At 45.1% G+C, this 126830-nt stretch overlaps 4 protein-coding genes and 3 pseudogenes across 8 annotated transcripts; 1 reads left to right on the top strand and 6 right to left on the bottom strand.

Moving 5' to 3' along the window:
- Window positions 1-11954: 11954 nt before the first annotated feature.
- Window positions 11955-15053, bottom strand: LOC311610771 (phosphofurin acidic cluster sorting protein 2-like; the record flags this gene model as incomplete). The annotated part of the gene is made up of 1 exon (XM_084862295.1): window positions 11955-15053. Exon 1 carries the CDS (start codon window positions 15039-15041, stop codon window positions 11955-11957), a length of 3087 nt encoding a protein of 1028 aa, XP_084718421.1. The 5' UTR covers window positions 15042-15053.
- Window positions 15054-26571: 11518 nt separating this feature from the next.
- LOC311611254 (polyunsaturated fatty acid lipoxygenase ALOX15-like) lies at window positions 26572-36355 on the bottom strand. Of its 2 annotated transcripts, XM_084863275.1 has the most exons (14): window positions 36199-36355; window positions 34268-34472; window positions 33897-33978; window positions 33672-33794; window positions 33416-33519; window positions 33074-33234; window positions 32245-32388; window positions 30718-30927; window positions 28798-28884; window positions 28531-28700; window positions 28230-28351; window positions 27518-27618; window positions 27220-27387; window positions 26572-27112 (listed from the first exon to the last, which is right to left on the bottom strand). In XM_084863275.1, the coding sequence occupies exons 1-14, from the start codon at window positions 36331-36333 to the stop codon at window positions 26933-26935; spliced, it is 1992 nt and encodes a 663-aa protein (XP_084719401.1). In that variant the 5' UTR covers window positions 36334-36355; the 3' UTR covers window positions 26572-26932. The 2 variants fall into 2 exon arrangements, with proteins under 2 accessions (XP_084719401.1, XP_084719402.1); XM_084863276.1 differs by lacking the exon at window positions 28798-28884.
- Window positions 36356-49138: 12783 nt separating this feature from the next.
- On the bottom strand, window positions 49139-49625 carry LOC311611301 (large ribosomal subunit protein P1-like; annotated as a pseudogene). Its single transcript has one exon. The product of its transcript is annotated as a large ribosomal subunit protein P1-like (transcript).
- A 19114-nt stretch (window positions 49626-68739) lies between these two features.
- Window positions 68740-70526, bottom strand: LOC311610770 (proline-, glutamic acid- and leucine-rich protein 1-like; the record flags this gene model as incomplete). Its single annotated transcript, XM_084862294.1, has 3 exons — window positions 68740-68885; window positions 69047-69409; window positions 70473-70526. 3 exons carry the CDS (start codon window positions 70524-70526, stop codon window positions 68793-68795), a joined length of 510 nt encoding a protein of 169 aa, XP_084718420.1. The 3' UTR covers window positions 68740-68792.
- Window positions 70527-77259: 6733 nt separating this feature from the next.
- Window positions 77260-79920, top strand: LOC311610769 (solute carrier family 4 member 11-like; annotated as a pseudogene). Its single transcript has 2 exons — window positions 77260-78911; window positions 79146-79920. The product of its transcript is annotated as a solute carrier family 4 member 11-like (transcript).
- A 5745-nt stretch (window positions 79921-85665) lies between these two features.
- Window positions 85666-95614, bottom strand: LOC311611255 (polyunsaturated fatty acid lipoxygenase ALOX15). The gene is made up of 14 exons (XM_084863277.1): window positions 95455-95614; window positions 93546-93750; window positions 93169-93250; window positions 92945-93067; window positions 92688-92791; window positions 92345-92505; window positions 91490-91633; window positions 89899-90108; window positions 88210-88296; window positions 87944-88113; window positions 87643-87764; window positions 86970-87070; window positions 86664-86831; window positions 85666-86556 (listed from the first exon to the last, which is right to left on the bottom strand). Exons 1-14 carry the CDS (start codon window positions 95587-95589, stop codon window positions 86377-86379), a joined length of 1992 nt encoding a protein of 663 aa, XP_084719403.1. The 5' UTR covers window positions 95590-95614; the 3' UTR covers window positions 85666-86376.
- Window positions 95615-102840: 7226 nt separating this feature from the next.
- Window positions 102841-104628, bottom strand: LOC311610768 (SNRPN upstream reading frame protein-like; annotated as a pseudogene). Its single transcript has 2 exons — window positions 104601-104628; window positions 102841-103101 (listed from the first exon to the last, which is right to left on the bottom strand). The product of its transcript is annotated as an SNRPN upstream reading frame protein-like (transcript).
- Window positions 104629-126830: the final 22202 nt, after the last annotated feature.

The following is a 126830-nucleotide window of genomic DNA, read 5'->3' as shown; positions in this document are numbered from 1 at the left end:
CCACTCTTTCAAATGCCACCATCCCCACGAAGGGAATGAAGCGGAAGGACTCTTCTTCATCGGAGCGCTTCTGCTGGTAGGAGAGCATGGCTTTCTTGATGGGCAACTGGTGGGCACAGCTGACCTCCTGCATGTACTTGGTGATTGGGAGCACATGCCCAGCGGGTCCTGCATGCCCTCGCTGCCTCTAGCTTGGGGAACAGGTCCCCCCAGACTAGGTCTTAGAAGAAGTTGTAGCGGTAACCCACAGAGCACAGGTACCTAATCATAGGGTGGGAACCCAGTTACCCAGTCAGGCTTCTCATGTCACAGCAGCTCCATGAAGACCCACACACAGCACAGATGTAGTGTTGTGCCCCTGTCACCATGATCTTCACTGGCATCAGGGGCTGGGAATTGTAGTGAGAGTAACTGTATCCCTGAGAGGATGTTGCTCAGGATAATCTCAGGGGCCACTGTTACTGAGAATCATACAGCTCATCGATGTCCTCCTCCACATCAGGGACATCCTCCAAAGATGCCTCCTCTGGGTCCAGGTCTTTCTTCCACATTTGAACCTGGTGCAGCCACACCCCAACTTTCCTGTTGGCATCTTGTTGCCTGGTCATTAATGTCCATCTTACTCTTTCTTTATGCTGCTTCTTCAGCTATTCCATGTTGAAGACCCCCTCATCCTGGTCCTGCCTGTGCCCGGGGTCATGGCTGGCCTGCTGCTTGGAGATGTTTTCATATTCTATTTTGGGGCAATGAACCCTGGACTTGGCCTTCTGGGTGCTGTGAATGAAGTCAATAGGCTTGCTGGACAGTGAGGAGATGTTGACTTCAGCTACGTGGGTAGATGCCTTCCTGATGGTGGAGTGGAGGCTCAAAACCTGGCCATCCTCAGGGGCTCCCTGCATCACCTCAGCCATGTCGATGGTGCCCATGGCCAGCGTCTGGTAACCCAAGATGGTCTGGTTTTCACCACGCAGCTTATTCTGCAGCAGGATCTGCAGTTTGTTCCCTTCCCTCTTGATGGAGTGGGGGTACTTCAGGGAGAAGGTCAGTGCCAGGTCGGTCTTCACTGGTCTCCTGGGAGGCAGCACGATGTCATCAGACCTCAGGACAAACTGTGAGCCCGCAATCTTCACCGTGATCACTAAGGAGGTCAGCTCCTGGGACAGCTCCTTGAGAATCAGCAGCTTGGTCAAGGTGAGGCGGCATAGCCTGGGCACACAGGTGGGGCTGGAGCAGTCCACCTCCCAGACTCCACAGAGGTCCATAGGCACCAGTTTTGTGCAGGCAGCTCGCACGCTGTCTCTGCCAGTGGGTGGTAGTGAAGCTGTAGCTGCAGGACTCACAGAGGTGGTCTTTCTACCCTGTGTGGGGAATGGGACACATGCCATCAGAGGCAACTCAGAAACTGCCAGATGGGTTGGGGGCTGCAACTCAGATGAACCCCTGAGCACTCAGTGATTGGTGGCAATAGGTGGGGCAGGATTGACCACAAGGACCACATGCTAACCTGGCAGCCTTGCAAACTCAGAGACCTAAAGTGACCACAAAGGATGGTCTGAAATTAAAACTTTTAAACTAAAGTAAAGCAGTTTATGGTGGGCAGTCACATCCTAGGCCTGCATCTTCCCTGACAAGGCTCAGTCTTTACCTTAACTGATTCTATTGTCTTTTTGCATCTAGAATAACATATCCTTGGAATGTCAAGGTAATTTTCCTTTATTCAGACCCCTCCAAGTACAGGCACCGCTCTGCTCTCTGCAGAGACCACACATCCCCTCATTGTTGTTGGGTTCATTGTTGATTATTAACTACCCTGCACACACCCAGTGAAAGAAGTACGTGTCTACCATTTTACTGTCCCTCCAACCTCAGGGTTTTCCCCACTTCGCTTTCTCCTGGCTCCCTAATCTATCACCAATGGAGTTCATGCGACCCACGTAGGTCTCCTGTTTCAATTTTAATGTATAAAATGAGGTGCAAAGCTGCCATTCTCTCTATTCATTGAGATTTTGTTTCCTAGCAATTGGTGACACTTTGGCTCAAATAAGCTCACAAAAATTCTTCACAGGTTTGAAAATTTCTTACATTGACATGAGAAAAGATATTTGGCAGGAATTATAGGTGAGGAATGATGCAACACATTAGTACCTCAGGTTATTTCTTAGCGGAGGATGGACAGCACCTTCCTGTATTATTAACAGCATCAGTCTTGGGGTTTCTGACAAAACATCTCATTCTAAGATGGGAACACAGAGGCTTTTCTGAGGTGGGAGGGTCTGGATATTAGGACAAATGGGTTGTTAAGGGCAGCACTGCTGACATGGCAACAGGGCGGGATCAAATCCTGGTCACACAGCAGTGAAGAGATGGATTGCCAGCCCTGATAACAGGTCCCCCTCCTGGTATGTTGTCAGCCCAGGGAGGCCCCAGCTCCTGACCAGGAGGGTCTAAGGGGATGTGATCCCCAAGGCAGCAAAGGGCAAAGCGACTGACTTGGTACCTTGAGTTCCACTTCCTTTTGGGGAAACCATCCCCACTAATCACCATGATGTGTAAGAGTGGGACAAGGTGTGTAAGGATTGTCAGGACAACATACATGGTCATGTGGAAATGGGCATTAGAAAGGGAAAGTCTGGCTCTAGCTGGTTTGGCTCAGTGGATAGCACATTAGCCTGCGGACTGAAGGGTCTTGTGTTCAATTCTGGTCAAGGGGACATGCTTGTGTCGCAGGCCTGATCCCCAGGATGGGGAGTGCAGGAGACAGCCAAGGAAAGTTTTTCTCTTGTCATTGATGTTTCTATCATTCTACCTCTCCCTTCCTCTCTCTGAATTAAATAAAAATATTAAAAACAAAAAGAAAGTCTGTAGAAAAATCCAAAAATACTCATGACTGAGCCTAAAGTGAAATGGTGCAAAATCTCCCTTCTGATATTCCCAAAACTTTGTGGGCAGTGACTTTCTTCTTATCGAAAAGGGGATAGACAGTGAGAGTGGGTTGGAAGGAGATGTGGACCCAGATTCCTTTGGAAATTGGAATCTGGGAGGGATCTCTGCAGAGTAGCTGGGAGCCTTCTCAAACCTGAGGGCCTCTTTCACTGCAAGGGGTCCTGGAGTCTGGGTCAGCCCAGCTCCTACACTCACCTTGTGGCCGTGCTGCGTGCGTGGGGAGGGATGGGGCACCTGTGCCTCCTGCCGGGGCATGGAGTTGAGGACGCCATCTGTTGGCTTCTCTTTCTTCTCCTGTGCAGAGCTCTGTAAAGACAGTTCCCAGTCACCTGGGGAAAGCCTCAGAGCCCTGGGTTGCTGCTTCTCTGCCCCTGTGACCTTCCACTCCAGTCACACACACACAACACACACACACACACACACACACACACACACACACACACACCACAGTGTGATCTGCTGATACCTCTACTGGTGAGGACATGACAGCCTGAGGGCCTAGGATGCCCATTGGCACAGATAAGGGACCCCTCTGGAAACCCATCTGCCTCCACCTCCTGCCCTGTCCTGGGGTGTGACCATGACAGGACTGCTAGGTTATCCAACACCCAGCAACCTCTTTCTGTCCCGGGGATATGGGGGCTGCACAGGGATAGCACAGAGGTGGCCGGCCTGGCCAGGACTGGTCTGACTCCGGCAACAATATGTTACCTGAGGCCATGTTTTTGAAACTAGTCGGCAACATCGGGGACGATGGTTGAACCAACGCCTGCACCGGCTGAAAAAGCTCTCACTCTCGGGTCTCCGGAAGCAAGGACACCAATCGCTGGGAACACAAAGAGAAAACATCTTGCACTGGCAAATGCCTCGTGGCCAGTGAGCTGCCTGTGGGGCTGATATGGTTGCCTGGTTGCAGGGTGTCAAAGTTCTGTTGGATAGTGACCTCAGTACCTGGGATTGTCTTGTCTCAGTTCCCTTATCTCATGACAGCTATGCACATAGTCCTGTGGGTCGCTGTCAGTGGACCCCTCTTCTCCATGAAACTCCTGATCTGTACACAGTGGCACCAACACACCCCTCTCCCAGCCCCTTAGAACTTCTGGTGGCAGCCAAGATCCAGGGTTTGAGGAGACAGACCTGGGCTCAGACTTGACCCATCATTCTTACCTCTTCCTAGATAAGTCCCTGTGCCAGTCAGGGCCCTTCTCTCTCCTGCCTGTGCAATGAGTTATGCAGCAGGTGCTTCTTAGGGCTGTTCAGGCTCATGTGGGGAATAGCTGTGAAGTAGGAGGAGGACTGTCATGTGTAGGCAGTGCCTCCAACCTCGTTTCCTTTCCAGTTGTCTCCTCCTCTGTGTATGCTTTTCTTTTAACCTCACCCAAGGCCATCACATCTACTGTGTGTGTGTGTGTGTGTGTGTGTGTGTGTGTGTGTGTGTAAGCATGCCAGTGCTCCCTTCCTAGATCCCAGTACATAAAAGGCCCCACATAGGGAGGAATAGGCAGGAGCTTTCTAACCTGTCAGGATTTCTAATTTTCAAACCAACTCTGTGGAGGGGAATAAGGGGAGACCTTGACCTAGAAGGTCTGAGCATTTCTGAACTCTGGATTCTGAATGTCATGTCCATTGAGCAGCCTCTGCCTGTCTATGGGCCCCAGCTTCCCAATTAGCCAATGAGGGTGTAACTCAGAACTGCTTACATGTGAGCTCAGTATAAAGGCCAGTTCTCTCCACCCTGGGTGGGCTGTGAACAGAGGTTCCAAACCTGGGCTCCTTTTCAGACAAATACTGTCTAGGCTGCCAAATGCCCTCCGTCTCCCCCATGCCATCTCCATGTCTGTACACGATCCCACCAGCACAGCCTTTTCCAGATCCCCTGAGCAAACCTGGGTGCAGCCAGGACCCCAACTTTGAGCACACACAGCTGGGTTTATCTCAGGCTCTGCATTCTGGCCATCTGTGATCCTGGGCAAGGCATGGACCTCTCAGGTCACCGGTTCTCCCCTCAGTGACCCCCCATGGTCTTCACCTTCCATGGTGTGAATGTGTGCCATCCCCTTAAGTGTGGGTGTCAGTAGTGACTCCATAGAAGATGGCAAAGGGATCCAACACAACCTCCATGGATTGGTTATAAAAAGTTAGTGTCTGGCACAGCCTGAGTGGTTGAGCATCATTCTGGGCACTGAAAGTTTGCTGTTAGGTTCCTGGTCAGGGCACATACCTAGGTTGTGGGTTTGATCCCTAGTCAGGGTGCATACAGGAGGCAATTGATGCTTCTCTCTCACATTGATGTTTCTTTCTCTCTCTCTCTCTCTCTCTCTCTCTCTCTCTCTCTCTCTCTCTCTCTCTCTCTGTTAATTTTTTGAGGAAAATGAACTTAACATTTTAAAGTAAATCCATTTCATTTATTTTCTTATCTTTATTGTTGAAAGTGTTATATGTGTCCTCTTTTTACCTCATTGACCACTTCCTGCCGATCCCTGCTCCCTTCGTCAGGCCTTCACCACCCTTTTGACTTTGTCCCTGGTTATGCATACATGCACACAAGTTCTTTGGTTGATCTCTTCCCACCCTGAAAAGTTATTTTTAAATGTTGGTGCCTACCTACTTGCTCACTCTGATCTGTTCTCTCGCTCTCTCTTTCTCTCTCTCTCTCTCCCTCTCTCTCTCTCTCTCTCTCTCTCTCTCTCTCTCGCCACAGTGAGGAATAAGCCTCTGTGCTGTGAGTTGCTATCTGGAGAAACCCACATGACCTAGCACTGAAAGAGACCAACAGACAAAGAGAAAGTCGGGCCTTCCATCCAAACTGAATCCCAAAGTCCCCCTGAGTGATCTCAGACTCTCAGTGACACAGATCCTGCCTCAGGTGAAAGAGACCACAGTAGTCCCAGATGAGACATGAAGGATTCCTTGTCATAGACGTGTAAGCTAATAAGTGTGTGTTGGTTAAGTCTCTAGTGTGGGGGAACTCTCAGCAATAGATCACTAGCACGGTCCTCCCACACCAGGTGCCTCCCTGCCCTCCTATCTTCCTCATATTTCTCCTCCTAGCTCCCTCCAGTCCCCACCCCCTCATTTCTAACACCCTCTGCCTCTAGTTTTGAGGATGGCTGTGAAACACGAAAGGACCCTGGAAAGTAGAGCCAAACTGGAAAGTATAATTGGAAATAGGAAACAGCATATGTGAGACCACAGTTCTGAGCTTCCAAGGTAAGGAGACGCTCCACGCAAGGCGGGTGGCTGCCCCTTCAGACCCGTTGCCCGTGCACACAGATGCACTTACCATCACCACGGAGCTCTAAGGTGGACCTGCCCCTGGACTTCCAGACCTCCATTTATTTCACACAGCTTTCATTGGCTGCCATTGTGAGATCAGGATGAAGAGGGTAGACAAGTATTTATTTCTCTTTCTGGTTTAGGAATTGCATCCTAAAGAGCCTGTGTAATGTCCCCGGGATGGGCTCACGTTCTGAGTGCTTATGGTCCTCAGGGTCAGTGGTCGGACTCATCACACTCCATTAGAATTTCCTTTCTATCTGCGTCAACCAACAGGGCTGATCTCCTTGAGAGCAGGGACCCTGGATGTGGTCCAGAGTTAATACCCACTTGACCCGAGACAGTGTAGCTTGTGCCATGGTGGGGAGCCCTACGAGGCTGTTAGTCCATCCTCACCCGGTGGTTCAGAGCACAGAAGAGGATTGATATAAAGGGAGAAGCCAGGCTGTCTCCACAACCTCGTTCAGCCTTGGGCGTGAGAAAGAATGGCCGCAGGGCTCTGGGGAGGTGGGAGAGCCTCAGGGAAAAGCCCAGCTGAACCAGAGTTCAGGGGCTGAGGGCAGAAAGAGGCTCTGACCCCAGAGGAAATTTGAAAGCAGTGCCTGGAAAGGAGGTGAGTGTGGACCCCGGGCCCTGAGACATTCCCTGTCCCCTCTTCAATGCTAAGGGCCAACACAGGAGATGCTCAGAATGCTGTTCAGTGCCAGTGGGACAGGGTGGAGTTTCTGTCCAGGTGCAGGTGGCAGTCAGTGTTCAGGAACTGCTTGCTGCTGGTTAAACCCTACAGCATTCTGCAACATGGACGCCAGGGGGCGCTTAATGTCATGCTTTGCCCATGTGCTGGTGGTAGATGTCAACAAAATGTGGGTTCCCAGGGGTAGCCCTGGCATAAAGGGTCCCTGACCCAATGCTCCTTGGTCAATTTCCCTGAATTCCCATTGTGCTGGGCCTCACATTTGTACAGCAGATGGCTCCTGAGAGACTAATTATTCCCAACCTATGACCCATAGTAACACCATGGAGGCCCAGAAGAAACAGACTTGCTCAAGGCTCTAAAGGATTGTAGAGTTAAATTTTATAGAATTTAAATTAAATTTATGTTTAAGAGTATTTCATTACATTTTCTTTAAAATAGATTTTATGTTACTGGATAGTTTAAGAAAAATACAGTAAAGTTATAAACATATATGTGATAAATACAAATATTTTAAAACTTCATATAAAGGAGGGGAGGGAGCCCTGTCGGCCGTGGCAGCTGACACACACTGTGGCCCAGGATCTAGGACCACAGGCCTCCCAGGAGCTGAGGTGAGTTGCACAAATGCTGCAGGTGGTTCCACATCTGGAAGTTCAGTGACAGCTGTGCCTGAAGTTTGGTGTTTCCTCTTGAGGTGTTTCTTCATCTTGCTCTGGAGCTGCTTTTGGAGAACGAGGAAGAGAACATGTTACACCATGACTGCCCTTTGTGTGCTTCCAAGGCAGGGAACCTCCCGTCTCCATCACTGAAGTCCCAGTTCAAGCCCCAACCCCATGAAGTCCCCCAGCCTACAGGCCATGGCACTGACCTGAGCGGCTCTGTGCTCCTGCCTAACCCCAGCCTCTGGGAGCTCTTCTCTGAGTGGTCCAGCCCCATCCCCTCCCCACTCACCCACACCACCCAAATCCACATGCACAGCTCTCTTTGACTCCCTGCCTTCTTTCTAGGAGAAGCTCTCAGACCTCTGACCTCTGGCAAAAATCCCACAAGGCATGGAACCTAGGATGTTGCCACCTTCTCCAAGTCACAGTCCTCATACTCCCCTTATGGCTCTGATCCAAACTCACTTTTTCTGCTGGTCCAGAAATCCACTTTCTGCTGCAAAATATGAGAAAATGCAGCAATACTTCACATTGACTGTCCTGTGGACACTACCTGCCGGTGCAGCCTAGTGTGACTGGATCATTCCTGACTAGAAGGAAGCTCTGGAGTACAGTGCTGGGGGCAGGGCATTTGCTGACTGAATGAGCCCAAACCAGCCACATCTCAGATAGCTAGGTGACCCTGGGGTCTCCCTGCTCACCCCTGGGATTTCTATTCTGGCTTCACCCAGGACAGGGACCCTAATAGAATCTCCAATGTCTTTATCACAAGAGAAAATAGCTTAGCCTGAGGCCTGAGAAGAATCACAAATAAGGCAGAAGCTTCTTTAAGAAGTGAAAATGACCACAGCCTCTCCAGCCACCTCTCCAGTGTCCAAGCACCCAGAGAGCCGTTTTTACAAGGGACCCCCCCCCCCAAGTCTCTACAATAACCCTATGAGCTGGAACTCAGTATTCCCCATGGTCAGAGAAACAAACACTCAGAGAGATTCAGTGACTTAAAGACTCACAGCAAGGAGGTGGCTGAGTGGCCACTGTGCTGTGGAGGGGAAGGGCACATCTGGGACATGGTTGGTCCCACCCATATTGGTTAGTAGCACCTGTTCTGTATGAACACAGAGGGTGGGTGGGGACCATTGTGGGGATGCTGCCCAGGAAGCTAGACACTAAGTATGTGATCATTTTGTCCAGTCACTGTTCCTGGGCAGCCTGCACTGTACGTCCTTTTATTTTATTTTTGCTCTCTGAGGGTCAAGTTTATTTGGAAGCCCGAGTGAGTGGTGTTGGGGTCAACACAGAGGCCCAGGGCTGAGCCTACTGGCCTCCATGTTGGGCTCAGGATGCCCCATGGGAGGCCAGCCCTTGGCCTCTGGCCACCCAGCTCTGAGTCTGGGAACAGGAGGACCGAGGGAGCCAAATCCCCTGGGAAGCAGAGTCCTGGGTCCAGGAAGGGCAGGTGGAGAAGGTGAGGACAGTTCTCCCTGCGTGGGTCAGGGTCCAGAAAAACAGACTTGCTCAAAGTTCTGAGGGTTAATAGGGTTAAATCTTATAGAAACTAAATTAATGTTATGTTTAGTAGTATTTCATTAAAGGTTCTCTACAATACAATCTATGTTACTAAATATAAAAATTACAGTAAATTATACACATATATAACATGAACATAAATTTTTAACATTGTATCTAAATGGGGATGAGGGTGCACTCTCTGCCATGGCACGAGTTGGGTGAGTTGCTGGAATGCTGCAGGTGGTTCTTCTGTCCCTTGAAGTTCAGTGAAAGCTGGGCTTGGATCCGGCCCTGGCTCTGGAGAAGTCATTAGGGTGGTGTTGCCTCTGGAGGGTTTTCCTGATGTTGCTCTGGAGCTGGTTCTGTAGATCCAAGAGGAGCACATGTTACCACCCTCACTGCCTTTTGTGTACCTTCCAAAGGCACACTCACCACACCACCCCCTGAGGCCTCCTCCTCCTCCTGTCTCGGCTTCAGTGCGCTCAGGTGCTCCAGCCATGACTGGAGGCACTGGGCCTGAGTTTGGCAGATGGCTTAATGGAGGCCAACAGCATCATCAGGCTGGGAAATTGTGGAGGTACTGGCCCAACCAGATGCCCAGGATGCAGTAGATGGACCTGAGGAGAGAGAGAGGTGGGCAGCAGAGTCTTAGGTGTGCTCTTTCCTTCCACATGGCCCTCCCAAAGGTCCTTTGCTTCCTGCTCCTGCCCATCCAGAGGCCAGACCTACTCCTTGTCCACCTTCAGTCTGGCAGTTCTGGCAGAGACATGCCTGGTCACCCAGGAGGGGCTGGCAGAAAGCCCTCCTAACTGACAGCTCTGGAACAATGAGGGAACCACCTGTCCCCTTCTTCAAGGGAACCTGACATGCTCTCTCAGTGTCCCTGTCTCCTCCCACTACCTTCCCACCAAAATGTCAACTCCATGAGGACAGGGAAGGCTGGTGTCCTCCCTGTTCATGTCACTCATTGGCACACAGTAGGTGCTCCAGGAATAGATGGTCAATGAGCAAACAAACTCTGTCTCCTACCCTGGCTTCCAAGGGCTTTCCTATCACCTCAAACTTTGGCTCCTGCACCTACATGCTGCCTAATTCACTAACTGCCTGTGGGGTTCTTCACCTCCCACTGAAACTCAACTCCCACAGGGCGGGGTACACTTGCCAAGCTGCCATTGAGAAGGTTCTACCAGATTAGTGAACACGGTCCCAGGATAGGGGTGCAGGCAGGGCTGGGATTAAGAGCTGAAGGGTATGAATTTTTGAGGGTCTGACTTTCTCTCTGACTCCCACTGCTCTCCCACACCACCCATATCCACATGCACAACTCTCTTTGATGCCTTCCCTTTTTTTTTTTAGAAGCCCTCAGACCTCTGCCCTCTTGCAGAAATCATACCATCTGTGGGATCCGGGGTTTGCCAGCACCTTGAATTCACACTCCCCATACTCCCCCTCCTGGCTCTGACCCAAAACTTACTCACGTTTTCTGTTGGAACAGAGGTTCACCTTCCTCTTCACGGTCTGGGAAGATGCAGCCACAGGGAGAGGAGGCCAGGAGGACGTCACATCGGCTGTCCCATGGACACCACAAGCCTGCGCAGCCTAGGATGACTGAATCACTCCCGACTAGAAGGAAGCTCTGGAGTGCAGTCGTGGGGTCTGCCCTGTGCACTGGATTATGGTCAGTGCCTAGACACATGTCGGTAACTGGCAGACTTCTGATATATTTGCTGAATGAGTGAGCCCAAACCAGCCCCATCACAGATAGCTGGGAGAGCCTGGGCCCCACTGCTCAACCCTGGGGTTTCTGTTCTGGCTTCACCAGGACAGAGACCAATAACAGAATCTCCAGTCCCTTTATGACAAGAGAAAAGAGCTTAGCCAAAGGCCCCAAGAAGAATCACATATGAGGAAGAAAAATGACCAACTAGCACAGCCACAGCCCCTGCTGCAGACCTATCCACTGTCCAGGCACCCAGAGAAAGCTTTAGGGAACACCCTACAGGGTCCCTACAAAAACCCTATGAGGTTGCTCCTTGACTCACCTCATGTTCTTAGAAACAAACACTCAGAGGGATGCAGCGATCTGAGAGGTCACAGCCAGCAAGTGGCCAAATGACCACCGTGCTGTGGAGAGGCAGGTTGCTCACCTTGTCAATAGCTGGTCCAACACCTGTTGCATGGCAGCGAACGTTCTGTGATCATATGAAGAGATAGGGACGAAGGTGGGTCGCTGCCCAGGAAGGAGGGCACTGGTTTGTCCAGCCCGTGTGCCTGTGGGTCTGCACCATGCAGCTCTTTTTTTTATTTTTTATTTTTATTTTGCTCGGTAAGGCAGGAGTTCATTGGGAACCAAAAGAGGATGGTGCTGGGGCCACTTGGCTGGTTGGCAGCAGGGGTCCAAGGCTGGGCTGGCCGGCCTCCATGTTGTGCTCCGGATGCCCCAATGGGAGGCCAGCCCTTCGCCTCTGACATCCCAGCTCTGAGTCTGGGTACAGGCTGGAGCCAGCTCCCAGGGTTAAGCAGAGCCCTGGTTTCCAGGAAGGACAGGTCTCCAAGACCAGAACCCTTCTCACCGAAAGTGTTGGGGATCCTGAGGCTAAAACACGCCTTCCATCATGCTCCAGTTCAACAGTGACCTCCCACCACCTGACTTCCCACTTGCTGGAATGTTGTTCTTAATCAGAGCATTTGGGGTCCCAGGGGGGGCAACCCTTTTAGGTTCCAAGCTGTGATAACATTCTAACTTAAAACAGTTTCTCTGTGTTTTCAGGGTCTGTATCTGTAGTAAACTGAACTGTTAACAGAAAAGCAGCTGGACCCTTCAGGGCTTGGCCCAGGCAGAGTGAAGGGCAGGGGGAGGGGGAGGGCTAGAAGGTGGAATTGGAGTGTCCGAAGATGCCGATGGGGAAGAGCTTGACGTGGGAGGACCACTGGGCTGCCAGCTGGAAGAACTTCACGTCGTCCCACTCCACACCATCAATGAGGACCCACTGCCTGCTCTCCTGGTTCTTAGCTGAGCAGAGCAAGCGGCCAATGCCCTGGATGCACTGGCTTTTGGACTCCAAGGCCTTGCCCTTGTCTTTCTTGGGCAATAACATCACCTTCTTTTTCTTCTCCTTGGTGACCACAGTCAGGGACATTGAGGGCGTGCCTGCATCCTCGCCACTGCTGGGCAGCCTGCTGACCTGCAGAGACCGGAAGGTGCACTGGAGTGTGTTTTTGGTGGTAGGCAGGTCTTCCTTCTTCCCATTTCTCTTCCTGTTTGTGGGCTGGGCTGCCATCCAATAATCCACCTGAAGCTCCATCAGCTCAGCACTGACACCCTGGATGGAGGAAGGTAGGCCTCCACTCACTGATGAGGAGAAGGTTGGGTTGTGTGAGGCCTCCCTGGCGGGGGACAAAGGCATGTAGGAGCATGAGGGGACCGCACCATCTGTGTCTCCTGACGTGGCTGAAATTGGTTCCACTATTTCAATTTTCACTGCCCCCACAAAGGGAATGAATTTCTGTGAGGACAACTTGCCCCCGCTCTTCGGCTGAGAGATGAGCATGGCCTCTGCGATGGGCAGCTGATGGACACAGTTGGCCCCTCTGATGTACTCTGTGATTCTCAACACAATGTTCTGCACAGATCTCTGGGCCTCCAGATGGTTGCACATGTCCTGCCAGGCCAGGTCCTGAAAGAGGTTGTTGTAGCGGTGATCCACAGAGCGCAGGTAGCTGGCCACAGGGTGGGAACCCAGCGGGATGACCAGGAAGCGCATGTAGCCCAGCCAGTCAGGGTTCTTTTGGGACAGCTGCTCCACAAAGACCCCCAGCACGGTGCTGAAGTAGTGCTGAGCCCCCGCCACTGCGATCTTCACTGGCATCGGGGCCTGGGTATTGCAGTCGCAGTATCTTTGCATCCAGGAGATGATGAAGCTGAAGGCCTCCTGGACATCCACCATGGAGCAGGTGCACACGATGGGCAGCGTGTGCTGCTGCAGGGCGTCCGACAGGTACTGCCCCTGCCTGTCAGAGATGCTGATGAGGATGATGTTCCTGGGCAGACAGTCATTGGAGATGAGGATGTTGTTCAGTTGATCGCACACGGTCTTCCTGACGACCTGCAGGTGGCTCTGTGGCACTGGGCAGCTCTCCTGGATCAGGCTGTTGGACGACTCATTCAGGGACCTGCACCGGCCCCAGCAGGCGGTCTGCTTCCCCTTGGAGCTGCTGGAGGGGAGGACCAGAGACTCAGTCTTGGTGGTGTGCCTGCTGGGTGGCAGCTTCTTAGTGAGCTTGTCCTGGGCAGAGGTCTCTGCCTCCGGGCTGTCCTCAGGCTGTGCCTGCGGCTCCCTAGGGTTGGGCATGCTGTGGGCCACCCAGCCAGAGCTGCTGTCACTTGACACGCTGTCACAGTATGACCTGAGTTTGGGCCTGGGCTTGGGGGTACCTAGGACTCCGTCGTCCTCCTGCATATCTGGGCCACTTGACAGGCTTTCAGAGTATGTCATGAGTTCAGGCATGGGAGGGGTTAGGAGACGGTCATCATCCTCCTTATCTGAGCTACTCTCACTGGGGTTCACCAGCCTGTAAAACAGATCAGCCACATCCTTGTCCACATCGGGGAATTGCACTTCAGGGTCCTTCTTTGTGTCCAGGACCTCCTCCGTCATTTGGTACCTGTGCAGCCAGGCTTCGACTTTCTGCTGATAGTTCCGTTGCCTGGTCATGGGCCTTCTTCTTCTTATCGGCTTCTTGTCTAGGTCATGCCTGTGAGCAGCATTGTAGCTGACCTCCAGCTCAGAGAAGACAATCTCAGAGTCTCCTTCAGAGAAGTTATCTGCCTTGGTGCTGGCCGGCATGGCTCTGTCCAGGTGGCTGATGGGCTGGCTCGATAGGGAAAAGACACAGGTCTTGTCCACCTTGGTGGCAGGGGTGCGGTAGGCCATCAAATCAGAGACACTGCCACTGAACAGCTTTCTGCTCGGGCCCTGGGCCTTCATGGGCATGTTGGCCAGCCGAGGAGGTTCCTTCTGCCTCCGGGCACTGTGTATGCTCCTCGTCTCCATCTGCCAGCTGCAGTGTGCCAGGCTTTCAAAGTGTTGTCTTGTCTTGGTCTTGGTGTTGCTAAGGATGATGCCATCATCCTCCATGTCTGGGTCACTGTTGCTGGGATTATCAAGATTGTGATACAGAAGGTCCAGATTCTCTTCCACTTCGGGGACATGCTCTGTAGGGTCCTGCTCTGAGTCTAGGACCTCTTCTGTCATGTTGGACCTGGGAAGCAGCACCATGACTTTCTGCTTCAAGTTGCGTTGCATGCATCGCTGCTGCTTTTCGGACTGACTCAGGTCAAAGTCATCTTCTTCCAGGTCCTGCCTGGGTGTCACATTGTAGCTGGCCTCCAGCTCAGAGAAGCTTTCAGATTTCCCCTCGGTGTAGTTATTTGTGGGCTTGGCCTTGGGGCTGGTCTGCATGGTGAGGTCCTTGTAGTTGATGGGCTGACTGGACAGGAAGGAAATCCAGATCTCAGCCACCCTGATGGAGGACTCCTGGATGCTGCCACTGAGGCTCAGCACCTGGACACCCTCAGGGGGTCGCTGCATCACCTCAGCCATGTGGATGGCACCTGTGGCCAGTGTCTTGTAGCTCAGGATGATCTGGTTGTTATTGCACTTCCTCTGCTGCAGCATGATCTGGAGCTTATTCCCTTCTCCCTTGAGGAAGTGTGGGTACTGCAGGGAGAAGGTCAGTGCCAGGTCTGTCTCCACTTGTCCACTAGTGGGCAGCAAAATTTCATGGGATCTCAAGATGCCCTTGGAGCCCTGCATCTGCACTGCTATCACCATGGCGATGGGCTCCTTCTCCAGCTCCTTCAAGATCACCAGCTTCTTTAAAGTCAGGCTGCACAGCCTGAGCACGCAGCTGGGGCTGGAGCAGTCCACCTCCCAGGTAGAGAAGAGGTTCATGGGCACTGGGGTGTTGAGCACGGTGGGCCAGCGGGCCAGGCCAGCAGGTAATGAGGAAGCTGCAGCTTCTTGCAGCATACAGGTACCTGATGGTTTCTCCCCCTGTGGTGGGACAGAGGAGGGACATGATTGGTGGCAAGAGGAGGAACACAGTGATCCAAGGTGAGAATGGATGAAAAACGTTCACATGCTTGACTGTGACTAGCACAGGTAAGGCCTGCATGGTGACCTTTCAAACTCAGAGACCTAAATTAACCACAAAGTTGACCTGAAATTAAAACTTGTTATCTAAAAGCAGTTTATGGTGTGTGGTCATGTGCTAGGCCAGTGTCTTCCCTGACAAAGGTCAATCTTTACCTTCACTGAGCATGTCTATTGTCTTTTGGCATCTATAATAACACACCTTTGTAATGTCAAAGGAATTTTCTTTTTTCTGGACACCTCCAAGTGCAGGCACTGCTCTGGGCTCTGCAGAGACCACAGATCTGCTCATTGCTATTGAGTTCATTGCTGACTGCTAACTAGTTCGTAGGTACCTGTATAAGAGAGGCATGCGTCTATCGTTTTGCTTTTTATCTAATCCCAGAGATTTCCTTGCTTTGCTCTCTCCTGCCTCCCTAAGCAATGGATTCCATGTAACCCACATACATCTCCACTTTTTATTATAATGTATAAAATAAGATGCAATACTGCCATTCTCTGGAGCACTACCGCAATACATTGAGATTTTGTTTTTGTGTAGTTCTTGACAGTTGGGCTCCAGTAAACTCACAAAAACTCTGCACAGGGATGAATGCTGCTTACATTGATACTTACTTGTCTTCCTGTGGCAGGACTCCAAAGAAGCTCATCAGGACCAGCCTGCAGGCCCAGACCTGGTGCTCAGACCTAACAAAGGGCCCATTGGGCCCGCCAGCTCCCTGCCTGTCAGGTGAATTTGGCTAAGTTGTCTCTTGGGTCAGAATATTCCTTTGCTTATGGTAGATATTCTGACTATATTTGAGCTGTATTTTTAAATCCTCAAGGTGGAACTAAGGTTAAGGGTTGACAGAACCACCACTAAGGAGAGATAAGATGAAACATTGGTGGCTGGTTTTTAATTCTGGGTTTTCATTTGGATTTGCTTTCTGAGAGTTTGAGCAAAATAACCTTCACTGTATAAGGGCTACATCCTCCTCTGATGTGGATCTCAGCTTTACTTAAGTAACTAAGAATCTTTGTCGAGCTGTCAGAGATGATTCCTCACGCCAAGCAGGAGCCCTATGGGGAAATTCCAACTCAACTGTAATTCAGCTGCCTGGGTCTTCCAGGGGAGAGCCCATACGGTGTGGTCCACCAGCATTCCTAGCCCTTCCTCTGGCTCTTATTTTTATTTATTTATTTATCCTCACTAGAGTATATTTTTCCCATGGGCTTAGAGAGAGGAAGTGAGGAGGAAATACAGAGAGAGAGAATGAGAGAGACATATAGATTGGTTGCCTATCTGGGGTTCCAGTAAGGGCTGGGGATCTGCAAGCCAGGTAAGGGCATGTTTTTCACCTGTAATCAAACCCAGGACCTGTAAGGGCCTGCATTCTATCCACTGAGCCAAACTGGCTAGAGGCCTTCAGGTAGCCTTGGATAGCTGGAAGAGAAGCTGAGGCACATGAGAGGGCTGAATGAGACTCCAGGGGTGTGAGCATCATGGAGCCAGAAGCTGTACAGTTTGACCCACTCCATAACATCGCTAGAAAATTTGCTTAGACTCTGAAGATATAAAACAACAACAACAAACACGCCTATAATTAACATGGGAAACTGTGCCTCCAAGGCTGGGAACTCCCAGTCTCCGGCCCTCATTAATATTCCTGATAGGAAGCCTTTTCTTGCAAATGCTTTACAGATGGGAAGATTTACCTTCAAAATATCAACTTAAAAAATGGCCAAAATAAATTAATTTTTTGCAGGAAAAAATAACACTAGAAAAATTCTTGCCCCAAAATGAAAATGATTGATTAGGATGCATACCTTGATTTGGAAATCATAAGCTTCTAAGGAGAAGCACAGATAAATTCTCAATAAAAAATAAATAGGAAATTTCAGAGATTATCTCTGAACTCTCCTGAAACTAATAAATGCTAACACCCCATCCCCCTTCTATAGCAAGTCCACTACATCTTTTGCTCTCTGAGCTTCCTTGTCCAGACATGTTCCTTCCCTTCCCTTCTTCCTTCCCCTTCTGTCCCTCCACTGCCCCTCCCTACTGACTTAAGGGAAAATGAGAACAGGAATTCCACCTGCTCCCTTTGGAGAGAAGCTGCTCTCAACCAGAGCAGGACCAGCAATTGTTCTGGATTTTCTCTATGGCCCTGACTGATTCACAAAGAAATTTAACTGTTAGAACATGCAATCCTGGCTATTCTAACCTATCCCAATTAATATACTCCTAGTTTCTGAGAACAAAAGCAACAGAATTACTAAATGAGGTTGTAAGAAAACTCCTGTAGAGAAGTCTGCCCACTGTAAGGATGATAGGAAACTGGAATAGGATTTAGAAAAAGTAAACAAACAAACAAGCATAGGGTTGCTCCAAGAGTGTTTCCCCTTCTCTCTGATAGTTTGGGAGAATTTGAAATTATCATAAAAAGGGGAGTCACCAAGGCCCCTGTAGATACTGGGCCTACTTTACTTGATCTTAACTGCACCCAACTAATTGCTTTCTGCATTGGACTAAACCTTCTGTACAAATGCCTGCTTTTTAATCAAAATCTGTTTCCTTTCAACTAGGGAATGTTATGGAACAACATATATATATATATATATATATATATATATATATATATATATATATATATATATATATAGTTTGCTAATCAAATCTGCCCCAATTCACCTGATTGGTGAGGTGTGCATTTTTTTCTTTCTTTTATATGAAATCAGCAAAAATAACATGTATGTAATTTAGTTTTTGCATTGGCATTGTTTGCAAGTGTTTTTTATTTTTGAGCCCTATTATTAATGTTTAAATTTTATTTTAATTAGTAAAAAAGGGTGAGATGTAGAGAGCCACCTGAGAAGACACATGGACATTTTTTAATTCTTATCAGAGCCAAGGGCACTGGCAGAATTCTCTTATCAGTACTGACTTCTTATTCCACGTGCTTGGAATGAGGAACAAATAGGACCTTGACTCACCAAGTCTCTACACCCTAAATCTTAGTACCAAAAAATAAGGAGCTTACCCAGATTTTGATGAATAGGATCTGGGCACACCCAAAACTCCTTTTGACCTTAAAATCCCCTTTGGAAGCCAATAAAAAATAAATAAATAAATAAAAACCAAATAAAAAAATAAAATATGTTCATCAACGTCAATCTAAGGAATGCTGGTTGTTCACTTTTGTGCTTATCATTGGAAATTAAGGCTCCTAAGTGTTAAAAGTTCCAGTTAAGTTTGAAGCAATTATATAGTTGTGATAAAAGAAGGCTTGAAGTATGGAGAGTCCTATTTGAAGGATAAGGACAAATGAAAGTTTCTCTAAGAATAGTTATTTCTGAATGGGTAAGAAGATTTGTTAAAATTGAGGAAGAGTTTGTAAAAGGGAGTATAGGCTATAAAATTTTGTGAAAGTTTTATATTAAAAAATTCTTGCATTTTTTCTGTAAAAATTAGTAATTCAAATTATGTGTATAGTCTTTATGTGATATGTGTTCATCTATTTGTTATGTGTGGTGAATTTTTATTTTCCACATGGCATTACTAGCATATTATCTTTTATTTACCTAAAAAGATTAAATACTTATGTAATTTAAGGCAAATTCTGTAGTATGGACAAAATAATATTAAAACTGTTTTTAAGTGTGAGTAATGTCTTCTAGAATCATTACCATAGTCTGTGTTTGCTTTATTTAGATTTACAAAAAGTCCAGGCCATAAGCTTTTGTGTATGTATGTTTGCAACCTTCCAAAAGTTCCCATTTAAAGAGGCATTTTGAACAAAAGACGGCTTTGAGTTAATTCCAATGGGCAGTAGAATACTTTTAGGATTTATTCTCTATCCTTATTAAAGGAATGTTTTTAAACTAAATTAGGCCTATTTTATATGCTTGAAATTACATGGGAAACTTTGCTCAATTAAAAAATAAAAATGACTTCTATTTGTGTACATATGCTTCTATTAAAATGGATGTTCTAAAGATTTCAACCTGCCGTATGAGGGAGTTACCAAGATTCAAAGAAAAGTTCAAATAGGAAACTCTCAGGTGTAACAGATGACTAGTCAGTGACCCCAGTCCAGTCAAGAGGGATGGTTCCCTGTGAGGACGTCTGGCAGTGGGACTAGAGATATTTGTGGTGCAAACATTGAAAGTTTATGAATTATTTCCGATGCTCAGTACAAGAAGCCATGAACAATGTTTTAAAATCTTACATATTATTTGTTCTTTCTATATTGAAATTGATAGATCCTCCTTTCCTCCAGTTGATGAAAAGACATAAACCCCACCTGCGACCAGACATTCCTGAGCTCTGAACCACCAATCAGCACCTGGCAAATACCCTAAGCCCCCTATTCCTAAGTCCTTAGGTCCCTAGTCATAGCCCTTACATGAAACCACCAATCAGCATGTGCTGAGTGCCCTAAGCCCTATCCTTAAAGATGCTTGTACCCCGGGTGCTCACTGTCTTCCGCCCCTCTCTCTGGAAGCAGACAGCAGGGGTACCCTTCCCTCTAATGAAGCCTGAGTCCTGCCATCCCGGTCTCTGCACTTCTCTATTTAATCTATCAGAAACTATGTATTGAATCTGCTTATATGTACTTACACATACATATATATTATATTATTCTCTCTCATTTTACAGTATTTATTATTTTCCAAAAATTATTGTCTTAAAATGATATAGCTTACTAAACAAGCAAAGTTTTTATCAATTGCATTATAATCAAACCTATAACCATGACACTTTGTTTTGTCATTCATAGATAATTAATGTTTCACTCTAATGCATTTTCAAATATATTACATCTTTAGAAAAATCCATGAAAAGATTCTGACTTACTCTATATTACAGGTTTCTAAGCAGGTCATATCTTTGAACTGAATGAAAATATAAAGAACTTTAAGTCATAACTGCATTCATGAAAATACTGGCAAATAATCAGGATAAACAAAAAAATTGGTATTGGACTAAATGAAGTGAATATGATTATTGTTTGTATGACTCTATTTAAAATACTGCTGATTTTTAAATCATTTTGTTTTCCAGATATAAGGAAAACTAAAAGCATACATTCTACATTATTATCAATAACTTATTGAGAAGGCTATTGGGACTGATAAATTAGTAACATTCATTTCACAGTACTCCCAAGAGACAAAGACTTCAAAGACCAAAACTTACAACCAAGAAATTATTATTTAGATAGACATTAATTAAAGACTCTCTCCAACGTGTTAAAAAGGACGTTACCTTATCAGAAGCCTAACCACAAATGGACATCTGTCTCTGACACTGGCCTCCATCCACCATGGAGATTGAAGACTTTTCAAGGATGAGAAACCACTGGCCATCGGGGCTGACAGCTAGCCCAAGAAGTCAACAAGGCCTGGACGCTCACAAATTACTACTGCTCAGACCTTGTCCTTATATCACTTCATTGTTATTGATTGAATGTACATCAGCTGGTTTTTATATTGTTATAGTTACCTAATGGAAACAATATCTGTCTCCCTAAGCCCCTCCCTTATTACACATGAAAAGTTGAATTTGGATACCTGAAAATTTTTCCCACCTACTAGACAATGACATTCTGATGATCAGTTATGATAATGAAAGAGTAGAGAGTCTTAATTTATCTGGCCAAACATAGCATAAGCACAAGAGACAGTGCATGAAGGAGGAAAACATATCATTAGTTTAATAAACAATTATGATAATGCATGCAAAGTGTTTTTTGGTTGGCTGGGATGCTTATTCCCCTCAATCTAGCACTAGACATTTTCTAATCCTAAACAGTGTTACTGCTTTAATGCTGTTGCTTTTGTTCCTGGATCTAAATGTTATACTAGATGCAAAATAACAAAATTTAAGATAAGCAGCAAAAGGACTCTGCTCATGGTAGCTCAAAATTTAAAATTGATACAGAATATTTTTTAACAAAGATATATAGGATCTCATGGCCTCCCATTCCTGCCTTTTTATTTTGAATAATAATCCCCAATGTTCCATTGTTCAGCAAGACAAAACACTAACACTGATCATCAATGCATAATGTGCTTTGATTTATGAACAAAAGGAGAATGTATGGACCAAAAAAAGGGGCCACATGCTAACCTGACTAGCTCAGGGAAGTCCTGCGTGGAGGTCTTGCAAACTCAGAGACCTTAAGTAACTACAAAGGATGGTCTAAAATTAAAACCCTAACTAAAAGGCGCTCACGGTGGGCAGTCATGTCTTAGTCTGGCATCTTCCTTGACAAAGGGCAATCTTTACCTTAACTGAGCCTGTGTACTGCCTTTTTGCATCTATGATAACATAGCTTTGGATTATCAAAGGAATTTTCCTTTTTTGGACAACTCAAGCACAGGCACCACTCTGCCCAGCAGAGACCACAAATCCCTTCATTGTCACTGAGTTCATCGTTGACTTGAAACTAGCCTATATCCACCAATGGAAAAGAAGTATGTGCCTGTCATTTTACTGTTTATGTAATCACAGAAGTTTCCACACTTGGCTTTCTCCTCTCTCCCTAATCTATCACCCATGGATTTCATGTGACCCATATAAGTCTGCACTTTACTTGTAACTTACAAAATAAGGTGCAAAATTGTCAGTCTCTGAAGCATTCTCTCAACCCATTGAGATTTTGCTCACCCGCAATTGTCCACATTTTGGTTCAAATAAACACACAAAACTTTTCCACTGCTTTGAATGTTTTTTACATTGATGAGAAAAGGTTCTTGGCAGGAAAAGTAGAATTGGAGGTGAGGAATATGAAACACATCAGAATCTTAGGTCATTTTCTTAGTAGGGGACAGACAGCACATGCTTTATTAACAGTGTCACCCGTGTGATTTCTGACAAAACATCCCAATGTAAGATGAGACATAGAGGCTTTTCCTGGGGTGGAGGGTCTGGATATTAGGACATGTGGTGTGTACAGGGTGGCACTGTTGTCATGGCAACAGAAGGGGATAAGGTCCAGGTCCCAAAGCAATGAAGACATGGATCGCTGTGATAACCATTCCCAGTCCTGGTACTATGTGCAGCCCAGGGAGGCCCCACCTCCTGACCTGAAGGAGATGGGGACCCAGATTCCTTTGGAAACTGGATGCTTGGAAGGATCTCAGGGGAGTAGCAGGGTACCTTCTGGAACCCGAGTCCTAGTGCATCCCTGGGGTTCTGGCATTTGGGTCAACTGGGCAATTATACTCACCCTGTGGCAGTGCTGCACAATAGAGGATGGATGGGGCACCTGTCCCTCCTGCAGGGACATGGAGTTGAGGACCCCATCTGTTAGCCCTTCTCTGTTCTCCTGTGTGGAACTCTATAAAGACAGTTCCCAGTCACCAGGGGAAAGCCTCAGAGCCTGTTTTTGTAAGTTCTCTAAACCCTATGACCCTTCACTCCATACACACACACAGTGTGATCTGCTAAGACCTCCACTGGCGAAGAAAATGTGTGGCAGCCTGAGGACTAGGACTCCCATTGGCACAGATAAGGGACCCCTCTGGAAGCCCATCTCCAACTACTTACCCTGCCCTGGGGTGTTATCACAGCAGGACCTCCAGGTTATCTGCTGCCCCAAAAGCTGTTCCTGCCCCAGGGTTCTCCCTTCAGGTCCTCTTCCCACCACATGAAGGGAAGGCATGTGGGCTGCACAGGGATGGCCCACAGAGGAGGCTGGCCTGGCATGAATGGCCCAGGCCACCTTCTCTTACCTGATGGGATCTTCTTGAAAACAGCCAAAGGTGTCGGGCATGAGTGTTGAACCGTCTACTGAGTCTGGAACAACTCTCACTGCAGGGTCTCTGGGAACCAGAGCCCCGATAACTGGGAACGCAACAAGAGAACATGTTGAACTGTCAACCGTCTCTTGCCAAGTGAGTGGCAGTTGGGCTGTTGCTGGAAAGTGGGTGCCTGGTTATGGGGGTTCCGAGTTCTATTAGGAAGTGACCTCACCTCCTGGGATTGCCCCCTCCAACTCCCCTCACCTAATAACAGCTATAGATAGTCCTGTGGGCTGCTGATTACTCACCCACCTTCTCCATGGAATGCCAACACTATACACAATGACACCAACACACCCCTCTCCATAGCCCCTAGAACACATGTGTCAAACACAAGGCCCGCAGGCCAAATCCAGCCCGACAGGCCTGCAATGTGGCCCGCACCGCGCTGTCATCACTGCACTCCGCTGTCAGTTTATGACATTGTCAGTTTATGACTGTTCAGTAAACCATTCGGCCCACGATTTAGGCTGGATTTTAGATTTTGGCCCCTTCTCTGATTGAGTTAGACACCCCTACCCTAGAAGGTCTGGCTACAGCCAGGGTCCTAGATTTGAGGAGACAGACCTAGGCTCAGACTCAACCCCTCATTTCTACCTCTTCTTGATCCTGGATGAGTCATTGTACCTGTTAGAGCCTGTCTCTCCCCTGCCTCCACAACGGGTTATGCAGCAAGTGCTTCTTAGGGATGTTCAGGCTTATGAGGGGGAGTAGTTACAAAGGAGGAGAGGACTGTCACAAGTCATAAGTGCTTCCAACCTCCTTTTTCTTTCTATCATCACCTCCTCTGTGTCTTCTTTTCTTCTAATTTCACCCAGAGTCATTTGATCCAGAGTGTGTGTGTGTGTGTGTGTGTGTGTGTGTGTGTATTGGGACAATGAGAGGAAAGAGTGAGTCTTACCCAGGAGAATCCTAGATCTCAGTCCTCTGAGAAACAAAATTAAAATCACCTTGAATCTCATCACCGTGGGGGGGGAGAGAATTCCAAGTTTATTTTTTCAAAATTTAATAAGATACAGAAGTTGGAATTTGTTTATTCCTTTGTTGTTACTCATTAAAATCACCATGAAATTTTTACTATCTTTCCAGTTCATTATTTTTATTTGGAGCCTTCCAGCTAGTGAACTGCAAATGGGTTATAAGTATGGACTCCTCAGCCTGAAGCCCCAAGGCCAAATTCCTCCAGCTGGGAGCAGCTTCTTCATTTAACCACTTTACTTCCCCGTATCATTTTTTAAGTGAGCCACAAAGTGACAATTGCCCTATCAGTGATCTGCCCTGTGTTGTCTCTGGCTTCAGGGCATGTTAAATCTCACCGAGTTAAAATAATATGCTATATACTCTTTGGCCAGTGCTTGGTTTAGGATAGTTTTATCTAACTTCTTTTCTTTCAGTATCTTTTTTATTGTTAAACTCAAAATTATAAACATGTAGAGTGAAACCAAGATGGCGGCCTAGGTAAGTACTTAAGCTGCCATATTGCACAACAATTTCAAAACAACAACTTAAAGACAAAACGGACATTATCCAAAACCACAGGAAAGCTGGCTGAGTGGAAAAATCTACAACTAGAAAGAAGGAGAGAGGCTCACGGATCAGGGGAGCTGCAAAGTGCTGAAGTAGGGAGACGCTCACAAGCAGAGAGGAAGGGCGGCCGAGTGCCTGCCTGGCAGGAGGGGAAAGGAAGCCCCAGGCTGCACTGAAATCCAGTCCCAAACCAGGCTGAAACCCCATAAACCCAGGCTCACATGGGTGGAATTTGAACTGTAGAGAAAGGCGCCCAGAGACTCAGAGACTGGGAGACTTGGGGGAGCCAGGAGCTGCAGCCAGCAGGGCCTACAGTCATGCGCAAGTGAGTGCTCGCAAAGAGGTCTGACCGCAGAGGTTGCCATGGCCTCTCCATAGCGGAAGGAGTCAAAAGCTCCAGACTACAGAGACCCAACCCAATTCCAGCTGAGCCCTGGGGGCACCCAGGCTCTTACAGGGGGAGTCTGGACTGTCAGGCGGAAACTCAGGGGAGCCAGGAAAGGCAGAGGTCTGAGGCGTGTGCACAAGGTCAGGACTGACTGGAAGCCAAGACTATTGGCTCAGCCCTGAGACTCGGCTCCATCCAAGCTAAGCACAGAGGCTTTTGCAATTTTGCAAGTCTTATCCTATAAGACTGTCTCCAATACAGAAGTTATCCTGGTGTAGACAAAGCTAATACTAACATCCAACTGGCCTGGAAGTCAATTCCTCCCAGTGATACCAACAATAATCAAGAATTAACTACAACAAAGCTGTACACGCAGTCCACAAAGGGGAGCACCAAGAGTGTCTACCTCAGGTAACTGGGGAGGCTGACCCACTGAGCCATATAGGACACCAAACACACAAAACCATCCTACTAACTATGGGAAACAGCGAAAATGCAGAGACAAGGAAATAGATCTCAAACAAAAGAAATGTAGGAGAACAAAAGACTGGATATAGAGTTTAAAACCACAGTTATACGGTTTTTCAAGAATTTCCTAGAAAAGGATATGAAAAAAGACCAACCAGAAATTAGAGATCCACTGACTGAAATAAAAAATATTATACAGAAACTCAATAGCAGACTAGAGGAACACAAGAATCAAGTCAAAGATTTGAAATATAAAGAGGCAAAGGACACTCCTTCACAGAAGCAAGAAGAGAAGAGAATCCAGAAAGTTGAAGATAATGTAAGGAGCCTCTGGGACAACTTCAAGCATATCAACATGAGAATTATGGGGGTGTGAGAAGAAGAGAGAGTGCAAGATACTGAAAACCTATTTGAAGAAATAATATCAGAAAACTTCCCCCACCTGGTGAAAGAAATAGACTTACAAGTCCAGGAAGCACACAGAACCCCAAACAAAAGGAATCCAAAGAGGACCACACCAAGACACATCATAATTAAAATGCCAAAGGCAAAAGACAAAGAGAGAATCTTGAAAGCAGCAAGAGAAAAACAGTTAGTTACCTATAAGGGAGCACCCATGTGACTATCAGCTGACTTCTCAACAGAAACTATGCAGGCCAGACGGGAGTGGCAAGAAATATTCAAAGTGATGCATGACAAGAACCTACAACCAAGATTACTCTACCCAGCAAAGTTATCATTCAGAATTTAATGACAGATAAAGAGCTTCACAGATAAGAAAAAGCTAAAGGAGTTCATCAACACCAAAAAAGTATTATATGAAACAATGAAAGGTATTCTTTAAGAAAAGAAAGAAGAAGAAAAAAAAGATAAAAAATTATGATCAACAAATACATATATATCAACAAGTGAATCTAAAAATCAAGTGAATTAAACATCTGAGGAACAGAATAAACTGGTGAATATAATAGAATCAGGGATAAAGAAAGGGAGTGGATTGATAATTATCAGGGGATAGGGATGTGGGGGTGCAGGAAGAGACTGGATTAAAATCATACACCTATGGATGAGGACAATGGTGGGGAGGTAAGGGCACAGGGTGGGGTGGGAACAGGGTGGAATGGAGCTACGGGGGAACAAAAGGAGAAACAATAGTAGTAATCTGAGCAATAGAGATTTATTAAATTTGGAAAAAAAATTATAAACATGTGGAGTAATATATATTATTGCCCTAGTCCAAAGAAACAAGTTATATAAGTGTGATTATTACCTTTGGGAGAACCCAGTGATGAGGGAAGAGGGGAGGGCAATAGGAAAAGTGGGAGGGATAAGGGAGAAATGAGCCCCCTAGGTGGTGAGTCTAGAGTAAAATATGTTCACTGTGGACAGACACAAAGAAAAGGTGACTCTCTAAGGAGGGTGGAGATAGAAGGAGGCATGCTTGGGGAGAGGAAGACTGAAAGCTCTAAGGGATGTGGCTGGGAGTTGGGTGTAAAAGATGCTGAAACAACCACAGTGCTCATATGGCCACACTGTTTTCCACTCTGCTGGGTCGCAGGTACTCGTAGGGCATATCCAGCTTTGCATTCCGGATCTCAATTTCCTTATCCAGGGCAGCCAGCTCCTCCCTGAACTTCTTCAGTGCATCTTTGGGCTCAGGGCCTGAAAAGTACTCCTCCTCATGCTGGCCCAGAAGCACCTGAGATGGAGAGAGAAGCAGCTGAGAGCCTTATGAACCCCAGTTTGGAGCCCCACACCTCCCCACAGCTGCTCCCTTCCTCAGGGACCAGGCCACCTGGCTCTCACACTAATGGGTTGACGTCTGCCCAGTTGCCAAGTCATGGACATCTGGAGAGAAGCCTGATGAAAGTTGGGCAGTGTTGCCATCACCGTCTCCAGTGTCACATCCTTGGTGGTTGGTGGGGGCAGTCGCATTGTGCAGGGTGCATTAGGGACCCAAGCATACCAATCCAGCTAAGAAGAGGCAGATATCTAGAATCAGTCTGCTAAGCATAAAAACCCCTTAACCACCTGCATACAGCCAATGCCCCCTCCCTGCCACCACTCTAGGAGCAAATGCCCATTGCCTCCCTATAACAAGTACCTGGCCCAGGTGGACAGAGGCATGCTGGCCAGTGCAGGTGAAGATGCACATGGTGACAAAGTGGCAAAGTTGGTCCCGGGACTCTAAGGACATGGGAAATCCTGCAAGAGATAAGGACAGTTAGAAGCTGGGAGGCCAGGAACAGAAACAGAGCTCAGAGAGGCTGAGCAGGGAGAATACGAGAGGGAAGAAAGGCTGTCAAGGACTCAGAGGAACTATTGTGGACACTGACATGAGCATGAGTTGTGGTGGGAGAAACCGGGAGATCTCGGGCAGGGGGTGGGGCGGGGGGGGGGGCTCTACTCAATAGGGTACTGGTATGGCTCACACTGGCTCACACTGGCTCACAAGAGTCCGTTATGTTAAATGTTCAGGTATTTAGCAAGCTGGTGACATCACAACGGGAGCTATGGTGAAAATATTTACACCATGAAATGGGCAAATGCTACAAATCAGGGCTTTGTTTTGTTTTGTTTTGTTTTGTTTTGTTTTGTTTTGTTCCTGAGAGCCAGTTATTAAGTATTTATGAGCAACTACTGGTCCCACTGCATCTTGGACCTAGAGGGATTCTTATTGCATAAGAACCTGAAAAGGCCATTAGGCATTTTAATAGGGGTTGGACATGCTTCTGGGAAACTTCATAGAAGCAGGGAGGATTCTAGGGATGTTCCCAAGAGGAATTTTCCACACTCAGGAAAGGGACTCAACTCACCTTGGTCCTGAGCCCCTCGCAGGCCAATTTCAGTGATCTCACGACACCACGTTTGCAGTTCCAGGTCCTTTTTCACCACGTTGTCCATCTTAAAGTAAAGACTCACAATTCCCTCCACATATCTGTCAGCCAAGGGGTTGGGCCAAGAGAGCTGAAGCTCACAGGGAGCCTCCAGGCCATGTGCTCCTTGCCCACATGGCCAGGTCAGGGCACCCAGCCCTCCAACACAGGTCACCTGGTCTCTCAAGCCACTCCCTAACCGCCCACCCTCCCCACAAGCCCTGCTTTCCCCTTGCCTCACCGATACATGATTTCCCAGAGCCGCAGAGCATCCTGAGCATAGTAAGAAGACTTGACTCCCAGAAGCCCCCGGTCAGCCAGGTCATCAGGGGGGCAGAATGATCTATAGGTTAAAAAGGCTCTAGCACGCCTAAGCAGCTCCAAGTGGCCTCCCCCACCGGTGCTCACCACCTGAGAAGCAAGGATGGGCAGGGTCAGGCAACTCCACCTGCTGGGCACCAGAACCAGAGGGAGCATGAGCTCTAGAAGCCCCATTCTCTCTTCATACCATGTCAAAAATGCCATTTTCGGAAACCAGCCCAGTCCTGGCCCGCACATTAATTTCCATGGTGTATTGCAGGTGGGGCATTATCAGCTGGAGGAAGAGAGCAGGGAAGAGCAAGTCAGGAGAGACCTGTGGCAAGTCCCCGCAGGAAATTGGAAGTGAAGAACAGGAAAGGTGCCAGGTCTTCAGGAAAAGCATAGCCATGAAATTCAGTGGTCCCTCAACACCAAGAGTGTTCAGTCAAATTGTAATTCATTCCTCAAACCATTGAATAATGGCTGCATAATGGGAAGAAATAATTCTCCTTCCCTTTTCATATTAGACTGTTCAAGTTCTAGTTCAATGTTTCTCAATCTTTTTCATTATCACTCCTCTACAGAGCCTTTTCAGATAGTGTTTTCTCTCCCCTCAACCATTGAAATTGTAATGCTGCACATAATATATCTGTTATGTTGTGTGTGTGTGTGTGTGTGTGTGTGTGTGTGTGTCCTTTATTTATTTTTTCATTGACTTCAGAGAGAAAGGGGATGGAGAGAGATAGAAGCATCAATGATGAGAAAGAATCATTGATTGGCTTCCTCCTGCCCACCCACTACTGGGGATTGAGCCCACTACCCAGTATGTGCCCTTGACCTGAAACCCTTTAGTCTATAGGCCAACATTCTATCCACTGAGCCAAACAAGATAGAGCTGTATATATGTGCTTTATACATAAAATATTCTAAGTTTTTGCACCCTAGAACTTTTCCATAGTTCTGGACTCACTTTCACCCCCTGTGAGGAGTCTAATTGCCTCCATTGGAATGCATGCTCTACCCCGCCTACCTGCAGACCTTCCTCTCCTCCGTTCTCCCTTTTATCCATTACACTCACCTCCTTTCCATTCCTCAAACATGCCAGGCTTGCTCCTGCCTTGGAACCTCTGCACTGTTCTCACCTGTTCCCTCTGCCCAGAACAATGTGCACTTTGATCATCTCAAGTCTGGCTCCTCAGAGCCTCATACTCTATGTCAGCTCAACAAGGAAGCCTTTCCTGGCCACTCATTCTGAACTCGACATCACATCGCTCTGCTTTGATTTTCTGCATTGTACTTATCACAGCTGATCTGTCATAATACAGTATTTATTGGCTGGTAGCCCAAAATGGAAATTAAAATCTACAAATATCAGGACCTCACTGAAACCGGTTTGGCTCAGTGGATAGAGCCTCGGCCTGCGGACTGAAAGGTCCCAGGTTCGATTCTGGTCAAGGGCATGTACCTTGGTTGCGGGCTCATCCCCAGTGGGGGGTGTGCAAGAGGCAATTGATGGATGTTTCTCTCTCATCAATGTTTCTAACTCTCTATTCCTCTCTCTTACTCTCTGTAAAAAATCAATAAAATATATTTTTTTTTAAAGAAAAAGATAAGGACCTCTGTCTTGCTTAGCACAATCATCTAGAATGGTTCTTGCCCCATTGGAGGCATCCAATAAGAAAATGTAATGGCTGCATACTTAGTTCAAATTGTCTGTTTAAAAAAAATAGACCACTGTTGTGGACCTGAGTCTGTCTAACTGGACAATGTATTACTATTTTAGGACAGGTCAAAACTGGCTGGAAAAGACTTCTATGTTATTTGCTTGGTCTTCCCTTTTGAGATGGAATCCTCAATCATTTATGGGCACTGTCTATATACAGTGCTTCATGCATTGTCACCTCCCACCCTTGCATCCCCCACCTTGCCAATTAATCATTTCCACCTCCTTCGGAGGTGATGTCACCCTGTTGAAAATGCAAAACAAGCCACCTCACTCTCTTGCTCCCTTCTCTCTCATTGGTTGGCTTTTCCCCACTCCCTGAGATTCCACAGAGAGGGTGCCTCCAGATGTTGGACTGTGCCATGGACAGAGAGACAGGCCGGAGAGAAGGGGATAAGGTATTACCTTGAAGATAGGGTGTATCGATGGAAGGCATCTCATGGTGGCCATAGCGATAACCTCAGCCATCAAATGTGCCCTCAGAAGATGAGAGAGAAGCTCATGAAGCTGGAAGTCAGAACTGCGGACCCAGCATTTGGCCAGGAGCCAGGTCATCGGGGGATCCGTGGGCAGGAAAAGTGTTGGTGGTTGGGATCCCGTGCGTGGCAATTCAAGCTAAAGCAAGAATACAGTGTGGGGAAAAGAGGATGAGTGCCCAGGTGCCCAGCAGATCCCCCCTCCTTTGCATTTTAACAACTCCCTTCTTCCCGAAATATTCTCCATCTCACTGCTGCTACTCCCAGCAGCCACTATTCCTTCTCCTGACTTTCCTACCCACTCAGTGCATTAGCATTGTCCAAGCTGCTCTGCCCGGCCTTCTGCAGAAGCTCCTCTTCTACCAACTTCCAGGGCCCCACTTCCCCTTTCACTCCCCTCCATGTAGAGAAGATTCAAACCCTCTGCTTCCTTTATCCCACACTTTTTCAGAAATTTCAGCTTCTCCCTAACCTTTCAACACCATCCCTATTAAACAGGTTAAGTCTCCAATTATCAGCTAGTCACTAGCTAGATGTAAAATTTGAATGTTTCCCCATCTATAATAATAAAAGCTTAATATGCTAATTAGACCAGACATCCTCTGGATGATATTCCAGATGAAACTGTGGCTACAAGAGAAACCCAGGTTCCAGGTTCCAGAGGGAAGCCAACTCTTGAACAAAGTTCATGCATCGGGCCTCTAACTCCCTTATAATTGCCCAGACAAAAGCCCACTTGAGCATCTTTTCCTCTTTATTTGTCCTATTTCTGCAGGTGTCTTGCCTAACTCTTCCTTTTCTTTTTCCTTGAATCAAGGACAGTTTAATGTTCCTATGTATGCCTAATAGCTTTCCTCTATACCCCCGCAGCTATTCCCAAAAACTGAGTCCATTACCCCCACCTTGGGCAATTGATGTAGCCTGATACCCTTATCTCCGGAATAGCATCTCACTTCTCCAATCCATCCTACACAAAATGACCCATAGAATGTGTCTATAACATGGTTCACAACAGCATACACCAGTTTCCTGTGTTCACACTCCTTGATTTTGCATCCACCACCCGCTACAGTCTGGGCCCTCACATTACCCCCCAGCACACCAGCCAAATTGTCCACTGACAATCTAACTTCTCATACTCTGCACGCCTGAGACTCGCTACTGAACCCATCTTCCCCTGGGAAGAGGTCCTGCTCCTTTGCCATAGCTATACGCACCCCACTTCCCATGACCCCTCCCACACTATCTCCACCCTCAGATACTTGCTCAGTACTGGAGCATATTTAGATTTTCCCAGTCTCTCTCTCCAGCTAGACCACACCTTTCTGCCTTTGCCCATTGCATCCTTTATGGACAACTCCAGTGCTTTAGCACAAGTGAATCCTTAATGAATTTGGGTAAAGTACTGAGCTGAGAGGGCCAACCACCAGGGAGCAGAAATCCTAGGTCATCTCACCTGGATGACCATTGGCAAGAGTTTCCCATCAGGCTGCAGTTTCAGCATGACCAGAGGGGCAGCCAGGTATTGCTGGCTACATAGAATGACATTAGCCTTGATTCCATCCAGCAGGGAGAAGTCGGCTTCAAACAGCGTGCCTCCCTGGATGAGGGCAGAGGGTGAGGACTATCAGTATAAGGCATCTACTTCCCACCCTGATTCCCCAAAGGAAGAAGAACAAGAAGGAAACTAACTTATCTCCATCACCTACTTTGTAACAGGTAATGAATCACATGCTATTGCTTCACATAAGTCTTACAAGCACTTGAATTAAATCCATGGTTTTTTGTGTTTGTTTGTTTGTTTGTTTGTTTTTAAAAAAAAAAAGGAAACATGATAAAATAAGATAGATAACTTGCCTAAAGTCACACAGTTTGTAAACAGCACACCAGGATTCAAACCCAAATCTTTCTCACCTTATAATCCAGGAATTTTGACTGCCCAACCCATCAATTGATCCATGTTGACTCCTGACTAATAAGCGCCCCCCCACCCCAATCTGATTCTCTTACTACACACTCCCCCAAATCCTTAGCACCAAGGCCCAGCTATTTCCTCATTTTGATTGCATCTATCACCCATCCCACATTCTTCCTTCCAATATGCTTTTCTCAGTTGAGGGGAAGGCCATGTGGTTGCACACCTCCAGGATCACTCAGGATTTCCCTGTAGAATCCCCTCTTGCATTTGGGGGCAAATTGGGCTCATAGTGGGACCTAAAGCAGCATGAACACAGACCATACTCCCAGTTCACTGTGTGGCCTCCTTTGGGCCATCATATCCATACCTTCAGCTCCTGCTCCAGCTGGGCCTGCAGCTCCTCCATCCCTGAAGGGAACACTAGGCGGGCAGGAAGGCGACTGGAGCGCCTTAGCAGCATGGGGTTGGCACCATTGAGAAACTGGTACCCAAATAAGGCATCCTCCTTCCAGGAATCCCGCACCTTCTCTGAGGGTGGCAGTTGTGGAGCAAGTTGTGAGATCTGGTGCCCTGGTTCTTCTAAACCCCACCAAACTATTCCCTCTTGCCCCCAGTCCACCAGAGGGACCTAGAACACAGGCCTTTCAGCTCTGGTTCACTAGATTGGGTGATGAGGGTTCTGGGAGAAGTACTGGGTAGGGATACTGACCAGCCAGCTTGCTGTGGTCATACCAGAAGATCTTGTTGAAGTCATCCAGATCATTCCAGGGAACAAGAACATTTAAAGAGTCTTTGACAGCTATTTTGGCCAGCCTTTAGGTAAGAATAGGCAAAACATTTGAAAGTTAGTCTCAAAATCACACGTTATAACTATAAGCACCCCCCTTGGGCTAATCCAGCCCTGTTCAGTGCATAGAACCCTGGGCCAGAATGCTTCCCTCTCCTTCAGCTCGCACTGTTCTCACCCCTTGGCCAGTGAAGACTCAAAGTCAATTCTCTTGTCCTCCAGAAACCTCTCATCTTGCGGGAGGTCAGATAAATTGTCCGCAGCCACATTCAGGATTAACCCATCCTTCCAGTTACCCCATCTGTGGGATAGAAATGAAATCAGGCATTGATGCCAGGAAGGGCCAGGACTCACTGCCAGGTCATTGGGGGGGGGGGGTGGTCAGGGGCAGGCTTAAGCTAACTTGTACAGCTTCCTTCTCTCTTCCAGCTCCTCCTCTCTGTGTTTCTTGAACAGGCCTTGAGGGTCATCTACCAACGTGCGGCCTAGAGGAGGAAGGAGGGAAAGGACAAGGGCATGGACAATGAGGCTTCTCCTGAGAGCCTCCCCCTGTCCCTGCCAGAGGTGCCTTCTCAGCCCACCCTTGTGGGGGAGGGGTGACCATTCAGCATCACACCCTCCCCAGCCTGCTGCCAACTCCAGCAATCCACCTCTTCCCAAAGAAGACCCAGCCCTCATGTTCCTGCCCTCACACCCTGTTCCCTCTCCTCCTCTCCCCCAACCCCAGCTTCTCTTGGGCCCCAGAGGCCTCCTCACACCCCACCCTGAGCTCACCTGTGCCCTCTGGGAGGCTCAGGATGCCACTGCCCTCCACCCAGCGGTAGCATGGGAACCAGTACTCCTCCCCACTGGCCCCAGGGCCCTGCACGGAGATCCAGTTGCAGAACCAGGCATCATCCTGTAGAAATTGCTTTTTGCGCATTTTCACAAACAGCAGTGGCCCTAGGGATTCCTTCACATCCTCCTGGAACTCCGTCTCCTGCAGGCAACACAAGAGGCTCAGCATCCATGGCCATCACCTGTAGTGGGGACTGGGGCTGAGCCCAGCTCCCCTCCCTGGCCCTTAGGTTGAGCCTCTGGGAAAGCACAGCAAAAGGAGTCAAACAGAGAAAGAGGGCTCCCAGTCCAAGGTGTTCCCATGTTCCCATTATGTGTCTTGGAGATTTTCAGCCCGGGGTGAGGCTGAAAAGGGAAGAAGCACTCCTTCCTGCCCTATCTCCTCCTCTTTTCTCCTCTTTCCTCCTCTTTCCTCCTCGCAGTCATTGATCCAACCCAGCACTGAGCGGGGCACCGCCACGGGCGAGCCCACAGTTGCGCGGGGAGATACACTGGTGACCAGGCACTTACAGCCCAGAGACCCAGCGCCCCCTCCGCTGGGTGTGAGCAGAGACCTCTGGGTGTGAAGGGATTAGCCAGGGAAAGTGAGAGAGAGGAAAGGTTGGAGAAATGCGTGCCAAGGAGAGGAAGCAAGAGCGTGGAGGCTGAGCGCAGCACAGAGCGCAAGGGAGATGAGCATGACTAGATCCTGAACAGTCTCCAAGGGTAAGCCAAGAAGGTGGCCCTGAGAATCGGCAGAAGCCATTCAGATGTTTGCGGAGAGATCTTATGAGGCTGGGGGTGTATTTGGATGAAATTGATCTGGCTGCAGAGGGGCTGGAAGGGCAAGAAAGGAAGGGGGAGGCTGGGGAAGAGGCTGAAGGTGGCAAAGGTTCACGGGGGCACTGGCTGGGGGGGGGGGGGTCTGGCATCTGGACCCGGAAGCCAGAGATGTCCAGGAGGCAGAATTGATAGCACTTGATTCTTGGTTCCAGGTGAACAGAGCAGGATGCTCTCCTGACACCTCCGGGAAGGCAAGGGGAGAGGTGTGGGGGTGGGAAAGGGAGGACCTCGCTTGGGCAAGCTCCTTTGAGGCATCTGCAGGACAGACATCCGGATCTGGAGGTCCTGGAAAGAGCAGGGTGGGCAACAGAAAAGTGGGGATGGGAAATGGGGAAGAAAAAGTAACAGAAGCCCGGGCCGAACCGGTATATGTGATGAGAGAGGGGAAGGGATCAGGAAATTCCTCCTCCCCGCCTTGGTGGAAGAGGTTTGAAATAGTTTCCGAGTGAAGGCAGCGTCCCTGGCCAGGTAGCTCAGTAGGTTAGAGCGTGACCTGACACCCCAAAGTTCCAGGTTCACATACAAGACTCAACCATGCATGAGTAAATGGAACAAAATCTGGTCCTCTCTTCTCCTCTTCTCTCCTCTCCTCTTTCTATTTCTCCCTCTCTCTCTCCTCTCCTCTCCTCTCCTCTCCTCTCCTCTCCTCTCCTCTCTTCTCTTTCTTTTTCTCCTCTCCTCTCCTCTTTTCTCCTCTTTCTTTTTCTCCTCTCCTCTCCCTCTTTCTCTTCTCTCTTCTCCTTCTCTCTCTCTCTCTCTCCCTCTCTCTCTCTCTCTCTCTCTCTCTCTCTCTCTCTCTCTCTCTCTCTCTTCTCTCTCTCCTTCCCTCTCTCCTTCCCCCCTCCCCCACTCTCTCCCTCCCTCTTCTGCAAATAAAATAGAGGAAAGCAGAGACATGCAGTGCCTCCAGGATCTCCGCAAAAAGAGAGAGCTCTGTGAAGGAGGGGCTGCAGGAGATCCTCTCCATCCCAAGGAAGCCAGAGGGCGCTCTCTGTGTGCCCCGCTCCTCCCAGTGCAGGTCTCTTCTAAGATGGGGGCCAGCTCACCTTGCCCAGCATAGGACGAAAACGTTCCCGGAGCGCGGCTTCCCGGTGCTGGCCCACCAGCCACAGCTGCACCTGATTGGTGGAGCCCGCGAAGAGCGAAGACCCAGTGGACACGCGGATGCGGTAGACACCCATCTTCCAGAGAGAAGTTTCTGCCTTCTGAGGGGAAAGAAGAATGGAGGTGCCTAATAAAAGGGCTCAAGACCCCGCCCCCGCCCCACCAAGCCTTGTTTTGCAATTGCAGAATTGCAGGGTGTGGATAGATGGCAGGTCTTCAATCAACCAGGCCTGGCCACATGCTCTGGGCAGCACAGAACTTGGCCCCAGCTCAGGAAGGCGCAGACCTTTATCTTTGTGGGAGGAGGATGGAATGAAGAAGCAGAGACGATTTGGACAGAAAATATGCACAAAGAAGAAATTGACACCTAGCCCAGCAAGAAGGTGGAGTGTGACTGGAAAGTCCCCTCCATCTGAACACATAGACACACGAAGTCACAGTCACACACACACACACACACACACACACACACTTGCTGGCCTCCCAGGTTGGTTCACCCCAGCCAATGGTCATGCTTAGGGTTGTAGGGGTGGATGAAGAAGCAAGGAGGCCTGGTCTGCACCTGAGGAAGGTACATTCAGCCACCCAACTAATTTAACCAAGTGGGAACGCTTGTGTCTGTGTCCTGTGCAAGGCTCTGCGGCTCATTCCTTTCTAGCTTACAAGTCCCAGCCTCTCTGTTGCCTACAGGATGAAAATTCAAACGGGTTTTTTTTTTTTTTCATTTACCTTTATTATTGAAAGTATTACAGATGCTCCTTTTTCCCCATTGATCCCCTTCACTCTATTCAAATGGTTCAAACAATAAGAAAAAGTTATTATTGCAGAAAAGAAGCAGCCCATAAGACAGACTGGCTCTAGGGTTGTTTGCTCTGGGGCTCAACAGCATCATCAAGAAGCCAAGGTTTGCCTGGTTGGTATAACTCAGTGGTTGAGCATCAACCCATGAACCAAGAGGTCCCATGTTTGATTCCCAGTCTGGCACATACCCAGGTTGCCAGATCAATTTCCAGTAGGGATCATGCAGGATGCAGCTAATCTCTCTATCCCTCTCCCTTCCCCTCTTCCTAGAAACAAATTAATAAATAAATATAAAAATTAAGTTTAAAAAAAAAACACAAAGGAAGCCAGGATTTGTTTGTTTTTCTGTCTTTCCATCCTTCATGAGTCAGCTCCTCAATAAAGTACCTCCTTAGCAAAATGCCTGCTACCACCTCAATAATCCCCTAAATACATAGCAGCATCCATTTGGAAAAGAAGAGCCATTCCTCCTGTGCCTCTTTCTAAGAGCAGGGGAACCTTTCCCAGAAACCATCCAGCAGCTGCCCCTCACCCATCTTTGGCCAAAACTGAACACCAAACCCAGATCCTTCAAAGAGGCAAAGGAAATGAAAGCACCATGAGCAGCCTAACTTTGCCAGGATTTATCCCTGAATTACATGAGGAAAGATGAAGACACAAACATATTTGGGACCCCACCAAAAAGCAAGAAAGGACAAGAGACTGGGAGTTAGGCACCGAGAGTGTCTGTTACAATTAGTTTGTAAAAGGCATAACTTCACTATGATATTACCAAGTAAAGTTACTGTAAACTGTTACCAAAAAAGTATAAGTGTGATTATATTAGGATTTTTTTAAGTTTTTTTTTAATTTAATGTGAGGCTTTCATTTCATCTTTTTTTTTTTAAATATATTTTATTGATTTTTTACAGAGATAAAGGGAGAGGGATAGAGAACCAGAAACATCAATGAGAGAGAAACATCTATCAGCTGCCTCTTGCACACCCACTACCGGGGATGTGCCCGCAACCAAGGTGCATGCCCTTGACCAGAATCAAACCTGGGACTCTCAAGTCCACAGGCCAATGCTCTATCCACTGAGCAAAACGGGCCAGGGCAACACTGTAAAGTTTTATCATGCATGTTATACTTCACCAAAAAAGGTTTACAAGTTGTGTTACCTTCATGAAATTAATTGGGGCCCTAGCCAGTTTGACTCAGTGGATAGAGTGTCGGCCTGCAAACCAAAGGGTCCCAGGTTTGATTCCAGCCAAGGGCACGTACCTGGCCCAGGCCCTGGTCTGGGATCATATAGGAGCCAGCCAATTGATGTGTTTCTCTCAAACTGATGTTTCTCTCTGTCTTTCCCTTTCTCTTCTACTCTCTCCAAAAATCAATGGAAAAATATCCTCGAGTGAGGAATAAGTAAATAAATAAAATGAATTGGGGAGTCTTCATCTTTTTATTTGAGACCAAAGCCTTTTAAATAATATTAGAAATGTTTTAAAGCTAGATCTTTAAAGTCTAGCCAGAACTTAGTTATAAAATTATCTAGTCCTGACATTTTTCTTCTTATTTTATTATGAAACTGTTCAAACTACATTCAACACTTAAGATTTTACCACACTCATTTCATCTATTCCTATTGTTTGCTGTGGATGCTGAACTACCCTGTTTCCCCGAAAATAAGACAATGTCTTACATTAAATTTTGCTCCCAAAGATGCGCTAGGTCTTATTTTCAGGGGATGTCTTATTTTTCCATGAAGAAGAATACGGTACACATTTATTGTTAAATGAAAATAAAGGAAATTTATTACCTGTATATGGTACTGTAGTACAGTAGTTGTCAACACAAACCAGACAAACTGTGAATCCTATAGTATCAAGAATTTACTCATTTATTCAATGACAATCATGTCATCATCTTCTGGAACATCATCATAACAATCCAATTCCTGAATTTCCTAGTGAATTTCTTGTGACTCCATTTCTTTCAGAATCAGTGGACCAAATCGTTCATGTTTAGCCGAGGGGAGCCTTATTTTCGGGGGATGCCTTATATTTCACTCAGAGGAAAACCTGTAAGTAGGTCTTATTTTCGGAGGATGTCTTATTTTCGGGGAAACGCGATACTTTATTTTTTTTTTTAATATATATATTATTGATTTTTTTTTTTTTTTTTACAGAGAGGAAGGAAAGGATAGAGAGTTAGAAACATTGATGAGAGAGAAACTTGGATCAGCTGCCTCCTGCAGGCCCTCTACTTGGGGGTGTGCCTGCAACCAAGATACATGCCCTTGATCAGAATCGAACCTGAGCGCAGCGTTGGTGGTATAGTGGTGAGCATAGCTGCCTTCCAGAATCAAACCTGGGACCCTTGAGTGCACAGGCCAGGCCAGCACTCTATCCACTGAGCTAAATCGGTTAGGGTGATGCTGAACTATTTTAAAGCAGGCCTTAGGTTTCTGATCTAAGATACTATCCTTGCATACTTTTTTCTTTTTTTATATAATAAATCTTTATTGCTCAGATTATTATAGGTGTTCCTCTTTCCCCCCCCCCCCCACATAGCGTCCCTCCACCTGAATCCTCACCCCACCCCATGCCCTTATGCCCTGCCAGTCTTCATCCATAGGTGTAAGATTTTTGTCCAATCTCTTCCCACACCCCTCAGACCCTCTTCCCCCTGAGAATTGTCAGACCACGCCCTTTCTATGTCCCAGTCTATTCTGTTCTTCAGATTTTTTTATTCACTTGATTTTTAGATTCACTTGTTGGTAGGTATGTATTTGATGTCTTTTTTTTAATATATTTTATTGATTTTTTACAGAGAGGAGGAGAGAAGGATAGAGAGCTAGAAACGTCGATGAGAGAGAAACATCGACCAGCTGCCTCTTGCACACCCCCTACCGGGGATGTGCCCACAACCAATGTACATGCCCTTGACCGGAATCAAACCTGGGACCTTTCAGTCCGCAGACCGACGCTCTACCACTGAGCTAAACCGGTTTCGGCTTGATGTCTTTTTGTTGTTCATAGTTTTTACCTTTACCTTTTTCTTCTTCTTCCTCTTCTTTAAGAATACACTTCAGCATTTCATGTAATCCTGGTTTGGTGGTGATGAACTCCTTTAGCTTTTTCTTGTCTGTGAAACTCTTTATCTGACCTTAAATTCTGAATGATAGCTTTTCTGGGTAGAGTAATCTTGGTCGTAGGTTCTTGCTATACATCACTTTGAATATTTCTTGCCACTTCCTTCTGGCCTGCATAGTTTCTGTTAAGAAATCAGCTGACAGTCATATGGGTATGCCCTTGTAGGTAACTAACTGTTTTTCTCTTGCTGCTTTCAAGATTCTCTCTTTGTCTTTTGCCTTTGGCATTTTAATTATGATGTGTCTTGGTGTGGTCCTCTTTGGATTCCTTTTGTTTGGGGTTCTGTGTGCTTCCTGGACTTGTAAGTCTATTTCTTTCACCAGATAGGGAAAGTTTTCTGTCCTTATTTCTTTCAATAGGCCTTTGATATCCTTCTCTCTCTTCTCTTCTGGCACCCCAAAAAATCTGGATGTTGGTACACTTAAAGCCATCCCAGAGGCTCCTTACACTATCCTGACACTTTTGGGTTCTTCTTTCTTTTTGCCTCTTTGATTGGGAGTTTTTTATTTCCTCATATTCCAGATCTTTGGTTTGACTCTTGGGGTATGTTGATCTACAGTTGAGTTTCTGTATATTCTTTATTTCAAACAGTGTATGCTTAATTTCTGACTGGTCCTTTTCCTTTTTTTTTTTTTTTTTTTTTTTTTGGTATTTTAATTAAGGTCCTTGAAGGTATCTTCAAGTTTCTCAGCGGTTTTTAGAAGATTTTTGAGTAGCCTTATAAATGTGATTCTGAACTCTGTGTCGTCCAGAAGTTTACTTTCCTCTATCTCTCCCGTTTGTGACATGCTTCTGTGTCTCCTCATTTTGGTTGCCTCCCTGTATGTGTGTGTGTTGTTTTTTTAAAAATATATTTTATTGATTTTCCACAGAAAAGAAGGGAGAGGAATAGAGAGCTAGAAACATCAATGAGAGAGAAACATCGACCAGCTGCCTCCTACACACCCCCTACTAGGGATGCGCCCACAATCAAAGTACATGCCCTTGACTGAAATCAAACCTGGAACCTTTCAGTCTGCAGACCAACACTCTATCCACTGAGCCAAACTGGTTTTGGCTGCCTCCCTGTGTTGATGGAGTGGCTTTGTGTGATAGGTGACCTATAGGGGCTGGTAGCTCAGCTTCCCCAATCACCTGAGGTAGTTGCTCTTGGTACACCCCTTTGTGGGCTGAGTGCAAAGTCTTGGTGTAGTTAAGCTTTGATCACTATTGGTACACTGGGAGGAATTGACCTCCAAGCCAATTGGCTGTGAGGAAGAACTATGTCTATAAAGGAAGAACTGTTTTTGCTGGAGACACGCTTATGGTGCAGGCCTTGTTTCAGTGGGGCTTTGGTCCTCACTGAGTCTGCCTCCCGAATGTGTCACTTATGGATGTGAGAAGTTGAAATCTGGTGTCTCACACTGACCATTAGATACACTGGCTTCTGGATCTCCAATGGGGTGCAGTTCAGCTACTGTCTGAGCCACCCTGCAGGAGCTACAGCAAGAACCACAGTCCTCTCCTTCCTGCTTGGAGCTTGGAGGCTTTGGAGCTGTCTGCACCAGGTTGCAAGTTTGCTAGGTCAAACTGCAATAGAGAAGACCATTCATATGCAGAAGCCGCTGCTTGGAGCTTGGGTGTGTTTGTAAATTGTGCAGGGCAGAGTCTCAGGGCGGAGACTTGGGGCGTCACTAGGCTAGGGTGTGGCCAACAGCAATGGCTGCCTGTCAGCCGTCTCTGCATCTCTGACCGCGTCCCAGCACAGCAAACAATTACTCTTGGACACAGCTCTGCAAGCAAGCCACCCTCACTTTCCGACCTGATGGCAGACAGTCCAGCTTTTTTCCGGAAACTGGATTTCAGAGAGATTGGCATCTTGTCTCTCTTCTGGTTGAAGAAAGCAATGCCCTCCACCAGCCAGGATCCGCCGTCAGCCCGTATCGCATGCTCGCCCCCATACCTCAGTTTTTCTGTGCTTGTGCCCTGAATTCTCAAGCATTCAGTCTAGTTGTAGAGCTTCCACTCAGCCAGCTTTCCCTTGGTTCTGGGTAATAGACATTTTGTATTTTAGTTGTAGTTTTGAAATTGTTGTGCATGGCAACAGTTTAGGTATGTTTACATAAGCAGCCACCTTGGATCTCCCTATCCTTCACTTTGCATCTTTAAATATGGCAAATAGGTGTGACAAATCATTCAGCATCTTGGTGTTTCTATATTTAGACAACTTAGATCTTATTCATTTATCAGCTTATTGAACTGTTCCTTTTTCAGAAACATAGATACCATCTAAAAGCTTTCTGATATCCTTCTATTAACTGTTGTGCCTTGCTCAATCAAAGCAGCTGAACTTGATACAACTTAAATGTGGTTTTCTTCAAGAATCAGCTCATATTTTTGGGCTTGAGATACTGAACAATCAATTCCTGACTTTATCCGAACTCTGCGGGTGTATTTTTTGCCCAAGAAATTTCTAATTTCAACAAGAGAACCATTCTCCTGAATAACCACAAGTGTTGATAGGGAAGTGAGTGTACACAGACCTCATCTTGTAAGAGAAGCCCGGTGTAACACCTTTGATCATGTTCTGTACAGATCGTGTGGCCAGTTTCTATTTCTTCACAAAGTACATCCTTTCACAGTGATGTCCACATTTTCTGGAATGTCCACAGAATGATTGCTAAGAATGGTCTTCATCCTCATAGTAGATATGGCAAAGAGAGGATTTTTTTAAGTTTTTCAAGTTTTATAGGAAAGTGAATATTACTAATCATGAGTATGTGTGCTTCTTCTGAGTACATATATGTTTATAATGAACAGATATGTGCTCATTTTCACTGCTCAATAGAAAAGAATGAAAACAGAAAACTGTGTGTGAGCTAAATAGTTCCAGAAAAAAATAGGAAGTGTTCCAAGATCAGTACATGTGGCTACATATACATGATAACCAGGTAGAAAGGAAGTTCAACTAGTTAATCAGCATTGCTCCTACCCCAGGATCAAGGAGAAAGAGGGTCCTGAGATGCTGGGTGAGCCAAATGTCCTAAAGATGGGCACAAATGTGCAAACACAATCCTCTCTCCCAGGAGACAAATCTACTAGATGGCCCTTAACCATATGACATTACTAGCACAGGCATAATTTTAAAGTAATGCTAACTATATCATAATGACAGAACAAGGGGTTCCATAACTCTGCCCAAGTGAAACCAAAGGCATACATCATTATAGATGCAGAAACTACAAATTTAGTGGAAGACACAAACATTAAAATACTTATTAGGGTAACAAGATAAGTTTTACTGGAACAAAGATAACTCCATGGCAGATACAACAAGCTTGAGAGTCCAAAGCATGGATCAACCTGCTGAGAAGCCCAATTCTGTAGCCAGATGTATATGAGGTTCTGAGGCAATATTTTTTGGGGGTGCAGGGAGTCTAACAACTTTTCAGTAACATTAAGAAAATATCAAAAGACATATTTGAGCAATCTTTTAAAAGTACCTTCTTCCCAGAGAAACACAATAGCAAGTAGAAACCAATGAAGTAATGAATTAAGTCTATGTGTGGATGTCTGCTGGGATGTTTCTCAGCATCTAGAAGTGTTCTGGAATCTGGAGAAGGGGCTGCAGTAAATTAATAAAGAGACTATACATCAAATATAAATTTGGAAGGCATTCTGGGGGGGAGGGAGCCAGAGACTTAACTATTGTAATCAAGTTATATGAATCCCTGGACCCCTAGCTTTTTAGATATACATGTCAAAGGTAAGGTTTGGTATACAGTAGGCAATTCCATGTTGGGGGAACTGCCTTCAGCTGTTAGGCAGTAGGCAATAATATATGCAGTTGTTCAGCCCTGCTGAAGCCTCAAGATTCATCAACATTTTTATGAACTTTTGGCATTTTATTATGCCCTGCTGGAATTAGCTCCCAGCAGCTGTAATAAGATAAATTTAAGTGTAATGACAGTACATATATGTTTATAATGTTTATAACTGTTGTATTTGCTTTTGTTTTGTGTAGTGTTTAAAGTGTATTCAAATGATTATCATATTAAATTTGTAATTGTAGTTGATATTGGTTAAAAAAAATTGATAACGTTTGCAATCAGTTTAAATATTAAAATTTATTTATTAAAGTTCTATTCATAGATATATGTTTAATAAATTGAACATTTAAAAAATACAAATAGACCTCCCTTGCTCTCCAGCAAAACCTAGCTGAGTCCTCTTACTCGGTGAAGATCAGGGTGAAGACCAAACCATTGTGGATGGCACTAGCCTGGACCCTCCATGCCCACACATCCTGAGCCTACTCAGCAGGCCCAGTCTACTTTCTGCCTGTGACCACATGGAGGTGGCCAAGGACTTGACGACCCCTGCCACTCCAAGGCCTGTGCTTGTCTCTCCAGAGGTACAGGCAGCCCAGATCCTGTCCCGGGCAACCCCAGCTCCCTCCCCACAGTCGCTGGGAACCTGGAGCCAGGCTGGTGCTGCACCACCCAGGACCAAAGAGCGTGGATGAGAAATTCCCAACTGAACGTCTAGAGCACCTATCCAGTTCATTCTCCAGTCATGAATGAAAGTTAGCAATTCTTTAAGTCCCAAAAGGGAAATAAAAGATATTTCATGCTGCAGGGAGGATTCCCTGGGACTTCTGCCTACCATCCATAAAATATTCATCCTTTCAAGTGAGGAGATTGAGTCCCAGAATTTAAGTGTCTTACTAAAGGTCATTTAGTTAGCCAGGTAGAAGCAAAATGATCATATTTTTTTTCCTTAGCTGCTAAGATGGTAAAATGTATTGTTTGACTTTCAAGTGTATAACCATCCTTGCATTCCCAAGATGAACTCCACTTGAATGTGCAAGCCCCTAGCCCAATTCATAATTATATCCATCTGCTGCTTAAGTTTTATAGCATTTGCCACATAGTTACCAATAGATACCTGGCAGAACTCAAACGGACCATCAAACTTGAACTTCCTCACCAACACTGAATCTCTCCAGCTGCCTGCTGAACTCAGACATGTTATCTGGGAGGATGGAGTGCAAGAATTTTATGTAGTCATCACTGTGTACTTGGTCATCTCCTCAGCCAGGGCTTTGTGAGAGTGATAGATTTCCATTTTACCTTAGAGACCATAGTTAAGTGGCAAATTGTGAGTCATGCAGATTTGATGAGGCTTCATTGGCTAGCTTTGTCCATAATAGTAATTTCCAGCATCCTATCATAGTAGTAGTAACAGACTTTCCTCCTGGTACTCTGAGTCTGTACCATCTTGCTTGCCTCCCTTCCCTCCCATTCATCCATCTGATATTGTGATTTTTTTAAAAAATATATTTGTATTAATTTCAGAGAGGAAGGGAGAGGCAGAAAGACATAGAGACATCAATGATGAGAGAGAATCATTGATCGGCTGCCTCCTCCACACCCCTATTGGGCATCGAGCACACAACCAGCACCTGTGCCCTAAATCGAAATCAAACCAGGATCCTTCAGTCCACAGGCTGATGCTCTATCCACTAAGCCAAATGGGCTAGGGTTGATATTGTGGTTTTTAATAAGAAATATACATTTGGTCTTCCTCCCCATTTCAGGGGAGGAAGATGTATAAATTCCAAATGTATAAAACCCTTGGAATTTCTTAAATAATAAGAGCAAGAAAAGTGTCTTTTATTATGTTAATGAGGTGGGTTTTGGAAAGCCCCTAGTTAACCTAAGAATGGAAGCTGGTTGCTAAAGGAGCCCAACTGATGAGAGGGTTGGAACTTTCAGCCCCATTCCCAGTCCTCTGGGGAGGGCAGAGGGCCCTGAAGTTGGCTCAGTCACCAATGGCTAATGATTTAATAAATCCCACCTATGTATAATCAAGGGCTGGGTTTAGGGAACCTTCAGGTTTGTGAACATGGAAATAGGGGAGCGTGGTGCCAGGAGAGGGCATGGAAAAACCACACCTTCTTTCCCTGCCTTGTCCTATGCATTTCTTCCATCTGGCTGTTCCTGAGTTATACCCTTTATAATAAACCAACGATCTATTATAGTAAGCCAAATATTTCTCTGAGTTCTCTGAGATACTCTGCAGAATATATTTTTTGCATGCAATGTATTCTCCCCTCTCTTCTGGGATTTCGATGGCATGAATGTTAGAACTTTTGTTACTGTCGCACAGAACACGGAGGCTCTATTTATTGTTTATTTTTTCTCCGTGTTTATCAAATTGGAAAATGTGCGATTATTTATTGCCTCTTTCCTGTCATCTCCATTCCACTGTTGGGCAATTCCAGTGAATTTTTACTTCACATATTGTATTTTTCAGTTCTAACATTTTCATATTTCTTTTTTAAAGTCTCTATTCAGCCAAGAACATCTATTTCTCCATTCAAGATCTTTACCAAGGAACAGCCATAACATCTGTTTAACGTCTTTGTCTGATAATGCCAATAGCTGAGTCATCGTTTAAGCTTCCCTCTCAATCTGCAGCCCATTATTAATTTTACAGATTTCTCTAGTAATTAGTTGCAGTTTGTATTTGTCCAGAATTTTCCATTATAATCCGTGGGAACGATAGGTTGTATTGGGCATACCAGAAGTCATTGTTGAATTTTAATAATATGCATGAACAATGGATGAATGTTGAAAATGTCATGTTAAGGGAAAGAAGCCAGACACAAAAGGCCACATATTGTGTGATTCCACTTATATGAAATAGATAAGTACAGAATAGATAAGTACATAAAATAAAAAGAAAAATAGACTCATGTTTCCAAGGTTTGAGGGGAAGGGAAGAATGAAGAGTGAAGGAGAAGAGACCCCACGTACAGGCAGGCATAGCTCATTGTACTGCACTTCACTTTACTGTGCTTCACAAATGTTAGATTTTCCACAAACTGAAGGCAAGATCCTTCACCTGGGTCTGAAACCAAACCCACGATATCTCTGAGGTGTGTCTGCAGGGGGGTTCTTTTGTGCATGGCAAAATGTCCTGAAAATAAATAGTGATGATGGTTGCATAACTCTACAAACATACTTTAAAAAAAGAAGAAGATGAAATTTTAAATATATATTTTATTGATTTTTTTTACAGTGAGGAAGGGAGAGGGATAGAAAGTTAGAAACATCGATGAGAGAGAAACATCGACCAGCTGCCTCCTGCGCACCCCACACCGGGGATGTGCCCTCAACCAAGGTACATGCCCTTGACCGGAATCTAACCTGGGACCTTTCAGTCCACAGACCGATGCTCTATCCATTGAGCCAAACTGGTTTTGGCAAGAAGAAATTTTAAAAGGTGAATTTCATGGTGTGTGAACTATATCCCAAGTTGTTATTTTGAAAAAAATATATATGTAAACCTAGGATTTTTATTGTATCTTTTCAACAAACATTGTATTCTACTTGAAAGTTAATTTGGACAATTTCCTATGTCATTGCAAGAGCAAATTCACTGACAGTTCACAATTATTCCAGCTCACTTTGGACACAGTTTTTGGTTCCAGCCCAAGTTGGATGGAGTTCTCATTTTCAAGCTATTCAAACATCAAAGACAATTTTTTAAAATTTAATCTCAATTTAATGTCTTTGTTAAAAAAAAAAAAGTATACTTTGATTTTTGTTTAAATGCAAAAGAGGGACATCTCAGATCCTACTCTCTTGTGTATGCAGTTTTTCTTTTCTTAGTTAACTTTTTGATTTCTGCTGTGAAGTTTTAAGTGTAATTCATCTGACACAAAATATTTGCAAACAGCTGTAACCAGCCTTAAACAATACATAGCAAAGCACCAAGCTTTAAATTGTTGCTTGAAGATTGAGCACAGAAAAATGTGGAGAAGGTCATTAACTGTGCAACGACAAAATGTAAGAAAATATGCACTTACATTGAAAAGGGAATCAATGTCAAGAAAGAAAAGAATACATTTTTAAGAGAATTCAAAGTATGAACCCATAGTTTTTCTTACAATGATTTTTTCACTTTTAAGTTTTGAAATTTGCTGGCATGATTATGTAGACAAAGCTTAAATAAGATAAAATGTCCCTGTCTCATTGTTTTCTAGCCATGATTATTATTATTTTTTTATTTGTGACTACTAACATTGATTTAAGGGTGTTAACAATTATCTGCCTTGAATGTCAAATAAGCAAGGTACACAGCTGCCCTTTAGTGTTGGCTGCAGCTAGGATGGCCCCTGTGAATCAAACTTCCCCTGGGACATTGTGACACAGTGACAGACCCTGCCCGATGACCCATTTAAGACCATAGATCTTCTACTAACCCACATAAATTTCCACTGCTCACCCCTCCCAACTCTAAGTCTATTTCAAATATGGCCACACCCTATCTGAGGAACAGAACATGTTGTACGTCTGGACCTCACTGATGCTAGCTCCACCCCAGAGCCCCTACCATAACCTAACTTTATCAGGCAACCAGAGGCAGCTGCTTGCTTCATCCCTGAGACCCCCACCTTAGCTTTTTTTTTAATTGATTTCAGAGAGAAAGGAGAAGGGAGAGAAAGATAGAAACATCAATGATGAGAAGGAATCATTGATCGGCTGCCTCCTCCACACCCCCTGTTGGGGGATCGAGCCCAAACCCAAGCAGTGCCATTGGCTGGAATCAAATCTGGGACCCTTCAGTCTGCAGACCCACGCTATATCCACTGAGCCAAACAGGCAAGGGCCCCACCTTAACCCTTAAACCTCAGTCCCTCACAGAGATAGGGCCATTAGCTCTCTGTAGCTCTCAGCCCCTTTCCTCCCTTACAAAGTGAATAAACCTTTTTGGCTCAGTTACTCGTCTATGTGAATTATTTCACAACCCGTGGCTTAAACTGGGAAAGCCATCAGAGCCCACATAGCACACTGCAGTTTCTTTTCTTTTCTTTCTTCCTTCTTTTTTTTTTTTTTTTTTTTTTTTTTTTTTTAATAGAAATGAGATCATCTTTATACAGGCACAACCCAGACAATCAGCAAGCCCAACAGCAACAGAGGTCAGCTTTTTTTGACTGTGTTACAAAAGAGCCAGTTTAGTCAAAAAGACCAAAGCCCATGTCATCATCACACTCCTCAGATTCTTCTTTCTTTGCTTCCACTTTCTTCTCCTCGGCTGGGGCAGCGGCAGGACCTCCTGCTGGTGCAGCACTAGCTGCAGGGGCAGGACCACCAGCCCCTACATTGCAGATGAGACTCACAATGTTGACATTGGCCAGAGCCTTTGCAAACAAGCCTGGCCAGAAAGGCTCAACATTTACACCAGCTGCTTTAATGAGGGCATTGATGTCACTTCATGTCGTGCAGGATGAGGGCAGAGTAGATGCAGGCGAGCTCTGAGATGGAGGCCATGGCGAGGGTGAGTGCTGGGCGAGCACTACCGGGAGCAGTGCTAGTCGCCGGATGAAGTGAGGGCCTCACCCCAACACTGCCTTAGCTTCCTCGGAAGAACCGAGCACCTTACAGGCAGCTGGGGGAAGGGGCCACACTATAGTTACAAAACATAGCTGCCTTGCTGACTTTCCTCCCCTTGAGTGACCCACTCTATGTTCAGTCTCCTCCCTCTTAAGTAGACTCTTGTGTCTGCCTCAACCAAGTGAGTACAACAGAAATGATATCTGTGACCTCCAAGGCTAGGTCATAAAAGAATACATGGTGAGGCCACATGAAGGTGTTTCAACTGATAATCAACCACTGGATGTATGAGTAATGAAGCATGCAAGAACACTCCAGTTCCAGGCACAACCTGACTATAATGAGAGATCCCAAGTGAAAACCACTTCACCCAGGTAACCCCCAGAATGATTAGAGAACCTGAATTCTGGAACCGGGGTAGGTAAAGTTGACATTGACCCTGAGCAAGAGGCTAGAACAGAAAGCTTTAAAATTTACACTGTATTGTGAGTAGGATAACATATTCACAGTTCAGAACCCAAGAGAGAGAAAACGTTAGTTGAAAAGTTTCACCATGTTGCTCTGTCACCTAGAGCAGCCAGTATGACCAGTTTTTATCTGTTTTTCCAGAGATAATGTAGCATATATCAGCAATTATGTACAAAAGTCCCTACTTTTCTCAAGAGAGTAATATGTTATCACTTAACATAAATCAATTTCACTAAGTCATGGGATTCATTCAGTATTGAGTATCAATTAGGTACTTGGCACTGATTTCTCATTAACATATGTATTTTTAAATAATGATTGGCTCACAGGAGGTTGCAATGATAGTATGAGAGGAAGGGAGTGACAAGGCACCTGGACCCTGTTTCCCCCAATGGTTACATCTTACATGACTACAGTACAACATTAAAACCAGGAACTTGATGTTGGTACAGTGATTGGCATTTGTCTTACAAGAAGTAGAACAGTGAATGAAACAAAATCCTTGTTCTGCCTCTAATGGGGTTTAAATTTGCTGTGTTGTGTGTATGGAAGACAACATTGAAGACACTGAAGCATGCAAGGGACTGACATATTTGAGAGGGAAGGAAAGGCGTGTGAGAAGAGATTAACCAAAGAACTTATATACATGCTAGAGGTTCGGTGCATGAATTTTATGCATGGGTAGGGTCCCTAGACCTGGCCAGCAATCAAGGCTGATCTGTGGGGTGACTGGTGGCAAGATCAGGGGTGGGGGTGGGGGCCCCGTTGGCACCTGTCTTAGAGGCGACTGGTGGGGCAATAGTGGGGTGGTGCTGGCCCACTGGCTGGCAGGCCCTGCCACCTGCTCACTGGCTGGCACCACCATCTCCGCTGCCATTGCAGGTCACCTCTCTCTGCAGGGCAACTGGTGGGGTGAAGTGAGGGGGGTGGGAGGGAGTGTAGGGTCCCCATTGGCACCTGCCTGGGCTGGCCTGGGGCCTGCAGGCTGGGGGAAGCTCCTGTGTTGGGCACCTGGCCCGTGGTGATCAGTGCGTGTCATGGGAACAAGTTGTTCCACTGGTCATTTTGCCATTCAGTCAATTTGCATATTAGGTTTTTATTATATAGGATATGCATAACTCATGGACGGACAATAGTGGGGGAAGGCCTGGGGAGTGGGCAGGAGCAGGGTGGAGGGAGTTGATGAGGGGGGGAAAAGGGGACATCTGTAATGCTTTTAACAATAAATAATTTTTAAATGGCACATCAATGCATTTTAATTTATATTCCTCTCCTGAGAGAGTTTGAGCTCTTTTCTCTTTTCATATGTTTTAGATCGCTGACTTTCCTTTCTGAAATGTCCATATGCTTTGCCTATTCCAGTGGTCTGCAAACTCATTAGTCAACAGAGCCAAATATCAATTGTACAATGATTGAAATTTCTTTTGAGAGCTGAAAACTGACTTCTGTGCATGGGCCACGAAGTTTCAATCGCACTGTATGTGCACGCCTGCACGTGGTATTTTGTGGAAGAGCCATGCTCAAGGGGCCAAAGAGCCACATGTGACTCATGAGCCACAGTTTGCCGACCACTGGCCTATTCAGTTGTTGATTTATCTCCTTGTTTCATAGCTTTTTCTATAGTAGGAAAATTTGTCCCTTGTCTATATGTGAGTTACATTTTTTGGACAGTTTTCTTTTGTTTTTTGACTTTTTTTATCCTCACCAGAGGGTATTTTATTTCTAGAGAGAGTGGATGGATGGAAATGGGGGAGAGAGAGATGTGAGAGAGACACATTGATTGGTTGCCTCCCGCAAGTGCCTGGACCTGGCCAGGTATCCAACCTACAACCCATGTATGTGTCCTTTAAAAAAAAAAAAATCATGTGGCATTGGTGTTAGGACCAGGGGTTGGTCAGAAGCCTAAAGGGCCTTAAGCAGGAAGTTCGTGATGGCCTCAAGTGCTTCAAGAAAATTGCTGGGGCCCTAACCAGTTTGGCTCAGTGGATAGAGCGCCAGCCTGCAGACTGAAGGGTCCCAGGTTTGATTCCAGTCAAAGGCATGTGCCTTGGTTGTGGGCCCATCTCCAGTAGGGGATGTGCAGGAGGAAGCTGGTCAATGTTTCTCTTTCATTGATGTTTCTAACTCTCTATCCCTCTCCCTTCTCTCTGTAAAAAATCAATAATATATATATATATATATATATATATATATATATATATATATATATATATATATTAAAATGCAATGGTATTACAACTCCCTTTTCAAAAAAGTTGCTGCTGAGGGCTTAAAGGAAAATAGAAAACTGTTCTTGGAAACTGGAGGAAAAGAATTATGCATGCATGCTGAAACCGGTTTGGTTCAGTGGATAGAGCATCAACCTGTGGACTGAAAGGTCCCAGATTCGATTCTGGTCAAGGGCATGTACCTGGGTTGCGGGCAAATCCCCGGTAGGGGGTGTGCAGGAGGCAGCTGATCAATGTTTCTCTCTCATCGAGGTTTCTAGCTCTCTGTCCCTCTCCCTTCCTCTCTGTAAAAAATCAATTAAAAAAAATTTTAAAAAAAGAACTAAGCATGCAGGTGTTATGTCTCTAGTACTGTTATGTGATAGTGGAAACTTTGTCCCCTGCAGTAACAAGAAAAGTGGGAAATGTATCTAATAAATTCAGTGATCTAAGGAGATTTGCAGGCAAAATATTGAAAGTATCACCTGACTTCTCGCTGCCTATGATAAAATGCAAAAGAAAAGAGATAGAGATGAAATATTGTCTATGCACGATCCAGGATTTGCTGAGATCAAAATAAAGTTGTTTCTTATCTTAGTCACTCCAAATGACTAGCAATGCCAAAATTAACATATGGTTTTTAGTCAGAGTCAAATGCAGGGCATTTTAAGGAAAGCATCGTCTGAAAATTGAGTGAAAGGTATAACTATAAAATTATTTTTTAATACCTCAGAAAGATTTAAGGTGGTGCTTCAAACAAAGGCCTTGTAAGGTTCTCAGGTATACCCAGCAAAATTTATCTATTAGAACAACAGGGCATTTCAGAATTTCAGAACAAGGAGTCCAAGCTAGAGAAGGGGTTATTGCAAAGAAATTTATATACAGATTTTTGTCTAATGGGTTGTATGATAATTAATGCCTACAATACCCACAATACCATATTTGGCCCTGACCAGATCTCTCAGCTGGAAGCAGATCCAGCCTGGTCTTTACACTAATGATGATGTTGTGGCTACGTACAAAGGACCTCCCTTTGAGGTGAAAGAGAAGGGAATGTGTAGTGCTCAAGCTATGGCCAACAGGGAAATAAAATAAAATTTAAAGAATAAGGCTAAGGGACTAGTTACCTATACACATGGGCTACTGTTTATTGAAAGGAAAGGATGGTTTAGAAGAGAAAGAGCCTAGAACAGTGGTTCCTCGGAACATTGGTGGTCCATGAGGTCCAAAAGGTTGGCGACTGCTGGCCTAGAGGATAAATCCAAAAGCCACAGTGAATTCACAGGCAGTAAAACTAAACCAAATCTCATTAGCTATGCCTGAGAAACCACACCCAAGAAGCCTCATCCACATCTGGATGAGATCCTGGATTTTTAACTGATGCCATATGGAATGTAATTTGGGGAAAGAGTCGAGTGTACTTTGCATGTGGGAGGGATGTGACTTGTGATCAAAACATGGACTGGGACAGATTGTGTTTTCCAAATATTTCTGCAATAATATCAAAGATTTCGCATGCTCTTTTGTAATACTGACACTACTGTCATCAAATGGTGGAATCTAGATTTCCCCCATCTTGTGTCTTGTCTGGACTTCTGTGACCGCCTGAACCAATGGACTACAATGGAAGTGATGCAGTGTGACTTCCAAGGCTAGGTTAAATGTCATGCTCTTCCTTGCACCATGTTATCTTGGGCAAATTCCTCTTAGAACCTAGCCACCATGCAGTGAGGAAACCCAAGCCACATGAGAAGGCCACATATAGATGTTCCAGCCAACAGCCCACACTTGAGATACCAGTGAACAGGCAATATCGACCACCAGGCACGGTGAATGCAGAAGCCTTTGAGATGTCTCCTTCCTCAGCCACTGTCTGACGACAACCACAGGAATTCCCTAAGTGGGAATAATAGCTGAGCCACCAGAACTGTAAGATAAATGATAGTTAATGTTTTAATTCACTAAGTTCATCTTTAAGTTCATGTTTTAAGTCACTAAAATGATTGCTAATGTTTTAAGTCACTAAGTTTTAGGATGATTCATTATCTCAATTGATGACAAACTTGCAGAAGCTAAGGAGAGGAAGACCTGGAGAGAAGGGCTAACCCAATCCTTGTATCAAAAAGGTTTGACAGAGAGGATAGGCCCCTTGCCTTATAAGAGAGAACTATATAGGCACAAGCATATGGGGTCAAACCACATTTGTCCAACAAATGGCATTCTACTTTGTGGATGTCAACATATAGGTGGGCCTCTAGCAAATCCAATATGGGGGGGGGGAAATATCTTAGGTCTCTGTTCTCCAAGTCAACCTCAACTGATATTTTTCCCATCTTCCATCCAATATGAACAAATATATCACCATCAGAGATATATACTAATGCGGGAAATATAGATTTTGCAGAGGAGACATCATGGAGAAGAGTTGAAAAAATTTAACCCATTTCTAAACAACCATGAAGATCCAGGAAATAATACCAAAAAGTAAACCTTGGATAAGAGTTCTGTACAGATCTTTAGGGGAAAAGAAAAGGAATATTGGGCTGAGTCGAATAAGGTCCAGGGATCATAGGTAAATCTTGTGTTCTGTCTTCTCACCTACCTCTCAGGTGAAAATTTTGTGTAGTAAACTTGTAGTGAGAAAAAATCTATTTTTTCAGGAGAGGATGTAACAGGATAAAGAGGTAAAGATTTTCTTCTTATGGCAGCTGTGTAAATTCCTTATAAGAAATTACTTAAGAAGGTACATTCAGACTCTTACATCCACAGGTTTTTAAAGAAATCTTGAGAAGAACTTTGAGCAAATCCAAACCTTGGAATCTGGGGGGTGGTCATGGAATTATAACCTAAAATACAAGTGGCCAGGAGGTTTCAGCAGACTCCCAAGCTACAAATAGACACAAAATAAATGAATAAACAGATGAATTAATAAATCATTACAGCACAGTTATTGACACCTAGTCCCTCTTTTTTAAAAAAAAAGAAAATTTGACTCAGATGGTGTTGAATGGCTTGGAAATGAGGTAAAACTAGTCTTTATTTGAGCAGAGACTGTCAAAGCTGATAGTGCTAGTACATTCAATAACAAAAGCAATGTTTTGCCTCTATAGGTTAAAAGGCAGGATACTTTATTTATTCAGTGAAACATTTAAAATGCAGGAGAAATTAAATATTTTTCAGTATGATTATACAGAGGCAGAAAACTGAGGTTTCAGGAGATCTTAAGATTTGGAGAGTCACAGACAATCAGATTTTAGAATCTGATAATACCTATTGGGCCACACACACCCAAAGTCACAGACTCATATACATATATACACTTACAAACAAATGCTTAAAATATTGCATACAATTTCAGCCTTGATAAGGCTGAAGTTAAGCAGCCCTGTGGGACACAATAGTTAGAGGTTTCATCAAGCCAAGTTGCTATCTTGCGAAGCAATTTGTGTCTTATATAATACTGTGGTTAAATCATCTGCCAAGCCAACCTTTGTTAGTCGATCCCTTTAATATATTTCAATAGAAACATTTATGAACAAGAATATGAAGGTATTTCTCCTGTATTGTACTACTGTTCATATATGGTGTCACCCTGGGCTTTATTTCCATTTCCTAAGACACTATATCACCGAAATGTAAAATTTAATGAAAGAAGCAAAAATAACATGAAAATACAAAATAAGGAGAAAGAAGATAGAGAAATGCTTAAACTGAAAATCAATGTTAACCAACTTAAATGTAAATTTTTAAATATCAATAAAAATGTAAAATAATTAAAATAAAATAATTTTAATATGTTTGTATTGATTTGAGAGAGAGAAAGAAGATGGGAGAGAGAGAAACTTCAATGAGAAAGAAGCATGGATTGGCTTTCTCCTGCACACCTACCAATGGGGATTTGAGCCCATAACCCAGGCATGTACCCTGACCAGGAATGGAACTGGCAACCTCTCAGTCAACTGAGCGACACCAGCTAGGGCAACACCTTCCTGCTTTTAATTTTTATGGTTAAAAAATTCATGTTTTGTTTGAAATTCAGGCTATTTTTTAGTTCAAAACCTTTCTAAATCAAAAGAAAGTTAACTATTTAACTATAGAATGTTAAGCTTAGACTTAAAGCTGATACCTAATAATTGGGTCTCTTGATTTAAAAAAAGAGAAAAAAAAAGAAAAACAGGTTCAGAGATTGAGATAATCTGAACCTGTATTTTATTATAGAAGATGTCCTAATTTAAAAATCATCAAGAGAAACCAAGACGGCACCATAGGTAAACACCTGAAATTGCTGCCTCCCACAACCAATTCAAAACTACAACTAGCCGAGACCTGTTTGGCTCAGTGGATAGAGTGTCGGCTTGAGGACTGAAAAGTCCCAGGTTCGATTCCAGTCAAGGGCATGTACCTTGGTTGTGGGCACATTCCCAGTAGGGGGTGTGCTAGAGGCAGCTGATCAATGATTCTCTCTCATCAATGTTTCTAACTCTCTCTCTCTCCTTCTCTGTAAAAAAAATCAATAAAATATATATTTTTTAAAAAAAAAAAACTAGAACTAAAAGACAATATGGACTTTTTAGAACCAGAACCACAGGAAGGCTGGCTGAGTGAAATTCTACAACTAGAAGGAAAGAGAAAAGCACACTGAGACTCGGAGAAGGTGTGGAAGTAAAGTGCAGAGGTATGGAAGCTTGCATGCAGAAAGGGCTGGCAACTGAGTACGAGGTTCTTTCTCACTCCAGAGGGAGACATAAGTTCCTGACTGCTCTGAACTCCAGTTCCAGGCAAGACTCTGGGGACCCAGATTCATAGGGGGAGAAACTGGACTATATGGCATCGGGTGGAACTCTAGGGAAGCTTTCTCTCAGAAGTGCTTGCAGTGATTACCATGGGACACTGAGACCCAGGGGCCTCTTAGGGCAGGGATGACGGGAAGCCATTGAAGTTTGCTCCACCCTGTTGATCCCCTGAGACTCCACCCCACCCAAGCTGTGTGCAGAGGCTTTGGCATATGAATAGCCTGGTCTTTGCAATCTAAAATTACTTAACAAACTGCATCTGGGTCAGAGAGACTCAGAACATCCAAAAGAAGGCCCAAGGCCCCATAGAAGCTTGCATTGCTTCACAGCTGGGCCTCATCTGGGCACCTCCAAACCGCAAACAAGGAAGAGGAATCTGCAGATCTCTCCATATCTCCTACTGGGTGGCCTCAGGCACAGGCTAAATTAGCAGCTCCTTAGAGATCCAAGAGCCAGTGTACCCAATGGTCAGAGTGGGACCATCCAGATTACAACTCCTCAGATCTATAAGGGACACACTCAGGGGGCAGACTCTGTGAGCACCAAAGCCCCACTGAGTCTTGCCTCATAAGGGTGTCTCCAGCACAGAAGTTCTCCCATCGTAGACACAGCTGATTCTCACAGCCAATTGGTCTGGAAGTCAGTTCCTCCCAGTGATGCCAACAACAATCAAGGTTTAACTACAACAAAAATATGCACACATCCCACAAAGGGGTGCACCAAGAGTATCCACCTCAGGTAACTGGGGAGGCTGAGCCACTGGGCCCTATAGGACACCTAGCACACAAAGCCACTCTATCAACACAGGGAAGCAGCCAAAATGAGGAGACAAAGAAACAAGTTACAAATGACAGAAATGGAGGAAAACAATAAGGTGATAACAGCCTGGAAGCAACAGTGTGATAACAGCCTTAATAGATTAAAGATTAAAAAAAAAAAAAAGTAGCCCTGGCCAGTATAATGCCTTAGTTGGTTGGAGCTTCCTGCTGTTCACCAAACAATGGCAGATTGGATTCCCAGTCAGTCAGGGCACATACCCAGGTTGCAGATTTGAATCCTGGTGGGAGGCAACCAATTTCTCTCTCTCTCTCTCTCTCTCTCTCTCTCTCTCTCTCTCTCTCTCTCTCTCTCTCTCTCTCTCTCTCCTTCTCACTCTCTCTCTCTCTCTCCCTCTCCCTCTCTATTTTCCTTTCTTTCTCCCCCTCTCTTTCTCCCTCTCTTTAAAATCAATTTTTAAAAAAGATGAAAAACTAGATACATGGAGCAGGACAGAGCTAGGGTTATAAAATTCCCACCAGCAATTGAAGGCCCCAGCAGTTACCTGTGAAGGCACAAGTGCAGAGGAGGACTGGACACTGAAGAATTCACTGACAATCCTCAAAGGCAGCAGATCTTTCCCCCATCTGCACAGCCAGGCCACTGCCTCTGCCCAGCCCTGGAAGAAAGTAGAAGTTCACTTCTTAGGAACCCCAGGCAAGACTGAGCGCGAGAGTGCAATATGATCCTGAAAACAGCATACTGGGCAGGAAATTCCCAGCCCCCCACCCACCCAAGCCTCAAATGACAACATTTGCTGACATCTCATCTCCCGCTGTCTATTATTGTGGGGTTTTTATGCAGGGTGAGCAAAAATAGGTTCACAGTTTTCATGTGGAAATAATGCAGTAATTAATAAGTAAGAATAAACTCTGTGTTTTGCATATTCACAACTGTAAACCTACTTTTGCCCCAAACTGAATGAAACAGCAGCATCCAGGCTGAGATAAATGAGAGATAAGAGGACTCCTGTTTGGGGAAATGAGCATAACTTTGTGATCCCCGTCCAGCGTGGTTCCATATGTCTCCACACTATCTCTAACAGCTCTCTATTGGAGCTCCCACTGCATTCTATAACAACACGATTTCACTGCATTGTATTCATCTGTTTACCTTTCTCTTTCCCAGGAAACAGAGATATCCTTGGAGATAGACACTGTAGCTTTCATTTTTGTAGCCTCCAGCACGTAGCATAATGTGCAGCCTACAGGAAGTACTATTTCCATGTTGTGGAAGCAATCAGTGAAGGAATGGCCTCTTGGATGGACAGATAGACAGATGGTAGGTGGAATATGACAAGTGAAAGCAAGTAACCTCCAGGCTGGTTGACAGGGACCGAAATGATCAAAGTGTTCAAGGATTTAGATTCTTGCTGTCTGAGATCCTAAACTGTGGTGAAAGCACTATGCCACCACATGGAGTTGACTGAGTTCTCACTATCAACCAGGAATGTGGTGGGAAAGAGATTCAGCAGTGGGCAGCCCAGAAATAAAGTCTCTGCTCTCAAGGTGCTTGCATTCTTTGGGAGGAGACAAACTCTAAAGAAATGCATATCCAGTAGCATATATCGGGTGGTGATGTGTTAAAAAGCAAGGGGCAGGGTAAGGGCTTCATAATGGGATAAAGGGGCAGAAGGCATGATTTCCAACAGCATGACCAAGTAAAGCCATCAGAAACCTCACATCTCTGCCTCCCTGAGAGATGGCCCAGCCAGAGCCTGGCTTGAGTCTGAGGAGCACTGCCTCCCCCTAGCGGTTAAGACAGGAAACACATGCCAGGCTGAGGAGAGGCTGAAGAGCGACCCCTGCCTGGCAGACAGAAACCAGTCAGAGAACAGGCCAGGAACTGAGCTGAGCAGGAAGGGTATGAGGACAGCTGTGGGCAGTGGCACAGAGCCTGGGCTTGTGCCCTCCTCTCTCTTCAAGGGCAGAATCTTTGGTTTGCCTCCCAATCCTCCCTCAGCTCTACTTCCCCAACACCACCGCCCTTCTGAGACAGCTCTCCCTGAGCACACTGATTGCTGACAAACCCCCTGCCTTTTCTAGGCAGCACTGAGGTCCCCCTCCTGCTGGAAGCTCTTCTTTTCTGGAACAACACGCTCTCCACGTCCTCCTCACTCTCCTTCACAGGCACCTCTGGGTTCTCAAAAGGTGGTGTTATCTGGGTTCCATACTCAGTCACTTCTCTTTTCATTCCAGTCATATTCCCTGGGTGCCTTGCCCCCTCCCAAGTTTCTCTGCAGTCCTAAATCCCCTTTGCAAGCTCCAAACCCCACCTATCCAGTTGCGTACATGTTCTAAATTACTGTCAGTCTGTGAATTCCTTCTGAGAAAGATCTTAATTACTGTATTATTTCCCAATGCCTGTACCTGCTGGTACACCATCAGCACTCGATAAAGCCTAAAACTACTCCTATTTGGGCTACAGATCCTGCCATTTGGGGGTTAACCCAAAGGCTCATCTCTGGGGAACTTATAAGCAAACAACTAGAGGCCTGGTGCATGAAATTCATGCACGAGGAGAGGGGGGTTTCCTTCAGCTCAGCTTGCACCCTCTCCAATCTGGGACGCCTCAAGCGTCCAGACCCTATCCTGGTAGTATCTGGCCTAAACGGGCAGTCGAACATCCTCTTACAATCCAGGACTGCTGGCTCCCAACCACTGATTGCCTGCCTGATTGCTCCTAATTGCTTCTGCCTACTAGCATGATCACACCCCTATTCACTCCCCTGCCAGTCTGATCAATGTCTAATTGCTCCCCTGCTGGCCTAATTGCCCCTAACTGCCCTCCCCTGCTGACCTGCTTGCCCCTAACTGTCCTCACCTGCAGGTCTGGTGCCCTCCAACTACCCTTCCCTGCAAGCCTGGTTACCCCTAACTGCCCTCCCCTGCATGCCTGGTTACCCCTAAATGTCCTCTCCAGTACACCTGGTCACCCCCAACTGCCCTCTACTGCAGGCCTGATCTCCCCAACTGCCTTCCCTGCAGGCCTGGTCCCCTCCAACTTTTCTCCTCTGCAGGCATGGTTGCCTCTAACTACTCTCCCCTGTCAGCCTGGTCATCCCCAACAGCCCTCCCCTGCTGGCCTGGTCACTCCCAACAGCCCTCCCCTGCAGGCCTGGTCTCCTCCAACTGCCCTTTCCTGCCAGTCTGGTCCCCCCAACTGACTTCCCCTGCAGGCCTGGAATCCCTCCCAACCACCCCACCCCCCACAAACTATCCTCCCCTGCTGGCCTGATCACCTACAACTTCCCTCCCCTGCCGGCCATCTTGTGGTGGCCATCATGTGTCCACATGGAGGTGGCAATCTTGTGTTGGAGTGATGGTCAATTTGCAAATTACTCTTTTATTAGATAGGATAAGGACACTGACACAACCTACTGAGTGACATCAGGCAAAAGGCCTGGGTGAGGCAGCCAGCTCTTCCTCAGGAGACAAAGCGCCCAGGTGAGGCCTCACCAGCTTTCAGCAAGAGTCCCCGAAACTGAGGCATTCAGGACTGGGTGGGTGGAAGCCCTGCCCCGGACAGCAGACCTCCCCATGCCCATCATGGCTGCTGCCAGCCCAGGGCATATTTCCTCCCTGTTCTCTTAGGCTCCAGCTCTCCTCCACACATTCCAAAGCTGATGGAAAACAAAACTAGTTCCTTCCTTTCTCAAAGTTAAACTTGAATCTCTGCTACTTAAAGAACAAAGCCCTAACTCCTGAGCCACAAACCCGCCCAACCACACCCCGTGCCTCCTTTGATCACCACCTGCCCACTCCAGCTCCAGCTCCAGCTCTTAACTGAAGCAGCCTAGAGGAGGCAGGCTCTCCTGAATCCCGCACCTATCTCTGAATCCCCTTTCTGCTAAGCCACAGAATACATCTAGCATAACAACTCCGTGTCCCACAAAAACGTAATAAACAGGTCACCAAGATTCTTACAGTGATTTTTGAGGTAGGTCTGGAGCACACTTCAAGAAATCTCCAGAATAACCCTGATCTACTAACCTTTGAGGATGGTTATTAACTGCTTGAATTATTTATTAAGGATCCTAATATAGGATGGGGCAAAAGTAGATTTTTAGTTATTTGTATGAAAAACAATGTTTCCTAGACTCACAAGGGTAAACCTACTTTTGCCTACCTATATTCAGCCAACATTCTCATATTGTGAGAGTGTTAGAAAGCTTGTGCAGGCAAATGCTATCCCATCTCCATGACTATCAATCCAAAAACCCAGAGGGCAAATCTGACAGGCCCTGTTCTGAAATGTGAACACATTCTGGCTACTACCAATTCTTTCTTCCCAAGGTTATGTTGAAACCCACCTTAATATTCTACTGTTGCCCTGACAGGTTTGGCTCAGTGGATAGAGCATCGGCCTGCGGACTGAAGGGTCCCAGGTTTGATTCCGATCAAGGGCATGTACCTTGGTTGTGGGCACATCCCCAGTAGGGGGTGTGCAGAAGACAGCTGATCATGTTTCTCTCTCATCAATGTTTCTAACTCTCTATTCCCCTCCCTTCCTCTCTGTAAAAAAAAAAAAAAAAAAAAAAATCAATAAAATGCATTTAAAGAAATATCCTACTATTCCTATCAGATAATGAAATATATCATAAAGCCAAAATAAGTGAGTACAAACAGGCAAATAAATGGAATAGTACACAAGCTCAAGTTATAGATTCAGCCCAGCTGGGTGTAGCTCAGGGGTTGTGTGTTGACCCAGGAACCAGGAGGTTACCAATTTGTTTCCCAGTCAGGACACGTGCCCAGGTTATGGGCTCGATCCCCAATGGGGGATGTGAAGGCAGCTGATCAATGATTCTCTCTCCCTCTTCCTTCCTCTCTAAAATATATATATTAAAAGATATAGATCCAGGGGAGAAACCAAGGTCGCAGCATAGGGTAGACACCCAAAAGCCTACCACAACAAATTTGAATTTAGAACTGAAAAACAGGGGAAACATCACCCTCAAGCGCCGGACGGCTGGCTAAGAGGAGGCTCTACCATCTGGAAAGGAGAAAGAAGGCACGCTGAACCTCAGGAACTGTGAAGGTGTGGAGAACTGTGCGCACGAAAAGGCAGCCGCGGAGTTCGCTGCCCGCTTGCTTGCAGAGCGCGGAGAGGGAAGGACGAGTTCGCTACTGGCTTACTCTCTGCGCTCAGAGATGGCGGCCAGCTTTCTTGTTCGGTACGAAAACAGAATCACCCTATTGCGCTGATAGACAACCCCAGACAGGGAGAGGCCAGACTGTCAGGCAGTGGGCAGAGATCTCTCTGAGGTGTGTGAAGCCAGCAGCCATTACTGCGGGACTCAGAAACCAGACCCTCATAGGGAGGGGCTGAATAAAGCTTGTCTGCACCACCCGAGACTCCGCCCCATCCAAGGGGAGCACAGAAGCCCTTCCAGTGGCTAGCTTCCTCGTTCGCTGCCAATAGGACTCTCCCAGGGAGGGGCAGACAGGAATCTAAAGCTTGTCTGCAATCAATTGTGCAGGATTCAACAAAGCTTTAGTCTGTGCCACCCCGAGACTCTGCCCCATTCAAGCAGAATACAGAAACCCTCCTAGCTGAGACACTTCTGGTCCTCATAGCCAATTGGCTTGGAGATCAATGCTTCCCAGTGATACCAACAACAAGCAAGGCTTAACAACAAGACTGCACACACAGCCCACAAAGGGCTACACTAAGACTGTCCACCTCAGGTAACTGGGAGACTGATTCACTGAACCATATAGGACAACTTAGCACACAAAGCCACCCTACCAATTCAGGGAAGCTGTGAAAATGCCGAGAAAAGGAAATAGATCACAAACAAAAGAAATGGAGGAAAAGAAGAGACTGGATATAGAGTTCAAAACCATGCTTATAAGGTTTTTCAAGAATTTCCTAGAAAAGGTCAATAAGGCCTATGAGGAGCTGAAAAGGGATCAACAAGAATTAATAAAAGATCAACAAGAAATAATAAGGGATCAACAAGAAATAAAGAATACATTGTCTGAAATAAAAAATATTATACAGAGTTCTAAAAACAGAATGGAAGATCGCAAGAATCAAGTCAAAGATTTGGAACATAAAGAGCCAGAAGACACTTCTCCGCAGAAGCAAAAAGACAAGAGAATCCAGAAAGTTGAAGATAATGTAAGAAACCTCTGGGACAACCTCAAGTGAACCAACATCAGAATTATGGGGGTCCCAGAAGATGAGAGAGAGCAAGATATTGAAAACATACTGAAAGAAATAGTGACAGAAAACTTCCCCCACCTGGTGAAAGAATTAGACTTGCAAGTCCAGGAAGCGCACAGAACTCCAAACAAAAGAAATCCAAAGAGGACCACACCAAGACAAATCATAATTAAAATTCCAAGAGCAAAAGACAAAGAGAGAATATTAAAAGCAGCAAGAGAAAAGCAAGTAGTTACCTATTAAGGCGCACCCATACGATTGTCAGCTGATTTCTCAACAGAAACTATGCAGGCCAGACAGGAATGGCAAGAAATATTCAAAGTGTGAATAACAAGAACCTACAGCCAAAAATAATCTACCCAGCAAAGCTATCACTCAGAATCGAAGGCCAGAAAAAGAGCTTCACTAATAAATAAATAAAATAAAATAAAAAGCTAAAGGAGTTCATCACCGCCAAACCAGAATTATATGAATTGCTGAAGGGGGTTCTTTCAGAAGAGAAAGTAAATAAAGATAAAAACTATGAACAACAAATACATAACTATCAACAAGTGAATCTAAAAACCAAGGGAATTTTTTAAAAATCTGATGAACAATATTAACTGTTGAATATAATAGAATCAGAGGTATGGAAATGGAGTGAACTGACAATTCTCAGAGAAAAGGGGAGTGGAGGGTGTGGGAAGAGACTGAACATAAACTGTGCACCTATGGATGAGGACAATGGGGAGTGGGGAAAGGGCAGAGGGTGGGGTGGGAACCTAGTGGATGGGAGCAATGGAGGGGAGGGGGAGGAATGAGGAACATTTGTAATAATATGAACAATAAAGACTTATTTAAAAAAAAAAGGTATAGATCCAAATACATATAGGAATTTAGGATATGACAATGGTGGCATTTCAAAGTAAGAAATGATAGATTGCTTAATAAATGACAGTTACACAAAATAGTAAAGTCAGATCTGTACCTTATGCTTTGTACTAGGATGAGTTCCAAATGGATGGAAGATTTAAATGTAAAAACTAAAACCATACTAGAATTAATATTATCAAAGGATGGCATCATAAAAATACCAGAAAAAAATGTTACCTCTTTCTAACAATCTCAAAATGGTGAAGGCTTTTAAAAAATATTACTCAAGCTGAAACCGGTTTGGCTCAATGGATAGAGCTTTGGCTTGGTGACTGAAGGGTCCCGGGTTCGATTCCGGTCAAGGGCATGTACCTTGGTTGCGGGCATATCCCCAGTAGGGGGTGTGCAAGAGGCAGCTGATCGATGACTCTCTCTCATCGATGTTTCTAACTCTCTATCTCTCTTCCTTCCTATCTGTACAAAATCAATAAAATATATTTTAAAAAATATATATTACTCAAAACCCAGGAGTTTAAAAAAAAAACTGATAAATTCAATTAATAAATATAAATAGTTCCAACATGGCAAAAACCACATAAGAGTCCAAAGACAAGCCCTCCCTGGCTAGTGTGTTAAGTGGTTAGAGTGTCAGCCTGCACACAAAGGTTCACGGGTTCCATTCCTGGTCAAGGGCACATACATCACTCTAAACAGTTTGGCTCAGTGGATAGAGCATCGACATGCAGACTGAAGGGTCCCAGGTTCAATTCCCGTCAAGGGCATGTACATTGGTTGCATGCACATCTCTAGTTGGAGATGTGCATGCAACCAATGTACATGCTCTTGACCGGAATTGAGCCAGTTGGAGATGTGCAGGAGGCAGCTGATCAATGTTTCTCTCACATCAATGTTTCTAACCCTCTTCCTTCCTCTCTGAAAAAAATCAATAAAATTCATTTAAAAAAGAGGACACATACATGGATTGTACGTTGGATACCTGACCCAGGTCCAGGCACGTGGGGGAAGCAACCAATCGATGTGTCTCTCTCACATCTCTCTCTCTTTCTCTCTCTCTCCCCCCTTCCCATCCCTCCACTCTCTCTAGAAATAAAATACCCTCTGGTGAGGAGAAAAAAAAAGTCAAAAGACAACAGAAAACTGTCCAAAAAATGTAACTCACATATAGACAAGGGACAAATTTTCCTAATATAGAAAAAGCTATGAAACAAGGAGATAAATCAACAACTGAATAGGCCAGTAGTTGGCAAACTGTGGCTCATGAGTCACATGTGGCTCTTTGGCCCCTTGAGCATGGCTCTTCCACAAAATACCACGTGCAGGCGTGCACATACAGTGCGATTGAAACTTCGTGGCCCATGCACAGAAGTCAGTTTTCAGCTCTCAAAAGAAATTTCGTTGTACAATTGATATTTGGCTCTGTTGACTAATGAGTTTGCAGACCACTGGATAGGCAAAGCATATGGACATTTCAGAAAGGAAGTCAGCGATCTAAAATATATGAAAAGAGAAAAGAGCTCAAACTCTCTCAGGAGAGGAATATAAATTAAAATGCATTGATGTGCCATTTAAAAATTATTTATTGTTAAAAGCATTACAGATGTCCCCTTTCCCCCGACCCTCATAACTCTCTCCACCCTGCTCCTGCTCACTCCTCAGGCCTTCCCCCACTATTGTCTGTCCATGGGTTATGCATATCCTATATAATAAAAGCCTAATATGCAAATTGACTGAATGGCAGAATGACCAGTGGAACAACTGGTCCTTATGACATGTACTGATCACCAAGGGGCAGGTGCCCAACACAGGAGCTTCCCTCAGCCTGCAGGCCCCAAGCCAGCCCAGGCAGGTGTCATGGGAACCTCTCCTGATCACCCCACCAGTTGCCCTGCAGAGAGAGGTGATCTGCAATGGCAGTGGAGATGGTGGGGCCAGCCAGTGAGCAGGTGGCAGTGGGGGGCAGGGCCTGCCAGCCAGTGGGCCAGTACCATCCCACAATTGCCCCACCAGTTGCCTCTAAGACAGGTGACAACAGGGCCTCCACCCCCATCTCCAATCTTGCCACCAGTCACCCCACAGATCAGCCTTGATTGCTGGCCAGGCCTAGGGACCCTACCCATGCATAAAATTCATGCACTGAACCTCTAGCATGTATATAAGTTCTTTGGTTAATCTCTTCCCACACACCCCTCCTCCCCTCTCAAATATGTCAGTCCCTTGCATGCTTCAGTGTCTTCAATGTTGTCTACCATACACACAACACAGCAAATTTAAACCCCATTAGAAGCAGAACAAGGATTTTGTTTCATTCACTGTTCTACTTCTTGTAAGACAAATGCCAATCACTGTACCAACATCAAGTTCCTGGTTTTAATGTTGTACTGTAGTCATGTAAGATGTAACCATTGGGGGAAACAGGGTGCAGGTGTCTTGTCACTCCCTTCCTCTCATACTATCATTGCAACCTCCTATGGGCTAATCATTATTTAAAAATACATATATTAATGAGAAATCAGTGCCAAGTACCTAATTGATACTCAATACTGAATGAATCCCATGACTTAGTGAAATTGACTTATGTTAAGTGATAACATACTACCCTGTTGGGAAAAGTAGGGACTTTTGTACATAATTGCTGATATATGCTACATTATCTCTGGAAAAACAGATAAAAACTGGTCATACTGGCTGCTCTAGGTGACAGAGCAACATGGTGAAACTTTTCAACTAACGTTTTCTCTCTCTTGGGTTCTGAACTGTGAATATGTTATCCTACTCACAATACAGTGTAAAATTTAAAGCTTTCTGTTCTAGCCTCTTGCTCAGGGTCAACATCAACTTTACCTAGCCAGGTTCCAGAATTCAGGTTTTTTACATTTTAAAAAAAATCACTATTGCAAAGTTTCACACCTCGTGCCTGTCCTTGCAGTGATCCATAACCCTTAAAGGGCCCTCTCCACCTAAGAAAATAACAGCCCTGAAATTAAATCAAAGGGTGGGGGGGTGGAGGAGAGTCAGCTATCAAAAACATTTTAGAGATAAATAGGAAACTGGAAACTCACAATATAATACATGTAGTATTTTATTGCTGTGACTTTTCTTAGGTCTGATAGTGGTAATGTAGAAAAATGTCTTAACTTTGGAATTAAGGTTGAAGAACTTAGATGTGAAGGATCATGATGTCTGAAAGTTTTTACGTAGCCCCACACAAAACATGTATAAACATATAACTGTGTGTTGATTACAGATTCAAGTACACATATAAATCCAAGTCTATATGTAGATACAGACATTATAAATGCTGACATGAGAAAATATTAACAACTGCTTAACCTATGCAAAGGTATTATACTGTTCTATTCTTCTAACTTTTCTGCAGCCTTGAAATTTTTGAAAAACAAGTTGAGGTAAATTTTAAAACCCCTAAGTTTCCCCCAAATTAGCTCAAACATCACCACTCAGATTACACACAGTTGGGAACGTCACTCCCTTTTCTGCATTTCCAAGGTCCTTTCCTTATGCTCACCCTTCAATGGACTGGGTGAGTGAAAGAATCATGGGGCACCTACCTCCAGTCCATAGATTTCAATTTCAATTTCAATATATTGTCTACACCTCTAGGTTCATGCTCACACACGCACCCCAGCAGGGCCTGGAATATGTAGAACTGCTTAAAGGGATCAGACACTGGCCAGGAATGTCCAAATCTCAAGAATGGGTAAGAAGGCCTGGGGTGAACTTGTCAAATTCCTGCCAGGGAGGTGCTGACGCAGGCAGGAGGTGTGTGTGGGGAGCAGGGGGGCGGGGAGACACAATTGTGACAAAAGGCAGCAACAGTGGTCCATGTCAAAGTACATAACTTTATTGGAAATGAGTGGGGGTGTGGGAGACGGCTAGGAATCAGGCTCTGTGACAGGTGGTGGCTTCTCATCATCAGGGGGACAATCAATGAAGTCAGCCAGCATGGCAGCTGTGTCATCCTGCTCCTTCGAGGGACAAAGACATAAGATTCAAAACACTCATACAAGAGTGGGACAAACTTGGACACAGCCCATCTCTAACACTAGCAGCTGCAACCCCTCTTACCCCAGCCAGCCTCCCCCCTCCCCCACTTTCCCCACCCAGAGATGCCTCCCAGCCCACTCACCTTTTCCTGGAGCGGGGCCATCTCAGTATCCATTTCTTCAACTGCAGATGTCTCTGGTGGGGGGCATACCTCATCACCCCCACTCTCAGTCCCCTCATCCAGCATGGCTGGCGGAGGAGCACAGGGCTCCTCTTCCACTAGCTCCTGAGGAGGTGGCCCCCATTTTGCTCCCCCTTCCTTCTCCAGCTCCTCCTGTGAGGGCAGCACCTCAGGGGCCAGTGTGGGTACAGTCTCATCCCCACGCTCCTCCTCTGCCCCCTGCTCCTCCACTTCTAACAGCAGCCCAGGCTCTGGCTCTGGCTCAGGCTGCACCTTTGCGAGGAGGTAGAGCTGGAGGCACGCTGGTGGGTGGAGGTCCTCCTTCTACCTCCCCTCCTGCTGAGCCAAACTTCAACTCTTCCACCTCTTCCAATTCTTCCTCCTCCTCCTCCTCTTCCTCTAATTCATCCTCCTCTTCCTCAAATTTCTTCTCGAACTCCTCCTCCTCTTCAAAATAGTCTTCCTCATCCTCTTCTTCCTCCTCAAAATCTTCCTCCTCTTCTTCCTCCTCTTCCTCTTCCTCTTTCTCCTCTTCTTCCTCTTCTTCCTCTTCCTCCTCCTCATCACTGCTGTTGATATTAACAACTGTCAAGTCTTCTTCCAGGGCTGAGGGTCCTTCCCCACTAGGAGTTCCTTCAGGCACCAACTGCGGTGGTTGGAGTGTCACAGGGCCAGGAACAGGAGGGGTGGAGGGGGAGGGAGAGGCCCCAGGACTGTAGGAAGCTCTTCAGGCTCCTCCTTGGCCGGTAGAGGAGGGGAGGCTGCTGGTGGCCCAGCTGGGGCAACAGGAGGTGGGGTGGTGTCTGAGGGGGGTGGGGGTGGCAGGGGCGGTAGCCCCTCAGGCACGATCACCACACTGTCATCAGAGTCGCTTTCCAAGGAGATCTCTACATCAGACGCCTCCTCCTTATCATAGTGGACAAAGGCTGGCCTGGGCACTCTCCCCCCAAAAGTTTCCTCTGGGGGTATCACCAGTGGGGGAGTGCCACTAGAAGCAAGGATGGGCCCCTCATTTGAGCCTGCCCGGTGGTTTTCAGGGCCAGGAAGGAGCCGCGGGGGTACAGACACCAGGCCTGAGACAGAGAATAGTAGTCCTAAGTGGTTGGCTGTGGCTGGAGGTTCAGGACGTGCTGGAAGCACTGGGCCTACCAGGGGCACAGGGCCTGCTGAGGGCAGGGGACCCATCAAGGGCACAGGGACAGCTGAGGGCATGGGATCTGGGAAATGAAAGGTTTGGGCCTCAGGAGGAAGAACTGGAGAGGTGTGAGGTAGGTGAGACCCATGGACTACAGAGGAGGAGCCCATGGATGGATCTGCCAGGAAACAATTCCAGCATGTCAGCAGGGCTGAATCATCTGGAAACTGCTAAACCACACCTACCCCAAACCTGAATGGGATAATCCTTAACTGCCAGGCAGCTCAGAGCATCTGAAATCCGCATGTTATTGCCTCCGTTGGCCAAACACCTGAACAGCTGTAGACTATTCCCCAACCTGAAAATACTTCTGAACCCTACCCTTTGATGGATGACCCACCATTCTGCCTAGAAATCAACCGTCCAACTCTCGGGGCCACCCTCCTGGTTCCCGGCTGCCACGCTCCCCAACCACTCTGCCACTGACTACTAGCCATGGTCGCTACCTGGTTCTGCTCCCTCGTAGAGAGCCCCTAGCAGACTGTGCAATGAGGACAGCAGACTGTGTAGCTCCTGCTCCCAGCTCTCAGTGTGCTTCAAGCCCTGGGAAAAGCCAGCCCCCAGGGAGGGCAGCCAGGAATAACACTCACATGCCAACTGAAGAAGAAAGGTCAGAAGCTTGGTCCAATGGGAATCCAGCCCAGCCAGACACCCCCAGCACCACCAATGCCAAGAAAAGGAGATCACAGACAGCTCTTAGGGAACATAGGAAAGGGATGAAAGGGCAGAAGGACACAGATGTTCTTGAGTATGCCAGCAGGGAGGGAATTGGGAACATGGTCCAAGCAGTACCAAGAGAGAAATGCTGCCCGGCTGGTATAGCTGAGTGGTTGAGCTTCAACTTATGAACCATGAGGTTATAGATCGATTCCAAGTCACGGCACATGCCCAGGACCCGGCTCAATCCCCAGTTGAGGGCTGCAGGAGGCAGTCAATCAATGATTCTCTCTCATTGCTAATGTTTCTATCTCTCCCTTCCTCTCTGAAATGAATTTTTTTTTAATTTTTTAAAGAGAGAGAGAAATGCTAAGAATGAGAAGATAAGTTTCAACTCATGCCCATGCTTTCATCTGCCTCTTTTCCTTTACCTGCTACAGCTGAGGGCTCAAAGCCTCCACCCGAGACCTGTCTTGCCCTGGGTTGTGGAAAAGAGGAAAAGGCTGGTGAGTCAGCTCCAAGGGCCAGAGACATCCTACGGGGCATCATCCTGGAAGCAGACATGGTCTCATGGTAGAAAGACATCCTGAAGGTCAGCTCTCAACCTCAGCATCTCTGTCTGGTGGAAAAAGGTCTCCCATCCTCCAGGAGGAGGTCTTCTCCTCTCGGCCTCAGTGGCCCCTTTCACAGCGTGAGCACCCTGTCCAGCAGGTGGGCACACTGAGCTGTGTGGGGCCTTCAGGCGGTTTCATCCAGGGGCACCCCATAGTCCTGGGTTGCCTCATACCCAGATTTGTCATGAGTTCTCTTGAAAAGACATCACACTCGGGGTTTTGGGCAACATCGGCTGCAGATTTATGAACATGAGTTACTTCTCCTTCCTCCTCACAAGGAGACAGACACCAGAAGTCAGGCAACTGTCACTTTCAGTTCTCCCTCAACGCAGGCACAGAAAGAGGGCTGTGCTCAGGGCCAAGCCTTCAAGTTCTCCTTCAGCTGCCTCAGGCGTGTGGCTTTGGGGGAATTAGCTCAGCTCCCTGGTATCTGTTAGTCATCTTTAAAATGGGAATAATGCCACCACCACCACCACCATTCCCATCTGTGGGAGCCAGGCCAGAGTCACAGGATACTCAAGGTCAATTAGAGAATGAAGGCCTTATTGTTACCACACCGATGGCCAAGGCCACTCTGATTATGGGAATCTTAATCAGTATATTCAAGGCTAAGATGCCATCTAGACACAGGTGCAAGGACAGCAATCTCACTGTACACTGTGCACATGTGCCTTTCTGTAGCCAAAATATGATGTTACTATTGTCAAGAGTCCTTTTTGTCTAAGTGCTATAATCCATGTGACTGACCAGCTAGAGTGGTTCGGAAAAGGGGAAAAGGCTGGAGAGGCTAGAGAGAGGCTCCTGAGACTGCTGAGGTTAGGAGCTCAGGGGCCGCTGCTACGTGAGACGGTAGGTCTAGAGGCAGTGTGTGGCTGCTCAGATAATGACTGGGTACAGAGGCTACAGCCACTTTGTGAGAAAGATGTATTTATTCATCAACTTGTGTGCAGCTGCCTATTGAGACATGGTTGTGAAGAACTGTTTTGTCTGGTGGCCATATGACCACTGTCTCCTACAATAAAGACACACTCTTATACACCCACAACTTCTCATGGCTTCTTTATCTACCATCCGGCAACCAAGAAGGTCCAGCCCCTGGCAGAGGGGCTCAGTCCTGATAGTTAGCATAGTAGGGCAGGATCAGGACCTGTGCTCCTACACTTGGACCAGCAGGCAGGATAGAGCAGTGAGTGCTCTACACCTGGTGCTGTGAGCAGGATTTAGGAGTAAGTACTCCAAGAATTGGGTCCTGCTTTCATAGTTGGCGTAGCTGATAGCAGAATTCAGAAGAATATACGGACTCAGAGCAGCTGTGCTCTGACACCACCTCAACATGCCCCAGGATCCTTGCTTCCCACCTGGGGTGTTAGATCCTCAGCTTCCCTTCTCAGCCCCTCCGGGAAAAGAGAGGGCCCACTCGGTTCCTCTTCTTGGCCTTCCTGATCCCCAAACCTCCAGCTCCCAGTCCCAGCTCAAACCCAGTTTACCTGGAGCCAAACAGGGAACTCCCTTCAACAGCTTTTGGTGTCTGAGAGTTAAAATAATGCATTGTTTCATAAATGGGAACATAATTATTTCCTCATCTTTGCATAGCCTTCGCCTTGAGCATCTCACAGAAACCACACGAGGGAGCGGGAGAGGGTGGTCTTCCCCATGTCCTGTCCTGGCTAGCACGGGAGGGACGCGTGGGTGACTGTTCTTTCCAAAAGATCGTCTTCAAATTGAGGAAACATTCATTCTGAAATAGCAAACATGAACAGAAAAAGGGAGAGGCGTCAACAGAAACTAGTATGTTTGGTGGAAAAAGAGCAGATATAACCCAAGAGAAAGCCTCGCCTACAAGTTCTGCCGAGCTGAACCAGAGTGAGCAGAAGTGTGTGTGGGGGGGGGGGGGTGTAGATTATAAAAACCAACAAAGAAATCACTTCTTTAAAGCTTTACTCTATTTCAGACAGTGTACAGAGCTTTTAAATTAGAAAAATCCCATGTAATCTTCAAAACAACCTTATCAGATAGGTGCCTGTATCAGTTAGGAGTTTAAGGTTGGAAATGATAATATTCTAAAGAAACTGGAAATGGTTTAAACTGTACAGGAGCCTCCAGCCAAGATGGCACTTGAAGTCCATGCTTTGGGCTCTCCCTCTGATCCATGGCACTCAGAGAAAATATAAATTGTGAGAATGAATAGGACATAGCCACTGTCAAAAGCAAGACAGACATCTTTCTGGGCTCGATATAGAAGACAAAACCAAGAGGTGGTGCTGGCTCAATTGTAGGTGTGCTGGGATTGGTCCCAAGAGGCAGGCAGAGGTGGCCAGGAGCTTTAGCCTGTGGGGTACAAGGGACTACAAGTGTCACACATAAAGCAGGGGTTTTCCTTCAAACTCACTGGGCCTGGCAGGCCATTGAGAAAGGAGTTAAAAACCAACTGTGATGCATCCCGGCCCAGGATTGGGTTTGCTTAAAGCTCTGTGACTAGGAAGGTGGAAGAAGGGAGGTGTAGTCTTCCAGCCAGGACCTGGGAAATCCAGGCAGGCTCTTAAGTCCCTCCTATTCCATCCCCTCAGAGAACCCGAGCCTAAACTACCCAAATAAGACCAGGTCCTTTGATGGGGCCTCAGTGGCTGTTGGAGATGACTATAAAGGTGGATGCGTGTAGGGGAAATGGATAGGCTTCCCATTCAAGATAATCCTACAAAGCCAAGTTCCAAAAGACGTGAGGCAGTCTAACACTAAGAAAGAAAGCCAGTTCTCAGGAGGCTAATTCACCCAAGCCAAGGTAGGGCAATAGAGTGACCACCAAATTACTGTTCTAGTTAGATAAGACCCACAAGAATAAAGGAAAAATAACATGAATCATAACAATAAGGAAATTTGGAGCCAAAGCAAATGGAAATGAAACAAGGGCAGGTATTGTACTTAAGCAACAAGATGTAAAATCAAGGAAATGAATGTCATGCAAGAAACAAAGGTGAACTCAGAAATTGGTAAAAACACATGGACAGATTTAATTGTTTGCTAAATAATTCTATTTAATTCTAATTATTGTATAATTACTAAATAATAATAATTTCTAGACCAAAAGACATGAGGTTCTGTGATTAAAGTATACTATCTGACAGAGAATAGAAATAGTAAATGATCTTTGATTTTCTCAGAAAAATTAATAGCAAAATAGAAATGCCAAAAAGTTAAAGGTCATTGCTAAAAGAACAATAATATAGTTTCCAAGTCAATGGGAGTAGGGAGGAATGAAGAAAAAAAAAAAAAAACGTAACCATCTAATGACAGTTTAAAAGTAGGAAAATAGCAGTAAAGAAAAACATAAATAATGTGGTAGACATAGTACAGCAATAATCACACAAAAAGGTTAGCAGGTTAAACTTATCCATTAAAGAACAGCTACTAGTTTAGATTTTTTTTTAATCCAACTACATGTTGCTTAAAAGTGGCAGAGAAAATCTGAAATAAAGAGAAAATTAAAAAAAATTTTTTTAAATAAGGCTAGGTAGATATTAAAGGAAAGCAATATTAATATGAGACAAAATTTGAGGCCAAAAAACAATAAGAGAAATAAAGAAGCACAATACATCATGATAAAACACACACACACACACACACTTTCACTAAAAAGATATAACAACCATGAACTTCTATCATCTAAATATCCTGTCTCAAAATATTTAGAGAGTAAAAACTGGAAGACTTACTAGGAAATATTGATAAATACCCAAATGCAGAAGATAAGTTTAGTGCATTCACCAGAAACAAATAGATCAGGCAATAAGAATATAGGTCATTTGAACCACATATTAAAAGATTGATCTAAATATGTGATACCTTAATCAATAAAGAAATTTAAACAAAACGAAAAATAAGATTGATCTAGGGAAGATTCAAGACAGCGGTGTAAGTAAACACCTAAACTGCTGCCTCTCACAACAATTCCAAAACTATAACTAGAAGACAAAACGTCTATCACCCAGAACCACGGAAAAGCTGGCTGAGTGGAAATTCTACAACTAGAAGGAAAGAGAAAAGAGCATTGAGACGTGCACAAACGCTAAAAAGCCGAGGTATGGAGGTGCATGATCTGGGCTGGCAGCAGGCATTGCTCTTTTCAACCTGAAGGGAGACAAGCTCCTAATTACTCTGAAATCCAGTTTCTGGGGAGATGCGGGGGACCCAAACTCCTACAGGGAAAAGCTGGACTGTCTGCCATTGGGTCAGAAAGTGAGGGTGGCTTGCTTGCAGAGCTGCTTGCAGAAATAATTGTTTACTGCGCTGGGGTTCAGGACACGGGGACGCAGTCTGAGACGCAGAGATGGCTGACTGGCAGCCATTGCTGTTTGCCATGCCCTAGCCTAGTGATGCACTGAGATCCCACCCTGCACAGCCTACAAACCCACCCAAGCTCCAAGCAGTAGCTTTTGCATATGAGTGGCCTGCCTATCACAGCTTAACCTAGCAAACTTGCACCTCTGGTCAGACAGCTCCAAAACCTCCAAACCCCAAGCAAAGAGGAGAAAACTGTAGTTCTCACTGTAGCTCCTGCTGGATGGCCTCAGACAGGGGCTGACCTGCACCTCATTGGAGATCCAAAGCCAGTGTACCTAGTGATGAGTGTGAGACACCAGATTGCAACTCCTCACATCCATAATTGACACACTCAAGAGGCAGACTCAGTAAGCATCAAAGCACCACTGAAACAAGTCCTGCACCATAAGCATGTCTCCAGTGCAGCAGTTCTTCCATTATAGACACAGTGGGTCCTCACAGCCAAATGGCCTGGAGGACAATTCCTCCCAGTGTATCAACAGCAATCAAGGTTTAACTACACCAAGACTTTGCACTCAACCCACAAAAGGGTGTACCAAGAGTGTCCACCTCATGTTATCAGGGAGGCTGAGCTACTGGCTTCTATAGGTCACCTACCACACAAAGCCACTCCATCAATACAGGGAAGCAGCCAAAATGCAGAGACAAAGAAACATGTCACAAATGAAAGAAATGGAAGAAAGCAAACTACTCGACAACATAGCGTTCAAAACCACATTTATAAGGTTACTTAAGAATCTTCTAAAAACTGCTGAGAAACTTGATAAGATATCCAAGGAGCTTAGTGAGACCTTCAAGGACCTTAATGAGAATGCCAAAAAATGGAAAAGAACCAGTCATAAATTAAGCATACACTGTCTGAAATAAAGAATGTACAGAAACTCAACTGTAGATCAACATACCCCAAGAATCTAACTCAGCCCACAAAGGGGTGTACCAAGTTCATCCACCAAGAATCAAACCAAAGATCTGAAAATGAGGAGACAAAAAACACCCAACCAGAAAAACAAAAGGAAAAAAGAATCCAAAAATATGAAGATAGTATAAGTAGCCTCTGGGACAACTTTAAGTGTACCAACATCCAGATTTTTGGGGTGCCAGAAGAGAGAGAGCAAAATATTGAAAACCTATTAGAAGAAATAATGACAGAAAACTTTCCCTACTTGGTGAAAGAAATAGACTTATAAGTTCAGGAAGCACACAGAATCACAAACAAGAGGAATCCAAAGAGGACCACACCAAGACATATCATAATTAAAATGTCAAGGGCAAAAGACAAAGAGAGAATCTTGAAAGCAGCAAGAGAAAAACCATTAGTTATCTACAAGGGAATACCCATATAACTGTCAGCTGATTTCTCAACAAAAACTATGCAGGCCAGAAGAGAGTGGCAAGAAATATTCAAAGTGGTGCAGCCCACCCAAGCTGCAGAGACTGACTTGCCTGGTGGCTGTGGGCTTCTCCACAACTCTCGCAAGTACCTGAAGTTAAAGAACTTCGAGGAAGATATCTGAGCTCACCGAGACCTAGATGGCTTCCTGGCATGGGCCAGCATCATCCTGAACAAGGCAGCCACTTCTCTGGATGAGGTGCTGTGGGCCATGGTGCTCCTCATAGTCTACAACCCCATACCATAGAGTCTGACTGCAACATGGACATGCTCATGGCCATGCTCTTCACTGATGCTGGGGCTTCCATGGAAGGTAAAGTTCACCTGCTGTCAGATATCATCCAAGGAGTCACTTCCACAGTCACAGGGGTACAATGCCAGCAGTCATGGCTCTGCATCATCTGCACCTCCAAGTCCCTACATAGGCAGCACGTGTGCATCAGCAGCATGGTTCACCCGCAGAACTGGAGGGGGGGGGGAATTCCTGTGAGGTGCGCTTTTTCATCCTGGTGCTGGCCCCACCCAGGATGGAAAGCACCAAGACTGCAACGGAGGTGGGTTACACCTTTGCCACCATGTTCTTGGACATCACTTTCCGCCAGAAACCCCTGAAGACCCACACAGATGAAGAATTCAAGGACGTCTTAGTACATCAGAGACAACTGCTCACCATGATGGGCCAGGGTCCAAACCCCACCACACTGAGCTACAGCAGAAACTCCAGCTTCCAGAAATCCGAGCATCCCCTGCAGCACAACGATTTTTTTCCCTGTGGGGAAGGGCATCCATGAGGATCTCGCCCCCAAGTTTGCTGTGTACTCACTGGACTTCACTAATGGCATTATCGGGAAAAACAGGACTGTGGGCAAGTACATCACCACCACCCTGTTCCTTTACTTCGCCTGCTTCCTGCCCACTATTGCTTTTGGGACCCTCAACAAAGAGAACACCAAAGGGGCCATCTGTGTGCAGAAGAGCATGGCTGGGCAGAGCATTGGAAGCCTCCTATATGTGCTCTTCTCTGGGCAGCCATTGGTGGTGCTGCTGACAACTGCACCTCTGACCCACTACACTCACGTGATCCGTGGCATCTGTGATGACTACAGTCTGGACTTCAACACCTTCTATGCATGGGTAGGCCTGTGGAACAGTTTCTTCCTTGCAGTTTATGCCCTCTTCAACCTCAGCCTGATCATGAGTCTTTTCAAGAGTTCAACAGAAGATATCATTGCCTTGTTCATTTCCATCACATTTGTGCTGGATGCTGTCAAGGGCATGATCAAAATCTTCCATAAGTACTACTATGGCAAATATGGGAATCACAACGTAGGTCACAATTCCCTGCTTAGCCTGCTGGACCTAGGCACCAGCCTCAACACCAGCTTCCACACTGCCCTCAACACCAGCCTGAACTTAGAGAGCAGCCAATTAACTGAGCCACCGCACCGGGACACTGCCGTGCTCAGCCTCCTTATCATGCTGGGCACGCTCTGGCTGGGCTACACCCTCTACCAAGTCAAGAAGAGCCCATACCTGCACCCCCACATGCGGGAGATCCTATCAGACTGTGCCCTGTCCATTGCTGTGCTCACCTTCTCCCTCATTGGCTCCTATGGCATCAAGAAAATTAAGATGAGCCAAAACCGGTTTGGCTCAGTGGATAGAGCGTCGGCCTGCGGACTGAAAGGTCCCAGGTTCGATTCTGGTCAATGGCATGTATCTTGGTTGCAGGCACATCCCCATTAGGGGGTGTGCAGGAGGCAGTTGATCGATGTTTCTCTCTCATCAATGTTTCTAACTCTCTATCCCTCTCCCTTCCTCTCTGTAAAAAATCAATAAAATATATATTTTTTTAAAAAAATTAAGATGAGCAAGTTCCGCTACAACCCCCGTGAGAGCCTGTTTAAGATGGCTGAGATGCACTCGCAGTCCCTCGGAGCCATCTGCAGTGCCATGGGCCTCAGCTTCCTGCTTTCTATGCTCTTCTTCATCGAGCAGAACCTGGTGGCTGCCTAAGCTAATGCACCAGAGAACAGGCTAGTGAAGAGCACAGCTTACCATTGAGACCTTCTGCTCATCACCATCATCAACACGGGGCTATCTCTGTTTGGGATGCCCTGGATCCACGCTGCCTACCCCCACTCCCCATTGCACGTACAGGCACAGGCTCTGGTGGAGCAGCGTGTGGAGAGTGGGCATGTCCATGAGACAATCATGAACGTTAAGGAGACAAGGCTGACCAGCCTGGGCTCCAGCATTCTGGGAGGTCTCTCTCTCCTGCTGCTGCCCGTCCCTCTGCAGTAGATCCCCAAGCCTGTGCTCTATGGCTTCTTCCTCTATATTGCCCTCACCTCCATCGACACCAACCAGCTCTTTGAGCGTTTGGTCCTACTGCTCAAGGACCAGGCCTCAAACCCACTCACCCATTATTTCAGGAAGGTGCCTCAGAGGAAGATACACTACTTCACAGGCCTGCAGGGCCTGCAGCTGCTGCTGCTCTGTGCCTTTAGCATGAGACCCCTGCCCTACATGAAGATGATCTTCCCCCCTCATCATGATTACCATGATCCCCATCCGCTACAAACTGCTGCCCCTAATCATTGAAGCAAAATACTTGGATGCCATGGATGCTGATCACTGAGCTGCAGACTGGCAGTCCCTGGCCACAGCCTGTTGGTTGGTCCCTCGTAGTCTTCCTAGCCCAGCTGTGACTTTTGTGGGGAAGTGTGGGTGTCTTGGAGTGCTGCTCTATGCTGTTCCAAAGGCCTAGGGCATGTGTGCATTGTGGGGGTTCCATGGAGTGTGCCTGCACTTCCATTCCTTTTGCTTTGGGTCAAAACACTGCTCAGGGCAGTTTCTGCCCAGGGTAGGACTAAGTAAGATGGATTTTTTTTTCTTTTTTTTTTAATTTAGTAAATCTTTATTGTTCAGATTATTACAGTTATTCCTCTTTTTCACCCCATAGCTTCCCTCCACCTTATTCCCATCCCACCCTCTTCCCTTACCTCCCCACATTGTCCTCATTCATAGGTGTATAACTTTTGTCCAGCCTCTTCCCGCACCCCCCCCCCGCCCCATACTCCTTTTCCTCAGACAGTTGTTAGTCCACTGTCTGAGGGATCTATGACCCTGATTCCATTATATTCACCAGTTTTTTCTGTTCATCAGATTTTTAATTCACTTGATTTTTAGGTTCACTTGTTGATAGATATGTATTTGTTGTTCAGAATTTTTATCTTTACCTTTTTCTTCTTTTTCTTCTTCTTCTTCCTCTTCTTAGAGAATACCTTTCAGCATTTCACATAATACTGGTTTGGTGATGATGAACTTCTTTAGCTTTTTCTTATCTGTGAAGCTCTTTATCTGCCCTTCACTTCTGAATGATAACTTTCCTGGGTAGATAATCTTGGTTGTAGGTTCTTGTTATCATCACCTTGGCACTCCCGTCTGGCCTGCATAGTTTCTGTTGAGAAATCAGCTGACAATCATATGGGTGCTCCCTTGTAGGTAACTATCTGTTTTTCTCTTGCTACTTTTAATATTCTCTCTTTGTCTTTTGCTCTTGGGATTTTAATTATGATGTGTCTTGGTGTGGTCCTCTTTGGATTCCTTTTGTTTGGGGTTCTGTGTGCTTCCAGGACTTATAAGTCTATTTCTTTCACCAGGTGTGGGAAGTTTTCAATCATTATTTCTTCAAATAAGTTTTCAGTATTTTGCACTCTCTCTTCTGGCACCCCCATAATTCTCATGTTGGTATGCTTAAAGTTGTCCCAGAGGCTTCTTATACTATCTTCAAATTTTGGGATTCTTTTTTCTTTTAGCTTTTCCAGTTGAGTGATTTTTGCTTCTTTGCATTTCAAATCTTTGACTTGATTCTTGTGTTCCTGTAATTTTCTGTTGGGTGTCTGGATAATATTTTTTATTTCAATCAGTGTATATTTAATTTCTAGTTAGTCCTTTTCCATATCTTTGAGGGTCTATTTCATATTCTCGAGGATCTCGCTAAATTTATCAGCCTTTTCTAGGAAATTCTTGAAAAACCTTATAATCGTGGTTTTGAACTCTATATCCAGTCTCTTGTTCTCCTCCATTTCTTTCATTTGTGATCTGTTTCCTTCTCTCCTCATTTTCGCTGCTTCCCTGAGTTAGTAGGGTGGCTTTGTGTGCTAAGGTGTCCTATATGGTTCAGTGGGTCAGCCTCCCAGTTACCTGAGGTGGACACTCTTGGTGCACCCCTTTGTGGACTGTGTGTACAGCCTTGTTGTAGTTAAGTCTTGATTGTTGTTGGTATCACTGGAAGGAACTGACCTCCAGACCAATTGGCTGTGAGGATCAGCTGTGTCTATGCCAGGATACAGCCTTATTCGACTAGACTTGCAAAATTACAAAAGCCTCTGTGCTCATCTTGGATTGGGTGGAGTTTAAGTTGGAGCCTACAGACTTGGCTTCCCATCAGGCCTTCCCTATGAGGTTCCTGAGTCTCAGTGTTACTCAGTGTCTTTTGGTACTCGCTGCAAGCACCTTTGAGAGAAAGGCATCCTTGAGTTTTGCCCACTACCAGATAGTCTAGTCTCTCCCCTAATGAGCCCAGAACTGGGGTTCAGTGCAGTCCAGAGCTTTTGTCTCCTTCCTGCTAAGGAAATCAGCAGCACAGTCAACAGTCCATCTTCTGCGCGCATTCACCTGTGTGCCTCCGAATTTTTATCTTTACCTTTAGCGCTCTGCCTTTAGCGCTCCCCTGAGTTTCCACCTTACAGCCCAGATTCCCTCTGTATAAGCCTGGGTCCCCAGGGTCTGGCACAGAACTGGGGTTCAATGCAGTTGGAACAGGGGCTCAGCACAGTCCGGAGCTTTTGTCTCCTTTCCGCTAGGGCAGTCTAGCAGCACAGTAAACAATCCATCCTCTGTGCACATTCACGTGCATGGCTCTGGGGCTCTGCCTTTCACCACTTTCCTGAGTTTCCACCTTACAGCCCAGATTCCCTCTGTATGAGCCTGGGTCCCCAGGTTCTCGCCTAGAACTGGGGTTCAGTGCAATCAGAACTGGGGATCAGTGCAGTCCAGAGCTTTTATCTCCTTCCCGATAGAGAATGCCAGCCAGTCACTCAGCTGCCCCCTCCTCTCCAGCTCCATCCTCTTTACACAAGCACACCATGTCTATATACCTTAGGCTTTTACAGCTCCTCTGATTTTCCTTCTGGTTTTCTCGTTCCTTCTAGTTGTAGAATTTCCAGTCAGCCAGCTTTCCTGTGGTTCTAGATAATGTCCATTTTGTATTTCAGTTGTATTTTTGGAATTGTTGTGCAAGGCTGCAGTTAGGTGTTTACCTATGCCACCATCTTGGTTTCTCCCCTGGATTTTTCTTTTGATAAAAGAGTCAGATGCCTGAAAGAGAAACCATTTCCTTGATTGTATAAGGAATTTGCTGTATGCACATTAAAGAATAAAACTCCTGTTTCGAATATATATATTGATTTTTTTATTGAACGGGGGTTGGAGAGAGAGAGAGAGAGAGAGAGAGAGAGAGAGAGAGAGAGGCATCCTAATATATAAAATCCCTGAGCCGTGGGTAATGGAAGCTAAAGAGAAAATAAACAAATAGGACTACATCAAAATAAAAAGCTTTTTTACAGCAAAAGAAACCATCAACAAAACAACAAGAAAGCCCACTGTATGGGAGAACATATTTGCAAATGTTATCACTGATAAAGGCTTAATCTCCAACATCTACAAACAGCTTATACAAGTTAATAAAAGGAAGATAAATGATCCAGTTAAAAAATGGGCAATGGACCTAAATAGAATCTTTTTAAAAGAAGACAGAAGGAAGGCCAAGAGGCACATGAAAACATGTTCAAAGTCATTAATTATCCAAGAGATGCAAATCAAAACGACAATGCAGTACCATCTCATGCCTGTCAGAATGGCTATCATCAACAAATCAACAAACAACAAGTGTTGGCAAGGATGAGGAGAAAAAGTAGCCCTCATGCTCTGCTGGTGAGAATGCAGACCGGGGCAACCACTGTGGAGAACATTATGGAGTTTCCTCAAAAAACTGAAAATGGAACTCCCATTTGACCCAGTAATCCCACTCCTAGGAATACTAGAAACACCAATCAAAAAGGATATATGCACCCCTATGTTCATAGCAGCACAATTTACAATAGCTAGGATTCAGAAATAGCCTAGGTGCCCGTCAGAAGATGATTGGATCAAAAAACTATGTACATCTATACAATGGACTACTGTGCTGCCATAAAAAAGAAGGAATTCTTATCATTTGCAGCAACCTGGATGAAATTGGAGAACATTATGCTGAGTGAAATAAGCCAGTCAATAAAAGAAAAACACCACATGATCTCACTCATATATGGATAATAAAAAACATTATAAACTGATGACCAAAAAGATAGCTACAGAGACAGTAAAGCAACAAACAAACTGTCAAATTATAGTGGGGAGGGTAGGGAGATAAGAGATCAACCAAAGGACTTGTATGCATGCATATAAGCATAACCAATGCACACAAAACTCTGGGAGGGAGGGCATTTATGGGAGTGGGGGCGTGCAATGGTAAGATATGTACACATATAATACCTTAATAAAAAATAAATAAATAAAATAATAAAATAAAATAAAATCCCTGAGTTGTAACCACAGGTCACCACTGAGGCTCAACCAACCAGAAGTCAGTCCTAAAATCAGAGCTGGGTTGCCCCAGCACTGACTGCTGAAGGGGCTGTGAATCAGGGCCAGAGAGGCCTGAAACCAATCTGTTGCCTCTGTGGCAACTTTTGATCATCACTTGCCTCTCTCTTTCTCTCCCAGTCTGGCCAGCAGCCCCTCCTCCATTTCTATCCAGGCCTCCACTCAGGCTGCTGATCAGCCCTCCCTTTCTGATGAGGCCCTGTTGATAGGCCCAGAGATGCTGACTGGCATAGGAACCGACCAATCAGAACACAATTTGGGTGCTATGAGGAGCAAATGGCTACCTAGGAGATGGAGGTTTTGATGTTGATTGACATAGGAACCAACCAATCAGAACCAAATGTGGGTGCTGTGAAGAACCAATGGCTGTCTAGGAGGTGGAGCTTTTGACACTGACTAGCATAGAAACCAACCTATCAGAAACAAATTGGCCAGCAGCGGAGGGCCATTGGTGGCAAGATCAGGCCAGCAGGTGAGGGCAATTAGGCATGATCCGGCAGGCAGGCAGAAGCAATTATGCGCCATCATGTAGGCAGGCAGAGAGGTTAGGGGTGATCAGGCAGGCAGGCAGAGGGGTTAGGGACAATCAGGCAGACAGGCAGAGAGGTTAGGGGCAGTTAGGAGGTAGCAGTCCCAGATTGTGAGAGGTATGTCCGCAAATGGAGAGGGTACAGGCTGGGCTGAGAGAAATCCCCCCCCCCCTCTATGCACGAATTTGGTGCACCGGGCCACTAGTTAATGATAAGAGAGAATAATCTATCAGCTTCCTCTTTCACATTCCCCACTGGGAATTGAGCCCACAACTGGAACATGTGCCTGACTCAAAATTGAACTGTGACCTCCTGGTTCATAGGTCAACAGTTATCTACTGAGCACACCAGCTGGTCTGGAATATAAATTTTTTCAGGCACATAAAACACATTATAAAAATTGACTTTGGCCCTAACCAGTTTGGCTCAGTGGATAGAGCATTGGCCTGTAGACTCAAGGGTCCCAGGTTTGATTCTGGTCAAGGGCATGTACCTTTGTTGAGGGGCACATTCAGAGTAGGGGGTGTGCAGGAGGCAATTGATCAATGTTTCTAACTCTCTATCCCTATCTCCCATCCTCTCTGTAAAAAATTAAAAACTTAAAAAATTAAAAAATCAATAAAATGTATTTTTATATTGACTTTGAAAAAAATAAAAATAAAGTGATATATATATATATATATATATATATATATATATATATATATATATATTGCAAAGGTAGTATTGATAAATTGGAAATAATTCATTTCACAGACAATAGGGTGATTACCCACTAGGGTGAGGGGGAACAAGGTATAGGGGGAAAGTGAAGGGAAAAGGTGGGACATCTGTAACACTCTCAACAATAAAGGTTTAAAAATATTTATCCACAGATGATCATATTAAGAAACAAACTCCCCCCCTAGCTGGTTTGACTCAGTGAAGCATTGGCCTACAAACTGAAGGACCTTGGGCTCAATTCCAGCCAAGGCATATAGCCTAATTATGGGCTCGATCCCCATTAATGTGTGCAGGAGGCAGCTGATCAATGATTCTCTCTCATCATTGACATTTCTATCTCTCTCTCCCTATCCCAGCTGCTCTGAAATCAATAAAAATATATTTGGGGGGATAAAAGAAAGAAACTTCCAAGTTTAATTTTTCAAAATTTAATAAGATACAGAAGTTGGAATTTATTAATTCCTTTGTTGTCATTCATTAAAAATAAGAACGAGATTTTTACTATCTTTCCCATTCATTATCTTTATTTGGAGCCTCCGGCTGGGGAACTGCAAATGGTTTATAAGTATGGATCCCTCAACCTAAAGCCCCATGGCCAAATCCCTCCAGCTGGGAGCAGCTTCTTCGATTTAACCACTTTACTTCCACGTATCATTTTCTAAGTGAGCCACAACGTGAGAATTTCCATGTCAATGTGTTGTGTCTGGCTTAAGGACCTGTTAAATCACACCGAGTTAAAAAGACATTCTATATACTGTTTTGCCAGTGTTTGATTTAGTAGAGTTTAATCTAAATTCTTTTCTTTCATTAGTCTAAAATATTTTTTATTGTTAAACTCAAAATTATAAACATGTGGAGTATTATTGCCCTAATCCAAAGAAACAGTTGATATAATGTTGAGGGAGGAGGGGAGGACAATAGGAAAAGTGGGAGGGATAAGGAGGAAATGAGCCCCCTAGTGGTGAGTCTAGAGTAAAATGTGTTCACTGTGGACAGACACAGAGAAAAGGTGACTCTCTAAGGAAGGTGGAGATAGAAGGGGGCATGCTTGGGGAGAGGAAGACTAAAAACTCTAAGGGATGGGACTGAGGGTTGGGGGGAAGAGATGCTGAAACAACCACAGGCCAGGGTGCTCATATGGCCACACTGTTTTCCACTATGCTGGGTCGCAGGTACTCGTAGGGCATATCCAGCTTTGCATTCCGAATCTCAATTTCTTTATCCAGGGCAGCCAGCTCCTCCCTGAACTTCTTCAGCACGGCTTTGGGCTCAGGGCCTGAAAAGTACTCCTCCTCATGCTGGCCCAGAAGCACCTGAGATGGAGAGAGAAGCAGCTGAGAGCCTTATGAACCCCAGTTTGGAGCCCCACACCTCCCCACAGCTGCCCCCTTCCTCAGGGACCAGGCCATCTGGCTCTCACTCTAACGGGCTGATGTCTGCCCAGTTGCCAGGTAATGGACATCAGGAGAGAAGACTGATGAAAGTTGGGCAGTGTTGCCATCACCATCTCCAGTGTCACATCCTTGGTGGTCGGTGGGGGCTGCCTCATGGTGCCGGGTGCGTTAGGGATCCAAGCATACCAATCCAGCTAAGAAGGGGAAGATATCTAGAATGAAACTGCTAAGCATAAAAATCCTTTAGCCACCTGAACACCCACACCCACACCCACCGCCGCCCCCACTACCACTCCAAGTGCAAATGCCCACTGCCCCCCTATAACAATTACCTGGCCCAGGTGAACGGAAGAGTGCTGGCCAGTGCAGGTGAAGATGCACATGGTGACAAAGTGGCAAAGCTGGTCCCGGGACTCTAAGGACATGGGAAATCCTGCAGGAGGTAAGGACAGTTAGAAGCTGGGAGGCCAGGAACAGAAACAGAGCTCAGAGAGGCTGAGCAGGAAGAATACGAGCGAAAAGAAAGGGTGTCAAGGACTCTGAGGAACTATTGTGGACACTGACATGAGCATGGGTTGTGGTAGGAGAAACGGGGAGATCTCCTGGGAGGACCCTACTCAATGGGGTACTGGTATGGCTCACACTGGCTCACAAGAGTCAGATATGTTAAATTTTCAGGTGTGTAGAAAGCTGGTGACATCACAATGAGAGCTGTAGTGAAAATATTTACACCATGGAATGGGCAAATGCTACAAATCAGGGCTTTTTTTCTTTGTTTTTTTTCCACAGAGAGCCAGTTGTTAAGCATTTATGAGCAACCACTGGTCCCACTGCACCTGGGACTTAGCAGGATTCTTCTGGCATAAGAACCTGAAAAGGCCATTGGGCATGTTAATAGGGGTTGGCCATCCTTCTGGGAAGTTTCATAGAAGCAGGGTGGATTCTGGGGATATTCCCAAGAGGAATCATCCTTACTGGCATTCTCAGGGCAGGGACTCAACTCACCTTGGTCCTGGGCCCCTCGCAGGCCAATTTCAGTGATCTCTTGACACCAGCTCTGCAGTTCCAGGTCCTCTTTCACCGCGTTGTCCGTCTTAAAGTAAAGACTCACAATTCCCTCCACATAGCTGTCAGCCAAGGGGTTGGGTCAAGAGAGCTGAAGCTCACAGGGAGCCTCCAGGCCATGTGCTCCTTGCCCACATGGCCAGGTCAGGGCACCCAGCCCTCCAACACAGGTCACCTGGTCTCTCAAGCCACTCCCTGACTGCCCACCCTCCCCCCAAGCCCTGCCTTCCCCTTGCCTCACCGATACATGATTTCCCAGAGCCGCAGAGCATCCTGAGCATAGTAAGAAGACTTGACTCCCAGAAGCCCCCGGTCAGCCAGGTCATCAGGGGGGCAGAATGATCTATAGGTTAAACAGGGTCCAGCGCGCCTAAGCAGATCCACATGGCCACCCCCACCGGTGCTCACCACCTGAAATGCAAGGATGGGCAGGGTCAGGCAACTCCACTGCTGGAGGCCAGAGCCAGATGGAGCATGAGCTCCAGAAGCCCCCTTCTCTCTTCATACCTGGTCAAAAATGCCATGTTTGGAAACCAGCCCAGTCCTGGCCCGCACATTAATTTCCATGGTGTATCGCAGGTGGGGGATTATCAGCTGGAGGAAGAGAGCAGGGAAGAGCAGGTCAGGATAGACCTGCGGCAAGTCCCTGCAGGAAATTGAAAGTGAAGAACAGAAAAGGTGCCAGGTCTTCAGGAAAAGCAGAGCCATGAAGTTCAGTGGTCCCTAGACACCAAGAGTGTTCAGTCAAATTGTAATTCATTCCACAAACCATTGAATAATGGCTGCATAATGGGAAGAAATAATTCTCCTTCCCTTTTCATATTAGACCGTTCAAGTTCTAGTTCAATGTTTCTCAACCTTTTTCATTATCCACTCCTCTACAGAGCCTTTTCAGATAGTGTTTTCTCTCCCCTCAACCATTGAAATTGTAATGCTGCACATAGTATATCTGTTATGTTGTGTGTGTATGTGCGTGTGTGTGTGTGTGTGTGTGTGTGTGTGTGTCCTTTATTTATTTTTTCATTGACTTCAGAGAGAAAGGGGATGGAGAGAGATAGAAGCATCAATGATGAGAAAGAATCATTGATTGGCTGCCTCCTGCCCACCCACTACTGGGGATTGAGCCCACTACCCAGTATGTGCCCTTGACCTGAAACCCTTTAATCTGTTGGCCAACATTCCATCCACTGAGCCAAACAAGATAGAGTTGTATATATGTGCTTTATACATAAAATATTCTAAGTTTTTGCACCCTAGAACTTTTCCATAGTTCTAGACTCTCACCCCCTGTGAGGAGTCTAATTGCCTCCACTGGAATGCATGCTCTACCACACCTACCTGCAGACCTTCCTCTCCTCCCTTCTCCCTTTTTGTCCATTACACTCACCTCCTTTCCTTTCCTCAAACATGCCAGGCTTGCTCCTGCCTTGGAACCTCTGCACTCTTCTCACGTGTTCCCTCTGCCCAGAACAATGTGCACCTTGATCATCTCAAGGCTGGCTCCTCAGAGCCTCATTCTCTATGTCATCTCAACATGGGAGCCTTTCCTGGCCACTCAGTCTGAACTCCACATCACATCGCTCTGCTTTGATTCTCTGCATTGTACTTGTCACAGCTGATCTGTCATAATACAGTCTTTATTGGATGGTAGCCCCAAATGGACATGAACATTTCCAAAATCACAATCATCTAGAATGGTTCTTGCAACATTGGAGGCACCCAAGAAGAAAAGTTAATGGGTGAATATTCGATCTAAATTGTCTGTTAAATAAAACAAACCGGCCACTGTTGTGGACCTGAGTATGTCTAACTGGTCTGTGAGTTACTATTTTAGGACAGGTCAAAACTGGCTGGAAAAGACTACTATGTTATTTGCTTGGTCTTCCCTTTTGCGATGGAATCCTCAATCATTTGTGGGCACTGTCTATATACTGTATGTTCATCAATCTGTGCTTCATACATTGTCACCTCCCACCCTTGCATCCCCCACCTTGCCAATGAATCATTTCCACCTCATTCGGAGGTGATGTCACCCTGTTGTAAATGTAGAACAAGCCACCTCACTCTCTTGCTCCCTTGTCTCTCATTGGTTGGCATTTCCCTGCTCCCTTAGATTCTACAGAGAGGTTACCTCCAAACATCAGACTGTGACATGGGGCAGAGGCAGAGGCAGGAGAGAAGGGGATAAGGTATTACCTTGAAGATAGGGTGTATCGATGGAAGGCATCTCATGGTGGCCATAGCGATAACCTCAGCCATCAAATGTCCCCTCAGAAGATGAGAGAGAAGCTCGTGAAGCTGGAAGTCAGCACTACGGACCCAGCATTTGGCCAGGAGCCAGGCCATCGGGGGATCCGTGGGCAGGAAAAGTGTTGGTGGTGGGGATCCCATGCGTGGCAATTCGAGCTGGATCGAGGATACAGTGTGGGGAAAAGAGGATGAGTGCCCAGGTGCCCAGCAGATTCCCCCTCCTTTGCATATTTAACCCCTCCCTTCTTCCCCAGATTTACTTAGCTTTCTCCATCTCACTGCTGCTACTCCCAGCAGCCACTATTCCTTCTCCTGACCCACTCAGTGCATTAACATTGTACAAGCTGCTTCTGCTTCTGCAGAAGCTCCTCTTCTACCAACTTCCTGGCCTCCACTTCCCCTTTCACTCCCCTCCGTGTGGAGAAGATTCAAACCTTCTGCTTCCTTTATCCCACACTTTTTCAGAAATTTCAGCTTCTCCCTAATCTTTCAGCACCATCCCTATTCAACAGATTAAGTCTCCAGTTCTCAGCTAGTAACTGGCTAGATGTAATAATTGGAGTGTCACCCCCTCTATAATAATAAAAACATAATATGCTAATTAGACCAGACGTCCTTCAGGATGACCTTCCAGACGAACAGGAGCTGTAAGAGAAGCTTGGGTCCCGGGTGTCTGCCAGTGGCCAGAGGGAAGCCTGTGTCCCAGGTGCCAGAGGGAAGCCGGTGCCCCAGCCGGGTCAAGGAAGGTCTACTCTTGCACAAATTTCATGCATCAGGCCTCTAATTCCCTCATAATTGGCCAGACAAAAGCCCATCTGAGCACCTTTTCCTCTTTATTTGTCCTATTTCCACAGGTGTCTTGCCTAACTCTTCTTTTTCTCTTTCCTTGAATCCAGGCCAGTTTAATCTTCCTCTGCATGCCCTTATAGCTTTCCTCTGCACACCCACAGCTATTCTCCACAACTTGAGTCCATTACCTCCATCTTGGGCAATTGCTGTAGCATGACAACCTAATCTCCAGATTAGAATCTCCCTTCTCCAATCCATCCTAAACAAAATGACCCATAGAATGTGTCCATAACATGGTTCACAACAGCCAACACCAACTTCCTATATTCATACTCCTTGATTTGGTATCCACTGCCAACTACAATCTGGGCCTTCACATTACCCCTCAACACTCCAGCCCAATGGTCCACTGACAATCTAACTTCTCATACTCTGCACACATCAGCCTCACTGCCCAACCCATCTTCCCCTGGGAAGAGGTCCTGCTCCTTTGCCACAGCTATGCCCAACCCACCTCCCATGACCCCTCCCACACTATCTCCACCTTTGGGTATTTCCTCAGTACTGGAGCATATTTAGATTTTCCCAGTCTCTCTCTCCAGCTAGACCGCACCTTTCTGCCTTTTCCCATTGCCTCCTATACTGCCATCTCCAGTGCTTTAGCACAAGTGAATCCTCAATGAATTTGGGTGAAGGGCTGAGCTGAGAGGGCCAAACACCAAAGAGCAGAAATCATGAGTCCTCTCACCTGGATGACCATGGGCAAGAGTTTCCCATCAGGCTGCAGTTTCAGCATGACCAGAGGGGCAGCCAGGTATTGCTGGCTACATAGGATGACATTAGCCTTGATCCCATCCAGCAGGGAGAAGTCGGCTTCAAACAGCGTGCCTCCCTAGATGGGGGCAGAGAGTGAGGACTATCAGTATAAGGCATCTACTTCCCACCCTGATTCCCCAAAGGAAGAAGAACAAGAAGGAAACTAACTTATCTCCATCACCTACTTTTTAACAGGTAATGATTCGCATGCTATTGCTTCACATAAATCTTACAAACACTTGAATTAAATTCAGGGTTTTGGGGTGGTTTTGTTTGTTTGTTTTTGTTTTTTTGGGGTTTTTTTTGTTGTTGTTGTTTGTTTGTTTTTTAAGGAAACATGATAAAATAAGATAGATGACTTGCCTGAAGTCACATGGTTTGGAAACAGCACAGCCAGGGTTCAAACCCAAGTCTGTCTCACCCTATAATCCAGGAATTTTGTCTGTCCAACCCATCAATTGATCCATGTTGACTCTTTATTAATAAGCCCAACCCATCTGATTCTCTAACTACACACTCCCCCAAATCCTTAGTACCAAGGCCCAGTTATTTCTTCATTTTGATTGCATCTATCACCCATCTCACACTCTTCCTCCACAACATGCTTTTCTCAGTTGAGTGGGAAGACCATGTGGTGGCACACCTCCAGGATCACTCAGGATTTCCCTGTAGAATCCCCTCTTGCATTTGGGGGCAAATTGGGCTCATAGTGGGGCCTGGAGCAGCATAAACACAGACCACACTCCCAGTTCACTGTGTGGCCTCCTTTGGGCCATCATATCCATACCTTCAGCTCCTGCTCCAGCTGGGCCTGCAGCTCCTCCATCCCTGAAGGGAACACTAGGCGGGCAGGAATGCCACTGGAGCGCCTTAGCAGCATGGGGTTGGCACCATTGAGAAACTGGTATCCAAATAAGGCATCCTCCTTCCAGGAATCCCGCACCTTCTCTGAGGGTGGCAGTTGTGGAACAGGCTGTGAGATCTGGTGCCCTGGTTCTTCTAAGCCCCACCAAACCATTCCCTCTTGCATCTAGCCCACCAGAGAAACCCAGAACTCAGGTCTCCCAGCCCTGGTTCCCTAGATTGGGTGAAAAGGGTCCTGGGAGAAGTACTGAGATAGGGATACTAACCAGCCAGCTTGCTGTGGTCACACCAGAAGATCCTGTTGAAGTCATCCAGATCATCCCAGCGAACAAGAACATTTAGAGAGTCTTTGACAGCTAATTTGGCCAGCCTTCAGGTAAGGATAGGTGAAGCATTTGAAAGTTAGTCTCAAAATCACACATTATAACTATCAGCACCCCCTTAGGCTAATCCAGCTCTGTTCAGTGAATAAGAGCCCCTGGATCAAGATAACTCCCTTTCCTCCAGCCCACACTGTTCTCACCCCACAGCCAGTGAAGACTCAAAGTCAGCTCTCTTGTCCTCCAGAAACCTCTCATCTTGCGGGAGGTCACATAAATTGTCCGCAGCCACATTCAGGATTAACCCATCCTTCCAGTTACCCCATCTGTGGGGCAGAAATGAAATCAGGCATTGATGCCAGGAAGGGCCGGGACTCACTGCCAGGTTGGGGGGGGGGGAGGATTATCAGGGGCAGGTTAGGCTAACTTGTACAGCTTCCTTCTCTCTTCCAGCTCTTCCTCCCTGTGTTTCTTGAACAGGCCTTGAGGGTCATCTACCAACGTGCGGCCTAGAGGAGGAAGGAGGGAAAGGACAAGGGCATGGACAATGAGGCTTCTCCTGAGAGCCTCCCCCTGTCCCTGCCAGGGGTGCCTTCTCAGTTCACCCTTGAAGGGGAGGGGTGAGCTTTCAGCATCATGCCCCTCCCCAGCCTGCTGCCAACTCCAGCAATCCACCTCTTCCCAAAGGAAAAAAGACCCAGCCCTCATGTTCCTGCCCTCACACCCTGTTCCCTCTCCTCCTCTCCCCCAACCCCAGCTTCTCTTGGGCCCCAGAGGCCTCCTCACACCCCACCCTGCGCTCACCTGTGCCCTCGGGGAGGCTCAGGATGCCACTGCCCTCCACCCAGCGGTAGCACGGGAAGCGGTACTCCTCCCCACCGGCCCCAGGGCCCTGCACGGAGATCCAGTTGCAGAACCAGGCGTCATCCTGTAGCAATTGCTTTTTGCGCATTTTCACAAACAGCAGGGGCCCTAGGTACTCCTTCACATCCTCCTGGAACTCTGTCTCCTGCAGGCAACACAAGAGGCTCAGCATCCAGGGCCATCGCCTGTAGTGGGTACTGGGACTGAGTTCAGCTTCCCGCTCTGGCCCTTCAGCTGAGACTGAGCCCAGCTCCCCGCCCTGGCCCTTTGGCTGGGCCTCTGGGAAAGTGCAGGAAAAGGAGTCAAACAGAGAAAGGGGGCGCCCCGACCAGGTGTCACCTCGTCCCCATTATGGGTCTTGGAGTTCTTCAGCCCGGGGTGAGCAAGAGGAGCAGGGAAGATGCACTCCTTCCTGCCCTATCTCTCCTCTGTTCTCCTCTATTCTCCTCTTTCCTCCTCTTTCCTCCTCATAGTCATTGATCCAACCCAGCACTGAGCTGGGCACCGCCACAGGCGAGCCCACAGTTGCACGGGGAGATACACTGTTGACCAGGCACTTACAGCCCAGAGACCCAGCGCCCCCTCCGCTGGGTGTGAGCAGAGACCTCTGGGTGTGAAGGGATTAGCCAGGGAAAGTGAGAGAGAGGAAAGGTTGGAGAAATGCGTGCCAAGGAGAGGAAGCGAGAGCGTGGAGGGTGAGTGCAGTTCAGAGTGCGTGGGAGATGAGAACGACTAGATCCTGAAAAGCCTCCAAGGGTAAGCCAAGAAGGTGGTGCTGAGAACCGGCAGAAGCCATTCAGATGTCTGTGGAGAGGTCTTATGAGGCTGAGGGTGAATTTCGATGAAATCGATCTGTCTGCAGAGGGGCTGGAAGGGCAAGAAAGGAATCTGCCAGGCGGGGGAAGAAGCGGAAGGTGGCATAGGTTCAGGGGGCACTGGTGGTCGGGAGTGGGTTGGGCATCCGGACCCAGAAGCCGGAGATGTCCAGGAGGCAGAATTGACAGCGCTTGATTCTTGTTTCCAGGCAAACAGAGCCAGACGCTGGCGTAACACCTCCAGGAAGGCAAGGGGGGAGTTGTGGGGGTGGGAAAGGGGAGACCTCGCTTGGGCATATTCCTTTGAGGCTCCCGCGGGACAGACATCCGGATCTGGAGGTCCTGGAAAGAGCGGGGTGGGCGACGGAAATGTGGGGATGGGAAATGGGGAAGAAAAAGTAACAGGAGCCCGGGCCGAACCGGTATATGTGATGAGAGATGGGAAGGGATCAGGAAATTCAGCTCTTAGTTTCTCCTCTCCTCCCCGCCTCGGTGGAAGAGGTTCGAAATAGAGTTTCCGAATGGAGGCAGCGTCCCTCTCCAGGTAGCTCAGTAGGTTAGAGCGTGACCTGACGCCCCAAAGTTCCAGGTCCACCCATGATCAGGACACATACAAGAACAAAATCCGGTCCTCTCCTCTCCTCTCCTCTTCTCTCCTCTCCTCTCCTCTTCTCTCCTCTCCTCTCTCTCTTTTTTCTCTCTCCCCCCACCTCTTTTTCTCTCCCTCCTCCCTCCCTTCCTCTTTTCTAAACAAAATAGAAGAGCTCAGAGACATGCAGCTGCTGCAGGATCTCCGCAAAAGGAGAGCGCTCTGTGAAGGAGGTGCTGCAGGAGCATCCTCTCCATCCCAGGGAAGCCAGAGGGCGCTCTGTGTGCCCCGCTCCGCCCAGCGCGGGCCTCTTCCCAGGTAGGTGAGGTCCTCCTGGACCTCTTCCCAGGTAGGTGAGGTCCTCCTGGATCTCTTCCCAGGTAGGTGAGATCCTCCTGGGCCTCTTCCCAGGTAGGTGAGGTCCTCAGGGTGGGGGCCAGCTCACCTTGCCCCGCGCAGGCCTCAGGCGCCCCCGGAGCGCGGCTTCCCCGTGCTGGCCCACCAGCCACAGCTGCACCTGGTTGGCAGAGCCCGCGAAGAGCGAGGACCCAGTGGACACGCGGATGCGGTAGACACCCATCTTCCACAGAGAAGTTTCGTGCCTTCTGAGTGGGAAGAAGAGTGGAGGTGCCTAATAAAAGGGCTCAAGACCCCGCCCCGCCCCGCCCCCCAAAGCCTTACTGGGAAATTGCAGAAGAATTGCAAGGTCTCCATCAACCCGGTTCTGGGCAGCCCAGACCTGGGCCCCAGCTCAGGAAGGCAGGCACTATGTGGTTTTGGGTGCAGACCCTTATCTTTGTGGGAGGAAGATGGAATGAGGAAGCAGAGACGTTTTGGGCAGAAAATACGCAGGAAGAAGAAATTGACACCTAGCCCAGCAAGCAGGTAGAATGTGTGTGGTAAGTCCCCACCATCTGAACACGTAGACACACCAAGTCACACACACACACACACACACACACACACACACACACACTGGCCTCCCAGGTTGGTTCACCCCTGCCAAAGGTCATGCTTAGGGCTGTAGGGGTGGATGAAGAAGCAAGGAGGCCGGGTCAGCACCTGAGGAAGGTACATTCAGCCACCAAACTAATTTAACCAAGTGGGAACGCTTGTGTCTGTGCCCTGTGCAAGGCTCTGCGGCTCATTCCTTTTTAGCTTACAAGTCCTGGCCTCTCTGTTGCCTACAGGATGAAAATTAAATTTTGTTTTTGTTTTTTGTTTTTACCTTTATTGTTGAAAGTATTACAGATGCTCCTTTTTCCCCAATATCCCCTCCACTCTGCTCCTGCCCCCTCCCCAGGCCTTCATTGCACTATTGCCTGTCCATGGGTTATGCACACATGCCTGTAAGCTCTTTGCTCTCAGGGAAGTCACAAGCAGTTCTGATAGGGCAAGATGTCCATTCGGAGAGGCCTCCACTGGCTATGTTGTGACTTTTTGAGGAGCAAAGACTAAATAATAAATAGGGTTACTTGCAATAGATAAATGTAACTTGCTAATAACCAAAAATCAATTGATTAATTAGTTGCAGTTAATCAAAAAAAATCATTTTAAAATAGTTCAAACAATAAGGAAAGGTTATTATTGCAGAAAAGAAGCAGCCCATAAGACAGACTGGTTCTAGGGTTGTTTGCTCTGTGGCTCAACAGCATCATCAAGAAGCCAAGGTTTGCCTGGTTGGTATAACTCAGTAGTTGAGCATCAACCCATGAACCAAGAGGTCCCATGTTTGATTCCCAATCTGGCACATACCCAGGTTGCCAGATCAATTTCCAGTAGGGATCATGCAGGATGCAGCTAATCTCTCTATCCCTCTCCCTTCCCCACTTTCTAAAAACAAATTAATAAATAAATATAAAAATTAAGTTTTTTTTTTAAAAAAAAAAAAAAAAAAAAAAAAAAAAAAGGAAGCCAGGATTTGTTTGTTTTTCTGTCTTTCCATCCTTCATGAGTCAGCTCCTCAATAGATTACCTCCTTAGCAAAATGCCTGCTACCACCTCAGTAATCCCCTAAATACATAGCAACATCCATTTGGAAAAGAAGAGCCATTCCTCCTGTGCCTCTTTCTAAGAGCAGGGGAACCTTTCCCAGAAACTATCCAGCAGCTGCCCCTCACCCATCTTTGGCCAAAACTGAACACCAAACCCAGATCCTTCAAAGAGGCAAAGGAAATGAAAGCACCATGAGCAGCCTAACCTTGCCAGGATGTATCCCTGAATTACATGAGGAAAGATGAAGACACAAACATATTTGGGACCCCACCAATAAGCAAGAAAGGACAAGACACTGGGAGTTAGACACCGAGAGTGTCTGTTACAATTGTTTGTAAAAGGCATAACTTCATGATGGTATTACAAAGTAGTTACTGTAAACTGTTACCAAAAAGTATATGAGTGATTATATTAGAATTTTTTAAGGTTTTTTAAAAAATTTAATGTGAGGCTTTCATTGCATCTTTAAATGTGACAAGTATGACAAATCATTCAGCATCTTGGTGTTTTTATAGTTAGACAACTTAAATCTTATTCATTCATCTACCTGCTGAACTGTTCCTTTTTCAGTAACATAGATACCACCTAAAAACTTTCTGATATCCTTGTTTCAACTGTTGTGTCTTGCTCAATCAAAGCAGCTGAACTTGATACAACATAAATGTGGTTTCCTTCAAGAATTAGCTCATCTTTCTGGGCTTGAGATACTGAGCAAGCAATGCCTGACCCTATCTGAACTCATCGGGTATATTTTTTTGCCCAAGAAACATCTAATTTCAACATTCTCCTGAATAACCACAAATGTTGATAGGGAAGTGAGTGTACACAGACCTCATCTTGTAAGAGAAGCCCAGTGGAACAGCCTTGATCACGTTCTGTACATGACTACATATCATGTGGCCAGTTCCTTTCTATTTCACCACAAAATACATCCTTTCACAGTGATGTCCACATTTTCTGGGATGTCCACAGAATTATTGCTGAGAATGGTCTTCATCCTCACAATAGATATGGCACAGAGAGGGGTTTTTTTATATAGTTTTTCAAATTTATAGGAAAGTGAATATTACTAATTATGAGTATGTGTGTTTCTTCTAAGTACATATATGTTTATAATGAACAGATATGTGTTCATTTTTAATGCTCAATGGGGAAAAAATGAAAACAAAAGATTGTGTGTGAGCTAAATAGACCCAGAAAAAAATAGGAAGTGTTCCAAGATCAGTACATGTGGCTACATACACATGATAACCAGGTAGAAAGGAAGTTTAACTGGTTAATCAGCATTGCTCCTACTCCAGGATCAAGGAGAAAGAGGGTCCTGAGATGCTGGGTGAACCAAATGTCCTAAAGATGGACACAAATGTGCAAACACAATCCTCTCTCCCAGGAGACAAATCTACTAGATGGCCCTTAACCATATGACATTACTAGCACAGGCATAATTTTAAAGTAATGCTAACTATATCATAATGACAGAACAAGGGGTTCCATAACTCTGCCCAAGTGAAACCAAAGGCATACATCATTATAGATGCAGAAACTACAAATTTAGTGGAAGACACAAACATTAAAAGACTTATTAGGGTAACAGGATAAGTTTTACTGAAACAAAGATAACTCCTTGGTAGATACAACAAGCTTGAGAGTCCAAAGCATGGATCAACCTGCTGAGAAGCCCAATTCTGTAGCCAGGTGTATATGAGTTTCTGAGACAATGTTCTTTGGGGGTGCAGGGAGTATAACAATTTTTCAGTAACATTAAGAAAACATCAAAGACATATTTGAGCAACCTTTAAAAAGTATCTTCTTCCCAGAGAAAAATAATAGCAAGTAGAAACCACGAAGTAATGAACTAAGTCTACAGTGTTGGTGTCTTAAAATAAATTTAAGTGTAATGACAGTACATATATGTTTATAATGTTTATAACTATTGTATTTTTTGTTTTGTGTAGTCTTTAAAGAGTATTCAAATAAACATATTAAATTTGTAATTGCAGTTGATATTGTTTAAGGAAATTGATAACATTTGCAATCACTGCTTAAATATTAAAGTTTATTTATTAAAGTTCTATTGATAGATGTATGTTTAATAAATTGAACATTTAAAAAATACAAATAGACCTCCCTTGCTCTCCAGCAAAACCTAGCTGAGTCCTCTTACTCGGTGAAGATCAGGGTGAAGACCAAACCATTGTGGATGGCACTAGCCTGGGCCCTCCATGCCCACACATCCTGAGCCTACTCAGCAGGCCCAGTCTACTCTCTGCCTGTGACCACATGGAGGTGGCCAAGGACTTGATGACCCCTGCCACCCCAGGGCCTGTGCTTGTCCATCCAGAGGTACAGGCAGCCCAGATCCTGTCCCGGGCAACCCCAGCTCCCTCCCCACAGTCACTGGGAACCTGGAGCCAGGCTGGTGCTGCACCACCCAGGACCAGAGAACATGGATGAGAAATCCCCAACTGAACGTCTAGAGCACCTATCCTGTTCATTCTCAGTCATGAATGAAAGTTAGCAATTCTTTAAGGCCTGAAAGGGAAATAAAAGATATTTCATGCTGCAGGGAGGATTCCCTGTGACTTCTGCCTACCATCCATAAAATACACATCCTTTCAAGTGAGGTGATTGAGACCCAGAATTTAAGTGTCTTACTGAAGGACATTTAGTTGGCCAGGCAGAGGCAAAATCTAAACCCAACAGGTTCCTCTCCAGTCTCTACCCTGTGTGGTCCTCTGGTTAAAGACAGCATAAGACCAAGTCTTTTTTTTTTTTTAAGGGAGAGGGAGAAAGAGAGAAACATCAATGATGACAGAGGATCAGTGATCAGCTGCCTCCTGTACACACACACACATCCCTCCATCAACTAGGCATCGAGCTCTCAACCTCAGCATGTACCCTGACCAGGAATCGAACTATGACTTCCTGGTTTATAGGTTAAAGCTCAATCACTGAGCCATGCCAGCTGGGTGAGAGTGAGTCTTAATGAACACCTGACCTCTGGGGGAGCCAAGTGCTCTGTGATTACCTGTTCTTACCTGTTGGAAAGTTTGTTCTTGTTTTAATTGGCAGTTCAATTGCTATAATCTCTGGGGAAAGACACCTTTCTCAGAATCTGTGACTCACCTTGACTAACACTATTGAACAAAATATTCCATTGTTCACATACTTGTGGCATTAAGCAGGAAAAAGAAAAGTTAGTAATAGGTAAATCAAGTAGGGCATCTAAGTAAGTCAGTTTTATTATTGTTATTATTGTAAGTAAGCATGGCCACCTGGGAACCTTCAGAAAGCTACATTGTTCCTCCAAGGAGATTAACACCCCTCCCTTTCCCCCATCAGATACTGGATTGTCAGCAGAAGAGAAGTGGGAGATAGGCACATGCAGGTGGTGTAGGGGAGGTGCTTACGTGTCAGTCTAGCCTGGGGAACAATGTATTGCCTAGGCAGCAAACCCCATTGAAAATCTGGAAAAGTTAGTTTGAAGAAACTACAGTTAAAATCCCTAAAAAGTTCCCTTAATCTTGTTCTCTCTTGTTCTGTGACTCCTGATGGCCTGTATGGACTTCATATGCAGCATGCTGGACTTGACTGGACTTTAATTATAGAGCAGAGCTGAAACTGGTTTGGCTCAGTGGATAGAGAGTCGGCCTGCAGACTGGAAGGTCCCGGGTTCAATTCTGGTCAAGAGCATGTACCTTGATTGCGGGCACATCCCCAGTAGGGGTGGTGCAAGAGGCAGCTGATCAATGATTCTCTCTCATCAATGTTTCTAACTCTCTATCCCTCTCTGTAAAAATCAATAAAATATATATTTTTTTAATTATGGAACAGAAACTGTGGGCAATGGGCTTTATTCTGGCCCTGATGAAGACATGGTTAGACTTTTGCCAGGGTGTGATGAAGGGAAATGGGACATTGGAAGTCCAGGGTTTTATTCCCACCCAAACAAATACGCCTTATCCTCCCAAGCTAGTCTCAGGAAATTCTTTTCCTCGTGACATCTCAAGAACTCCACTTCCACTGAAAATAGTTTCTCTTAGCCTAATAAACCAGAAGGCTGCTGAGGTACATGAGAATGTTATACAAGACCGGAGAGCCCTAACTGGTTTGGCTCAGTGGATAGAGCATCGGCCTGCGGACTGAAGGGTCCCAGATTTGATTCCAGTCAAGGCCATGTACCTTGGTTGCAGGCACATCCCCAGTAGGGGGTGTACAGGAGGCAGTTGATCAATGTTTCTCTCTCATCAATGTTTCTAACTCTCTATCCCTCTCCTTTCCTCTCTGTAAAATTCAATAAAATATATTTCAAAAGGAGGACAAGGAGGAAAAGGAGGAGGAGGAGGAGGAGGTCTAGGAGGAGGAGAACTAGGAAGAGGAGGAGGAGGATGAGGTGGTGGAGGAGGCAGAGGAGGAGGAGGAGGAGGAGGAGGAGGAGGAGGAGGAGGAGGAGAAGAAGAAGAAGAAAAAAAAGAAGAAGAAGAAGAAGAAGAAGAAGAAGAAGAAGAAGAAGAAGAAGAAGAAGAAGAAGAAGAAGAAGATCGGAGTAAAACCAGGCAATGCTTAGAGAAATGGAATTACACAGCTTTATTATCCCAGCAGGCTCAGAGGAATATGTCTCTCAAATTCTGAGCAAAAACATGAAGGAAGTTTCCCCTTTTATATTTTTCTAATGTCTTTGTCTCCCAAATATGGGGCTTCTGGTCCCCTTTGCAAGTTCTTACAGAGCCCCATGTATGCTTGCAGGGAGAAGCCAGGAACAGCAGTGGAGCAGTTTGAAAAGTCAGACAGTTTAGCTCATTTTCCCTATCATTAAAACAAGCATGTTTTACAGGAGCCAATAATAGCAGAATTAATTCATAGACAAAGGACTGTCAATATCTAGTGGAAATTTCAAACAGCAGATTTTACAAAATAGAGGTTACTATACTTCAAGAAGAGTCCACATGATTCTGTGAGATACTTTCTCAGTGGCAGCTGGACACAGATACAGTAACAAAGAGTAATTTGTTCAAGTTTACCCCCCAGTTCCACGATCCATGAACCAACATTCAGGAAAAGAGACAGAGAAAACTAAGAAAGGGAAAAGCTGCAGAGGCCTCAAGGTTATGTCTGAGCCCAGAGCCACAGAACCATTGCTAAAACCAGGATGGCCTATTGGGGAGGGTGGGGGGAAGGGGGTTCTTCATCTCTCAGCAGCTCAGTTTTTTCCTTGGCCAAACAGTGATCAGACCAAATAGGGTTTAGCATGGAGCCACCTTGCCTTGTTCCAAGTCTAGCTCCACCTCTTTCCAGCTGAGGTAGAGCTAGTATTTTCGTGGCAAATTATTGAATGTCTTAACATCTCAAGGCCTTGAGTTCCTTCATTTGTAAAATGCAAGAGACTAATAGCCCCTACTTAATAGAGCTATTGTAGGAGTCAATATATTAGTATTCATAAAGCACCTTAGAACAGATCTGTCACATAGTAAGCACCATTTAAGAGTTCTTGTTGTAATCATTAACATTATGTAGTATGTACCTATTGAATGTGTATGTTGATAGGCATAGTCTGTCTTTTTAACCAAAAATATATATACACAAGTATTTGTGCAGTGTTCTCTCCATGGACAAAAATAAACCCAAACTTTGAAATTTCTATCAACAATAAACATAGAAAAATATCTAAAAGTATGTACACCAAGAGAGTAGCAGAGATTGTTGCTAGGGAGTGAGAAAAGGTGGGGAGAATGCTTTCATTTTTTACCTACTTTGGAATTTTTGGAATGTTTTACAGAAGCATGAGTTATTTCTATAATCTCAACTTTTTCATCTTTTTTTGTCAATAATATCTTTATTACACTGTCAGCTGGGCTAGTCCAAGACTGCATCCACCACCACTTGGTGTCTCAGCTAAGAATGCCTGCCTCAGTTCCCCCTGGAAACCCACCATAGGCACTTGCTGCTGCTGAGATCGCCTCAGGTTCAGCTGACATCATGGTTGCTCAGTGAGGCTGTCTTTTTAGGTTGAACTTGGACTTCCACACCTGGTGTGTGCTGTTCTGTAGACTGTCTCAAGTGTAAGTGTCCCTGGCCTGCTCCACTGTGCTGCGGGCAGCTCCTCAGAACATCAGGCATCTCTGGTGGCTGCTCTGCTCAAATTTTAATCTGTAACAAAATTAAAGGCTATAGATGCTATTTTTAAAAAGCATTAATTTTAAGAGAAACCCCAAACTGAAGTTCAAGCTTTTTTTTTTGTAAGTGAAATTCTGAAAGATTAAAATGTGATGAATAAAACTCATCATTTGTAGAAATGACACAAAATTAGTAATTTTCTTATGGACCAAAGGTGTGGTTGAAGAGTTGTAAAGACACCCAAAGTCATTCAGAATCACTTGCAGGTAGTTTCAGTGAGATTAGCTTATGATGCAGTTAAAACCTTGAGAGGTAAAACCCAGGCCATTGCCCCCTTTTTTAAATAAGGATATCTATACCAATTATCCTATGCCTGTTTCACCATTTTATATTGAGAGGAAGGGACAGATGGCATTTTCCTCAGTTCATGGATCTTAAGAAGGAGAGGAATTTCAGTCAAATCTATGCTTAGGGAACAGCTTTATTTAAGGAAATGCACTTGAGAAATGTCATTCATACCTGGACCTAATTTATTTTTATTTTTTAAACATCACATTTATTTTTATTTTATTTTATTGTATTTTATTTTTAAATCCTCATCCAAGGATATTATTCCCCTTGATTTTTTTCCTTTTTAGAGAGAGGGAAAGAAAGAGAAACATCTATGTAAGAGAAATACATCAATTGGTTGCATGATCCCAGATGAGGGCCCAGGACAGGAAGAAGCCTGCAACTAAGTATGTGCCCTCTACCAAAATCAAACACAAAGGCCAATGCTCTATCCACTAAGCCAACCCAGCTAGGACCTACCTGAACCGAATTTAGATGGTAAAATTCTGGACTTCAAGATGCTGCTATTAATAATAGGTTTGAAGTTTGGGGTATCTTGATACAGGGAGTGGGGGGTGAGTATTTTGCAAGTGGGAGGAACATGAATCATTAGGGACCAGAGGACATACAGTGGTAGCTAGTCTTCATAGTAGCCTCCAGTGACATTCATGTCCTTGCATAGTATCCTCCCAAATCTCCCAAATTGTATTGTGGTTGATCTATGAGCTAATAGAAATTCTTTCTCTCTGTCTCTCTGTCTCTCTGTCTCTCTCTCTCTCTCTCTGTCTCTCTCTCTCTCTCTCTGTCTCTCTCTGTCTCTCTCTGTCTCTCTCTGTCTCTCTCTCTGTCTCTCTCTCTGTCTCTCTCTCTCTCTCTCTCTCTCTCTCTCTCTCTCTCTCTCTCTCTGTTTCTCTCTCTCTTTCTCTGTCTCTCTCTCCCTCCCCTCCCTCCTTACGCGCGCCCCATCCCCCCACCCCCATTTCTGGGAGAAGTCAGCCACCATGTCATAATGATACTCAAGAAATTCTGTGGAAAAGCCCATATAATAAAAAATTGAGCTCTCTGCCAACAGCAAGAGAGGAACTGAGACCTCTAGCCAACCAGTATGTGAGTTTACTATCTAGGAAACAGATCCTCCAACCCCAATCAAACCTTCAGATGATGGAGTCCCAGCTGACATCTTGACTAACACTTCATAAAAGACCTGAGCTAGAACCACCTAATTCTCTTAAATTTGTGTCAAATAATAAATATTTGTTGTTCTAGAGTAGGGGTGTCGAAGTCAATCAGAGAAGGGGCCAAAATCTAAAATCCAGCCTAAATTGTGGGCCGAATGGTTTACTGAACAGTCATAAACTGACAATGTTAACCAGAAATGTGAATTTAAAATGAGTGGAACAATCTTTTCCTTAACAGTGCTGTTAACCAACTCACATGCTATCAAGCAAAACAGTAATATTGGTATCAAGCAAAATAGTAATATTGGAATGTACCTAAAATGCTCATTGTTTTGTTTTCTGGCTAGATGTCTGACACCGTTTTCCCCGGATCAATGAGTCAATGTTCGGTTTTATTTCTTGGGCTGTAGCAACCCGCAAAACAGCATGGAGGTTGTCATCGGTAATGCGTGATCTGTGCTTGTTTTTGTTCAGATTCATTATTGAAAACATCTGTTCACAAAGATAGGTGCTCCCGAACATGGATAGAATATGGGCAGCATGAAGTCGGAGCTCTGGCATTGAGTCAGGGGGCAGTAGAGGGTAGAAGTCCTCAATTTCAACATCCTGAAACCTTGATTTCAGGCCACTGTCAGACTGAAGCTCGATTATCTCCATCTGAAGGTGATGGGGCACATTGTTGACATCAACTGTAAAAGGATTGGCAAAGATGTCAAAGCCTGAGTGCTGTGTTCTAAAGTCAGAGAAGCGCCGCTCAAACTCACTTAGTAAACGGCTAACTTTGGTAGCCAGCCGACTGCAAGGAAAAGTACCAGAAATAGTGGTTGAGATACTCAAACAAACGGGAAAGTGGGCAAGATTGTCCTGTTCCAGTTGGGACTTCCATAGTTGAAGTTTACGCTGGAATGCTGTGATCATGTCAGACATCTTCGTGATGACTTGTTTGCGTCCCTGCAGCTTCAGATTCAGTTGGGTGAGATGCTTGCATGTCACACATCATAGCAAAATCACATAGTCAGGCGGGATCCAACAGTTCAGGCAAGGGCTTTCCTTTACTTTCCATGAAAAGAGCAATTTGTTCTCTGAGCTCAAAAAATCTTTTGAGGACAGCGCTCTTGCTCAGCCATCTTACTTCTGTGTGGTATGGCACGTCTCCATGCTCTGCACCCACCTCCTGTAAAAACTGCTGAAACTGGCGATGATTCAGGCCACGTGCCAGTATAAAGTTAATAGTTTTAATGACTGTGGTCATTATGTCATTCATGTCCAGAACTTTTCCACACATAGCCTCTTGGTGGATAATGCAATGATAAGTAATCAAGGGTGTGTGGCAGTGACTTTTTTGCATTCTTTCCTTCATTAGTCCAACCAAGCCTTTCTTTTCTCCGCACATTGAAGGTGCGCCATCGGTAGTTAGCCCCACCAACTTTTCCCAGGGTAATTTAAAATTATTTATAGATTTCTCCACAGCCTCAAATATATCTCTACCAGTCGTCGTACCATGCATGGCAGCTACATCCAAAAGTTCCTCAGTGACAGAGAGGTCGGTCTTCGTAGCACGTATAAAGATGGACAGCTGCGCTGTATCAGTGTTGTCTGTGCTTTCATCGATAGCAAGTGAAAAAGCGAGATAACTGCATGCCTGTTCGGCCAGCTGTGATGATAGATTTCCTGAGAGTTCTTGAACTCTATCTGCAATGGTGTTTCTTGACAAACTGACATTTTGAAAACTCTGTATCTGGTCTGGGCATACTTGCTCACACACTTTTAGCATGCATTGCTTCAAAAAGGCACCCTCTGAAAAACACCTTGAAGTACGGGCAATTTCTTCAGCCACTATAAAGCTTGCTTTCACTGCAGCATCATTTTTCGCTGTAGCCTTTGTAAACATTTGCTGCTGTGATTGTAGTTTGCCTTTTAGTTCTTTAACAATTTTATGCTTTTCTTCCAAAGTATATTTGCCATACTTAACATTATGTTTGGTGTCAAAATGACGACGTATATTGTACTCTTTCATCACCGACACTGTCTCATAACACAATATACACACTGGTTTGCCCTCTCTAAGCACAAACATGTATCCATTTTCCCATTTGTCATTAAATTGTCTGCCTTCACCGTCAACTTTTCTTTTCCTGGACATTTTGGGATCAATATTGGCAGAAAAAGATGTAGTTTATTGGAAATCTGCGTTAGAAGGAAAAAGTTGAAAACTGCACAGGGATAGCTTGATTTGGCAGATGGAGTGGAGAAAAAAAAAGTCAGTCAATAAATGCCTGGCTGGGTACAGATAGCAGATTCTGTTGCGATTTTTATGCCTGCACTTTATGCCAGGAACTGGCAGCTTCTGCTGTGTATTTTTTATGCCCGCACACTCACTCTCTCCTCTGCTCTGCCACCCGCACAACCACATCGGATGCTGGACTATAGGTCACGCCTCCTGAATCTCGCGTGACTTGTTATCTATGCGCATGCGTAATAGATAGCAAGTACGGCGGCCAGCGAGGCGGCCGGCGAGATCACAAGCCTTCTATGTCACCGCGCGTCATTGTGATGGAACGCAGTGGAGTGCAGTGATGACAGCGCGGTGCGGGCCACATTACAAGGCCTGGCTGGCCGGATTTGGCCCGAGGGCCTTGTGTTTGACATGTGTGTTCTAGAGTCTAGAATCTAGACCACTGAGTTTAGAGGTAGCAGTAATGCAGCAATACATAATAAATAACAAATACGGTTGCTGTACTTATTTTCTGAATTCCTGAACTCAGAAGCTTCTGTAAAACTAAGAAGTATTCATGATGACCTGACTTCTTACAAAATTAGTCCTCATGTGTTCCTGCCAACCTTGCTCATCTAGTTTTGAAAAAGAAGACCTCACGAAGTCCATGGAAGTGCTGTTAGAAAATGAGTCGATCAGCAAAGCAATTGACAATGTTGATATTGGAAGAAGAACCATCCACCTGAGATAACTCAGACAGGGGCTAAGCAAGGTTCCAGGGCAGACTGTCAATAAGTGACATATTGGTTACAGTCAAAGGAGCAAGCTTAGACAATCAGCAAAGCTTTTCTATGCACTTGATGTCCACATGTAACTTTTCCGCCCTCCTCTGTCCCCATGTGGGTCCTGTGCACTGACAACAAATGGTGTCCTCAATTTAAGGGCAGAGACAGCCCCAGATATTGATCCTATTTAACTCCCAATGCTTACTTATCACTCTTTTCCCACAGCCCTCATCTATGCATAGGAGTCATTCCTAGTCCCTTTATGTCCAGGCTTTGAAATTCAAAAATCCAAAACCAGGGCTCAAGTGCAACAGGCACAAATGAAATCATGGAAGTATCAGGACCATATAAACCCGTATGTTAATTTTGTATTTTATAAGTATTATTCCATCAAAGTGGAGCTCAGCAATGTAATTTAATGAATTACAGTGTTCCTAACAATCATGGGGGAAAGAAGCATGATATAAGATAAGGCAAATATTTCATAACTTTTAGAAGCTGGATATAAGATAAGGCAAACATTTCATAATTTTCATATCACGCTGAATGCTCTGTGTTGCATAATGTGGTTCCTCAAATAAACCCTCTGGCTCTTCTATACAATTTATGAAATGTTTGATGTTATTTTAAGTGAAGTAACTGTATTTTGCATCTAAGTTTACTCAAAAGCCATCGGATACACCATACTTGGAGTTAGGATGACAGGTAAGAGGTATGGCTATTAGTCTGAAGAGTTCCACAGAAATTTGGGGAAAACTTTTGGATTTCCCTAGGCTGTGGATATTTGGGGAGGGGAGTAAGGAAATTTCCCCTAGAAGAAAGGGACAGGGATGTTCCTAATTGACCATTATATTACATTTGAGGTCCCATCATGGATAGTTTGAACTAGGGTGGTGTAGTCAACTGCACAACTGAGCAAGAAGTGCATGCTCCCCAGTGCTGCCCAATTTTGGATAATGTATGCCAGGGTATTGATGCTAATCCCACAACAAGCCTCTATGGTTCTAGGAAATCCACTGCAAAGAAAACAGGAACCTGTGTAACTACATTGAAACTAGTCATATAGTCTTTGGGAATAATTACACACCTATGGTTGGATGTTGCAGTGATAAGCTATCTCTACATCATTACCTGAACTTAGAGTTACTCAGCCTAAGAAATTCTCTGGTGAAATAACTGGTGGCAGAAGACCTCAATGTCTGGTGTTTACCAGCCTCTAGACACCCCATTCCTTAAGAGAGTAGAGCTTTTCAGGAAACATATTTGATATGCTTGAACTTGATCAGTCTACACTCTGTTCCTTCTGCTAGAACAGGATTCCATTATCCAGTTGAAAGACATTAGGTTGCTTATATTTTTCTGGTGATTACAAATAAAGCTACTATAAAGATTTGCACACAGGTTGCTGTGTGAACATAAGTATTCATTTCTCTTGGGTAAATATCTAGGTGTAGGATCTCTGAGTCATATGCAAAGTGTATGTTTAACTTTATAAGAAACTGCCAAACAGTATTCCATAGTTGTACCATTTTGCATTCCCACCATTCATATGAGAAAATAAACAAAGATCACCCAAATGATGACAAACAGAGGCTATTTACTCAGAGTTTGCTACATAGCAAGGGAGTCAGCCACCATCACTTGCAAGCTAACCAGAAGCAGGGTGTCCTATGTGATTGGTTGGGGAAGCCCTTTTGACTTTCTCTGATTGGTCCTAAATTGGAAACAGGGGCAAAAAAATAGGGAACTTGGCAGTTACTGTGGGGGGTCAATTGCTGCAGAGGTTGAGGTTTGGCTTCCTGGACTGGTTGCTGCAGAGGTGTGGTTTGGCTTCTCTGCTACTTGCTCCAGAGGTTGTAGGTCAGAATTCTATATTTTCATATGATTCTGGTCATTGTCCTTTTGTATATTTCGTCTCTCACTAGCAATGTCTGAGCTTACCAGTTGCTCTGCATCCTCATCAGTACTTGGTATTATGAGCTTGGGAGAGATTTATGGGGTCTTTTTAGCCATTCTAATAGGTGTATAATAGTATGTCATTGTTGCTTTAATTCATATTTTGCTAATGACTAATTATACTGAGCACCTTCTCATGTCTTCATTTGATTTTTGTTTATTCTCTTCCGTTTCTGCACTAGCTAGGACTTCTAATATGATCCTGAATAGGAGCTCTGAAAGTGGACAACTTTCCCTTGTGCTTGCTGTTAGGAGAAAGCAAATGTTATTTCATAACTAAGTATGGTGTTAGTTACAGGTTTTCAATTTCATCAGTTTGAGGAAATTCCCTCCTACTCATAGTTACCATAAATGGATGTTATCGCGTGATTTTTTTTATTGTTGTTAATCCTCACCGAGGATATTTTTCCTTTAACTTTTAGGGTGAATGGAAGAGAGAAAAAAAGACAGAGAGAAACATCGATGTGAGAGACATTGATTGGCCTCCTGCATGAGTCCGACCAGGCTCCAGGCATGGGGAGAAGCCCGCAACAAGGTGCATGCCTTTGACCAGAATTGAACCTGGGACACTTGTCTGAAGGCCAACACTCTATCCACTGAGCCAAATGATCTAGGGATGTCACATGCTTTCTTCTTTTTTTAAAAAAAAATATATATTTTATTGATTTTGTACAGAGAGGAAGGGAGAGAGATAGAGAGCTAGAAACATCGATGAGAGAGAGTCATCGATCAGCTGCCTCTTGCACACCCCCTAGTGGGGATATGCCCGCAACTAAGGTACATGCCCTTGACTGGAATCGAACCCGGGTCCCTTCAGTCCCCAAGCCGACGCTCTATCCATTGAGCCAAACCGGTTTCGGCTGTCACATGCTTTTTTCTTCACATAGTAAGATGATCATATGATTTTTTTTCCCTTGGCTGCTAAGATGGTAAAATGTATTGATTGACTTTCAAGTGTATAACCATCCTTGCATTCCCAAGATGAACTCTACTTGAATGTGCAGGCCCCTAGCCCAATTCACAATTATATCCATCTGCTGCTTATTACTGGTCATGGTCAGCTTCACAGCACTCTCCACAGAGCCACCAATAGATAACTGGCAGAACGTAAATGGGCCATCAAGCACTGGACCGTCCTCACCAGCACTGAGTCTCTACAGCTGCCTGCTGTAATCAGACATTGTTATCTGGAAGGATGGAGTGCAAGAATTTTATGTAGTCATCACTGTGTACTTGGCTATCTCCTCAGCCAGGGCTTTGTGAGGGTGATAGATTTCCATTTTGCCTTAGAGACCATAGTTAAGTGGCAAATTGTGAGTCATGCAGATTTGATGAGGCTTCATTGTGTAGCTTTGTCCATAATAGTAATTTCCAGCTTCCTATCATAGAATAGTAACTGACTTTCTTCCTGGTATCCTGAGTCTGTACCATCTTGCTTGCCTCCTTCCCTCCCATTCATCTATCTGATATTGTGATTTTTTAAAATATATTTTTATTGATTTCAGAGAGGAAGGGAGTGGCAGAGAGACATAGAAATATCAATGATGAGAGAGAATCATTAGTCAGCTGCCTCCTTCACACCACTATTAGGAATCGAGCACACAACCCTCACAAGTGCCTTTACCGGAATCAAACGAGGACCCTTGAGTCCACAGTGGCAGCAGCAGAGGTATGATGGGTCATCACTTCCCCTGATCACCAAGGCTAGGTTAAATGTCATGCTCTTCCTTGCACCATGTTGTCTTTGGCTACTTCCTCTTAGAACCTAGCCACCATGCAGTGAGGAAACCCAAGCCACATGAGAAGGCCACATATAGATGTTCCAGCCAACAGCCCACACTTGAGATATCAGTGAACAGGCAATATCGACCACCAGGCACGGAGAATGCAGAAGCCTTTGAGATGTCTCCTTCCTCAGCCACTGTCTGACTACAACCATGGGAGATTCCCTAAGTGGGAATAATAGCTGAGCCATCAGAACTGTAAATAACAATAAATGATTGTTAATGTTTACGTCACTGAGTTAATCTTTTAAGACACTAACTTCGTGTTTCAGTTAATGTCTTAAGTCATTAAAATGATTGTTAATGTTTTAAGTCACTAAGTTTTAGGATGATTCATTATCCCAATTGATAATTGGAACAAACCTTCAGAAGCCAAGGAGAGGAAGGAGAAGAAGGCCTGGAGAGAAAAGCTAACCCAGTCCTTGTATCAAAAAGGTTGATAGAGAGGATAGGCCCCTTGCCTTATAAGAGACAGAACTATATAGGCACAGGCATATAGGGTTAAACCGCATTTGTCCAACAAATGGCATTCCACTTTGTGGCTGTCAACATATAGGTGGGCCTCTAGCAAATCCAATATGGGGGGGGGGGCAGATTTTTTTCCTATCTCCATCCAACATGAACAAACATATCACCAGCAGAGATATATACTGGCGAAAATACTATAGGTTTTGCAGAAGAGACATTATGAAGAAGAGCTGAAAAAATTTAACCCATTTCTAAACAACCATGAAGATCCAGGAAATAATACACAAAAATGAGCCTTGGAGAAGAGTTCTGTACAGCTCTTTAGGGGAAAAGAAGAGGAGTATTGGGTTGAGTATTTACTTAGTATTTACTTATTGGTCCAGGAGTATTTACTTAGTATTACCATATTGGTCCAGAAGTCATAGGTAAATACTGTGTTCTGTCTTATCACCTACCTCTCAGGTGAAAAGTTCACAGGTTTTTATAAAGAAATCTTGAGAAGAAATTTGAGCATTCAAACCTTGGAATCTGGGCCAGGGAGGTGGAGGGGTTGGTCATGGGATTACAATCTAAAATACAAATGGCCAAAAGGTTTCAGCAGACTCCCAAGGTACATATACAGTAGACACAAAATAAATGAATGAATAAACAGATGAATAAATAAATAATTACAGCACAGTAAATGACACCTTTCCTCTCTTTTTAAAAAAAAGAAAAGTTGACTCAATTAAAGGAAAAATATCCTTGGTGAGGATTAATAACAATAAAGTCACAGATACATATACACACACACATCTGTGTGTGCTTAAAATATTGCATACAATTTATGCCTTGAACTCTAGGTTAAGCAGCCCTGCGGGACACAATAGTTACAGGCTTTGTCAAGCCAAGTGGCTATCTTGCGAAGCAATTTGTGTGTAATATAATACTGTGGTTAAATCATCTGCCAAGCCAACTTTTGTTAGTGGATCCCTTTAATATATTCCAAATACAAACATTTATGAAGAAGAATATGAATATATACCTCCTGCATTGTATGGTGTCACCCTGGGCTTTATTTCCATTTCCTGAGACATTATATCACAGAAATGTAAAACTTAATGAAAGAAGCAAAAATAACATGAAAATACCAAATAAGGAAAAAGAAGATAGAGAAATGCTTAAACTGAAAAATCAATGTTAACCAACTTAAATGTAAATTTTAAAATATCAATTTTTAAAATAAAAAATGGAGAAACCAAGATGGCTACATAGGTAAATACCTGAAATTGCTGCCTCACACAACCACTTCAAAACTACAACTAAAAGACAAAACAGAAATCATCCAGAAACACTGGCTGAGTAGAAATTCTACAACTAGAAAGAAAGAGAAAAGCACACTGAGACTCAGAGGAGGTACAGAAGTAAAGTTCAGAGGTACAAAGGCATGCATGTAGAAAGGGCTGGCAACTGAGTATGGAGTTGTCTTTCTCAACCGAGAGGGAGACACAAGCTACCGACTGCTCTGAACTCCAGTTCTGAATGAGACTGGAGACCCAGACTCATACAGGGAGAAACTGGATTGTCTGGCATTGGGCAGAATGCAAGGGCGGCTTTCTCTCAGAGGTGCTTGCAGCAATTACCATGGGAAACTGAGACCCAGGAGCATCCATTGCTGTTTGCTCTGCCTTGTGGATTCCCACCCAAGCTGTGTGCAGAGGCTTTGGTATATGAATAGCCTGGTCTTTGCAATCTAAAATTACCTAACAAACTGCAGCTGGGTGAGAGAGACCCAGAACATCCAAAAGAAGGCCCAAGGCCAAACAGAAGCTTGCATTGCTTCATAACTGGGCCTCACCTGGGCACCTCCAAACTCCAAACAAAGAAGAGGAACCTGCAGATCTTTCTGTATCTCCTGCTGGGTGGCCTCAGGCACAGGCTAAATTTCCACCTCCTTAGAAATCCAAGAGCCAGTGTACCCAGTGGTCAGAGTGGGACCATCCAGATTACAACTCCTTGGATCCATAAGGGACACAATCAGGGGGCAGACTCAGTGAGCACCAAAGCCTCACTGAAGCAAGTCTTGCCCCATAGGATGTCTCCAGCACAGAAGTTCTCCCATCGTAGACACAGCTGATTCTCACAGCCAATTGGCCTGGAGATCAATTCTTCCCAGTGATGCCAACAACAATCAAGGCTTAACTACAACAAGACTGTGCACATAGCCCATAAAGGGGTGCACTACACTTCAGCTCAGGTAACTCTGGAGGCTGTGCCACTGGGCCCTGTAGGACACCTAGCACACAAAGCCACTCTATCAACACAGGGAAGCAGCCAAAATGTGGAGACAAAGAAATAAGAAAGAAAGTAAACTACTGGATATAGAGTTCAAAGCCATTGTTATAAGGTTTTTCAAGAATTTTCTATAAACTACCGATAAATTTAGTGAGACCCTTGAGGATATGAAAAAGGACCAATTAGAAATGAAGCATTCATTGACTGAAATAAAGAATAACATACAGAGATCCAACAGCAGACTAGAGGATTGCAAGAATCAAGTCAAAGATTTGAAATACTAAGAAGCAAAAAACACTCAACTGGAAAAGCAAAAAGAAAAAAATAATCCAAAAGTATGAAGATAGTGTAAGGAGCCTATGGGACAACTTCAAGTGTAACAACATCTGAATTATGGGGGTGCAAGGAGAGAGCAAAATACTGAAAACATATTTGAAGAAATAATGACCAAAAATTTCACCCACCTGGTGAAAGAAATAGACTTACAAGTCCGGGAAGTGCACAGTATCCCAAATAAAAGGAATCCAAAGAGGACCAAACCAAGACACATCATAATTAAAATGCCAAGAGCAAAAGACAAAAAGAGAATCTTAAAAGCAAAAAGAGAAAAACAGATAGTTACCTACAAGGGAGTATCCATACGATTGTCAGCTGATTTCTCAACAGAAACTATGCAGGCCAGAAGGGAGTGGCAAGAAATATTCAAAGTGATGAATAGCAAGAACCTACAACCAAGATTACTCTACCCAGCAAAGTTATCATTCAGAATTGAAGGGCAGATAAAGAGCTTCACAGATAGAAAAAAAAAAAAAAAAAGCTAAAGAAGTTCATCACCACCAAACCAATATTATATGAATGCTGAAAGGTATTCTTTAATAAGAGGAAGAAGAAGAAAAAAGTAAAGTTAAAAATTATGATCAACAAATACATATATATCAACAAGTGAATCTAAAAATCAAGTGAATTTAAAATCTGAGGAACAGAATAAACTGGTGAATATAATAGAATCAGGGGCAAAGAAAGAAAGTGGATTGATAATTATCAGGAGAAAAGGGGTGTGGGATTTCAGGAAGAGACTGGATTAAAATTGTACACCTATGAATGAGGACAATGGGGAAGGGGGGGAAGGGCAGAGGGTGGGGTGGGAACCAGGTGGAAGGGAGCTATGGGGGGTGGGGGAGAAACAATTGTAATAATCTTAGCAATAAAGATTTATTAAATTTTAAAAAAAAGAAAGAGCAGAGTATGGCTCAAGAAATAGGGTTGTGTAGAGATTCCCTACAGCTTGCCTCAAACACGGAGTATGCAATACACAAAATAAACACACAAAAGCTTATCATCTGCCCTTCTTACTCCACAAGTGACACATATGTCCACTCTTTACTCTTCCTGAGAAAGCTGGCCTTTATAACCAGGATGAAGGCACTGCTTCTCAGTCCAAAGAGATATTGCAGACGCTTCAAAAACATGGATGATCAAACACATCTTTATCTCCATCCCCTCCTAATGACACTATAATGGCAGCAGTGCAGACAGACCAGTGTGGCTCAGTGGTTGAGCATCAACCTATGAACCAGGAGGTCACAATTCAATTCTGGGGAAAGGCACATGCCCAGGTTTCAAATTCAATCCACTGTGTGGGGTGTATAGGAAGCAGCTAATCAATGATTCTCTCTCATCATTGATGTTTCTGTCTCTATCTCTCTCTCCCTTCATCTCTGAAATCAATAAAAATATATTATAATGAAAGCAGTGCAATTTTTTAAAACATGTAAACCCACAAGAATAAAAACAGCAGGAGATGTGGCAACTACACATGGGTGTTGTTAATAAATTCTATCACCTGGAAGCCATAAGGTGATAACAGCTTTAATAGATTAAAGATGAAAAAGTAGCCCTGGCTAGTGTAGTGCCTCAGTTGGTTGGAGCTTCCTCCCGTGCACCAAACAATGGCAGATTGGATTCCCAGTCAGTCAAGGCACATACCCAGGTTGCAGATTTGAATCCCAGTGAGAGGCAACTGATCTCTCTCTCTCTCTCTCTCTCTCTCTCTCTCTCTCTCTCTCTCTCTCTCTCTCTCCTTTCCTCTCTTTCTCGCTCTCTCTCAAATCAATTTTTTTAAGAAAAAGATACATGGAGCAGGACAGAGCTGGGGTTATAAAATTCCAACTAGCAATTGAAGGCTCCTGTGAAGGCACAAGTGCAGAGAAGGAATGGACACTGAAGAATTCACTGACAATCCTTATAGGCAGCAGATCTTTCTCCATCTGCACAGCCAGGCCACTGCCTCTGCCCAGCCCTGGAGGAAAGAAGAAGTTCACTTCCTAGGAACACCAGGCAAGACTGAGCTCAAGAGTGCAATATGATCCTGAAAACAGCATACTGGGCAGGGAATTCCAAGCCCCCCACCGCCCAAGCCTCAAGTGACAACATTTGCAGACATCTCATCTCCCGCTGTCTATTATTGTGGGTTTTTATGCAGGGTGGGGGAAAAATTTTGCAGACATCTCATCTCCCGCTGTCTATTATTCACTGTTTTTATACAGAAAATAATACAATAATTAATAAATAAGAATAAACTTCTTGTTTCGAGTATTCACAACTGTAAACCTACTTTTGCCCCAACCTGTATCAAACAGCAGCATCCAGACTGAGATAAATGAGAGATAAGAGAACTCCTGTTTGGGAAAATGAGCATAACTGTGTGATCCACATCCTGAGTGGTTCAGAGTTTGGGATCTGGAGAAGGGCTGTGTGCAATTACAGAGATGAGACAAGAAATAATAATTTAGAAATACTGGAGCCCAGGCAGGAAGCCCAATGCAAGGAGAAGGACTTCCACTCGTGCCCAGGCCTTGCCAACCTTTTATTCAATTTTGGACACACATCTAGCCCTTAGGTGATTGCAGTAACAGACAGACTATCTTAAAGTTCAGGTAATATTAGAAAGATTTACTCTGGCCGAGATGGGTTTGGCTCAATGAATAGAGCGTCGGCTTGGGGACTGAAGGGACCCGGGTTCGATTCCGGTCAAGGGCAAGTACCTTGGTTGCGGGTATATCCCCGGTAGGGGGTGTGCAAGAGGCAGCTGATCGATGACTCTCTCTCATCAATGTTTCTAGCTCTCTATCTCATTCCCTTCCTCTCTGTACAAAATCAATAAAATATATTTTAAAAAAAGAAAAGGAAGAAAGGAAGGAAGGAAGGAAGGAAGGAAGGAAGGAAGGAAGGAAGGAAGGAAGAAAGAAAGAAAGAAAGAAAGAAAGAAAGAAAGAAAGAAAGAAAGAAAGAAAGAAAGAAAGAAAGAAAGAAAGAAAGAAAGAAAGAAAAGAAAGAGAGAGAGAGAGATTTACTCTGAAACTGTTTGGTCAGGAAATTGCTTGGCTGTTGTCTGGACTAAACAATCGGTGCATAGCTCTGGCCATTGCCGGGGCTGAAGATTCACCAGCTTTCCAGGCTCCTTGTTTACACTTCTCCAATAGTGAAGACAATGGATGGCTTCCCACACATAACCAAGTGAAATGACCTACACATACTGGCTTAAGGGTTCTCCCACAGAACAGTCAGGTCCCACCTGATCACCCTCAGCAAAGCCCTCCAGTAGAACAATCCCATTGGAAGATGCACACAAACTTCCCATAGAGCATCTCCTAAGGCTTACTTTTAAAATGAAAGATAGCCAAGCATCACCAGGTATGAGAGGAAAGCTTCTGATGTGAAATACAGAGACTGAAGAGAAAGGGAACTTGTAGAAGAGAGATAAGAGGGGACTGAAGAGAACATTTTTGAAATTATGGTTAACATTGAAAGAGAGATAAGAGGTGATATTGCAGCCAAGAAACATAACCAGGAAAGTGTTTTTTAAACATGGAGATTAAGGATGGGCCCTTGATAATATAAATGTGATAGCAGAAGTTAAAGTTTCAAAAGAAGGTTTGAAGAAGAAGTTAGTTAAATCTCACAGAAAAAGACAAAGAAAATAATACTTCATGAATGAGAGAAGAGGGGGGAAAGGGTAAGGAAAACTTATAAAATAAATAAGAAATTTTTCTAGAACTAAGAGCATTAATTCCGGATTAATACAACCCACCAAGTGCCAGCAAAATGAAGGTAAAACACGTAGACCAAGACATCCCACTGTGACATTTCAGCATGCTGAGGACAAAGAGAAAGCTTCCTAAACACTTTCAGAGAGAATTTTTTTACGTCACATAGAGAGCCCAAATGGTATCAAACTCCTCAATAGCAACATTGGAAACCAGAAGTGGAACAGTGCCTCCAAGAAATTTGAGGGAAATTCTGACCCACATACCTGGCCAAATTGTCAATCAAATGTGAAGGTAAAGTTCTTTTCAGACATACAAGAAGTAAACCGTTTTACCTCCTCTAGACCCTTTCTCAAGAAGCTACTGGAGGGTGTGTACCATTGTCCTAAGGAAATAAGCTGAGAAAGAAGGCATGGGATCCAGGAAACAGAGGAGAGGCAAAGAGAATCCCCAAGGATGATGGTGAGAGAATAACAATTAAAAAGCAGTTCTACAGAACAATCTAGAGCAGTGGTCAGGAAACTCATTAGTCAACAAAGCCAAATATCAACAGTACAACAATTGAAATTTCTTTTGAGAGCCAACTTTTTAAAACTTAAACTTCTTCTAATGCCACTTCTTCAAAATAGACCCGCCTAGGCCGGGGTATTTTGTAGAAGAGCCACACTCAAGGGGCCAAAGAGCCTCATGTGGCTCACAAGCCACAGTTTGCAGACCACGGATCTAGAGTAAAGCAGGAAGTACGACCCAATAATGAATGAACAAATGAATGAATGAATGAATGAATGAATGAATAACAAAGTTTTACTTTGATTAAAATACAAATTAAACCTGGCCAGGTGGCCCTGTTGGTTGAAGCATCGTACTGTACACCAAAAGGTTTGGGATTCAATTCCAGGTCAGGGCACTTACCTAAGTTATGGGTTCCATCCCTAGTTGGGGCACATATGGGAGACAACTGATTGATGTTTCTCTATCACATTGATGCTCCTCTCTCTCTGAAATCAATAAAAAACATCCTCAGGAGAGGATTTAAAAATAGATGTGAATTAAAATTTTAAGATGTAGAAATATTTTTAAAGTTATTGTACAGATGTCACAACAAAAGATAAGGAATAAGATGGATTTCTCCATTAAATCCTCTCTGCTCAATATTAGTTCATCTGTTTTCTTCTACTCCTGCTTATAATGCCAACTAATAATGACATAGCTATAAGAAATGCCAACGTTTCCTTTCCTGCTGCCTGATGTCCAGTCGATGCCTGGCTTCCCCAACCATTCCTTTATATTTCATTCATTTCACAAACAAAATGAGGACAAACTGTGTTGTTAAAAGAGCAATTGTGCCCTGGTCAGTGTTTCTCAGTGGTTAGAGCATCAGCCCACACACTGAAAGTTTTGGGTTTGATTCCTGGTCAAGGTTCAATCCCCAGCCCTTGTTGGGGTGTGTGTGGGAAGCAACCCTCTCTCTCCCTCTCTCTCCCTCTCTCTCTCTCTCTCTCTCTCTCTCTCTCTCTCTCTCTCTCCTTTTACTTCCTTCTACTCTCTCTAAAAATCAATGGAAAAATATCCTCAGGTGAGTATTAACAAACAAACCCAAAAAAAGGGAACAATTGTATCACCTATTAAAGTCTGACCGGTAGGTTTACAGGTCTTTTTGGGTGCCAGCCTCAGTGTTCTGCAGAAACTGAAGTGACACAAGAACACTAGGGTGTGGGTGTGTGTGTGTGTGTGTGTGTGTGTGTGTGTATGTGTGTGTGTGTGTCTTCATTCCAGTGGCCAAATGCTCCTGCCTTGATGACTCTGTGTGGCCTGATGAGAGGAGAGAGATGCTTGGTGGGAGCCGGATAGTCTATCAATCCTGCCACAACCTGGACTGGATAGCATTCATGTATGACAGGTATCTTTTTAGTCGAAAGTTATAAATATCTGTTAGTCGGGATTATTCAGCTTTTGACTGAAGAGAACTTTTTAGTCGAAAGTTATAAATATCTGTTAGTCGGGATTATTCAGCTTTTGACTGCTCTAGATTGTTCTGTAGAACTGCTTTTTAATTGTTATTCTCTCACCATCATCCTTGGGGATTCTCTTTGCCTCTCCTCTGTTTCCTGGATCCCATGCCTTCTTTCTCAGCTTATTTCCTTAGGACAATCTCATGCTTTAACAACCAAGCAGGAGTCAGCAAAGGTGGCCCATGCCATAGAGATCCTTCTAAGGCTATGAATGGACATAGGTGGGGGTCAGGAAAGGGATGAGGCTCAGGAATGGGACAATTGGCAGAGTTCAGATCAGAGATGAGACAATGATACCTGGAACTTAATGGCATTAAAAGGCTGACACTCACAAATGGCTCTCATGGACGATAGTGAGACTATTGAGGATATTCAAATATGAACAACACATTATGTAACAGTATTCTCTCAATTGTTAAATTCTTAGCTGACAAAACACATCATAATTATGTAAGAGATTGTTATTAATCAAGCAATACTGTATAAATATTTAAGGGTGTGGAAGTGTGTAAGAGTAATATTATATAAGTATTTCAGGGTGTGGAATTATATAAGGTATTATATAAAGAATCATACTAATACAACTTACTGTACTTCGATTTTAGCCAAGAAACAAAACCAGGAAATACAACTTACCCTCAAATGGCTTAAGAAAAAAAATACAGATATAGAGAAAGCAAATGAGGCAAAATATCAGCATTTGACTAAGCTATATGGGTGTCTATTGTACTGCTATTCTGTTAACTTTCCTACAGATTTCAACTAAATATTTGTTAGGAAGCTTATATTATTTTTAAAAACTGAAATACTTTGTTTGCTACAGTGTGAATGTCAAAATGTCCTGCCTCTTGGTTCCACTCACAGGATTGGTGGAATTCCCAACCTTCTTCCATCCAAAATGCCTGCCCCCAGACTGCCCAGACAACAGGCACTGCTCTCTCAAAGCCCTTTGGTACCATATGTCTCCCCACTATGCCCGGCAGCTCTCTTTTGGGGCTCCCATTGCATTCTATAACAACATGACTTCACTGCATTGTATTCATCTATTTACCTTTCTCTTTTTGTAATCTCCAGCAGCTAGCATAATGTGCAGCCTACAGGAAGTACTATTTCCATGTTGTGGAAGCAGTGAGTGAAGGAATGGCCTAATGGATGGACAGATAGACAGATGGTAGGTGGAATAGGACAAATGAAAGCAAGTAACTCCGGGCTGGTTGACAGGGACTAAAATGATCAAAGTGTTAAAGGGTCTAGATTCTTGCTGTCTGAGACCCTAAACTGTGGTGAAAGCACTATGCCACCACATGGAGTTGACTGAGTCCCCACTATCAACCAGGAATGTGGGAAGGAGATTCAGCAGTGAGCAGCCCAGAAATAAAGTCTCTGCTCTCAAGGTGCTTGCATTCTTTGGGAGAAGACAAACTCTAAAGAAATGCATATCCAGTAGCATATATCGGGTGGTGATGTGTTAAAAGTCAAGGGGCAGGGTAAGGGCTTCATACTGAGAGAAAGGGGCAGAAGGCATGATTTCCAACAGCATGACCAAGTAAAGCCATCAGAAACCTCACATCTCTGCCTCCCTGAGAGATGGCCCAGCCAGAGCCTGGCTTGAGTCTGAGGAGCACTGCCTCCCCCTAGCGGTTAAGACAGGAAACACATGCCAGGCTGAGGAGAGGCTGAAGAGCGACCCCTGCCTGGCAGACAGAAACCAGTCAGAGAGCAGGCCAGGAACTGAGCAGGAAGGGCATGTGGCGGGGCTGTGGGCAGTGGCACAGAGCCTGGGCCTGTGCTCTCCTCCCTCTTCAAGGGCAGAATCTTTGGCCAGCCTCCCAATCTTCCCAAGGCTATACTCCCCACCCCCGACCCCCTCCCCCGCCCTTCTGAGACGGCCCTCCCTGAGAGCTCTGATTGCTGACAAACACCCTGCCTTTTCTAGGCAGCACTGAGGTCCCCCTCTTACTGGAAGCTCTTCTTTTCTGGAACAACACGCTCTCCACGTCCTCCTCACTCTCCTTCACAGTGGATTCTCAAAAGGTGGTGTTATCTGGGTTCCATACTCAGCTCACTTCTCTTTTCATTCCAGTGCCTTGCCCCCTCCCAAGTTTCTCTGCAGCCCTGAACCCCCTTGGAGAGCTCCCAACCCCACATAACCAGTTGCTTCCATGTTCTAAATTACTGTCAGTCTGTGAATTCCTTCTGAGAAAGATCATAATTAATGTATTATTTCCCAATGCCTGATATCCTGCTGGTACACCATCAGCACTCGATAAAGCCTAAAACTACTCCTATGTGGGCTACAGATCCTGCCATTTGGGTGTTATCCCAAAGGCTCCTCTCTGGGGGCTTATAAGCAATAAGAACACTGACACAACCTACTGAGTGACATCAGACAAAAGGCCTGGGCAAGGCAGCCAGCTCTTCCTCAGGAAACAATGCGCCCAGGTGAGGCCCCGCCAGCCTTCAACAAGGGTCCCCAAAACTGAGGCATTCAGGACTGGGTGGCAGTCCTGCCCCCAGACAGCAGACCAAGGGCACCCTTAGATGTCAGGCAGCCAGACCTCCCCATGCCCACCATGGCTGCTGCCAGTCCAGGGCACATTTCCTCCCTGTTCTCTTGGGCTCCAGCTGTCCTCCATACGTTCCAAAGCTGATGAAAAATAAAAGTAGTTCCTTCCTTCCTCAAGGTGAAACTTGAATCTCTGCTACTTAGAGAGCAAAGCCCTAACTTCTGAGCCACAAACCCATCCAACCACACCCCATGCCTCTTTTGATCACCACCTGCCTAGCTCCAGCTCCAGCTCTTGATTGAAGCAGCCTGCAGGAAGCAGGCTCTCCTGAGTCCCGCACCTACCTCTGAATCCCCTTTCTGCTAAGCCACAGAAGACATCTAGCATTCCAACTCTGTGTCCCACAAAAACGTAATAAACAGATCACCAAGGTTCTTACAGTGATTTTTGAGGTAGGTCTGGAGCACACCCCAAGAAATCTCCAAAATAACCCTAATCTACTAACCTTTGGGGATGGTTATTAACTGCTTGAATTATTTATTTAGGATCCTAATAAAGGATAGGGCAAAAGTAGATTTTCAGTTATTTGAATGGAAAATAATGTTTCCTAGACTCACAGGGGTAAACCTACTTTTGCCCTACCTGTATTCAGCCCACATTCTCATATTGTGAGAGTGTTAGAAAGCTTGTGCAGGCAAATGCTATCCCATCTCCATGACTATCAATCCAAAAACCCAGAGGGCTAATCTGACAGGCCCTGTTCTGAACTGTGAACACAGTCTGGCTACTACCAATTCTTTCTTTCCAAGGTTACGCTGAAAACCACCTTAATATTCTACTATTCCTACCAGATACTGTAATATATCATAAAGCCACAATAAGTGAGTACACAGGGGCAGATCATTGGAACAAGGTCAAGATATAGATGCAGCCCAGCTGGGTGTAGCTCAGGGATTGAGTGGCCACGAGGAACCAGGAGATCACCAGTTCCTTTCCTGGTCAGGGCACAATCCTCAATGGGGAACGTGGAGGCAACTGATCAGTGATTCTCTCTCCCTCTGCCTTCCTCTCTGGAATCAGTAAAAATATATATTTTAAAATATATGCCAAACCTGGTTTGACTCAGTAGATAGAGCGTTGGCCTGTGGACTGAAGGGTCCCAGGTTTGATTCTGGTCAAGGGCATGTACCTTGGTTGCAGGCACATCCCCAGTTGGGGGTGTGCGGGAGGCAGCTGATCAATGATTCTCTCTCATTGATGTTTCTAACTCTCTATCACTATCTCTTCCTCTCTGTAAAAAATCAATAAAATATATTTTTTTAAAGATATAGATCCAAATACATATAAGATTACCCAGCAAAGCTATCATTCAGAATTGAAGGTCAGATAAAGAGCTTCACAGATAAGAAAAAGCTAAAAGCCCTGACTGATTTGGCTCAGCAGATAAAGCATCGGCCTGGAGACTGAAAGGTCCCAGGTTCAATTCTGATCAAGGGCACGAACCTTGGTTGTGGGCACATCCCAGTAGGGTGTGTGCAGGAGGCAGCTGATTGATATTTCTAACTCTCTATCCTTCTCCCTTCTTCCTTGTAAAAAATCAATAAAATATAGATTTTAAAAAGAAGGAGCTAAAGGAGTTAATCTCCAACAAAACAGTATTATAAGAAATGCTGAAAGGTATTCTTTAAAAATTGGAAGAAGAAGAAAATGATAAAGAATTATGAACAACAAATATGTATCTATCAACAAGTGAATCAAAAAACCAAGGGAATAAAAAATCTGATAAACAGAATAAACTGGTGAATATAATAGAATCAGGGGCATAGAAAGGAAATGGACTGACAACTCTTGGTGGGGAAGGAGAGTAGGGGATGGGAGAAGAGACTGGACAAAAACCATACACCTATGGATGAGGACAGTGTAGAGGAAATAAGGCAGAGGGTGGAGTGGGGTAGGAACCTGGTGGAGAGGAGCTGGGGGGTGGGGGGGAGATGCGGGAAGAGGAACAATTGTAATAATCTGAATAATAAAGATTTATTAAATTTAAAAAATAAGTAAATAAAATAAAATAAAGAAGCACAATACATCATGATTAAAAAAAAACAAAAACATTCCACTAAAGAGATATAACAACCATGAATTTCTATCATCTAAATATTCTGTCTCAAAATATATAGAATAAAAACTGGAAGAGTTACTAGGAAATACTGATAAATATCAGAATGCAGAAGAAGAGTTTGGTGCACTCACCAGAAACAAATAGATCAGGCAATAAGAATATAGATCATTTGAACCACATAATTAAAAGATTGGCTTAACAGAGAAATATGTAACCCTGCTCCCAAAAAGCATGGAATGTAAATTTTTTAAATTTTTTATTGATTTTATTGATTTTTTTTATTGAACAAGAGGAAAAGGGAGAGAGAGATAGAAGCATCCTAATATATAAAAACCCTGGGTCATAACAAGCGGTCACCACTGAGACTCAACCTACCAGAAGTCAGTCCTGCAGTCAGCATGGCAACCCAGCTGCTGACTGTTTTGTCTTCAGGCACAGTGTCCCAGCACTGACTGCTGAGGGGGCTTCAAATCAGGGCCAGAGAGAGGTCTGAAGAGAGATGCAGGGACTGATCTGTTGCCTCTGTGGCAGCCTTCGATCATCACTTACCTCTTTCTTTCTCTCCTAGTCTGGCCAGCAGCCACTCCTGCATTTCTCTCAAGGCCTCCACTCAGGCTGCTGATCAGCCCTCCCTTTCTGATCAGGCCCTGTTGATAGGCCCAGAGATGCTGACTGGCATAGGAACCAACCAATAGAACACAATTTGGGTGCTCTGAGGAGCAAATGGCTGCCAAGGAGGCAGAGCTTTTGATATTGATTGACATAGAAACCAACCAATCAGAACCAAATGTGGGTGCTGTGAAGAACCAATGGCTGTCTAGGAGGTGGAGCTTTTGATGCTGACTTGCATAGACATCAACCAATCAGAATCAAATTGGTCAGCAGAGGAGGGCATTTGGTGGCAAGATCAGGCTGGTAGGGGATGACAGTTAGGGGTGATCAGGCAGGTAGGCAGACAAGCAGAGAGGTTAGGGGCAATCAGGCAGTCAGGCAGAGAGGTTAGGGGCAGTTAGGGGCCAGCGGTCCCAGATTGAGCAATTAGGAGTCAGCAGTTCCAGACTGTGAGAGGTATGTCCCCAATTGGGGAGGGCACAGGCTGGGCTGAGGGAAATCCCAAGCTGCTCAAATTTGGTGCACTTGTCCACTAGTTAATGATAAGAGAGAATAATCTATCAGCTGCCTCCTTCACGTCCCCCACTGGGGATTGAGTCCGCAACTAACTGGGACATGTGCCTGACTCAAAATTGAACTGTGACCTCCTGGTTCATAGGTCAACAGTTATCCACTGAGCCATACCAGCTGCTCTGGAATATAAATTTTTTCAGGCACATAGAAACATTATAAAAATTGACTTTGGCCCTAACCAGTTTGGCTCAGTAGACAGAGGATGGGCCTGCGGACTAAAAGGTCCCAGATTCAATTCCAGTCAAGGGCATGTACCTTGGTTGGGGGCACATTCCCAGTAGGGGGTGTGCAGGCAGTAGCGGATCCATGTTTCTAACTCTCTATCCCTCTCACATCCTCTCTGTAAAAAATCAATAAAAAAAATTTTTAATTGGCTTTGAAAAAATAAATAAAATAAAAATAAAGTAAGTATAATTTTGTCTTTGCACCATGGTGCAAAGGTAGTATTGACAAATTAGAAATAATCCATTTCACAGACAATAGAGTGTTTAAGGCCTGGGGAGAGGGAGAACCAAGTAAGGGGGGGAAATGGAGGGAAAAAAGGGGGACATCTGTAATACTCTCAACAATAAAGGTTTAAATAGATAGATATAGATATATAGATATATAGATAGATATAGATATATATATCCACAGATGATCATATTAAGTAACAAACTTCTGCCCTAGCAGGTTTGGCTCAGTGGAGCATTGGCCTACAAACAAAGGGTATTGGGTTCAATTTCAACCAAGGCACATGACCCAGTGGTGGGCTCATGATGTATTGTGCTTCTTTATTTCTCTAATTGGTATGCAGGAGGCAGCTGATCAATGATTTTCTCTCACCATTGATGTTTCTGTCTCTCTCACCCTA

This window comes from Pipistrellus hanaki (genome assembly GCF_964339955.1).
Source record: "Pipistrellus hanaki genome assembly, chromosome: 16".
NCBI lineage: Eukaryota > Metazoa > Chordata > Mammalia > Chiroptera > Vespertilionidae > Pipistrellus > Pipistrellus hanaki.
The sequence above is the reverse complement of the archived record's forward strand: the minus strand, read 5'-3'. Positions and strand labels throughout refer to the sequence as shown.

What these genes read in the sequence shown, in the direction of transcription:
- LOC311611255 (XM_084863277.1), bottom strand. Translation starts at nt 95,589, where the DNA reads ATGGGTGTCTACCGCATCCGCGTGTCCACTGGGTCCTCGCTCTTCGCG. An exon ending in TGACCACAGCAAGCTGGCTG is followed by an intron (nt 92,506 to 92,687) that starts GTTAGTATCCCT and finishes TGCCACCCTCAG; the next exon opens with AGAAGGTGCGGGATTCCTGG. An exon ending in GCGAGGGGCCCAGGACCAAG is followed by an intron (nt 87,071 to 87,642) that starts GTGAGTTGAGTC and finishes TACCTCCTGCAG; the next exon opens with GATTTCCCATGTCCTTAGAG.
- LOC311611254 (XM_084863275.1), bottom strand. Translation starts at nt 36,333, where the DNA reads ATGGGTGTCTACCGCATCCGCGTGTCCACTGGGTCTTCGCTCTTCGCG. An exon ending in TGACCACAGCAAGCTGGCTG is followed by an intron (nt 33,235 to 33,415) that starts GTCAGTATCCCT and finishes TGCCACCCTCAG; the next exon opens with AGAAGGTGCGGGATTCCTGG. An exon ending in GCAGACGTCAACCCATTAGT is followed by an intron (nt 27,113 to 27,219) that starts GTGAGAGCCAGG and finishes TCTCCATCTCAG; the next exon opens with GTGCTTCTGGGCCAGCATGA.